General features: G+C 41.9%; 1 protein-coding gene and 1 long non-coding RNA gene across 2 annotated transcripts; one reads left to right on the top strand and one right to left on the bottom strand.

Moving 5' to 3' along the window:
* Positions 1–40,386: 40,386 nt before the first annotated feature.
* Positions 40,387–101,316, bottom strand: AGPS (alkylglycerone phosphate synthase). The gene is made up of 20 exons (XM_075430346.1): positions 101,099–101,316; positions 88,762–88,851; positions 84,980–85,070; positions 80,317–80,437; positions 80,161–80,235; positions 78,167–78,238; positions 76,371–76,450; positions 74,059–74,139; positions 71,119–71,244; positions 69,000–69,108; positions 68,456–68,583; positions 65,795–65,846; positions 63,414–63,490; positions 59,785–59,897; positions 58,022–58,091; positions 56,217–56,278; positions 54,257–54,346; positions 53,710–53,809; positions 51,863–51,920; positions 40,387–43,812 (listed from the first exon to the last, which is right to left on the bottom strand). The coding sequence occupies exons 1-20, from the start codon at positions 101,290–101,292 to the stop codon at positions 43,691–43,693; spliced, it is 1,911 nt and encodes a 636-aa protein (XP_075286461.1). The 5' UTR covers positions 101,293–101,316; the 3' UTR covers positions 40,387–43,690.
* Positions 101,317–103,001: 1,685 nt separating this feature from the next.
* Positions 103,002–118,357, top strand: LOC142362424 (uncharacterized). Its single transcript, XR_012765072.1, has 4 exons — positions 103,002–103,152; positions 107,100–107,212; positions 115,287–115,346; positions 117,913–118,357. It is a non-coding gene; the product is annotated as an uncharacterized LOC142362424 (long non-coding RNA).
* The last annotated feature ends 12,810 nt before the right edge of the window (positions 118,358–131,167 follow it).

Here is a 131,167-nt window from a genome sequence, read left to right as displayed (position 1 = left end):
CGTCGGCCAGCTCTGGGATGTGCTAGCTGATCCTGCCAGCCTCTGGGGAAGGCACAGGGCCCTCGGCCGCAGCACGGGAAGGGAGAACAGCCACGCTCCCCACGGCAATGAAATCCCCATGAAAGGACACGGAGTTGTACGAAATGTGGCTGGTTTAGAAGATACAGCTAGAGGGCAGTCAGCGTGTCTGGAATTTGCTTCATCCTGTTGCAACAGATCAGACATACAAAAAAAACCACCGGAGAGCCCTGGGGAAAATGCGGATAGCAGCATTTTCCCTGTTCTTCCCTTTTCCTGCTCTGATTTATCTGCTTGTCCTCCCAGAGCACACTGCGCACCCAGACAACCCAAGGCTTCTGAGCAGGCTGGGTGATGCCAAACACCAGGGCCCCAATGCAGAGAGGCTGCTGCTGCTGAAAGGAGAAGGGGAAGCGGCAGAGCTGAGGCACGAGAGGAGGAGACATGGGACAGGCGCTCGCTCAATGGGTGCTTCTGTGCGGGGTCTCCTCCCCGCAGTCCCAGCAGTGTTTTCCACCCTCTCCGCCACAGCCTCTTCCTCCGCAGCACCCACCCACCCATCCCGGGGCCACGGGTCCTGGCGTCAGGCAGCTGTCGTCTTTTGCAGTGTAAGGGTGTCGCTTCCTCCAGTGGCAAGCATGCATTTACAGCAGATCGCCAACTGCAAAGCACCCTGGTCGTGAAAAATGTATAAATGTTATAACCAGTTTTATTACCATCTTTATACCGCATTTAATGTTATCACTATGTGACTTATACACAAAATGTATTTTTAACGGAACGCACATACATTTTTATTTGGAGAAAAGGGACGACACCAAATAATGGTTTATGCTCCTTAGAAATATAGTAAAATCCACCTAAATTAATGCCCTAAGCCAGCACAGTTCTTTTGTCCACAGTCAAAAATCACTGTTTTCATTTAAAAGAATGCAAACAGAAAATGCTACCGAGGAACAGCTGACCATATTCCCGGGGAGCTGCGGAGGCCAAACAGCTGCAGGTAAGCACAGATTCCTAAGCCAAGAGCCTCTGCTTTTTTTGGTGGGAGCAAGGAGAAAGAAGCCCTCAGCCCTCTGTTTACTGCGTCAGTGTCTGAAAGATGAGCAGCACGAGATGCCTCCCACACACCCCACCACTGTACCAAGGACAGTCTGCAGGATTTTGTTTGAACTAATAGCCTCTTTTGCACCTTGTCCTTGCAGTGCATCTTGTGAGATGTTCCTCTCCTCAAACCTGTCAAGGACTTGCCACCCATGTTGCAGGTGACAAGCCATATTGTACTGCAGTGGGCAGATCTTTTCTCCCGATTACCCCTGCAGTAATTACAAGCAAAGGCCTCGAACTGCTGTTCTGCCAGCAGCCCACGGGGGAGGCGTGAAGGGCTTGAGACACAAGTCACTTCGTGCCCCACCTTGAATCCCCTTGGTGCTCAAATCCCTGTAGTTAATCAAATGTCTGCTGACACTGCCAGCTGAGCAGAAGCAGTGGATGCCAGGGACACTTGTGATCTGCATCAGATTTCAGAAATCAAGGGGTGGTTGACTTTACAGTGAGACAGATGTAAAAGATGAGACAAAAGGGTCTTCTTGTTGCACAGTTCTGGGAGGAGCAAGGTTAGAGTCTTCCTTGGGGAAGTCGGGGGTGTTTCTACTGAGTGAGCAAGCCCCATTAGAAGATGGACAAGGAGAGGTATGTTATTTCTCTAAAAATGGTGAAGTTAGACAAGAATAAAAGCTGATTTGGGCAGCCCGTTCCACAATATCTTACTTACGACATCCTATTTTAGACGCCTCAGTTCAAAGCTTCCATACATCCACATTGGCTTTAGCCTTCAGCAAAGGCAGCAGAGTCTGGCCCTGACTGATGGCTTGCAGATTCAGGGCACTGATGTGATAACATTGCTGTGTGGGCTGAAAGATAAGCACTGAAAGATCCATCTTCTCCTCTCCTCCCGGCTCCTCTTCCTTTATCTCCCTTTGGCCTCTCAGCAAATAAAACCTTCTCTAAATTTTGGGCCTCTGCTAAATCCTGCTGTCTCCTTAAGGAATGAATATGCCTGGCACAGTGTGCATCTTCTTCACATCAGGACTTGCAGTTCATACGGAAAAAAGATAAACACGTGAATACCATCTAGTTTACCAAGAATTAGTCCACAAAACAAATTTCCTGCCAAAACATCTTTTAGCGCAAAGAGCTGAGCAAGGATGGTAAAGCACCACCTTCTTTCACAAGCACAGCAAGGGGCGTCCCTAGGCTTTCCTTCACACCCACCACATTTACGCGGCAGCCTCGAGCGGAGGGGGCTTCAGCGAGGTGCAGCCCGTGCCTGCCGAGGCTCTGATGCACTGAGGCAGGGCACGCGGTGCCGATGCCCGTGTGGCGTGCAGCTTTGCCAGTGCCGGCACAAGGTGCCGTGTTGGCTTTCACGAACCACAGGCTGGCCTTTCTGAGAAGGCTTTGTCACCTGCGCTGGTGGTGGGACATGGACAATAACAACCAGCAGTGGCAGAAAGGAACCTGGCTGGTGCCCTGCGGGGTAGTGGGGAGGATTTACACAAGTGGGGAAATGGTGAAAGGTGAGTTAGTGTTAAAATCCTCCCAGCTTCAATGAATTTGCTGCTAACCAGTAATATAAGGACATCCAAGCAAGCATATAGTCTGGGAGACACTGCAGAGAAATATTAAGACATAACTGATACAGCAAAAGTTGTTTTGCAGTCCTCTGCACCTCGTTTGGACAGTGCAACCTACCCATGACTCACAAAGAAACATTTTCTAAATATAGTAAGAGAGGCTTTCAGTCCTGACAAACTTTTAGGCTTTACTTTCAGCAAAACAACTCTTTTTTTGGCTGACGCTTTTCCATTAAGTAGAAGAATTGAGACATTTGGACTTATTTTCCAGAGAACCGCTTGATGAGCATCATTTTCCTAGACCTTGCCAGACTTTAAACTAATAAAGCCTGCTCATACAGCAGACCTTGCCAAATCCAAAAGCTTCAGTCCAGAGTGTTTCTATTTTTGGGGGTCTTCCCCTAGATTCAGCACAGTTTATAGCCCAAACTGAAGCTCAGAGAAGCCAATAAAAAAGTTCCCGTCGACTTCAATGAGCTTTAAATTGGCACCTTAGAAAATATCCATTTTCACAGACTGCTATTTCAAGCCATTCAAGAGCAGCTTCTTGAAAGCACTCAAAAGCTACAATCCCAGTCAAATTCAGTGACAAAAAACTTTGTTTCCACCCGCTTAAAATGCTGCTTAAAAAACAGCTAACCCCACGTTTCTCATGGTGCAACCGCTACACGTGCAGAAAACATCGCTGTTGCACAATGAGAGGCAGAAGTCAGCAGGGGCTCCTGATCGTCCGCCTGGGCCCAGTGGGGCAGAGCCCTCGCTGGCAGCCCACGCAGCCTGCTGGGGCTCTGGGCGCGGGGCCGAGCACCCCCGGCCATGCGGCACAGGGTTAGCCCGACAGCGCAGCCCCAGCCCTGGGAGACACCCGCATCCCGGCGGCCACCCCATCTGGCCCGAGGGAAATCGAAAACACAAGCGCCAGATTTTCCTCTGAGACGTGAGAGTCACCGCTTTTGAACTTCCCGGGGTGGATTTACACACTGGCTCTGAATGGTCTGAGCTTCTCCGTGGTGCTTTTGTCCTCTGCTGCACACAGTCATCCCCTTCTCTGGATTCTTTGCTACTTACCTTCTCCTTACCCCAGTTCTGCCTCTAGGACCCTTGCCATCCTGTGTGACAAGCAGGGAACAGGTTGACTAACAGCTTTTTATGAGTCGGTTTTATTTTATAGCCCTCTTTCCCGTGGGAGAGGGCAGAAGGCGTTGGCTAACGCTCAGATCCTGTTGGGTTGAACTGTTTTCTAACAGCCGTCTTCCAAATTAAAATTAACACAGCTCAGATTTTTCCTGACTGTATTTCTCTGGTGCCTCACAGAGCTCTTTGTGTCCTCCTCCACTGATTCACGGCTGCTCAAACAGCCGGCACACAGAAACGCAAGAGCTCTGACATGGCGTATCTGATTTTCTCGCTCTGTCAGTAGTATTTATCGCTGCAGCTCCCATGCGGAGCGGGAGGGTCTGCTTCTCCATCAGAGCTGAGGGACAGGGGCTTCACAGCACACATAAATCCTTCACTCTTCCCCTGCAGAGCAGGTCAGCGCATGTCTCATTTTTAAAACAAAAAAAGCACCACATCTCCCGATGGCTGTCATCCGACCACTGCTTCAGCCCCCTCGGCATCACGGAGATAGCCTCCACGCTGATGTTACCCATGCAACCGCCCAGGGCGGCCGGCTTGCTGGGAACAAATTCCGGCAGCTAATGCTTGCTCCAGACACAGGAGGGAAACAGAATCCCTCTTTTCCTAGCCCATGCCGGAGTTCGCTGCTTCTCCTGGTTGGAGAGAAGGAAGGAGAAGAGGGAAGCCAAAAACAAGTGGTGAAAGGCAGTAGTTCAGGGCAGTCTCTGCCCTGAAGAGATCACCTCTCCCTCAGGTCCAGCGCTGGCCTGCCTTTGGCTCTCCAGGAGCTCCCTGCTGCTGCTTTCCCCTGATTTTGGAGGGGCAAGGCCATGCATGGGCAGGCAGCGAGTGTTTAATGTTGCTGCTCAGCATCACTACCAACCGGCTGGGGCTGGGGGAGGGGGTGGAAGGCGGAGCGGTTTTGGGTACTAGTGTCTTCACCCCGGAGATGCAGGCAATCCGTGCATCCCCACAGCCTCTTGCTTCCCTGGCACGGCTCTGTAGCACCCTTACATGGATTGCACCTTGGAGGAGAACCTGCCCTTAAGTGGTCTGACCTAGACATATTTGTACAGTCCAGGGCACAACCCTGGCCTCACCGGAGTTTCTCTAGACTTGTGCTGGTTTTACCGCAGGGAGCGTTAGTTTACACGCATGCGAGCACGTCCCTGGCAGTCTCTGCTCAGCACAGTCATGTGTGAGACAGGGTGCTGTCACCTTTCCTGCAGAGACAGCGAGCAGCCACATCTTTTCCCAGCGTAAAGAGTGGCACCTTCTCTTTAACCGTGCTTAAACACCTCTCGTCCTGCTCCTGCCTGAGAATCAGATCAGGGCTTCGGAAGACATGAAATGCTGGTAACAAGAGTTAATAGCAATGAAACAGTCAACAAAGTGTCAAGCTGTTAGAGCGGGATGGCGTCTCTGGGCAGGGAGATGCGGGAGCCCTGCCCTCTGCCTTTGTGCTCGGTCCAGGGCAGAAAATGCAGAGACATCTCCCTGAGCTTGTGAAATGCCTGCGAGTGAGCATGTGTAATGTACTGTGAAATTTTTGTGACTTGATAGGTTATAAAGCTGGTTATAGGAGAATTTAATAAAAAAGGAAACCAGTTTATCTCCTTCTGATAATTTCTGTATGGCTTTAGGGTCTCATTCTGGCTTCCTTTCCATGCCTGGAGAGGTGATCCTAATATTCGGTGTAGAATGTATAGATTCCCTAAAGGGAACTTGAAAGAAATTCTCTGCTTCGAATTCAAACCTGACAGTATATATCACATTAGGGGATCCCTTTTATCAGCAGGATATTCAGAAGGGATGAAAGATTTACTCACATAATCTCTTAAACCTTTCACTTGCAGAGTCTAAGATAGAATTTATAGCATTTTTATCATTTAGACCTAAAAAAAAATCCCCAGTAAAATTCCTCTATGACATCTGAAACCTTACTCATTGATTTTCTAGCTGATGAAATTTCAAAGGAACATGTTCTTCCATGGTGGAGTAACAGCAGGCCTCTGCCTCGGCTTTGGTGTTTTCTCATGTTAGAAATCAGGTAATTCCTCCTGAGGGAGACACGTTAAATAGATACCTCCTATCTTTTGCATTTGAAAACTCTGAGGATGTGTATTAAGTTCCCATAATTTAAGACTGTACCAAGTTTTGTGGAATTTATTTCTCTAATATCCATTTGCCAAGAAAATTTACACAAGATACCGAAACAACTAATGCTTTCATTCTGAGTTTCAACCTAAGTAGTCAGCTTTGTCTTCAGCATGATGAGGAAGGCAACCTACGTGACCACACTTGCGTAATATTTCTGCCAAGTAGCTGCTGCAGAGAAGTAAACCAAAAGTGGGCCATGACATTTTATTTCCCTTCCTAAATTATTTTTGCCTGTCTGATATGTTCTCTCTTTATCTGATGAAAATATAAGCTGCTCTGAGTCCATGTTTTGCTTATCCCGTTGTACCAGTAGAGTGGTATCACTTTTTATTCTTCTGAAGTTATTCTTAAATTAAACTGGGGGAAATGAGCCCAGAATGAGAATGCAAAACAGATTCTCATCTCATTTCCTGGCACTGTCGTTTTGTTTGTTGTTTGAATCTAGAACCATCGGGTGCTAATCTAGAGTGAGAACTCATACAAATAAATACGTAATAATGCTAATAAAGGTTTCTTCAGTTGAACTTAAGGAGGAGTCAGAGACAGAGGGCAAATGAGCATGGTGAGATTGGTAATCAGCACATTAGAAGCACCCAGCAGTACAAACCAGAGCTACAAAAACTGAGATTTCATTTTAGCTTCAGAAAGGCCTCTCTGTCTGTGAATTAATCTCTGACAGGTTGTCTGCAAACAGTGATGCAGCTCCAGTTAGGACTCTGTCGTGCCCAGTTGTCACCTCAGACCACCTTTCTATCGAACCCCATCTGGGTGGTAGCTTTATGCCTCAGCACTAGTTCCCTGCTTTATGCTTCTCCAGTGAGAGCTCCACAAGAGCTGGCAGTTTGCTCTGTCGGGATACCAGTGACCTCCACGAGGCAGCAGTCCTCACCAAGCGCTAAATTATGCTTGCACTTACCCAGTGTAAGCCCCAGTGCTTCCACCCAATTCAGCAAAACACAGCCTGATTTACACCAGTGTAAGTGACAGCAGGATTTGGCCCTGTGGAGCAGGCTTTGTAAGGCCAGGTCCTCCACGGGTGCAAGTTACCGTGGCTCAGTTTGCATTTGTAGTGTCAAATTTACTTCTTTCCATTTAGTACGTGGCCCAAGGTCAAGTTAAGAAAATACTTCACTGTCATAATTATTCCCAAGAAATCCAGAGCACTTTATATTTGGCAGTCAATGTCATTTCCCATGCCTTAAGAAGCTGGCATTAATTTCCTGACACTGAACAAAGACAGATTCACTTACACGTTTTCCTGACTGCCATTTTCTTTGCCTCCTGTGTTTGAATCCCTGCAATCTGATGCGGTCCTCGAGGAGCCTTCCTGGCACTACTGTAACACTAATGATAACCACAGCTCCATTTAATGAGGATTTGTGCCAGATTTAATTCAGAGGGAGTTTTACCTTCAACCTGGGGAATAAGCCTGGTGACGCTGCCTCCTGAGAGCATTTTGCTTCCCCATTTTCTCCCTGGAGAGTCTGCCCGTCCTCATTAGAGAGCAGAGGTGGGGATCTCACAGGTGGCTCATTTCAAGCCCGTCACCGTGTGTCAGTAACCCTGCAGCTGGATAATGCTGTGCAGTTCTGCAGCCCTCAGGATGGGCTTCGTCCTCCTGAGACAGACCTTCCAGCACCTTCCCTCTCGTAGCATCTTTTTTATACAGCAGAGCCCCGTGCAGAGCTCCTCGGGGAGAAACACGGCACCGTTTCTCCCGTTTGAAATGCAACCCAGGCTGGGAGCAGCCGAGCAGGAGCGCCGGTGGCAGACATGGCATTGATGTGGGTAAAGGTCCTTGGTGGGTGAACTGGCACAGGACAGGACCCACGAGAGGCCGTGGGGGAAGCCTGGGCTCCCCAGGGCACAAGCCATGGCGTGCTTAGGCTGGGGCCTGGGGAGGGCTGCAGGGGAGCCAGGGCACACTCCTGTGCCTCCAAGGGACCCGGCCTCGGCTCTGCTCGCAAATGCAGTTGCTAACAGCCACGTCCTTCTTCACACAGAAGGAAATAATTCAGTCCATGACATGTAGCTAATATCCTCAGCTGATGTCGGCTTCCCTGGCTCCCCTGAAGCAATGAATATTTATACTAGCTAAGAACCGGTATGCATTTCATATCCTCTTGATTATTTCTCAGAGCTATTTCTGTTTGTTTTCCCGTAGCACTCAGCAGGCTGAGTGCCTTTTTCATGCAACATGGTCAGTTTTCACCGTAATTTTTTGCCCTATCGGTTTGTTCATATTTACACATCTTGAATTCCCATCAGAACTTCACACATCTAAAGTGGGCAGTAACAAAATTACCTAAAGTGCATTTTCCCCACCCTGATAAACAAAGAAACCCAACCAACACCCCCCCCAAAAACCAAAACGAAACAAGAATATATTCAAGTCAGATAATTCTGTACATCCATGGCAAAAACGTGTGTGTGAAAATGGCGATGCAGACCGTCCCACACCTGGGCCAGCACTGCAGGATTTCAGTAAAATTTCCCATTTCTCAGGATATTAAGTTTGACTGCAAGGAAATCCAGACATCATGTAATCTCACTCCAGCATTGGAGCAGAGCTAATAAAGAGCATAAAATACGCCATAGCCTGGAAGCCTGCTCAGAGGCGTGCGTTTACATTTCAAAATGAAGACAAGTACAGCATGGGTGTGATGGGGACAGAAAAAGCAAGGGAGGAAGATTAGACTATAGCATAAAGAGGCACACCCTGTTGGAAAAATACAAACTTTCATGAGTGAGGAAAGCCAAATGCGACTCAGGTTTTGATCACATGCTTGCCGTACGGATGCTTGGCCACTGCTCCACACCATGCTCCCCTCCACTCCTTTGGCCCCGAGAAGGACTCATCCATGGTGGGGGACACCTGCAGGGATGTCCTAAGTGGGGGACAGCCTCTGGCGCGGTGGGCAGCAGCTCTTCTCCTGCCCCCAGGGATGGGGAAGTGGGACCTGAACCATGCAGGTGTTGAGGCTGGGCTCGGAGTGCAGAAGTGGCTTATAACAATCTTTATGCTCCCTCTGCCATTTCCATCGCTGGCCCAAGGACAGGGATGAAGCAACTGCAGATGAAGCAACGGAGCCCTCGGGCCAAGATCTGCATGGCATGTAGGCACCTTGGCCTTGCCATTTCAGCAAGAGGTTCCCCAATGTCTTCAGGAATCTGGGCCTTAGGATATGGCGTGCTGAGACACCTCCTGAAAGTGCTGTGGGTAAATCGCTGCTATTGCAAAGGCTGCTGGCCCCTGTGGAGAGCGAGGAGTTGGCCAGGCTACGGCTCCTGGGGCCGAACAGCAGCATCCTGACCCCTGCCTCGCAGGCAGATCTTCACCTCCTGCTTTGGGGCTCGGAAATGGGGTGCTGAGCTCAATGGATTGTTGGCAACATGTTTTAAATGGCTTGGTTTATTGTCTGCCTTAAACCCTCTCTTCTTCCATCCTTGGGCTGTGGGTTTGAAAACGGGTGCTGTCATGAAACATAGATTGGGGTTTGTTTATTCCTACACTAGTTCTGCTGTTAGATGCAACACTAGGGTTGATCTCACCAAATCCACGACCACCAGTTACGGCAGCAAAGCACTGAGACAAAACGCACAGGGACGAGCAGAAGAGATGCGGTTTCCATTACACAGCCTAAGCTTATGGGGCATGAGGAGAGCACTTCATTACGTGCTCAGGAGGCGTACGAAGGTCTCGTCATACAGCTTGGGTGCACATCTGGATCTGAGATGGGGCTGTACATGAGAGCTAACACTGCCCGGGCGCAGGCTGGAGGGACAGACAGAGGGTTGAGGAGAGATCCTGCCTTGCCAGCCAGCAGGACAAAGTCCAGAGCATGGTACAGCCACTCCCGGTGGACGCCGGAGTGCTGGGATTTCCCTCAACTTTGGCAATCCTTATACAGCTTGCCATGTCCGGACAGCCTCCCATACATATCTGGTCTCAGCAACCTTTCAGCTAGTTTTGGAGGGCTTATCTCTTTAATTGCAGTAGCTTTCATCACGCAGCAATGACACCCGCCACAGTTTTTATAGGGGTGTTACAGCAGAAGCTGACAGAGGTGTTGGGAAACCTGATGATTTTAACAGAGTTTTGCAAGTTTCATACCCCAGGGCAGGTTTTATATGTTCCGTGCTCATTTACGGTAAATAAATTTGTTTTCCCTGGCCTGCCCCTTTCCTGTACCGTTCCCTTTGAAGCTGCACCGCTGCATTTGGTCACCGACAGGAGTTGCTTGTGTCCCCCCTCTCTGGAAGAACATTCCCAGCCGGACACAGGCAATGATTTGCTGGTTTAGATGGGAAAAACGGGTGCAGAGCATATAAGTCAGCTCTGAATCATGATGTCCTAAGGATTTAGCAAGGAAATCCATTGAAATGTGAGCATTCAGGAGTTAAAACCATGTTGTGGGGGCTGTCTGCTGATTTTGAAGAGCTGCTGGCGGAGCCGGGGTGAGGGAAATCCCCCTGGTGATTTGTATGATTGGAGGAGGAGGACTGGAGCTGCTGAACTGCCAGGAATTTGATTTCTGGCTGCAGCTGTTTATTCCATCTCGTACTCTTTCCCCTCACAAGGCAAACCTACGCCTTCTGAAGAGGCTACAACACACACTACTTATTTCTACCACATCACAGAAACATCCGACTTGGCACTCTCGCTGTATTTTTAATGCTTGCCAATTCTAACACCTCGGATATAAAACTCTGCCTAGCTTTTGCTTTTCAGTTTGATTTTTCCCTAGCAATGGAACGTGCCCCCAAGTATTTCTGATGAGAGCAACTCTCATCCTAACAAACGAGAAGACCTTGGCTCTGTATGATATATGCCCTAGTTAAAGTAAACAATAACATTCATATTTTCCTGTAGGCTGCACCAGAGCACTGGTCAACCATTCAGTAAGTAGCCCATATTTCTTCTTGCAGTTTATGGCCTTGAGGTGGACAGGAGCTAATGTAGATGTCCTGAGTTTTTGTGAGGGATGGTGCAGGGCACATAATGTCTTTGTAGTTACCTATGCTGAGCAGATACAGAGTTCACTGATCTGTTAAGCACTTTTGAAATCATGCAGTGTGTAAAAAAAATACTATGTACTTGTAAATGTCAAGAGGAGTTACAAGTATTTATGGAAAAGAAACTGTTTTACTATTTCCAGTTCTGTGGAGCAAATATGCTGTATACTTTAGGGTTCAGCTCCAGCAGCTCAGCAGTTTCAGTGTGGGTCAGATTTTTAAGGTCATAAATTGGTTGAGATGACCCCGGCAATTCAGAACCGTGCCTGGGTCTTTTAAAGCCCAAGGAAAGGCAAGTGACATTTAACGGTGGGAAAGAAAGCAAAGCAAAAAGGGAATGAGGGGGTTTGCAACATGATAATAAAAACAAAGCTTATGCATTTCATCAGCTGAATTTCATAAAGAGCTTGATCTTGCAAGGTCTCTTTTGCAAAATATGCCTGGGTCTATGAATTTGTATGTTAGCCCTGAACGCCAAACAACTTTTTAACAGGACTAATCAAATGCAGAATCAAGTCAAGCAAGAAAAGGAAGGATCAAGTCAGACAATAAGCACGCATTCTGGATATCATGACTCCCTAATTTAATGCATCACATGGAAGGCTTTGCATTTTAATTTATCAGTTTCTTTTTAATTGACCAGATTAATTATTTCCACCTTGCCATTTGGCAGGTAGGTCACTGTTCCTTTTCACAGCATTAATGAACTAATTCAGTTTTTCCCCTTGTAATTAAAAGTTCAAGTTACAGAGATCACGTTTATAAATTGGCTTGGTGCACAATAAAATGTACTCTTTATTAAATAAAATATAACATCATTTCCCATGCCAAAAGGGATTTCTTTTCTTCCCATTTCTCCACCAGAAAAAACACAACAAGAAAAAAATTCCCCTCAACACTGCACTTTTCAAGCAGTAATAAAAATGGGTAAAATAAGATTACCAGCTAACTCCTGAACACCCACGAGTCTCCCTTGGGCACACCAAGCTCAGCTACAAATGTGAAAGCAATTGAAAGTTTCACATTATCGATGTTTTATGCTCTAATCAAGGTCTCTCGCGATCAGGTCAAAAGGCAAGACTTGAAGGTACCCTGCTATGTTAGCTGCGGATGATGCACAGCAGCTGGCCCATTAGCTTTAGCTGCCTGCTTTAAGAGAGATTGGAGGAACATCAAGACTTGCTCACTGCAGCCAGCACAAATCAAACTCACTGTGGTGGGCTGATTTGGGGTCTGCCGCACCTTCAAGAGCTCATCTTAATTCTTAACCTGCCCTCTCAAATCACTGTGCTTAAATGGAAGCTTTTGCCGCCTTTAAATGCTGTGGTCCAACGAATTTGTGTAAAGGCACCTGATTCAGGTAGCAGCTGGATCTCACTGGTTGTACTGGCTAGACACACATAAGAGAAGATGTGAAAACTGGAATTGTAATGGGAGGAAGAGGAAGCAGCTGGGGGCTTTCCACAGGAATAGGGCTGGATGGATACTACAAACGATTATCTGAAAACATGATTTTGTATTGCTAATGAATTCACAACAGTCAGGCAGAAGGCCCCTTTGTGTTCTGATGTTAGGCACATAACATCAGAACATGATGTGATGAGTAGTAAATTTAGATATCTAAAAGAAACCTAGAAATTGCATATCAGAGTCAAGTCCACAGGTATACATCATACCAACACCCCCTCCACCAACTTAAAATCCTCTCATGTATGTGCTGCCACTGCACATAACTGTATTTGTTCAGTCAGAGACTGGACAAAAAACAACTGGTTTTCATCATTCCCAGACAAGTAGTGTATCCAATATTTTTCAAGACGTACATGATCTAGCTGCAAGGCAAAGAAAAAAAAAGTATTTTGCATACATTCATATGTTTCAGGAATGAGCAATAACGTTATGTCTCTCTGTGTGTTCTTGTTCATGTGAGAAAAATGGCAGATTATTTTAAACCTGTTTTCTTACTGAATCCCTTGCCTTTTTCGAGTGGTCAGGGTAGCTGTGGCAGTGCTTGGACAGGGGGTGCAGGGTGAAGGAGAATCATAAGGATGGCAGAGAAAAGAGGAGGGATATCAAAGGGATGGGAGAAGGTCAGGGGGTGCTGGAGAGAGTTAGAAATTAGGGTGCTAGTGCTGGCCTGGGAAAATAAGTATCCCAGTCACCAGAATTACAGCTGCCTGAGTACAAATGTGGCTGACAGCCCTCACCCCTTTCTGCTCTGGCGTGTGCATCTGAAGCCCAGCTGTTACAAAATACTGGTTTTCTCTCCACAGATTGCATTTTTTTTTCCGCCACAAAGAAATAGGCACATACTTAAACATATAAAACAGCCTTAGGACTCATTCTCTGTGCATCTGTGTGACTGAGATGAATTCAACAAGGTTGTGAATAAAAATACAGCAACTGGTATTTCTAATTCCATTCCTCAGTGGAAAGCTTCTAGTAACAGCTAATAACTAAGTCATACTAATCAACTCACTGACAAAACCTCCAAAGTATGTAATATAACATAGTTTCTGATTTTTTTTTAATGGAACCTACATGTTGCAATCTCCTATTCTAGAGTCGTAAAACTTTATAGTCTTCTCTTCTGTCTACTGAGATTTCAGGTGTTTAACCACTGACTTCCACCCAAACAAAGACTGAAGCAACAATAATGCTATCCATGTGCTGCAGTAAATGAGCATTTCAGCTTGGCTGGCAGTGACAGCTTTTACATACGCAGGCAGGCATAGCAGTCTAACTTCTGCCCTCAACCACTGTAACTTCACGGCGACCTTCACAGCTGTCGGTGGAATCACTTCTGATTTACTTCAGCACCACTGAGGAAAGAGTTTGGTCCAGTTTGTATACATTTATGGAGAGCAACCTAGAGGACAGTGTCTGTTCTTGTTTAAAGCATAGCAGGAATTACAGTGTTGGTGAAGAAAAGCATGCAAGCCGTGATTGCAGCCAGGAGCAAGGTTGCTATGGCACGCCTTCCTCAGGCTGTTCTTAAAATGCCCAGAAGTTTGGTACCTTGCCTGTGGGACCGAGGCATGTTAAAGTATTTACATTAAATGACTTTTCAATTCAACTTTGACCCAGAGGCACCTCTGGAGAGACAGCGGTGGTGGAGAAGGGACAGCATTTGGGAATCTGAAACAATGTTGTTCCGTGCTCTCCTAGCACACCTCTGCCCGTGCACTGCCTTGTATTATGTTGAAGCCTGGAAAGTTTGGTAATAAAAACGCAGCAGCTCAATTAAATAAAATCTCCAGGCAGAGGAATATAACAAAACTAGGGAGTCACCTAAACTCATTACCAGTCCTGACTGGCTATAGCTTTGCTGCAATGATAAAGAGTTATTACAAATAACTAGAATTTATTTTCCGTGTCTTATCTTGTAGGAATGGTCAAGGGACCCTTCTAGCAATCACAGTCCCATTGGCCATGGGGAAATCTTCACTTGCTAAAGTTCTCCTCATCTCCTACACTCTGGATTTCCTATGGGTAGTAACAGAGAGCAGCCACAGCACGCAGTGCCTTTACACATTATTGCAGCCTCTGTTAGCACAGCCCCAGTCAAAGGTCTAACAGTACTTTCAATAAAATAACTTGTTTAAGGGGTTTGGAACCTGATTACAGAAATTTGTTTGGGGACGAAACTTTTCGCTCGGGCACTAGAGAATGGCAAAAAATAAATTAATAACTAAAAATAGAGCTTGATAGTGTCAAGGTAACAGTGCATAGAGAAGGAAACCAGAGCCAAGCCGCAGCTGCACAATTTGGATTCAGTTCTGCAACGTTCAGATTTCTGTTTTCTTCCTTCAATCCTTGATGGGAAAGTCTTGAGCTCTGGAAAAGAGCTGCCTTAAAACTCAAGGAATTTGTACCTTGAAATCTCTGCTTAGATTTTACCACCACTCTTCCAAATTTCCTGAATTTCCTGGAGTTATGCCACCAAACTTGAAGAATAGTTTGTCCTTTTCCACCAAAAGTCTCTGGGTGTTTTGGGTAGGAGAAGCCGATATTCTCCTTCCACCACGTTGCATTCCCATGTTCTACCTCCAAGTTCCAGTTCTTGCTATCTACTAAACACCAGCAACGTGCGAAACGAAGGCATCCTAGCTTGAAAGGAGCAGCTTAATACTGTTCCATAAGGGTGCACATACTCCAGAATGGCTTTTCACAGCCTGTTAGTCCCTGCTGACTTCTTTGACACCAGTGAAGGTCAGCCAAAGGCTGCAGCACAGCACCGCCACCACAGACCTAGGCAACCCCACCTGATTTCTTTCTTACCTACCCACATGACTGAGCTAATCTTGGAGAACTACAAAATCCACCCACAGCTTTTTCCCTCGAAAATAGTTTCTTCTGACACTAGTTATCTGGTCCTCAGGTGTCACCACTCTGATTTCATTCCTGAGTTGGTGCCAGCTGGAGTCACCAAGCCTGGTGACAAAACAGAAATGCCTATCCAAAGCAACAAGGCAGGTTTCCATGTCTGCCCCAGATATCAATGAGTGAGTCTTCATGCTGCTAGTTATGTGGTTGGAGACAGCCTCTGCTGTGCTGAGCGGACCCAAGGGATGCACATGAAGGGAGAAGGGACAGTGCACAAGGCGCCTGCTGAGAAAATTTGTCTCTTTGGCTCCCAGCAGCCTACGTACTATGGGCAGGCTGGACCCAGAGAGGCAGCTGCTCCACGAGCGTACGGGGTCAGTACAGACTGAGTACGGTGCTAGTATAACACGTTTGTATGGTATAAACAAGCTCTGTAAAATCAGATTTCAGGAGGTTATTGGTGTAAACTGGTGCAAACTGCCAGGTACCCAGCTATTTTGATTTAGATGTAGTTTATTTCAACCTAATGGCCGCATAATCCCAATCCAGAGAAAAAACAAGTTGCGATGTAAGAGTAATACAAAAGGAGATTTAAAATACACACTTGGCTTTTCCCTAGAGGGTAATCACTTACAGTCTAGTAGTAAGAAAAATTACAAAATACTGATGGAAAATGAAAATAAGAAAACTGCACGTCACTGATAAAAGTAAATAAAAGTGCATAAAAGTGCACGATGGTCTGGGTATGGCACAGGTAATTAGCAGTGGGATCCCTGCAGACAGGCTTGAAGTCACTCCTGCCAGTTCAGAGTTTCTCACAGAATTTCCGATCCTGAGACCTTCCAGTTCTCCTCAAACCAACAGTCAAACTGCAGCTCTTACAGAGGAATAAATATTTTGGCTGAACAGGTTTTGTTCTGCTCCCATCAGATGATCCCACACCTTTTCATTCATCTTCTAGTACCATGCAGGCACAGGCAGGACCTTAAACCAAGCCTAGCCCTGTCCGAGGAGTCAGGAAAGAAACACTGAGCTACTTCAAGTCCCACGCAAGATACTGGAGCTCAGGACCTGTTTGTGCCTTCCACCAAGACCGGCAGAAAACTTCCTTTTGTTTTCTTCCTGGGTCAGTTTTCCACCAAGCTCATTAATCCAAGCACTGGGCCAGGCTGGAGCAGAGGAGAGAGGTGACAGAGGTGACCAGGAGGTGGTCAGGGAGGAGGACCTGGCCCTTGTGGCTGAGCCCACGCTGTAATTTGGTGTCCTGGAGAGGAGCTCATCGCGTCAAACAGGCACCATGGAAGGGCAACTTCGTGCTTAGGTGTCATAGATACTAAAAAGACTTCAAGTTCAAAAGTAAGGAAATTAAAATCTTTAGACTCAGCATGGTAGCTATTTAAGAAACCTGAATGTAATCATGGAGAGCACAAAAAAAAGAGGTGTGCATGGGGGCAAGGAGGCACAAAAGTATGGGGGAAAGCAATAAAATGGTTAAATGGCAAGATATTGTTCAAGTCAAACAGGTGCCTTTCAAAAAATGAAAACCCAGCCCAACTGAAGCCAATAGAAAGGGAACATGAACTAGAATGAATAAAATGTCAGGGCATGAAAGTTAGGAAGGCTGAGAGTGATTATGAACAGCCAATAATGAAAGACATAAAAACAAATAACCAGAAATTCTTTAAGCAAATCAGCTGGTTTACTGGGGATTAGAAACAGCATTTCATAGTAAGGAGACAGGAGAGGACCTGCACGATTTCTTTGCACCAGGGAGAATTTAGGAGACGCCTACTGCAGCTGTAGCCTTATCCATTGTTAAGCTGAGAAGCTGTCAAAAGAGTGGCTAATGAAACAGTCCGAAACACTAAACCACACGGGTGCAGGCAGAGGCACGTTGCTTATAAACCTATGCTCCAGCACAAAAGGCTAGGTTTTTCGCCTGTGGTTGTTAGTGTTGCCATAGTAAGTATGAGCATGTTTATTGGTGTGAACTGGCAAGGTTTGAGTGATAACACAGGGCGATATGATTCATATTAGCACTCTCTCAATAGCACTTCTATCCAGGAGAGAATAATTGCCATCCAATATTGCTTTGGTGGTCCAGAAGCACGCAAGTCTCCGTTCAAGATTACAGCACGGGGTCTTTCAATGGGCAATCCACTGCCCACTAAAAATCCACTAAAAAAGCATCCAGAATGGCACTGTAAGTAGTGTGTTTTAACACCATTCACCTTACTTCTCACCTGCTTTAGATAACAAGTAAATACTTGATATCAACATCCAGCCTGGAAAAGAAACCTGGTTACAAGATGTCTTAAATCTTGGCTTTCCTAATTCTCTGCATACATCTGGCAACATTCGTTTATTGGTAAATTCATATGAATGCGAGCTTGGCCACTGCATTAATTATACTGTGTAAGGCTTAATGCCTCTTCTGTATCCCCTAGATGGTCTAGAAATAAAGCTATCACTTATCAAGAATATTAAAAAAGCAATATGAATTCATAGATGAACGAAATCCTGCCAGACGTAGGCAGACAGGCATGCTCTATATCCATTGTCACTCTAATTTCAAATAAGGTGAAATTAAGAAAAGGTGAAACAAACACAGAACATTTGGTCTGCATATTTGAAGAAAATAAGGGTTTCTGCATAATAACTTAAGGTCCTCATACTTGCAGCATTTGGATTGAGTTGTGGTGGCCACGAGGTGTCATTCAATTTGTTTTTAAATTCCATTTTGCCACACCGTAAATGCAGTTGCTGCTACAGGAAAAAACCAAAAGGTGGGGTGGGTAGGCAGACCTGTGGGTAAAATATTCCCCTAGGATCTGTAAATGCAGGGACTGGATCCAAAAAACACTAAACAAGAAAGCCATCAAAAAAGGGGGGGGGGGGGGACACGGACAGGCGGGAGGGGGGAGGCCATGAAGAGAAAGAAAAAACTGCCCGTTAAAATTACACAAATGTTTAATAGTAGGCAGCTTGTAACTTCTATTTAGTTTCACTGAAACCGAAGGTCCAAAAATCTCTGTTGGTGGAGAGCACAGTCAGTTCCACATACATTCAGCTCTGAAAAGGGTTCAGCTGTGGGAGCTGAGCTGTGGACCAACAGTTTCCTTCCTTGCTACACAGTCCAGTGAAAGGACCAAGCAAAAGGTGATTTTTAAAATATTTTTTAAAAATAACTTCATCTATTCAGGTGTTTCAAGCTTTTGAGGATGGTCAGGCAGAAGAGCGAGAAAGAGAAGGGTGCCGTGAGTCGCAGTTACCGCGGCCAGCTTTAAGTTCATGGCTGAAATCAGAGTGGACAGGAGAGGGCCATGTAGGATTTTCCCATTTGGATCATTTGTCTGAAAAGAAGAGCCAAAAAAGAAATACATCCCTCTGGGCTTGGAACTAACCCAGATGTTAAAGGATTTTACCTTATGTTGAAGACTGATGGGAACATTATCTCTTTAGCAGGAGGATTTTTTTTACTGGTCAAGGTCTATCCATGTTCTTTGGACTTGTCTGTTAGCTTAAAGTGCCACTTAGAAGCTCATTTTACACAAAAAGCACTGCCAAGAAGAACAGTGTTTGAAGCATCGGTGTTAACGAATACTTAGTTTTCCTGTTTTCTGTCGGTGATATGCATTCTTCAGTTTGCACAGAAGTCGTCAAATGTTTGGCATCACTTAAAAGTTGCTTGTATCTAGAAATCAAATTCCGTCTGAACATGAGGAAGGATTTCTTCCCTCTGAGGGTGACGGAGCACTGGAACAGGCTGCCCAGGGAGGTTGTGGAGTCTCCTTCTCTGGAGATATTCAAGACCTGCCTGGACAAGGTCCTGTGCAGCCTGCTGTAGGTGACCCTTCTTCAGCAGGAGGGTTGGACTAGATGACCCACAGAGGTCCCTTCCAACCCCTACCATTCTGTGATTCTGTGTGAATAAGGGGAGGGCAGAATTTAGTCGCATATCTGTCAAAGCATAGCCATATACTGAGACAGTACACCCTACATAGCCCTATATACATATCTATACACACCCTCTGTATAGACCTATATCGAGTTTTCAATGTGTTATCGTGCAAGAGGAAGCAGCATCCTTCCAGTAACAGGAAGAGAGGCTTCAGAGAAAAATCCACTGTGAAAATACAAAGTCTAATCACAAAGCACTTTCTGATGCAGTGTACATGGTTTATGTGCAGGGCTCACCAGATAGGGTGTAAATCCAGCACTCAGGCTGTAAATAGCTTCAAATTCATTGCTCTGGGGAGTCAAACTACAGAACCCAGCATGGGACCAAAGGTGACAAAAGTCCTCACCATTACTGTCATCCTGTGTGGAGAGTACAGCTCAGCAGCAAGTCCCACACAGTCTGTGCTCTGAAATCATGCATAAATAATATGAGGAAAAATAGGTTTAGCTTCTGCTAATAGCCCATTCTGAAGTTATTTTAGCTCCTTCATTTCGTATGAGACTTCAGAAGCAAATGAAAAACAACCAGAGGAAGGTTACTTGTTGTGCAGCTTTTATGCTCAGAGTAAGTCTGGTTGTTTAATTTGAGACACAGCATTTGTACAAGACATACACACAAACCAGAAAATTCCTGAGGCAGTGTGTGAGATTTTAGCATGTTGCTACTTCTGAAACACCTATGCATCAAAGACTGACGTCAATTCATACTAGCTTTTGAACGAGTGGTTATAAATAGCACGAGAAGATGTTCATGGAAGACCAGTCCTTCTGATTTGCAAGGTAGTTGGCCAAAATTACCACCATGGAAGAAAGGACCAAAAGGGTGATGGAGAATTTGTTACTTAATAGATGGGTGACTCCAAATCCAGTGCCCTGTCATTGCAATTCTCACTTCAAGACATGCAAAACTGACATTTCTGGTACATCCAGCTCCATGCTGCTGTTCCCAAGCTTGGCATTCCCAGCAGGAATTGCTCCAACTCAAGGTAGACATATGACTGAGGGGAAAAATAACTGCCTTACATAGAGATTTCATGAAAAATGTTAAATATGAATCTTGCTGATTTGTTGAGCAATGCTGTGTTTTCGTCAGCTAATCTAATTGCGCAAAGCTTTCTGTATTAGAATTGTCCAAATCACAACAATCGCATTTCAAATGCACACGATGTGTTTACAACTCTTGTGAGACATGCTGTCCACTCCATTAAAAATAACAACCTTTGTAGTTATGCATGCCAAAGTATTGGTAATCAAATCTCATGCTTCGTGGTGTAAGATGATCACTGGACGTGTCAGGAAGAAATTATTCCCCTAAGAGATGGCACAGCAAGATGTTTGTTGCCTTTGAATCATCACACGTTGTCAGTAACAGCATACTTGCATGTTAGATCATCGATCCAACAATTTGTTATTGCAAATTCTATCATCTTATGTTCAGCAAATCAGTCGCTTCAAGTCCAGCAAAATATGAATCTGCTTTCGTCATGAAGTAAACCAGCACTAAATTTTGAGATGGTGAGGAATGCAAGCCTGGCTCCAGTGCAAGTTTTGAAGAAAGGAATTTACTTCTAGAACTGGCTAAATCAAAACTCCAGATCTAAAAATCTTCTTGAGTTTTCAGACATCAAGATTTGGCTCTGAAATTTGCTACTTGGGGCTGATCTCTCTGGGTATACTCTAAATTTTCTGTAACCCTTTAAAGCTTCCCAAGTTAAGCAACTGTGTTGGACCAATTTGTACAGCTGAATTAATTTCCCTTTGTCCACTGCTTTTATGATGATTTCTAGGGAAATTTAATGTAGCAGAGCCACCGCTCCCAAAACAGACTAACACCGTGTAACAGCTGGAATTAGGCAGGGGAAGGACTGCTGACCCAGTGGCGTATTTCATGCCTCACATTAGCCGTGTTTGCCACCGATGGGCTTTTGGTAACGACAGGAGCTGAGAGATAATCTGTAGTTGATGGGATCCTTCCCAACAGATGAAGACAGCAGTAACTAAGATGCATGGGTTTTGTTGCTGTAATATGGATGTTAGTTTCTGGTGCCATCTGTGCATTAATCCTACCATAAGTTTGGTATTTTAAATTCCTCAAAGAATGTTTCTAGGAGAAGAGTATCAGAGCATTTGCTCTTTGGTAGATCTATCCCAGTGCTCTAGAAATTACCATTATAAAACTGTCAGTTTTCTTAAAATTGAAATAGATTGCTAATTCCTGGAAGTGCCTTCAGAAGCAGCGCTTTATTAGCACCCTGGCACTTCTTTCCCACACTGGCTGCTATTCAAAATCACCTTGGCACCAGAGTCCTGGCCTGGCTGCATCTTCACATCACCTGGCATCAGTAGCCTGGAAACAGTCCTTTGAGATAAATGACCACCATGCCAAATAGCAGCATAAAACTGGACAATAAAAGGTTTTCCTTTCAAGAAATAACTCTGATGCTGTGAAGCTTTGCTGTCCTCTCCTGCTGGCTTCCCAGAAGCTGTCCAAGCACCATCTGCTCACAGCAGGCACCCTTACAGAGTCTGAAAGCTCCCTGCCCTCCAGAGAAAGCTGCTCGAGCATCTGTGCAGCAGCACGGGCCTGTGCAGCCATTCTTCTCCCACACTGACATGAGGTGGAAAGGACCTGTGGCTTGGTTTACAGAAGACCTGTGAAAAGGCTTGCAGTACAGCACTTCCCTCCTGGCTCAGTGCCAGCAGGCACCCCACTGCCCAAACATCGCACCCACCTCCACACCCAGCACTTGGCTCCTGTCACTACCCAGTCCCCTGCACCAAGGGAAAGTCCTCTTAGCATTTCTTGTTTCCAGCCATATTTTGGGTTGTAGGCAACAAGTCACCTGCTAATGTGTACTAAGCTGTCTTGTCTGCAGTTTTACTCTGGCACAAGTAAGAAACAAGAAATCACAGGTTTGGTATCACAACAAAATGAGGAGACATAATCCAGGCTATAACCCATGAAAAAGACAAAAAGCCCAGGCAGATGCAAGAGGGTTTCTCTCTGCTGAAACATTTAATATTCTCAGTCCTAGCAGTGTTACACTGGTCTAGCTGAAAACGCAGCTTTGTCCGCCCCTGCCAGTGCTGAGGCTGGCACCCAGTCTGCGTCCCCGCGCACCCACCCAGGCTGGTGTACGGTCCTCACAGCTGCTGCTGGCTACCAGGGCTAGCGTCTGGTGAAGCTTGTCTGTGCTGCAGAGAACTGCAAAGCCTTGCTGTCAGCCCACCCACGCTGGCCAGAGCTGGCAATTACATTGTTTATACAAAATATCTTTTGATTAATGATTAGAGAAATAAAAACTGTAGCATATGTTGCTCTCCATATAAAATCCTAAGTCTGTCAGGCTTTTGGTGCATCTGGCTGGGAAGGGGGGACAAAGATTTATTCCTTCTGTTATACCCTGTACCCCTGCATTTGAGTCTGAGCTTGCTCAGTCATTTCACCTATGACACTCTCAGCCAGTTTGGAGAAGACATCTAAGCATGGTCTTTGCAGCAAACCCTGCCAGGGTGTCAAAAAGCATGAAGAACAAGGTGGGATGCATTTGTGCTGACAGACCAAGTGGTAAATCTTCAGTAGAGCCAAGCCCTGGCCCAGGCACGGCTAGGACACTTGCCGGCAGCAGCCGATGAGGATCCAAGGCAAAGTATTGGTTTCTCTTGCGCTTAGGGGAACTGAGGAAACAGTTTCCTTGCTCAAGGAGGTTTATGAAAGTCCTGCTTTATACAAGGGACTCTGAGCACCTAGTGCACGCAAACATTGAAAGACGGTGTTGCCATCTCTGCTTCGTGGGGGTCTGTCACACCAGTTGTACCCACAGCCTAAATCGCACACCCACACTTGGTGTTCACACACTCTGACCCAGCAGTTCTGTCTGTCTGGAGAAAACAGACAGCAGCCCTCACCTCATGGCACCCTCAGGGAAAGCTCTCTGTGGTGCCACCACCGCTGAACCCAGGCCCACAGAGGGGCACCCAGCACTGCCCACTCCCTCAAACAGTCTTGGTCGTCTGCTGCTCAAGTCCTGTTTGAAGAGGTCGTAAATTGATAGTTCTGAGAGTACATCCGAATTTACATTTTCTAATCTCATTGCATTACTTGTGAGGTGCAAACAGCAGTGCTGGAAGTGTGACAGCACAACAACCCAAGACTCCTCCCAGGACCTGGTGGAGAGAGTGAAGTCCCAGGTCCCAGCCCACTTATGTAAACCTAGAAAAATGGGTTTGTGTGCTCGCTTCACTCAAGGGAAGAGAGAAGAAGCACTCCTGGCAGGCATTGCCAGGTCCCACATCAACCCTAACAAACAGATCACCTCAAGGAAGAAACAGGGCCAGCTGCATGGGAGACTGTCAGGTCTGGGGAGAGATGACCACAAGTCTTCTCCACAGGTAAGACAGCTAAGACAAAAGGGGAGGGCTCAATGCCGGGAAGAGTGCAGGACCCAGAGAGAAAGCTCAGTGCTTCATCATTATTCACACTTTTTGTCATGCACATCTTATGTGGAATTCTTTTTGCTGCAGATAGACCGTAATAACAATTTCTGTGGCATCCTCACAAACATACTTCTTCCTGAAAAGGGACTTGCAGACCCAAAACCAAATAAATCATGGGGATCTAATAAAAGATATTACCTTTCTCTGAAAATTTTATCTCAGCTATAAATAAGACATTGGGCCAGATTCTCAGCTGGCATAAATTTTGGGTTGCTGAATCAAAGCCCGGTGGAGTTGCACTGATCTGGCCCATTGTCTGCAATGCAGATTAATAGAGGGACGGGACTCCAAACCAGGTATCTGTAGCCAAACCACAATTTCAAGCACTTTCTCATCAGTTCCTTGTGCCTGGGGCCATAGATCATGGAAAGTTACAATACAAATCAGAACAAAGTGCAAACGTATGGACAGCCCAAGCATGTTCATTTTTGAGCAAACCTTTATGTGAACAGAAACAGAAGTCCAGGAAGGAACAAAGAAACAGTAAAATCTATTGGCATTAACAACTTCAAACACACAACAACGTTAGGACCAGAGCAATTCTGCCCATTCCCTGGTGAAACACAATGTTTACCAGCAAACTGCTGGCAACGCTGCTTCAGGACTCCACATGGCCGTATTTCTGCACGGCAGAAATCCTGCTAAACTTCTCAGCCTGACAGAACAGAAACAAAAGCCAGCAAAAGCGATGGGACAGAGGTAAAGCCAAACAGCAAATGAACACATATTCAAGCTGTAGCACAGAGAGAATGAAATAAAGGCCCAACCCTAACGTGCTCCAGGACACGATTGCTCTGCCAGGGCCCATTAACACCTCATAACTGTAACCCAGCACCCACAGAAAGAATTATATTTTCATATAAAACAACACAAATACCAAGCTAAGCTCAACGAACCACCAAAAGGTAAATCAGATTAGCTAACAGAAATCAGACTCAATTATTTAAAAAAAAAGAGATGTAACATGAAACAAGGAAGGCACTCTGAAACTTTGGAAGGGTCAGTCTAGAAAAACGGGTGGATAGTCCTTGGTTCAGAGTCAATTATTAGCATAGCTGCTTGACTTGGATCTGTGCTTTTGGGAATGGCAATTTTCCATGAGAGGAAATCTCCTCCTGGGGGCTGCATGCCTTGTTGGCAGTGGGGCTGCAGCATGGGGAGAGACAGGGGGCTGCAGCGTGGAGAGAGACGGGGAGAACAAACCTAGAACAGACTATGGTGAAACTGAAGGACTCGTCAGTAGAGGTGACATCCTCTGTCACCTGCGACAGGGAGAGGGGGGCAACTCAATTGGCTAGTTCTTTTCGACTGAAGCTTTTTCCCAGGTGTTTTCTAAGAGAATGATCCTTTCTGGTGTTGCACCCTTGCATCTTGTGGTTGCACCTCTAATTCTTGCCTAGGCCAGCGGTGGTGAAGAGATGGCCCTGAACTGCACTGTTTGTACGGAGACTTTGAATGCCTTAGACTTTGGGATCTTTGGAGCAGATCCTTTGGCTCAATCCACAAGTGAGATAAAGATAACTGTCAACAGGAAAGCCAGTGAATTCAGGTTTATAGCAAACTGCCCTGTGCAGGCTGAATTCACATCAGAGTTTGTCACAGAGAGTTCATTACTCATGGCTGGGCTAGGGGCCCACCAAACATTTGAGGAGTTGCTGGCCTTTAGTAAGGCCATTAAAAATGAACAGCAGTAATAAATACTCCTGTTGTTATGCCTCCAGAACACCCAAAGGCTGAATGAACTGGGAATCTTCCTCCTCCTTCCCTGACCGAGGCTCCTCTGCATCATGACGGACAGTAAATGAACTGATGGATGAAGGTTGCCAACCCCAGCTGGTACTTTTCCAGGGCGCACTGACATAAGTAGTGATCAGGTTGCTCAATTTTTCCTACGAGACATTATGATTGCTGTATAGTATACAAGTAACAGGAAAATGAAGACAAGGACTTTGAAAGGCATTGACTCAAATAAAAAAAAAAGGAGCAGCTTACTAATTGTGATTAAAACTGTTGTGTTAAGCACCTTGAACTCATTTCAGAAAACTGAAATAACAACATCAGACTGATCTTTGGCTGCTGCATGGTGGCAATAAATGCTTTTTAAGAACAGAGGTGAAGTCCAGCAACAAAGTACATAGTCCATCATCCATTTGTTTTCAACATCTTACTTCTTAGCATTCAAACCTGCACCACCTGGCTTTAAAGTGAGACTTAACTTTCTTTGCAGTCATACGGTGATCTTTGATCTAGAGTTAAATGAAGATTTACTGTATTTTCAGACTGCTTTTAGCCAGCGCTGGAGAAGACAGAGATGCCCTTGTCCAGTATGTCATTCCAGCATGGCTGGTAAGAGACAGCAGCAGCTTTATCGGTGAGTGAGTGCTTAGCTTGAGTGCTAGGAAATGGGGTTGCTCGCTCTGCCAGTGAGCATGTAGACGTAGCTTTTACTGTAGCTTTGAACAATAAAAAGGTTGGAGTCTTTCTGAAAGTGGCTCAGGAAGGAGACAGACCACACTGCACAGTCATGTAACGCTCAGTAACGGGCATGCCTGGAAAAGGGGCCAGAAACATCCACTTTAGTCCAGGGTGGCCAATTAGAAAATAATGACACAGGCATGTGAAGGAGGGGAGGGACCAAGAGGCTCATACGCCACCCTGAGCGCCCATTGTCTTGATTTATAGGCCTGACCCGGAGCCCACCCGGCAGGCCTCTGCTCCAGTCACTGCTCACTGCATTGATTTCACATAGCCAAAGTATCTTGTTGCGCTTCTGGTTTACATCTTTGCTTGTTTGTCTGTTTTTTGGTTGGTTGGTATTTTAAGGGAAGGAATGAGGTAAAATAAAAAAATGAGGTAAGATCATAAGCATTGCCAGCCTTTTCACAACAGATTTGTACCACCTGAGAGATCTTACACCTTTTATTCTTGCTGAGCTCTGGTCAGCACTCTTCTCTGAAAGCAGTCATTTTCCATAGCAGTTAATCTTGATCCCACTCATGGCTGTTCAGATATTTTCAAATCCAATTTAAAAAAATAAAAGTCAGCTACAGATCTCCCATGGGCAGGAATATGTTAGGCAATGTTTGCACATTGTTTGGCAAGCTAGTTTGGAGGTCTGAATTAAAATAACTTAAGAAAAAAAAAATTATCCTTCTCAAAAGTATGTTGACTTATGAAAATCTCATCCCAGATATAAATTGGATACAGGAGTCTTTCCCAGCCAGAACTAAGATTCAGAGAAGATCTGGAGAGGTGAGATATGCTTGCTCCTGAGTACACTGCTAAGAGAAGCCTAGCTCATTCAAAGTTCAAGTTCAGCTCCAGGTCAGTATGTCATACGTTTCTCACAGAATCACAGAATAGTAGGGGTTGGAAGGGACCTCTGTGGGTCATCTAGTCCAACCCCCCTGCCGAAGCAGGGTCACCTACAGCAGGCTGCACAGGACCTTGTCCAGGCGGGTCTTGAATATCTCCAGAGAAGGAGACTCCACAACCTCCCCGGGCAGCCTGTTCCAGTGCTCCATCACCCTCAGAGGGAAGAAGTTCCTCCTCATGTTCAGACGGAACTTCCTGTGGTTCAGTTTGTGCCCATTGCCACTTGTCCTGTCACTGGGCACCACTGAAAAGAGCTTGGCCCCATCCTCCTGACACCCACCCTTCAGATATTTGTAGGCATTTATAAGGTCCCCTCGCAGCCTTCTCTTCTTCAGGCTGAACAAGCCCAGTTCCCTCAACCTCTCCTCGTAGGGGAGATGCTCCAGTCCCCTCACCATCCTCGTAGCCCTCCGCTGAGCTCTTCATCTTTCTTGAACTGGGGAGCCCAGAACTGGACACAGTACTCCAGATGAGGCCTCACCAGGGCAGTGTAGAGGGGAAGGAGAACCTCCCTCCTCCTGCTAGCCACACTCTTCTTGATGCACCCCAGGATCCCATTGGCTTTCTTGGCAGCCAGGGCACACTGCTGGCTCATGGTTAACCTGTTGTCCACCAGGACACCCAGGTCCCTCTCCGCAGAGCTGCTCTCCAGCAGATCCGCCTCAAGCCTGTACTGATGCATGAGGTTGTTCCTCCCCAGGTGCAGGACCCTGCACTTGCCCTTGTTGAACCTCATCAGGTTCCTCTCAGCCCAGCTTTCCAGCCTATCCAGGTCACGCTGAATGGCAGCACAGCCTTCTGGTGTATCTACCACACCTCCCAGTTTGGTGTCGTCAGCAAACTTGCTGAGGGTACATTCTAACTCTTCATCCAGGTCGTTGATGAAGAAGTTAAACAAGACTGGGCCCAGTACTGACCCCTGGGGGACACCACTTGTCACCAGCCTCCAACTAGACTCAGCGCCGCTGATGACAACCCTCTGAGTTCTGCCATTCAGCCAGTTCTCTATCCACTTCACCGACCACTCATCCAGCCCACACTTCCTCAGCTTCCCTAGGAGGATATCATGGGAGACTGTGTCGAAAGCCTTGCTGAAGTCAAGGTAGACAACATCCACGGCTCTCCCTTCGTCTACCCAGCCAGTCATGTCATCGTAGAAAGCTATCAGATTGGTCAGGCATGATTTCCCTTTGGTGAATCCATGCTGACTACTCCTGATAACCTTCTTTTCTTCCACTTGCTTCATGATGGCCTCCAGGATAAGCTGCTCCATCACCTTTCCCGGGATGGAGGTGAGGCTGACCGGCCTGTAGTTCCCTGGGTCCTCCTTCTTGCCCTTTTTGAAGATTGGAGTGACATTGGCCTTTCTCCAGTCCTCGGGCACCTCTCCTGTCCTCCAGGACCTCTCAAAGATGATGGAGAGTGGCTCAGCAATGACATCCGCCAGCTCCCTCAGCACTCGTGGGTGCATTCCATCGGGGCCCATGGATTTGTGGACGTCCAGATTGCTTAAGCGATCCCTCACACAGTCCTCCTCAACCAAGGGAAAGTCGTCCTCTTTGTAGGCTTCTTCTTTTACCTCCGGGGCCTGGGATTCCTGAGGGCCAGTCTTAGCACTGAAGACTGAAGCAAAGAAGGCATTCAGTAGCTCTGCCTTCTCCGCATCCTCCGTCACCAGGACACCCGCCTCATTCAGCAGCGGCCCCACATTGTCCCTAGCCTTCCTTTTGCTGCTGATGTAGTTGAAGAAGCCCTTCTTGTTGTTTTTGACATCCCTTGCCAGCTTCAATTCCAGGTGAGCCTTGGCCTTCCTCGTCGCATCCCTGCATGCTCTCACCACGTTTCTGTACTCTTCCCAAGTGGCCTGCCCCTCTTTCCACATTCCATGGACCTTTCTCTTCTGCCTGATCTCCGCTAGAAGCTCCTTATTTAACCATGCAGGTCTCCTGCCTCCTTTGCTCGATTTCTTTCTCAGGGGGATGAATTGCTCCTGTGCATCGAAGAAGTGTTGTTTAAAGAGCGACCAGCACTCATGGACCCCCCTGCCTTCGAGAGCCCTGGCCCACGGGATTCCTCCCAGTAGCTCCTTGAAGAGGGCAAAGTCAGCCCTCCTGAGGTCCAGGGTTTTGATCCTGCTTATCGCCCTGCTTCCTCTACGCAGGATCCTGAACTCGACCATTTCATGGTCACTGCAGCCGAGTCCACCTCCAACCTTCACATCCTCCACCAGTCCCTCCTTGTTTGTTAACACGAGGTCCAGCAGCGCACCTTTCCTTGTTGGTTCCTCCACCACTTGCATCAGAAAGTTATCATCGATGCTCTGTAGGAACCTCCTGGATTGCGCCTGCCTAGCTGTATGGTCTTCCCAGCTGATGTCAGGGTGGTTGAAGTCCCCCATGAGAACCAGGGCCTGTGACTGTCTCAGTGGTGTTAAGATCACCACTGCCTTACAGTGAATCCCAGCCCCTGCCGAGGCAGTTGTCTGGGCTCGTTCATGATGCCCAGACCACATTCTCTCCCATTTTTGATTTGTACAGTTTTGATATTTGCATATCGTGCATTCACTTCTGTGGGAGACCAAGTTCAAGGAAAAAAGTAAACATTTTTAAACAGTCTCTTAATGCACCATCAGTTTGTCATCCAGGAAAAGAAGAGGTAAGTCAGTGCTAGAAGACTGCAGGACTTTGCAAGTCCTCAGCAAGGATGTGGTGGAGTGCCAGGGGTCCTTTCTCAGAGCCACTGAGAGTTGTTGCTGTATGGAAATACATTAGTTAGTTGGTGTAGTCTGTGGGAGAAAGGCCTGTAGTGCTGGTACACTGCGAGGCAAGAGATGTGCTTGTATGGTAGTCAGTACCACAAATGGGTCGAATTGGTCATTTTTAAGTATCTCCATCTTTCTTGTGAACTGTTCCATCCTCAAAACAAAACTTCCCCTCCTTGGTACCATCTACCAAACGCTCTGTTTTATGCTCACATCTTTATGCTTGCACACACGCCTGACCTCTGCCCTGCTTAGCCACCCCGAGCCCTCAGCAGCCTCATCGCTGCGTTCACTGGGGCTGGGTTGGCAGCTGCTGCAGGGGCAAAACTTGGGTGCTCTCGTAATGGAGCTATCCACGTGGGAAATTCTGATCCCAAAGTTTCCTAATGTTAGAGCTACCAGTCTGGCTTATTTTTTAGCAAGGGTTGCAAACCACAGCAAAAGTGCAGCTCTGTGCCAAAAGTAATTCCTATCTAAGAAACACATATACAACCAAAACTAGTTGTTTCTGGCATGCAGCATGGACTTCGTGAACACTGTGCTAGGTAGAGGATTTGCTTATATCCCCCAATTTTCCTAGGCATTTGTACTTCCCAGGCAAACACTTCAACACTTAAATGTACCTGTACTCACCATAGTGTTCAGCTGGATTCATACGCTTACTTTGCAAGTACCTTGTCTTTTTAGTGGAAAAAAACTTACTCTAACAGCCACTGGTATATTAGATGTGTCTTTCAAAACATGACTGCACAGACTGAAATAGCTTAATTTCAAGGTTAGTTGCATTCCTAAACTGCATATTCTGATCCAAAATCTTACACGATACACATTTGTAGCCTTTTTCTTCAGCTGTCTCAAGGGACTTGCCAAATCTATAGCAAAACTTGCTTGATCTTAGAAGAGAAACAAGTATGCATTGCATGAGACATTAATGCATTTAAATTGGATTTGGTGAGCTTAAATTTGGGATAACTGTGTTTCCTTCTTTGGTTTTTTAATATGCAAAGTGATTGGTATGAACATTGGCATCTGTCTTCACTTTTAATCTGTTTAAAACTTTATTGGCACGGTCATATTTGGTAAGTAAATATTTTTTTCATGAGCCTATAAAACATCATTAGTTTATTTTTTCATCATGTCAGGTTGGATAAGTATCTCACAGTGCCTGTACATCTTCATGAGGATTTTATTATTTATTTTGATTTAGACTAAACTAAACTGAAGACTTGTCCCAAAGGCCTGGGCTTCTCTGACAGTCTTTAAAATATACAGTAATAAAATTGAATTAACAGACTCCTTCAGTCATTTCCAGATGGCAATATGCTGGTAAAAGCAGAGAAACCACAAGAGCTTTAGCCCCCTCTGTTCTGCCCTGGCACTGCAGCAGATGCATCGTTTGCATCTCTCCCATCCCGAAGTGGAAGGGTGAGAGGGCAATAGCAATGGGGCAGGCGAGAATGGGATCCTGTTGTCAAAATAATAACCTTTTGCATTCCCAAATGCCACAGGGGGACATCAGCTTTGCAGGCTAGTTGTTGACTGTGCAATTTTTGAGAAACAATAGCTCCAGGACAATTTTATCCTCATAGAGACATGAACTATGTCTAGTAAACTAGAGAATGAATTAGGAACACAATGGTTGCGTTACTGAAGGTAATCTGTATGAATTATCCATGTTGACTACCTTGCTGTGAATTCAGACCATGACTAAGTGCGCAGCTTAGCCCAGATTTCAGGAGAGAAGGGTCTACACTGGTAGCATCAGGAAGCACAAGCACAGATCTGCCTTAGGTTCATTTTGCAGCTGATAAATCTTGAGTGCTCCGGAGTGGACAGTTCTGACTCAGGACGCTCGATTATATTTCTCATCTTTTGTCCAGCTGAAATAAACTAAATGATTTCCCTCCAGCTTTGTAAACGGGCAAAACAGATAAATTGTTTTCTTTGAATTTAGCAGACACCAGGAGAACCAAGGATAGAAGAAAATGTCCTGCATGAAAACATCTGCACAGCTTTGCCAGAGCAGAGCCAGTTAACGTCCCTATCATCCAAAAAAGAAAGCTGCCACCAGAAGCACAGAAATTGTTTCTGCTGATGTAACCTCCACAAGAAACTGAGAAGAAAGCAGTATTGTATCCACTCTGAGCAAACCTGTCCCGATACCTTAAAATGTATTGCCCCTGCAGCCTTTGCTAGCCAACACTTAATAGAGATAGGGCAATTTTCAGTTGCAAACAGGTGAAAAATTTATTTTTGTGCTTGAAAGCAGCTATAGTACCTATGAAAGAGGTGACTAACCTTGCCAGCCACCTACGGATGGCACCACTATAGATGCAGAGCAGCATTTTGGACTGATTGTGAGGTGTGGGTTGGATCCGTTACAATTCGTGCGTCTTCAAAGACAATGGTAATTGAAGGGGGTTGGTAGCTGCAGTACTGAGATCACAGTTCTGCAAACAAATGGGATGGAGAGAGAGGATGAGCAAACTAAGCAAGCAGAGCTAAATACTTTTTCTAAAGTCACTTTGTCTGTTCCACTCAGGTGACTCTTCCTTTTGCATCCATGGCAAATATAACATCCATTTTGAGTACAAGATGCACCTCGCCCACGTACACACCCACTCCGCCCTGCCCTCCAGCCTTCCTCACAGAGCACACCGGGAAATGCTCTTTTACAGGAATTACAATTTCTTCAATGCAAAGATAATTCATTCAGAAGAACCCAGAAAGGGTATTAGCGTTCTCCCTCCTTATCCCACCAGAACCTGAAGGAAGAGGGAAGATCCTCTGTTCACCTTCCGTGAAGTCAAGCCACACATATCGATGTTATTAACAGGTGATGTGGTTCAATCCTGCTACCACTGCTGCTGAAGTACGGAGAAATGATGCTCTGGACACTGAGCCTCACTAGTTAAATAGTTAAATAATAATAGTTAATTAAAGAGCCCCGATGCCTGCGGACAGCATCCTTGCCTGTGCAGGTGTCCGTTCTCCCTCTGGCCCCTATGCCCCATGCAGAGCACTCTGAGGGGGCCAGGTCTCCACAGAAAAGCAGTGGGGGCTCTGCAGTGCCAGCAGCTGCCTGCTTACGAGGGCTGGGGAGCCCCAGGACACCCCACAGAGGGGCAGAGGCCTGAGGCTTCCCCCCCTGTGGCCAGCCCTGCGTTGCCAGAGGGCTGCAAACTGGGGGGCTGTCACAAGCACTCTGAGGTTTCCTTTTTCCACTGTATTCCCCCTTCTTTCTCCATGGCATCTCGAAAGCGAAGGGCATCAAACACACAAGCCACTGTTGCAGTTGGAAAAACACAGGTATGCAGCTTAAGTAAATATAACTCAGTTGCACCAATAAAATTGAAAACAGAGAAATGACATAAAAAGAAGGTACATTATTTTAAATTGCAGTTTTTTATATGTTCACTTTTATTGCCTCACTCTTTAAAATAAATCCAGGACCCGATTTACTTTAATAAAAGTTTAATTTCACATCTTGGTTTCAGTTCTGTACTCTTAATTTATTCTATGGCCAGCCTTCCAACAGGAAAGGAGCTAGAACAGCTGGGGAGTTTTATGGGCAGGTTATACCCGAGTCACTGTAGTACAGTGGTTAAAAGCAAACTCAGTTGTAGCTTCCACTGTACAGGAATGTTTTTTTGGTTTGTTTTTTGTTTTTTTTTTTTTCCCCATATGCATTGTTTTGAAAAAGCAGCAAAGATTGAAATGGAGCTGTTCTTCACATCCAAAAACATAAGCATCTGCATCAATATTTCACAGTCACATATTTCAAAGTCGACAGAAATGGCGTACAAAAGAGGGGGGTTTTAAAGGCCAAACCCAGAAAACACACTACACAGGTGACCCACAGCAGCACCACAGAAGACTCCTGCTTTCAGGAGACTCAGCATACCAAGCAAAATTCAGATTGTACTTCTTTTTATTTCTTTCTTCTAAAAATCACCAAGTGATTTCAGAGCGCAAAGGCAAAGAACAACTACTGTCCTCGCTCTGCAGCTGAGCAGTTGCTAGTCCAGCTCATTCAACATACAAGAAATGGACCCATTAGCAAAATCAGGTCGGATACCTGCGGGTTGGCTGCTTATAAACAAGGGCAGAACATAATTTGCAGATTGATTATCATAAGCAACTAATATAACTGTGCAGAAGTGAAATAGCCTCTTTAAGTCATTTGGGACTCACAGGTCTCACATTCAAACCCCACCTTAACATGTTCGAAACATAAGCAAAAGCCAAGAGGTCCTCATGGATGCACAGATGCGCCTCGAGGGAAGCCAGACTCCGCACGGCTATGCTCAGGCTTTCTCCCGAGCTCCCCGTTTCCTCGGAGACGACCTGGCTCTCGCAGCCCTGCGCATGGGCTCCCCTCAGCCCCTCTCCAAGCGCCTGTCTCTGAGAGGGCACCTCGTGCAGCTGCGTTTTGGCCCAGGGAGGGAAGCCTTTGCTGCTCTGCTGTCGCCTCCGAGCCCCTTTGGCCACAGGGCCTCCTCAGGACACCCTGTCCAGCCAAGGGCAGCCCCACTGCAGATTTCTCCCTCCCCAACCCATACCGGCCATCAGCTCCCAGCCCTCATGTTACTACCAGCAATCAGCCGGGGAGGCATTAAAATCACCGGCGCCTTCCCAAGCGCATCCTCGTACCTCAGCAGGGAGCATCCTGCCGGCCTCTGCCTGCCCTGGTCGGCCATGCCGCTCTGTGGAGAGCGCCTGCTCTGGGGGCCGCAGCCCAGCCTCACCACGCTGCAGCTCCAGGGGCCACGGCCCGGCTTCACCACGCTCCAGCTCTGGGGGCAGCCCCCCAGGCAGACCTGTTGTGGCGGGGAGAAGGGGGCCAGGGGAGGGCTAACCCCTGCCTCCCACCGGGCGCACCCATCTCCTCCTCACCTGGCACAAAGACACAGCGGAGACCAGTTATTATCAGCCGGGAGGGGGGAGAAACGGGAAAGGACTGACCGTAGGCTCTCAAATGGGCAGCTCTCAGAGTAGTTTCTGACTTCTTTCTCCTTCGCTTAAATATTCCCTCCGCCGAGGCAAGAGCTTTCCCCTGTGGCTGCTGGGACAGGGGGTGCATGTGCCCACGCCTGACATGGCAGAGGCAGGTGAGGTGTGCTCGGACAGGGCTGGGAACCATGTGAAGGACAAAGCTGCCTCTCTCAGGACCAGAATATACACAGCCAGAGCAAGAAAAGTCTACCTGGAATAAAATGGCAGGCGTTTGCAAGCACCGAGGATGGAAACCGCCCTTGCCAGGCAGCTAAGCTCTTCCTGTGCCGGCCACGCGCGCGGCCTGGCCTGGCGGGAGATCAGCAAACTGCTGCTGTCTCAGCACACAACTCCTCAGCCAGCTGCCTGGGAAGTCAGCGCGCACAACCATTCTGTTTCTGAAGAGCTTATTTGAAAGCAACGAGCAAATCCCGTGGTGCAGGCTCGCAGTAGAAGCGTAACATCACAGTTACGATTCAAGATGCCGAGCGTTGGCACTGAACACGCCGCTCTGCACGCAGAGGCTTACAGGTGCAAGCACCGCTGCTCCTAGACACGAGCCCCTGTGTTTGTACAACCGGCTAAGCTCGCTGTTAAGGGATTTTGCATTTAATTTCAGGGGTAAGTGCTTGTGCTCTGGCTGCTGAAGGTCTTGCTGATCGCTCTGGTGTCTCTGCAATTGTGGAACTCGTTACAGATGCATCATTCATCAGGAGGTTCCCTACCCTGCCACTCACAGCTGTTTTAACTTCGGGGTGTGCTGACTGGTCTGCAGCTGTAGCGTATCACCATGTGGTTTTAAAACAAAAAAAGAAAAGAAAACTAAAGCAACACTTTTGCTCTTCTACTATGTTTTCTCAGGAGCAGATAATAATCAGCCTATCCTTTCTGCAACAGCAACAAGGATGATTTTGGTTTTAGTAACATAAATCACGCTGTGGTAGAGGTCAGGTGGAAGGACCCAAAGTGCTGTAGCTTGGCTGAGCAGACCAGCCCACAAATGCTCAGCTGTAAACACCTCAACACTGACTACTTGAGCCCAGATATGCAGGGGAGTCTTACATGAGCTACTGAAAAGAACAGGAAATAATGTCATGTTTTATTCAGGTCCACAGAGCCGCACACAGCTCTACAAATGAAGAGATAGTGATTTCCTCTCATCGGCCTTAAAAAAATACTAAATTGTAACCAAGGCAGCAGATTTGTTACTGTCCTAAATTTATCATTTCTCTATAGCAACCAGGTCCCTCTGCCTGGCTGTTGCTGCCAGATGTTCATTTCAGTGCAGTTTAGCCATACACGCAAGGCACAGGCTTGCACTGCCCTTGCTCTGTTTTCCCCGTTAGCAATTCTCTTTGCTTCCTGGTCACCATTTCGTTAGCAGTAAGTCATGCAACAGACAGGTGAAGTTACACAAAGGCGTTTTTATTAAGCGTGCTGATGGGCTGTGCTGCCTGCTGAAGCTTTGCAGATGGACAGCCTCTGAGTTCCAGGTTGCAGTGCTAACCTTTGCAGCACACAGGAGTAAAAGCCCTCTCAAAAGCATTCCTCCGCTTCCCCTTGGGCAGCAGTCACTCACCTCCTCCATCTAAGACAGTAAAACCTGCTTCCTCAACCACACGCTGGGTAGCAACGTGGAAGGACTCCACGCTTGTAAAGCTAGAGCAACTTTACATCAGGAGAATGGCCAGGACTTTGTTACCACACATACAGACCCAGCTTATTGCTGTCTTCTTCCAACATCTCTTCTCCTTCCTCTTCTCTCTCCCCAACCCCTTTTCACAGTACATTCTTGTTCCCTGCAGACTGTTCTTAATGCTGTGCTGTAAAGGGATCTCACCTCTTGAGGAGAAGGCTACCAACTGCAATGCATTTGAGGCACTTCTGCACGTATAAACTGAGCTCCAATACCATCTCAAGGAAGCCAGCAGCTTCTGTTCTTCATGTTCCTATGCTAGAACATGCTAACCTGTAGGGCTGAGCACAACTGAGAACTTGGGCATAACATAGTTACAAGCATGAACAGAGAAAGACAAAACCTTTATTTATTAAGAAAATCTTAATGAAGAAAAAAAATCTAACTGGAAGAACAGTGTTGCCCTGTACTTCCAGAAGCAGCAGTACTAACAAGGCTGGTTTGCCTTGTGGCTGACCCACTCGTCAAAGTATTTCAACGGTCCAAGCAACGCTGTGAGGCAGAGCACAGTGACCATCCGAAGTGGATGTACACCAGCTACCATTTGGGTTTTTACCACATGGATTCTCCGGTATTAACAAGGGTCGAGCTGACATTTCAGCTTTTATCTTTCTTGCTGGCCCAAATTAGGGTGGATATTTTCCACAAAAAAACTACAGGAATTTATTACATGGAGACTTCTGTCTTATTTGAGTTTGGCTGATGCTGTCCACGAAGATCAAAGTCTTTGGTGGGGACAAAGGGAGAAGAACGAGGAGCAAACTAAGCAGCAGAGAGATTGCATTTGCTTTGTTTTGCTAGCAAATTAGGCTAAACCCAGAATTCTGTCCTAAGCAAGTCAAGGAACAAACTTCAGATACACCTGGGTCTATGCTCTAAGCTGACAGTGTGGTCAGTACCATACCTAAGTCTTGTCAACAAGTGTCATTCTAAACCTGAGGTTTTCATGCAGCATTCAGCTCACCCACGTCTTCCTTGCATTTGCTTTCTAACATTAGCCAGATTTACTTTCCTTACTGACTAGCTTTTATGTCCTCATCTCTACACGTATTTACCCAGCTGCTATGTATTTGCTAGGTGAGCCTGTGTGCCACTCCGTGCTGCAGAAGGGGTTCTGACCCTCGCCTTGGGCAGCCAGGATTTCCTGCTCCGCGGCAGCAGGAACAGAGCGAGACAGGAAACGCTGCCGGCTGCTGCCGCGGGCTGGGAGCCAGGAAGGTCGGCGGCTCTGTGCGTGCCTTCCCATTACCCCAACACCCTCAGGCTCGCGGCTAGTCAAGATTGCATTTATCAGTGCCACTGTCGACAGCCAATACATGACTAATTGAACTTACCAAATTGCTCTTTTACGGTATTTGCTGAACTTCATTTGAGTACATGACGTCAATGCCATTCGTTGTCTTCAAACTGCTCTGAATATTCTGTTGCTGAGCTAGCACTGACTGGTGCAATAGCAACGCCAGCTACCCACGTGCTCAGCGTGTCCGTGCTACGCATGGGAACGAGCCAAGGCCTTCCAGCAGCCTGAAACGGGAGCAGCTTTATCAAGGCCCTGTCTTGAGACCATCCACTTTATATTTTGCTTTGTGAAAGCATCTTGGGAGGTCAGCCACACTAGGACAAGCCACACAATATTGAACGGCAAAGTTGTGACAATTATCTGAAATTCTTCATGACTAGGAAATATAGTTTCATTTTTAAATGTTTTTTTTTTTTTTTTAAATTATTTCCTAATTTGATCTGAAGTCCTAGAAGCACCAGCTTAAACTTTACATGATTACAGTCACATCATAGGGTCATCTTTTTGTGTACCTACAGCTTCATTGCTGTGACCCACACTTCCATTTTACTCTTTAGAAGGGTGCTATGATACTTCATAGCACTGCAGTAAACAAATTCATTTAAAAGCTGTTACGTCCCCATACCCAGGGACTACTGCGTACTACCATGAAGGTAGAAACAGGCTCAATGCTTCTCAAATAGGAACGTTATAGCACAGTAGCTGAACAGTCAACTGAAACAAATTTAGCTTTTTTCTGACTCAAAATGAAACATTCATAAAGTTTCCCATAAAAAGTTCAATGCTTTGTTTTTCCAAAGTGCAAAACCAAATTCATAAATGAAACATTTCACAGCCTTTCAGTAGAGGTACCTATTATTGCAACTTGTATTGGTAAATACTGCAAGTAAGACAGAAAGTATTACATCCCACATATTTTTGAAACTGAAATCATAATTTCAAAATGACAGTACTAGTATTTTCAAAAGACAGTATGGCAAACATTTTTAAAAAATATCTTTGACCACTTCTGTTCTTGAGCACCACAGCAGAGCTTAAAGCTGAACACAAACAAAGAAACCCCCTGCCAATTCTGGTCTCCACAAAGAGCCTAGGGAAAGATATCAATTTATGTTAAAGGTAATGTGGAATGCAGAGTCAGTGTTGGGACTGCAAAATCATAAACAGTGAACTTTTAGTATTTACACAGCTGTGAGTTCAGGTCCAACCTAATATAAAACTTACTTACTTTAAACAAAGGGAACACTGATGGGATCTGGTTGTCATCCTGAGACAAGTCTATCATCATCTAAGATCTCCTTCAAATTGAGGCTATCTAGATGTAAGTAAAAAACACTGCATTTTTATGCTGTTAATAAAAGGGAAATACAAATAAAATGCTTGACTGTCAGGTAGTTTTCTCCTTCCTGTGAACCAGCACACAAAAAAATTTGGATACTGTTGAAAAATGGTTATAGTTCTACAAATGAAACCACATCGTTACTTCTCCTGTCCCCTGCATACTATGACTTTTGCAGTTTTTGAATAATTCACAGAATCACAGAATAGTAGGGGTTGGAAGGGACCTCTGTGGGTCATCTAGTCCAACCCTCCTGCCGAAGCAGGGTCACCTACAGCAGACTGCACAGGACCTTGTCCAGGCGGGTCTTGAATATCTCCAGAGAAGGAGACTCCACAACCTCCCTGGGCAGCCTGTTCCAGGGCTCTGTCACCCTCAGAGGGAAGAAGTTCTTCCTCATGTTCAGACGGAACTTCCTGTGCTTCAGTTTGTGCCCATTGCCACTTGTCCTGTCACTGGGCACCACTGAAAAGAGCTTGGCCCCATCCTCCTGACACCCACCCTTCAGATATTTATAAGCATTTATTAGGTCCTCTAATTCGCATTGAAGAAACTGCATCAACGTAAGACAATTCCATCAAGCAAGATGTAATTTCAGCCACTTTAGCTTAAAGGGCATAAAGGCTTTATAGCAACCGTGCAGGTAACTGAGCAATACTTCTTCTGCTCACATCTGGTGGTGCATTCTTGCACACACAACTTTCAAGCATGTTCCAGGACCTGTAACAGAGGTTTTAAATGAGACACGTGTGCAACAGCAGGAAACTATATACCTGTTGCAACAGCTTAATACAAACAGGTCCTTGAAATACGGGGAAGCTAAGTAAGACGAGGCATGCACCTGTATCATATTGGAGAGAACTTGCCAGGAGCAGCTGAACGTGGTCCCCTTGCTGCCCAAAGAGAGAACACTGAGGAGGTAAAATTTCTGAACTGAGTACACTGGTGTTCAGGTGTTGTTTGGCCCTTCCTTTGCTGATATTCTCTCATTTTCCTATTTTGCTTTACACGGGACACAAAAGCAGAGCTTCTGTTAGCATACATTTACAAATTCAATCGCATTTCTCTCTGCAACTGCCAAAGTCTTCCTAACAGTTTTCCTAAGGTAAGAGTTCACTGCCAAATTACAATGAACCGAAGACAAGGCAGTAGAATATATTTGTTTAGTTTCAGCACAAAACCACATAATTGTTTAGGCCCATTTCCTTTTTATTAATAATATAAGGTTCTATAATCTTTTAACATTACAACTGAAGTTTTACAGTTAATCTCACACTAAAATGACAAACAGCGTTTGGCTTTATTTGCAGAAAGTTGAATGACAACCTCAATAAACGTACATTTCCAAGATTGAGAAGCAATTTGTGTTTTCTAGATTTCAGTGCTAATGTATCCCTGCCTTTGAAATTGGTTTCAGTTCATTAACATTGCTACGGAAGAACTATTTGGCCTGGCCTCTGTTCGCAGCTGTAAGGCAAAAATGACATCTCTAACTCAACCAATATACTGTAAGTCAAGTCCAGAAGAAACACATTTTTCTTTGACCCTAAGATTCAGAACTTGGATCAGTTTCTAACAGATTTTCTTCTTTTCCCCTCAAAACTTTTACAAAAGTCTCTTTAATGTAAATACATTTCACAGTCAAGCCCTACTCACTCTGCACCTTTCTTCAGTCAAAGAGAGCAGAAGCGGGGTAAGTGGACATCATGACAAGCCTAATTAAAACTTCTTGTAATTTATGTATGGCCAACAGTCAAGCAAATGAAAAAGTGATGTGTTATGCCAAGATATGCTTCTGATCTGCATGGATCAAACTCCGTCTCTGAACTGGTTGCAGCTATGGGAAGTGAAGTCTTTACAAAGAAAGTAGGGAATACAGAAAGAAGAGTGGTGGAAGTCTATTAGAGAAGGGAGGATTTCTTTTAAATGGATAATTATCTGTGTGTATCTAGGTCTCCTACATTTGTATTACATTTTTCCCTATTTTCAATGTGAAATTAAGGTGTCAGTAATATATGTGTTCCAACTGCAGTTTCACTAAACTCTGACAGTTCCTAAGACAGAAAAATATTTAGGAAGACAGCAATAGAGTGGCCATTAGAAAAAAATATCCATTACAGTTGTAGTTAATCTTTTCCTCAGAGCAATCCAGTGACATTGCTTTGGGACCCTTACAGCCTGTTATTTCACATTCCCACAGGACAACTGACATGTAGTAAAAATCTTTACTGCATTTTAAATCACTTCAGAAGCCAGTGGTTAGTTAAAGGTTAGAAATAGAGAGTATAAGGAGTTTTTGCCTATGTAATTTCAATACAAAAAAGGGATGGGGAAATCAGTCAGAAAATTAAGAATTGGGAAGGATGTTGTAGAACTATGTAGTAGTTTGAGTCAAAGTCTTACAAGACCAGTATTACTGAGCTATGACTACTCGTTTTAGTTCTGTTTGTGCTGTCATTCTGCAAAAAGGCTTCATACACTTTCCTTCAAAACTGATTCTTCATAGTTAGTCATACCCTTTCACTGAGGCACATAAACACCCTTCATATTCATCTTTCATATTTACAAAGTCCTAGAAAGGTCTCTCTTTCAGAGTGATGCAAGTCATCAGCAAGATGCCAGCTGTGGCCATGCACTCACTGTGGTGCAGCATGCAAGATGAGGAAGTCCCCTGCATAAACATGTACAGATTCACTTTGCTGAGACACCCTTGTGTACTTAAGGAACACTTAACCACAGTGAGAAGAGTAACTTTCCCAAAACAGACTAAACCTAGTGTCTTGGTTGCTGCTGAAATACGAATTTTGGGGGCCAAAACCCAAAATACAAAAGAGTAGATTTTTATGTTGAAATGCTGTGAAAAAGACCATTTGAAATAAATCTAGCTGCACTGCAAATATCGCATTAATGACCTGCAGATCATAAAAAGTCTTCCTTAAGTACCTTGACACCATGCATTTTAAAGTGATGTTTTTTTTCACGTTTTTTGATCGTTTTAATTATAGAATTGAAATTAACCTTTAAACAAGTTCAAAGTTGCCCGATATGCACTATTTTTCAAGCATTTTATACTTCTTGGTATATTACCAAAACTGAGAGCTCATTAGACAGTTTTCTGAAATAGTTTAAAAACAAAAACACAATTTTATCTTTTTCTTCTCATTAAGGGCACTACCAATACAAAAGGCGTCCAAACTGACACTACAGAGCTGTGAAGCAGCTGGCCAGAGAGACACTGTCCTCAAAGGATAGTCTGTATTTTTTCTATCTTTTGCAATCATATACATTAATTATCAAAAAGTTGGATAATTTGCTTTAAGAAAAGAACCCACCTTAAAAATGGATTATGAGTATTGACAAATACTTTGTTTTACTGGTTAAGATTCAAGTTTCAATGTACAAATGCTTACTCGCATATGATACTGACGAAGAAAATATCTCTTTTTCTTAAACTTCAATGGACAATTAAAATTGTAGCTAATAGTGAAGTGATTCATAAAGGCCATAGGAAACTGTACAAAACTAAAATGGGAAATCTCGCTTTCAGGATGACAGCATGTCATCCACTTAAGTGTTTTATTAAACTGTTGAGACTGTTTCAAAAGACAGTGCTGGGCAGTTTCATTTGAATAGCCAAAACTTTTTTTTTTTTTTACTGAAAAAGATATTTTGCACCTCCACAAAACAAACAAAACAGGAGCAAAACCCATACACACTAGGACTGAAGTACAGATGAAGGCAAAGTTTTGTTACAAACCTGTTTTCAACGTACAGTGAGAAATGTCCACTGTACAAAACTTAGTGACTGACCTACGATTAATTTAAGATTATCCCAGCAATGCAAATACAACTCAGAACCGCTCAACTGTGTAAGATTTTCCAATAGTACTATGGTGGGAGACAGCACACTGAGTTTTAGAACTAAGCTTGACTTACATTGTATCTTTTGATCAAAGCCTACATTTGTAGTTTAATTATTCACTGGTTACAAGTCTGTTACATACTTAATCCTTCAGCACAGTGAAGTACTCCTTGATGTTCTCTCATCTGTCTCCTAACAGCTTTCCTTTAGGAAGAGGCTGGGTTGAGCAGCTGCTTCTGTAGAAAACACTGTTGTCAGTCTTTGTTCTCCTTGCAGGGGATGCTTTAGTAAGAAACATCTGGCAGTATCCAGCATTGAAAACACCATCAGCTGCGTTGCCCAACCAAACTTGGTAAACCAAATTTGCATTTCCTGGTTGGTAATAAACAACCCACTGGGCACAAAGTGTAAGAGTATAAGAGCATTGTAAGTAAAAATCCATAAAAGTTAACAGTGATGTTTACACTTTATTGGGGGGAGGGGGAAGGGGGTGGCAAAAATCAGTGTAAGTTACTAGTTTTTTAAAGTTTAGTCTGTTATATTTGATTACTGGGATATCAATACAATGAAAGTGGAGGAATTTCAACAGTAATTCTGAGGAAGTTTTAGTACAATGCATTGTACAGGGCTTTATAAAAGATTTTTGTTTCCAAAGATGTTATTGGGGTCCACATATTCTTTAACAGATCTCAGCATTCCCAGGCCAACATCAGAGATGCTCTCCTTCATCCAGCGCTTCCGCAATTTGCCTACTGGAAAAACAAAAACAAAGTGTTTCAATATATGGCAGGATTCTAGGAGCCAATCAATCTTGTGACCATGAATGAATAAACACTGTGTGATAAATGCTTTTATTCAAAAATGAGAAATGTTTTGCTTTATTTGATTTATTGAGCCCACCAGACTATCAAGCTCATTAAGCTCAGCATACTCCCAGAGGAAGACTGCGTTCCACACTGTCTACTTTCTTTAGAAACTATGAAATTTAGATGAAGCTTAGGCTGAAATCACGTTCTATTAAAATAGGGAATTGGTAGTAAGTTTTAAAAAGCCACCAAACTCATTTTAAGTAGGAAACTGAAGAGGAGATTACTAAAAAGCAGAAGCCACATCTCCCGATTTCTTTAAAGTGAAAATGTAACTCCATAATAAAAAAAACCCAAACCTTAAAACAGTATTTGTCTAAATAGAAAAAAAAAAAAAAAAAGATGTTTCTAAGGAGGAAGCTTAAAGCCTAGTTTTAAATCAACAACATACCTTATTTCACTCAAAAAATTTTTTGCACAGGCTGGTAATTGCTCATACCATTACACAAGAGCTTAGTTTCCCATGTAATAACAGATATTCCCAACATACACCAAATACAAAGCAAAGCTGAAACAGCAGCCATTTCACTAGTCTCATAATAGTCTTGTTAAATGGCCAAGTGTTCACATAATAATTAACCAAGTCATCAACTCTGATTTAACAGATCATTCAAAATAAAGGACATTTTTTCATTAAACACTATAACATTTAACTTGCCAGCCGGAAACACAATCCATTCGTCGGTATGATGCGATATAGTAAAGTCTTGAGAGATAGATGCTTTAAGAGTATCTGAAGCTAAATTCAAGCCATCTTTTGTGCCCTGTTCTCAGGTAACCATCAAACTGTCATCAGAATAATGAATTACAGGGAAACCTCTGGAGAACAGAGTATATTTGTTTATACCTTAAGGAATATCACAATGCCAACTCAAAAAGCAAATAATGTGAAAAAGAATGAAATTTGCAGTTTGCTAGAAAACAACTATTAGCAGCATGTATGTCAAGAGCAAAGATCATAACTAAAGGACAAAAGAATTTGTCACGTGGTAGGAACTGTGGTTGTATTTTGCAGCCCAGCTCAAGAAAAAAATCCCCAACTGTAAATATACCATTATTACAATTTGACTGTCTGAGCAAGCTGATGCAGCTGAATTTTATCTGGGGATACTTTAATATCTACTACTACAAAAAAGAATCGTGGATGTGGCTTGACCATCCCCTCAAGTCACTCACACTGGCTCTTACACAAGCAGCTGAAGAACAGTCATTACCATTCTCAACTGTTATCTGTAATATAGTTTCAGTGAATGTGTCCTGTGGTTATAGATGTAATTGTCCTGAAAAGACTGCAAACAACTGCTCCAACAAGATGGAGCACATTAGAATCACAGCAGGATGCCCAACAGCTAGCATGCCTGCCTCTTTTACACCTCCAGTAATAATGCAATTCCACAAGGAACTGAACTACTGTCTGAGCAGCACCAAACAGTCGTTGCATATTTAATGAAGTCACTCACCAAGTGCTGGAAAACAGAAGGTGCTTGGAGTGCATCATTAGTTCTGTCAAAGTGATAATTTACACATCTATCTTGTCAAATTTTCTATGGTTTATACTTTTGCAATAATAAATCTAACATACATTTGATTAGTGAACTGGAAAGAAGAAAAGCTGTACTACAGTTACCAGAAGTCCTTCACAAACAATTTCAATGAAAAGATTTTAACCCCTTGGTAACAGTAGGTTGAGCCCCTGCTTGCTCCTCATGTCAGTAAGATATACATGGATTTTTCAGCTACCCAAGTTTTCATATTAGAGTTAAAAAGCATTGAAGCAATCTCGCTCTTATAATTCTAAGCTGGTCCATCTGATTAAATGGAAGACAGACCGAGTGAAAGAAAGGCTCTGTGCAGATGAGAGCACTGCTTAGAAAAGTAACGTTGGTATTTGTTTCACCTCAGGTTAGTGCTTCCCTACATGTGTTCTGTTTGTCCTCCATAGGACAATCCAAGAATGAGAAGGGAAAAGGAGGAAAAAAATGCCATAATAGTAAAAGATGTTACCATGAATGCAAAAATAATTCCATACGGCAAAGTTGCTTAACTCCACTCTAAGCCCAGGCAAAGAACAGCTTTGGGCTCAAGGAAGCCTTAGCTTCCCCAACAAGAAAGCTCTCAGTTAAGCCTGATACTACCTTTCCATTTCTAGCCTAGAGAATGTAGATCTTTTCGTTTTAGGAACAGACAATGCCATTTGTATAGAACTGACACGAGACAGTGCACAGTAGCAGATTTTATCCAAGCATCTACCATTTATGAGCTCTCAGCCTGGTACGCTTTTCTCAATTAAAAACTGACATTGAATTCACCTGATTCTATGTGCTACATCATAACATTATTAATAAGATTCTCAAATCAGCATAACATTGTCCAAACAATTTGTAGTAGCTTAACAAGTCACTACTTGTCAACTCCTCTATACACACCATTACACACACAATCCTTGTTGCCCCAGCTGGAAACAAATACAGCCCTTCCTTCTTGCACCTTCTTCCTCTGAAAACACCTGATCTTGCACCTTAATTATCCAAGATGAAGTGCTACAGAATTAGTTTTCAGGTTTCACAAGTGGCAAGTGCCATGTTCCTGAGGTGTACTGAGCAGTCTAATGCCTTAAAACATTCACTGCTAGCAAGCCAGAAGCCTTCAATCCGAAGCTCAACCTATCACAGACACCCCAGCGTGACAGAGTCCACTTCACACAGAGTACTGCAGACCAGAAAGCCAAGAAGCTTGTTTAGTAGCAACTCTCAAAGACAGTCCAACACCAATTTTATTTTTTCAGTATTTTCAAGTTTTATTATCATTATAGTCCATGTATGAAAGAAAAACACGTGAGCTGGATAACTTTTTCCCAGTTCTGATACATGCTGGTCCAACCCTTAGCTGGTTTCATTAGAAAAGATGTTCATGCTTCCAGTGCCCTTTTAATCTGCTGGGAATAAAATACACTTTGTTGAAGTGCAACCATAGCCCACGCTGCTCCTGTAGAACCCACCCTTTGAAAAAAAGCAACGAAGCAAACATTCTCTGCCAATAGTGACAAGTTTCCCATGTGCATGGCTTTTCAAAGAGAAGCACCTTACACAGACAGCATGTACCTGCTGGCCACACAGATGATAAAATGGGAGTACAGCTCTCCTGGCTCATAAAGGCTACACTTGCTCATCTTTGAACATGCATCTCGATGACTGCAAAAATGTGGCTGTTAAAGGACGGAGCTAGCAAACAGCAAGCAGCAATTGGTTTTCTCACTTTTGGAATATGAAGTACTTGGGCACCCACGAGCAGTCTTGTCAGGAAAGTTTTAGTGTAGCTGATGGATCCCAGGAATAACTCTACACCCACGCAGAACAGATTTATAGCGTTGTGTGGTCCCAGTGGAAACAGGCTCCAGTGGCACTGTGCGTGGCCCTAGAATTCCTCTGCTCCCGCCCTTTCAACTTACAAGAGGCAGTTTTTGCAGAACAAGAGCTCTGCAAAAGAAGAAGCAGTAACAGGTTTTCAGAAGGATGGGGCTCTTCCAGCTGTTGCATGCTTTTCCTGAAGCTAGTTGTCCCTATGGAAAGCATCTCTTTGCTTTTAGAAATTGCTTAACGGGTTATTACTCTTCCAGAGAGAACACTGCACTACTGAGAAAAGTCGGTGCATTAATCTAATACTGTCGTAGTGCTGGAGTATATTGGACCAGTGTATCTGAAGTCTACTACATAATTAACACTTACCATCACCATAACATCTGGCACAGTTTCACATTGTATCTAAACAACTTATATACTTTCAAGTTCTGTGTTGATGAATCAGAAAGTCCTTTGCATTTATTTTGTGGAAAAGGCACTGAAGATGACTATTCTATTACGACTGTCAACAGATCAAGGAGGAAAAATACATCTGTGTTATATTATTTCACATAAGGTTACTCTGTGTCTGACAAATGTCAGTTTAAACTCATTCTAATCAGTAGAACAAGCTCTAGTTTTAAGATGAAAGTATAATCAGTCTCCAGTGCTTAACTTAAAGGTAAGAAGATAACTTTTACAGTGCGGAGGAAAAAGAATGTGTTCAGCTCCCCCAGTAAGGGAATTTTCTTATTCCAGATTTTGTAGTTTGTGCAAGTTAATTACTGCGGTGTATAGCTTAAGTCACAGCCTCTTAATGATGCCAAAGAATTGCAATGAATTGCAAATGTCAAACATGCAATTGCACACAAATTAGGTGTGGGGGTTTTGGGGGGTTTGCTGGGGTTCTGGGAGGTGTTGTTTGGGTTGGTGGTTGGGGGGGTAGGTACGTTGTTTTGGGGTTGGGGTTTTTTTTTCGGTTTTCCTACATAAACTGCCAGGAAATTGATACTATACCTAAACCTGTGGAGCCTGGCCTATGTTAACCTTTATTCTAGTCAATCTGTCTAACAAGTAGAAGAAAATTAGTTCTATTACATTAAGTGGCTAAATGGGGGTATTTTCCTCAAACCCACAAGCTGGTAATTGTTTCCTTAAGAAGCCAGTTTTAGTTAGAACATTCCCTGCAAGGGAAACAATCTATCATTAATTTTTATGCTGTTCCTCAGTTTCACATGGGTGCTTAGCTTGGTAATACAGAAGGCATCAAGCCCAAATCCAGCCAGCTCCCTTCTGATGCTGTACCCCGAAGGGGCTATAATTATATCTACTGAAACTTCTTCAACACATGTTATTTTATGTATACAAAAAAGCATGTATTTTATGAAACAGGAATTCAAGAATGCAAGGTGTGACACATGATACAGGTGGTTTCAGGACTTTCCCTAAAAGATTACAAGAATGATTTATCTAAAATTAAACTTGTATCTACAAGAAATTGTCACTCCTAATGCTGCTTTTTAAATGCTAAGTTTGTGGAAGCTAACTGTGGCTTCAGCAACCCTTACTTACATGACTCTCAAACCTCAAGATACTCACTGGCCAAAAAAGCAGAAGGATCAAAGATGTGAACTACCCCTTTCTAAGTGTAGGACATGGTCAAGGCACAGTGAAAACTATAATCAAGACTAAAATCTCATGTAGGAAATGAAGATAAGGAATGCTTAGGATATCCAATTCCTGAATACCTTTTAAAAACTTTTACGAAGTCACAAATCATGTCATAGCATTAGTTAAAAAGAGACAAAGGAGGCATAAGAAACCACTTCAAAGTCACACATTAAAAAGTACTTTAAAACCACTAAGAAGCTTTTCAGCAACTTGTTCACAACAAATTTAGAGAGAAACAGACCTACCACATTTAGAGAAGACTGCCAGGATCATAAGAAAAAACTAAAAGCCTCCCCTATAAGGATCAGTTGCTGATGCACTGGAGAATGGCTGAATTCCCCGTGTGCGAGAAGTGCTTATCTGATCAGCTATGTATTTTGGGTGCATTTTTATAGCAACACATGCCTCAGATTCTTCCTAAATGTAAATTCTGTCCGTTACATAAGCCAGAAACATTATCAAATGTTAAATACTAACACTAAAGTAGGAAAACCATCCCTGACAGTTACCAATTACCCCAAAATACAAGCAATTGTTACATTGAAAGGATAAATTCGTAACACAGGTGTATATGCCTGGCTTTGCTGCAGCTTCTTGTGTCCATGAGATGCTTGCTGTACAAGGCTGGTATTGATACACTTCCGGAATTTCTTTGTTGGAATGTTGTTATTCTTACATATTGGAAGGTGTGATCTTTAATGTAATCCATTAACAAAGAAAAAAAGTGATACTTCTTACAAGTTTTCAGTCTCAAAAGTCATCGGGGGGGGATGCTCTAACAGTATTACTACATTTAGTCTGGAGGGAGGGGAGAAGAGATATTGAAATTAAAATAGAATTCAAAGTAAAGTCTTTCTGAAGTTACTCTTCATAAAATAAAAAGTATCATTATTTCAATTCTCTCTGTCGATTGTAGCTATGTGTCTACCTGCAGTTAGTACTTCCCCAGATGTAACGTAATTTAGAGCTTTACACATCTCTAACTATCATATATGACCACTTCTTCACTCAAAGAAGATTGACTTAAGCAGGCTTTGTATTTCCTATAGCCTCAAGTCGCAGACTACATCTGTTTTCTTTGATACACAAAACCAGAGCTAAAATAGCTCCATTTATCACAGTGTGATTGTAGGCAGACAAACCAGCCTGTCTGTTTCCAGATAGTGAAAACAACTGTTATTAATCACAATTACAAGACAAATACTGAAAGAAATTCAACCAGTATTTTCTTTCACCCCACACAATAGACCAGTCTTAGCAGTGCTAAGAGTGACAAGGCCTGAAGGTCAGTAAATAAAACTGATACTACCAGGCTAATTCTCAGCAGCATATCTACTCCACGATGGAAAAAAAAAAGGGATCTTTAATGTCGTACACATGAACTGCCAGACAAAAGCACTCAAAGCAGAAAATATTTATCAGTGTGAGAGACAGTCGCATACAATAGGAGCATAAGAAGTCTAACAGAAACCAAGTTTTCCATATCTGTGGAGTCAGAAAAGTTCAAGTGTGCAAGGGTTTGAAAATGCTACATAAGATTTTTTTTCTTGTTCAATATATGCTGTAAGCAAGGTTTCATATGGTGAGGGCAAATACATCCAAACACGTGACAAGCTCCAGCTGCATGCAAGTTAATGGATGAAATGCTAGTCACAGTAAAATACAGCTGCCACAGCAGAGGAGAGCACAATAGTAGATCAAGGGAGTAATTCCACATCCCATGTGTGACAACTGACCGGTCCACTGTACCATCATATTAAAGATACAATCAGAGGACGAAAAGATCCATATTAAACAAAAAATACTAGAACTGTTTTCATTCATGTTAACATGACCTACACATCTTTCAGTATCCTGATATTGCCAAAACAGAGTCCAAAGCTAGATGCCTGAAAACAGCCCTAGCTAAAAGTTTCAAGTCCAGGAAGTCACCAACATGTTTCCAAGCACAGCTTCTGCCTTTCAGTTTTCCCCACACAGAGCTTTCTCATAATTACACAATTTTAATCTGGTTTTAAACCATTAAATTTCTTCCTCTTTGCTCTTATTTCTGTGGCCAGACAACACCAAAGAGAGTACAAAGAAGAAACGCATTCAGTTAACCAGTTTAAAGCAGCCAGCTACACAAATCAAACTGACTTCGTAACAAGTCTTCATGACATCCGAGTTTACAGCACTATACAGAACACACACAATCAAATTAGGCTATCTGAATACTTGGGAAAGGCATATGTAAAGCATCAGGTATATGAAGTATGACCTATGTGTGACACTGGCTCTTAATATTAAAGCTCAAAACAGCTGCAAAGGGACGAGTAACTCTGGACAAGTGACTCCCAAACTCCAAGAGAAGAAACCAATTAATCAGAAGTTAGCAGAGAGCAAGCCAGTAATATCAATACTTACATAACATCAATTATGAAACAAACGGTAGATTGCAATATAGACCAGTTTAAAGTCACTAGCTCTTTGATGCAGATACTTTCACTAAGTGCTCTGGAATTAGAGCTAACATCATTCACCTAGCCACAAGGGACACTAAACTGTCTCAAAACTGTGAAACTCATTTGGCGTCTTTGTAACTGAATATACCTCTACACAAGGTTCAGTAGAAGCTGCTTAAGACAAATTGATGAAGTACATTTTCAGGTTCTGAGACAGCTTGTAGACTTCCTGTCAAAGGTTTGAAGCTGGTGCTCATAAACACACCACATTGTGTGACTTGACATCAAGCAAACCAGGTTTGGCAAACAGGTGAGAAGTTTCTAGAAAAAATACCAGGAGATTCTCGCCCTCTCCCCGCCTCCCCACCCCAATAATTTCAGTTCATGCCTGTGAAATATTTTTCAAGGTTTTACTACAAACTATTTTATGTACTCATAAATATTCAACAGTATCAGAGATTAATATTAGACTGAAAATATTACCTCCGTGGTGATGTGACAGACTTCCTCCATTGGCAAGTATTTCTTCTCTAGCAGCCCTCTAAATTGGAAAGATAAGGTATTTACTCAACAGCAAAGGCGCAAGATGTTTGCTTTTAGTGAAATGCTCGCCATCACACTAATTTACACAGGTTTATGAAAAGTTTCAGAAGTAATTAGGGCACACAATACAGGTAAACATTTTCGTTCAAGTCTGCAGATAAATCTAAGTGGGGATTTTCCAAATACACATTATCAAAGCCAAGACATTTAAAATGGCATCTATTACAACAAATCCATTATTCCAGAATGGAACATTCTGGATCACTTCCCCCTTTCTGAAACTAAAATAGTCTAGTGGCTGGGATGCTCATCTGGAAGATAGTTAAGTGTCTATTGAAAAGGAAATTGCAACAAAGAAGTTTGAAAACAGGCTCCCCAGAGTGTTTCAAGATCCTTATTCAGACCAGAGTTTAGACACAGATCTCCAAGATTCTAGTTGAGGAACTGATGTACTTTACCACTGAGAAGACTTTCACGGGTGAAGCTTGTGGCCAAAAACAAAATTTAGATTTTACGTCAAGAAATATTTGAACACTTTGAAGCTCTAGAATCTGCTTTCCCATCCAGCTCTGATTATGAATAGTTAGACTGCTTAGAAGGTTGTAAGAAAGAAAGCTTTCCTAAGTACAAGCACTAAATGGTCTTTCAAAAAAGTGTCCTTTTTCAGGAATAATGTCTATAACCATGCCTATGCAGTTAGAGACTTTTTCAGTCTGCCACAGAGTACATATAACTTGGTTGGCAAACTCACTTTGTTAGGTTAAACTTAGTCACCTGCAATGGAACACTTTTGTCCAGGTGATCACACTGCTACCTAATTCCAGTAAATGGTAATATCAAAGTATTACTAAAGTTTCATTAAATAAGCTCTCAAGTATTAAGATTCTCCCATGCCCTAGGATTCAATAGCACAGAAGCCTCAGAACTTGTGAATAAAACTTTATACCCACTTGCCAAGTTCAACAGAAATTTCTAAAGAATAAGGATGAGAAGAATGCTATCCTAGTTATAAGTATAGACTATTTCTCCACAGTCCTATTAGCAATTTTGTGGTGCTGAAGCTTTAGCATATGAACCAAAAGATAGGATGAAAACTCGTTTGGCCATAGTCCTTCTATGTTTAATTATTACTCTTCAAGGTAACAAGGATACTAGTTTCCCCTAACTAGGTAAGTACAGTGTTTCACCAGCCAAAGTGTTAAAAGCAGAGTTACTCCGGAGTTTTTTGGTAAATGTTAAAGCAGATTACAACTGGTCTAACACAGCAGACTTAGACCAGCACTTATCTAGGCCTAAACAGAAATAACCACAGCAGTTAATTCTCCAAAACAGCATGAGAGACACCCTCACATTCATTATTCCCTACACACAACGCTATTAATAAAGTATGGTCTTCACAGTCTTTAAAATACATGGTGAAACTAATTAAGTGAAAGAAGTAGCTTTGTACATAATGGAACTAAGTAAGCCTTGTTTTCCATGGATTTGGGTTTTGTGGTTGTAGTTGCTGCCATCCAAGAACAAACTCCAGTTCAAGCTTTCCTGTACTTTAGTCATAAGCGTCCATTTAATGATGTCTAAAATAGTGACCTTGCAGTCTTTCCTCTACTTGGTGCACTATTAGAATGCACTTCTTTCCCTAGCTGCTAAAAATGAAAGCATTATGAACAGACTTCTAAGATCTTTCCTGCAAAATTCAGTTAGCTTGGCCAATGGGTTCACTATATATTATTATGGGACATCACCTTCACCCCCTCCCCCTTAACTGTTGTTCTGATATACATTACCTCAATTTGCTCATAGACATGAATAGGATCACTAATTCCTCTGTAGTTAAAGGCAAAGTAGAAGTAGACACATGCACCTGCATCGTAAGTCTGTGTCACCCTGTTGAAGAGAACTGCATTACAAACAAAGCTTTATGGTATTAAGCCAGCCACTGTGGGACATCACACAACTCCTAAGGCTACTTATTTATTTTAAAGGGTAGCATATTTTTTCAAAATAGTTTTGCATCCTTTTTGCTCATACTTCATGAGTGACTCAATGCTATGACTGATAGCTGAAGCTCTTAAGTAAGTTGTTGTACTTGACTCGTGCATATAAGCAAGAGCAAGCATTAAGCCTAATCAAGTGCTACTAATTTCTTGAATATTACTCGCTCTTACATATAATCCACCTGCAGGCTAAAGAGGAAGGTCAAGATTCCTAGTGTTTGTAATACCATTAATAGATGCACTTTACCTACTATCTAGCAAGTTTAATGATCTCTTCCTCAGTTCTCTTACTAATCAAAAATTCAAGAAAAATTATTTAAGTTGTTGCATGGCTTACCTGCAGGTGGAAAGAGGAGCAAATTGAACACCTTTTTCTTTGCATTCTCTTACTATCCTTTCCTTTACATTCCTACAAAGGTCCAAAACCCTGTAAAAGAAAACACATTAAAATATAAAATCTTAGTATATGATTTTATACAATTTCCTAAAAAACTACAACTTCAGCTTCCGTAATCTTTTTTAAAAAGTATTATCTAATAAAACAGAAGATTGCCTTCTACAACCAGTTTTAAGTAGCATAGATTTTGTTCTAAAATAGTCCTCATCATCAAGACTTCATTAGTATTGCTTTTTCTGTACTTCTGAATAGCAAGTTTACTCTGAAGCAGAGTACATAATGAAAGCTCTTTTCCATATGGTCTAGGAGTCAAAAGTGTTCAACAGAAAATGGAGGTTACCCACTTCTGTAGGTCTTCACTTATTTTCTCAGTAAAACAGCCTCAAATTTTTGGCAAAGTAGTTGACAAATACAGCTCACAGTAGAAAGCTTGAGAACTCTAAGGCCTTGTATACTCTGCTAATACCATACCTTTGGTATGTTGCACTGCTGAAACTGGAGATACTCCAGCTGTGCACTAGGTTTGCCAGCTTGAAATGTTACAGTTCTAATACGGCAGCGAGCTATTAAACCTCGACATAAGCCACACTTGTTTTGCTTTTATTATTTTTATTTTTTTTTCTTCCAGGGTAGACCCAGGTGCATCCGAAGTGCTAGAACAATTGAAAGAAATCACTGTTTCTCAAATGACCATTTCTTCAGTTATATGTTCTCCTATGAAGGTCTGCAGTGCTATATTATACAATTAGGATTTTAAAGACATTTTACACAGATTTAGAACTACTTTGCAGATTGACAGAAGTAATACACAAAAGAAATGCATCCATTTAGTGAATAAGGAAGTAAAGCTAAATATTTTATTCAACTACCTTCAAACAGTTAGGAACAAGGTAACTGACTGATTTATGAAAAATTACATAGTTCTTGTGAGTCAAAGTAGAAAAAAGCTTTGAAAGCATTTGCTTTGGTGACAACAATTTGAAATATTTTCTTAAATTTGTAGACAAAAAGTCAATCTCCTGAAATGAGGGACAGGCAAAACAAATTGGTGACTAAGTAGTTAGCACACTTCAATATCTATAAGGCTAAAGTAAAGTAAAGAACAATTTTGCTTTAAAATTGTCCTCAAATTTCTGCCACCCATTTACGACACTATGCCAATCTTCAAAGCAGAGGCTGGTACTTACCACTGGCACTAAATTCAATAGCAAGAATACAGGCTTGCCAACTTAAGCTATCACACTTTGCATACTTGCCATTAAATACTGTAAAGCTTTGATTCAGATCACTTTAGATCCTGCTTAACAGATTTCTGGCTTACCAAATGGACAGAAATATCCAAAATTATTTCATATGTTGCACTCTGCTGTAGTCAAGTGTTTCTCAACCACAGCTAACAGATAAAACAAGCCTAGGAAAAAGATTTATCTCAGGTAAAATTTACGTTTTCAGTTCTTTGCTCTCCCAGTAATGCAGAGAAATTAAAAAATTTATTTAAATACATATAATTTTTTTTTATCTTCACTACAAGCTTTTCTGTTTGAAATGCATTGCTAACCCCACACATGTGGCTGCTCATCACACAATACAGTTATTGTCACCATTGCCCATCTTCCTAAACTTGGCAATTTCAAGTCCTGAATTTGTTACAGTAAGCTAACCTAAGTAGAAATATTACTGAATGCTTGCCTACGTTGCATTTACAAAAACCTGATATGTAGTTTACTAGCAACTTTCGCAAGAACACACAGGTGGAAGACTTGCAGAACGCCAGGGAGTCTCCAACACACATAAGGCCTAAATTAAATTAAGTTTCTCTATGAGCAAGCACAAGTTAGGAATAATTTGAATGAAATCAAGTACAAGTTTTAGGGAATTCTAAAGAATAATCACAGTTTACCTATCCCAAGGAACAGATGTCTCAAATGATTCGCCTATTACATAGTAATCCAGGCCCAGGTCCTAATAAAGAAAGAAAGGAAATTATCAGCAATGTTTAGCATCAACATTTGGGATTCCAGTGTATGCTACACAGCTAACAGTTGAGCAACTTCAGTTAGTTTGTATGAGAAAACAGAAAGTCTACTTAGAAAAAACATTCATCTGTCCCAGTGACATTAGTTTATAACCATGGAAATAGGGTAGCTCTTTGAAGGCACAGATGAGAAACATTTTGACGTCATGGCTATAGTGACACAACTTGTCAGACTCAGTATGCCTACACTAATCAAATATTTGTATCACTATAGCATCAAGCCAAGAGCTCCAATACAATACCTAGTAGAAATATTAATTTGGAATGCAACTCCTATATATGTAGAATAAAGACAAACTTTAAGATCTTGTGCCCAGCAAGATCATGGAGCAGATCTTCCGGAAAACTATAATAAGACACATAGAAAACAAAGAGGTGATTGGTGACAGCCAGCATGGCTTCACTAAGGACAAATCATGCCTCACAAACTTGGTGGCCTTTTATAATGGGGTTACTGCATTATTGGATAAGGGAAGAGCAACTGATGTCATCCACCTGGACTTGAGCAAAGCATTTGACACTATCCTGCACAACATCCTCATCTCTAAATTGGAGAGACATGGATTTGATGGATGGATCACTCGGTGGATAACGAATTGGCTGGATGGTCACACTCAGCGAGTTGCGGTCAACGGCTCTATGTCCAAGCAGAGACCAGTGATGAGTGGCGTTCCTCAGCGGTCAGTATTAGGACCGGCGCTGTGTAACATCTTGGTTGGCAACATGGACAGGGGGATTGAGTGCACCCTCAGCAAGTTTGCCAATGACACCAAGCTGTGCTGTCAACTTGCTGATGGGAAGGGATGGCACCCAGAGAGACCTGGACAGGCTTGAGAGGTGGGCCCGTGCAAACTTCATGAAGTTCAAAAAGGCCAAGTGCAAGGTCCTGCACATGGGTCAGGACAATCCCGAGCACAAACACAGGCTGGGCAGAGAAGGGATTGAGAGCAGCCCTGAGAAGGAGTTGAGGGTGTTGATTGACAAGAAGCTCAACGCGACCCAGCAATGTGTGCTCGCAGCCCAGAAGGCCAACCATATCCTGGGCTGCATCAAAAGCAGCGTGACCAGCAGGGCGAGAGAGGTGATCCTGCCCCTCTGCTCCCCTCTGGTGAGACCCCACCTGGAGTCCTGCGTCCAGCTCTTGGGCTGTCAACTTAGGAAGAATATGGACCTGTTGGAGCAGGTCCAGAGGAGGGCCACAAAAATGATCAGAGGGCTGGAACACCTCTCCTATGATAAAAGACTGAGAAAGTTGGAGCTGTTCAGCCTGGAGAAGAGAAGGCTCCAGGGAGACCTTATCGCAGCCTTCCAGTACCTGAAGGGGCCTACAAGAAAGCTGGAGCAGGACTTCCTACAAGGGCACAGAGTGACAGGACAAAGGGTAATGGCTTCAAACTGAAAGAGGGTAGATTTAGCTGAGATAAGTAAGAAATTATTTATTATGAGCATGGTGAAACACTGGCACAGGTTGTCCAGAGGAGCTGTGGCTGCACCCTTGCTGGAAACATTCAAGGCCAGGTTGGATGGGGCTTTGAGCAACCTGGTCTAGTGGAAGGTGTCCCTGTGCATTGGTGGGGCGGTTGGAACTAAATGATCTATAAGGTCCTTTCCAATCCAAACCGTTCTAAAGTAAACATTTTGCCCATTTTACATATAGCCTGTTGACCTACCCGAAGGTAGGCGATGACAAATGTCAGCATATATCCTCTCTGTCCATTATCTTCTCCTGCTGCCAAGCCACTGAAATTAAGAAGAATTTAATTAACTTTCCAGCAAAGTGGTCACCGGTTTTCAAAAGAATTTTAAAAAATACTTTGATTATCAAACATATGTTTAGCTGCCTCTAAGCTGTGTTACAGTAGTTGCAAACAGTAGGGTCTTTTCTTCACTGGAAATGAAAAGTACTTCAGATCAGACCTTTAACTCTGCATTTCTCTTTTCATTCCATAATCTGAAAAGATGAACATTAACAAAACATCTGATGTGATCTTAAAATAACAGTCCTCAAATATCACAAAAGAGCAGGGGAAACAGAACTAGACATAGTATATCCTCGATGTTAATTTACAGGAATATGTGTACTGACATTTCTAAGTGCGTTGGATGCTCACAGGTCATGACAGCAAGACTATTGACTTAAGATCCCCAAAGAGTAAGTGATGTTAATGGATTTAAAAAAAAAGACACAACACAAAAATAAATAAAAAAAAACAAGCCTTGCTTTCACTAACCTATCAAGTTCGGAGCATTATGAAAGTATTTGTTTTTAACTATTGGTTTCTGAGAACAAGAAAGTGTTATGTATCTGTAATGAGTCTTCCTAGAAGCTCCTATAAATCTGATAAAGCTGAGGGGAGGAGGGAACAACATCCCAAAGAAGGATAGAATTAAAGCATTTTAGACCGTTAAACAGTTTAGCATTTTAGACCAGGCTAAACTATTAAACACATAACTAGTTGCCTTAACTGCGCAGCACAGACAGCACCAGCTTCTAACAAACAAGTTTCCACCCCTTATCAACACACCATCTTGAAATACCAAAATACAAAAGGATTCAGTTCAAGCCTTTTCTTGCATACAACATTAAAATAACTAAAATGCTCTTTAAGATCAAGAGCAGTATTATTATTATTACTGAATGTTAGCAAGCTGCTCATGTGAAATCCCACTTTTGTAAGTTATTTTAAGCAGTATAATGAAAGCACAATGAAAAGAAATTTCAGAAATGATAGCCTTGAAATGGATAAAACAGTATTTATGTGTATTTGAGACTAATGCTAGCAATAACTGTCTTAAAGAAAAAAGTATATTCTTGACAAATCACACTTCTAATGATGGTTTTCATCAACCATGCTTAATCAAAGCAGAAGGACAGAAACTACCTAATCATTACTCAGCCTGCCACTCCGATGAAAGTTTTCTGTTCCTTTGTAAGAATAGAAAACAGTCTGCGAGACAGAAATTCACTGCAATCCTTTAACTAAACACAAACTCCTGCTTCAAACACGCTGCTTCTACGCATACATTCACATCAATTCTGCAAAGATTTAGTATTACCCTTCTGACTTTGTCTTCCCCTTGTGTAGTTAAAATATAGAGTCCAATATTACAAAACAAGCAGCTTCCATGCCTATAAGCAATTACAAGGGTTAGTTTCCATTTTAATAACATCAATTCTATATTTAGTCAAACACTTGTACTTCTTTTTCTGCAATACACAGACAGCTGAATTTTTTCAGCAGTCACCTATTAAGAGTTAGCACAAGCCATATTTATCAAAGGGAACATTCAGCAGCTAATTGATTATTGCCACTTCAGACTAGTAAATTGAGGACATACACATACCATAATCACTACAAAAATACTGTAATCCTATTGTTTCCTGGACAGTTAACACACAGTTTCATACGAAAAAGTTCTTTGAAAAGCATACCCAAACTTGGTGGCAATATCATAAACTTGCTTTTCATGCTGAAGAACCTTCTCTCTGTCACCCTCAAAAAGCAAGGTAGCTACACACAGTACGTTGGGATCAAATCCTTTAAACTGCAAAGACAGAAAATTTTCTATTATGTCATAGTCTATGTGGTAGAATACAAGCAACAAGTTTTTACTTCTCAAATATACAGCATGCATGCTTGTTAATAAGTGTTGTTGCAACTAAGAAAAGATTAGGAAAAAACATTTTTCAAAAGTGGTTGCGGGGAGACCTTGTAGCAGCCTTCCAGTACCTGAAGGAGGCCCATAAGAAAGATGGGGAAAATATTTGCAGCAGGGCTTCTTGCAATAGGACAAGGAGTAATGGCTTTAAACTAAGGGAGGGTAGATTTAAACTAGATATAAGGAAGAAATTTTTTATGATAAAGGTGGTGAAACACTGCAACAGATTGTCCAGAGAGGTAGTGGAGGCCCCATCCCTGGAAAGATTCAAGGACAGGTTGGACAGGGCTCTGAGCAACCTGGTCTAATTGAAGCTGTCCCTGCTCACTGCAGGGGTGTTGGGCTAGATGACCTCTAAAGGTCCCTTCCAACCCAAAGCATTCTATGATTCTATGAAAAATTTACTCCCAAAACAATCTGTTTTTTCCTTGACAGGACAAATATTCACAAGGCCACTGAAACAGAGACTACATCTGTCACCTTTTTTCTCTCCTGTTAAGAAGCAGGACAGACATAACAGCTGTCTACCTATGCTGAAGAAAGGACAGGTCTTAAGTGCTTTGAGCTATAGGGAGACATTCACATTCTATCAACTATTCCTGTATTAAAGCAGATAACTATGATAACCATAAACATCACTGCTCTCAATCAGCAGCGTGCCACAGAAAATCTCTATGCTGTGAAAAGCACTAGGGGAGGAAAATAACTTCTAAACTTGTGGCAGGGAGCATATCCCAGTGGAAACGGGGAGAAAGCTATTACAGGTTTAATAGTAACGCAGTCAGGCTGTCTGTATGGCTTTGTTTCAGAAGTAACAGTCAAGAGTCATATATTCACAAGTCCAAGAAGTGTCTTATTTCCTTCATACCTTTATTTTATTATTAATTAGCTCCAGTGAACTACCCCTGCTAAGAATTTTCAGAAGGAATAGAGATGAATATAAAGTTGCGATAAAGTTTAATGACTTTTTCCACAGCTAAAAAGGGTAAAAATTTATTATTTAGAACAACTTACCCTTAATATGCATACTGACCAGCAATTATATTTGTAAAGCCTTTCCCTTTCCAGCAGCATTCATCTCTTCCAATCTCTACTCTGCTTGTGGTAACTTGTTATTTTAGCACCAAGCAAGACTATATGAAGTTACATGAATAGTCAAGAGATTCAAAAATTCATCCTTTATGAACAACAGCTATGCTGAGAAAAACCCAAGTTGGTTGCTACTCCTTTTATTATTCCCTTAACTGAACAGAGTAACTGTACTGGAAGTTAACCGAATGTACCAGGAGGGTCCAAGAAAACCAGCAAGAAAGCAAAGTATCTTGGGGGGACTCAGTCCTCCAGCCAATGAGCTCAAATCTGTGTGGTGAGCCTCAGACACACACATCCAAAATAGTATTTCTGAAAAGGATATTGCATCTTACCATCCCAACAAAACACCACCATGAAAACCACTGTGAAAGAGCATATACCTCCCCTCCCCAGACCAAGGATCTGTCTTATCCATCAGTCCTACAAAACCAGCATGGCTAACAAACAGAAAGAAATATTGTTACTACAGTGATAAACTCCAAGGACAGGAATAAAGGTCTATTAAGATGCTGTTTACTGTCCCTTCTCATCCTAGAATCACTTGTATTTCATCTAGTACAAATCCTTTCGTCTATTCTGCCATCTTTTGGCTCTAATGCTCAGGTAACACCTTACAGTTCTCTTTAAGAGGCACTGGAGGAACTAGTTACAGTGCAAACTAGTAGACAAATAACACCTAGAGCATTCACCCATCAGTGAACAGTCCCAAACCACATGGAAGAGTAAACAAGAAAGACTTTGTCCGTATTCTCTTCAGTGGTATCAATTAAATGACTACTCCATTCAATACAAGAATGAAGTCTTAGTCTGATGTGTTCTGTATTCTGATGTTTTGGTTTTTTGGGTTTGTTGGTTTAGGGTTTGTTGTTTGTTGGGGGGGGAGGGCAGCGCACAAGGTTGAGGGGAGATGTTATTTGGGTTTTTGGTGTGGTGTTTGTTTTTGGTTTTTGGTTTGTGTTTTTTTTTTTTTTTTAAATACAAAAAAAAACCCAGGAGCAATTCACAGATGAAGTAAGCATAAAATGGATTTGAGTATCTTGGTCCCAGTAACACCTGCAACATCAGTCTCAGGTCATTAAACTTGCTCCTTTCTCGACTCTAACCTCCCCTACCAGCTGGGAGTCTCGCTGACGTAGCAGTTGCTCATATACACCAGGGGTCTGAGCCCTGAACTAAGAGCTCCAGATTGGTCACCAACCTGGAATATCTCTGCAGCAGTATTACATAGCATTTCGCTCATTTCTCATGTTCTTTTTCTCCTGCAGAACTGGAAGAATTGGAATTGACATACAACACCCCTTGGTGATACGACATCCCAAGAAGCAGTGATGCTTGTGGATGACTACAGAAGCAGTAGATATTGCCGACTACGATTGTTTCAAACTGACAGCAATCTTGTTGCCAAAATCTTTACTTTTTTAGATATTCCTGCACTACAGCAGATCAGGGAAGGAAGACAAAATAATTTTGGGGCTATCTATCTAAACCTAATAGGTATTCCCTAGCAAAAGAAGTCTCCAGACACATGGCACTCTCTACTCTAGTAGCACAAGAAAAACCAGCAGAATCAACACTAGCCACCACTTCTCAAAGTCCACTCCTTGAAGACGTTCAGTACTATCAGATCAGAACAGAATGTTTACCTCCTCCTGTCTAACAGTTATCTAAATCCAGGATGATGTGATTTTCTGCATTTGAATACCCATATTTACAGGAACTCTATAGTTAGCTAAGTAGGAGGAAAAATCAGTAACAAATAATTTAATACAAAAGCCTAGGTGAAATCATTTTAGCACCAGATAATTCTGGATTAAAAAGGGTATCCATTGGGATGAATTCCAGAAAGACAAAACACCTATTTATATGGGCAGTTTAAGACAAATATCTCAAGATCCTCCTAAAATTCTAGTTCACTGCAATAGCAAGGTAGATCATGCCTTGACAAAATCTGGCAAGAGGAAGATAGTAAAGAGTTAGCCTCACTCCACCAGTATTAACTGATGATCAATGGTCTGCAAGCTAGATAAACTAGTTCCAGTCTTGCTCTGTCACCAACTCACTGTTAGAAAAGGCACATTAATCTCACCTACAGATATGACCAGCGAGAACAGCTTTCACAGAATAACTCCTCAAATAGGTACTCTCACTTTGGATTAAACCACCTTCAGAATCTTGAGTTAACTGATACTACAGTGTAGGATCTGTTATACTCACACACAGCTGCATTAGAGACAGCATACAAAAAAAAAAAATCTTGAATTTTATGAATAGCAGGCAAAGTTCCAAACAGTATTAAACCCCAAAAGTTACCTTTGTGATGTAGAATTTTTTCAGTCCATCCAAAAATGACGTAAAAATGGAAGCAACTTGTGGTTTAAGAGCATGACCTTTGGCAAAAAGCAGAAAAAGGTGTGTTAAGGCCAACAGTGCTCTTAAAATTCCTACTTCTACAGGCAAATAAAAGTAGCTTGGTAGTCAAAGTTGCAAGAATCACTTGGGAGTACTTTGTTTATCATAATTAAAGAGAATTCCCTCTATTCTTTTAGAAGACGATTTAGGAAAAAGTTTTTATTAATTTTTTTATAAAAGGCATACATACAACTGTGCACAAATATTCGACACTTTAGTTAAGGCTGCCCTAGTTTGACCTCCACTACTATATGGCACATGTTTAAGAGCACTTCATTAGTTTTTACACTACAAAACTAAGCAAAGTCAGTGAGCTTTTTTAAAGTTATGCCAAAACCACTGAAACCAATAACCAAAAATGGCACAAGTTAGGAGTTTAGCAATTTTTTCCTTAATGGTTATGTCACTTGTGTACTCCTCCTACATAAAGCTAGTAATTGCTTTCTTAATCACATATGGGGAACTAAAATTACCAGGATATATAAATGGTGTCTTGGAGTCTGTTAAATTAACATCTCTGCCTCAGGACTGGGTTTAATTGAGATGAAAGTCTTTTACTGTTTGTTCCATTGTTTTCAGTCACAAGAAAGTTCTGAACTTCCATTACTGCTTCACTTTAACAGTCTTGCATCTGGCCTACATGCTGCGAGCCCAATTCATAAAAAAAGTTGTGCACCATTTACATGATACTTCCTTCTAAAATACTTCACAAAGTATTTCCTCCTGAATAAAGCACGAACTTCAGCAATTGATTAGTCTCCTTCCCTAGTCACTAAAGAGGGACTCTCCCTGCAGATATAAACAAACCCCAAGGAGTACACCTCCAAGCACACTTAAGTAAGCACACAAAAAAGCACCAGATAACAAAAGGACATGAATTTATTACATCACAATCCATAAGAACTATTGGATTTAAATCTACTTAAGAACCACTACAAGAAAAATCTATATCAACACACCTGAAACCATGTTTTGCAGATGACCATACAAGCTGCAACCTCAGATCAAAGCCAAAAAGTAGAATAATGATTTATTCATTGTTGGATTTATAGCTCATAATTGGTCAAACTTCTTCCCAATTAAAAAGAAAGAAAAATGCATCTGCCTTCTGTTGTATGTGTCACAGAAACAGTGTAACACAAAAGAGTGACCAAAGCAAGCATTCAGGCTTGCTGGGCTCTTGGGTCTTACAGATCCCGAATTCCTTAGTTTGAAAAACAAAGTTCAACTTTCTCAACATCATCATATTAATGACACTGAAATGAAAGATTCATCACTGAGGCGTCTGTCCAAAGGAAGTTTCAGAAATTCTGATTTGTTCAAGTGGTATTAAAAAAAGAGATTTTCAATGTCAATCACACTTCACATTTGCATCCTCTGGGCACAAGACCTTCAAGTTCTGTAATCTATTAGCTTTTGGATAGTGGAACTTTAGGTTCTCCTCAGGAGTGTCATAAGCCAGAACACATTTTTTGACAAATTTCCTACCGTTCAAAATGACAGCTTTCCCTAAGAAGTGCTCAAAAATGATTGCTCTGCATGTCCAGCATTGTCCTAGTTCAGTATCTGAAGTAGTTGAAATTTCACAAAATCTTTGTGTTCAGTAATCTTCTAGTAGCTTCACTGACTTTCTATACTTAAAGTCTACAGCCTAGTTCTATTTGCATACAGTTATGGCGCTTACTACGTCTGAGCATCTCTGGACAAGTACGTCATTGCATCTCTCCCACTCAAACAATCATTGCAACATCAGAATATTTTCAAAAACCCTACTACTTCTAAGGAATTTGTATACCTCTTGTGATGCTTTTATGAAATTTAAAGGAATCAACCAACTTACCTTCAAAGTAAAGTGCCTGCATTCTGATTTTTTTCATATCCAACTTCTGATTAGTATTCCTAGCAGAAAATTTTTCAAGTACTATATTGCAAAAATATCATTTCTGCTCCTTTACCGCAAAATAGAGGAAGTGCCTCCAGAATTTCAAACTCTCCAGCAGACTATATGCCAAGAATGGAAAGACAGCAAGAAAATCTTGTGTATTCATATGCAGAGCTGGGTTCTTTACTGGCTGTTGTAGTTGATACTGTTTTCCCAGAGACAAAGACAGCCTTCTGTTTCTCAAAGTACACATTATGGCACTATCTGGAGTTTGAACTTCAGGTTCATTGCCTCCTTTGCCTAGTTTTGAGGAAAAAATTACCACCTAAAATAGGCTCAAGCTACTAAAAGTCAAAACTCTTGGAAACAGATATTTGTCCAAGAAGATCTACATACTTACCAAACTGAAACTGTGCATTGTCAACAAGACGAATTGATGCAGGAGCACATCTCTTGGGGGCAAAGTTAGGGGAATAAGAGGGAGGAAGAGTAAAAAAAATAATTATGTACAGAGTTTTGCTAAAAATCATGTCAATCAAATTTTCATTTAAAAATAGCATACAAGAAAGCGCACTTTAATACCAGAGACCTATGGCCATCATTATCGAAAATGAGTGAGGTTTGATTCCACTTGAATAGCAACATCTATTAGCTATGTCTAGATATAATGAATTGAGAGTTTTCAGTTTAACCTCAAGCCAGCACAGGAATAGTCCAAATATTTTTGACCTTCAAGTATTGAATATTTTTCTAAATTGCCATATGCGCTAAAGATGCCATACTTGATTAGAATATCGAGCTTGTGTTTCTATGTAATTAAAGATACACATACATTGCAAATCCATTGAACAATCTAATTGTTGTTGGTTAACCCTGGCAGGCAGCTAAGCACTACACAGCTGCTCGCTCAGTCTCCCCCAGTGGGACTGGGGAGAAAATCAGAAGCACAAAAGTGGGAAAACTCATGGGTTGAGATGAAGACAGCTGGATAAGAAAAACGGGGGAAAAAAATACAAAAAGTGATCTAAAAGCAATCAATTACTACCAGCTGACCAACATCCAGCCAGTCCTCAAGCAATGGCAGTCCCTGAAAAACTGCCCCCTCCAGTTTTATTTCTGACCATGGTATTATACACTATGGAGTATCCCTCTGGTCAATTTGGGTCAGCTGTTACAACTGCATTCCAGCCCAGCCTCTTGCCCGCTCCCAGTCTACTTGCTGGTGGGAGGAGAGTGAGAAACAGAGAAAGACTTGACACTGTGTACACACTGTTCAGCAATAGCTAAAATATTAGTGTGTTAACATTGTTTTGGTCACAAGTACAAAACATAGCACCACATGGACTGCTATGAAGAAAATTAACTCTATCCCAGCCAGACCCAGTACACTAATGCTCTACCATCAGACTGCAATAGAAATCTGTATCTGGGTCCGATCTAGATTCTGCACTGTACAGAAATGTGAAAACCTGCAACAGCTGCCTTCAATTAGGCACGCTTCTGGTTATACACATGCCTACATCGTTTAATCTGTGATGGCCATGTCCAGTCATACTAAAATGTATGGCCTGATGAGTAAGTCACAGCCTGACTTTTAGGCTAGTCTTCATCTAATCACACAGATACAGAAGTACTCCTTTATCACTTGATTTGACATGTTCACCCTCCATCGTATCATTAATAAATACTTGGTCACACAATAGGAAGAAAGAACATAAACAAGAACTAAAATGATCATGGTGCAGGTTGAAAGAAGGCTAGATGAGTGGTTTTAAATGAGACCAACCCACCTACAACCTGCAGGTTGGTTACTCTTACATTAAAGTACACCAACAGAGACAGGAAACAGCTTTTCAGATAGTGATCATTGTAATTACTACCAAGATTGATGCAAGGGGCAACAGAAGAGAGAAATAAGTAGTTCAGGCTCAAGTAAGCAGCCAAACAGCAGCAGCAGCAACAGAAGCTTAGAAACGGAGCAACACTAAGTGGCTAACAGTGCCTTTTCTTCCCCCTCTTCTAACTAAGCCCATAGCTAGGGAAAAGACACTAGTTCCTTAATTGACTTCAAATGTTGATCAGCCATATTATGAAGCATTCCCAAACAGTTTGCTTAGGTACCTTTAACAGGAAGAACAAGCACTAGCAGTAGAAGCACGACAGAGTAACTGGCAAGTGCTGCTGACTAGCATATACATGTCATTCACATACCAGTTTGAACATCTGGCTTGGAACATTAAGTCACTAATTTAGACCAACCACTGGAAAAAATGTAAAGCTGCATTTAGTTTGGCATTACAACATTTCTGAAATTGCTTCCCTAATTCAGGGTATATTCCACCATTCATAGAAATTATTTGATACATTTTGCACAGAGCAAAGAAAAGTTAGTCTAAGATTGTGAAGAAAGAGACTAGCCAGTGTAACATTTGCTTGGAAGAATAGCCATGAGGAAAAGCATTACACAATTTGGATACCCACGTCTGAGTTTTGCTACCTGAAACCATCTGACCACACTACTCAGAAGGCTCTATCTAAATACTACAGAATAAGCACAATTCCACCTCAAAACATCCAGCTCACCTGAACACGTCACTGTGCTTCGGGCAATGTTTTCTCAGCACAGGCCGTATCTTTCTACTACATGACTTTTGTTCCTTTGTCACTTCAGAGCCATTAATTCAACTACCTTTTACTCATATGCTGCAACTTAATTCCTTTAAATACTGTTCCCTTTCACATAGTCCTGCATTAATCCGAGGATAAACTCTCCCATGAAGGAGGTGCAAAGCCAAATTTTCTGTGCTGAGATATGTAAATAACTCCCATCGGAAAAAAAGCCATCAAAAGGCACATCCACAATTTGTCTCAGAATATTGAGCAAATTCAGATGTTCAATCCCAAATTGCATAATTTCCAAAATCCTCATGGACCATACAAACTTACAAGGTTCATATCTCAGATCCTTGGTTTTCAATTGCCAGAAATACTAGTGCATCAGTACACCCCTAGTGCTAGATTCTGTGTTCTTGAATGAAGTCAACATCCAGCTTTTCTTTACCTGCTTTGCCACTTCCCTTAAGCAGGCCACTCCTCGTTCAAAGTTGGGGAAGACCACAGAGCCATACTTCTGGTATTCAGGGACCGGGCGAATCTTTATTGTAACTTCAGTAACCACTCCAAGAGTTCCTTCAGAAAAAAAGAAAGACTGAGTGAAGTGTTGCACGATGTACTTCTTGCAAGTTACTCAACAACTGTTTACTAGGATGTTGTATGGTAATGTTAATCAGAAATCCCAAAAACTCTGTACTGCAGTAGCAGGTGATTTACTCTTGACTATTTATGTGGTGAATGCTTACAAGATATCCTCTAAATCACGATGTTTGTTACTAAACTTGTAGGCTAACTCCACAGATCTGTTTTAAATGCTGTTCAGAGTTAACTTCACAGTCGTAATTATGGTCTCTACATATTATCCTAACACAATGCCTGTATAATGTCACCCACAGACACACCAGAAAACACAGCATTAAAGATGCTCAGATCATCAAGCCATTATAGAAGATGAATTAAGATGCAGTTATGTGGAATTACTCTGTTTATACCTTCAGATCCCATAATGAAGTGATGGATATCAGGTCCTGTTGACATGCGAGGTACTTGACAGTTTTTTTCTACTATTCCTCTAGGAGTTACCATTTTTATATGAATCACCTGTTTAAACAATATGCAGTGACTATAAATACTAGCATTAAGCACATTTCAAAAATTATATTTATTTTCTAGAAAGAGTATATTAAGCTTGATACAGTTCAGCTTTGTTAACTTTAGACATTCTCTAGGCAGCCCCAAGAACTTTCGGGATAACCTGAGGACAGTTACCAACAATTATTCCTAACACAGCATGGATTGCCCACACAACAGATTGCTTCCAGTTCTATGCCAAATCAAATCAGCTGTTGGCTACTTGCAGACAGTACCAGTTAAAACTCTTTTGTTTCTCAGTATATACGGTACTTTACGAGTACTAGGCTTTTAATCCAGAATATACATAGTACTTCAGAGGAAAAAAGTGAGGGTTTAAATTTTGCTTCAGAACTGCTGCTTGATAAAGTTAATAATTCAGTCAGCAGTTGCTACAGAAATATTTCTATTAGGAAGAAAGACCGAATCAAGCTTTGTGAAACAGACTATCAATATTACATCTGCCATAAGACTGATATGTATGTAAGGCTAGAAGGTTCTTTTTGTAAAATATTTTTCAATGTTACTGCTTCCAGCTTTATTAATGCACATGAAATACAGAGGCCATTACTGTATACCAAGGAAGGGTGGGTTTTGAAGCCTCCTAATGAAGCAAAACTAATTACTTTCAACTAATAGCTCTAGAATTTTCAAGCACAGGTAGCTAGGTAATTTTTACCCTGCTCCAAATTCTTCAAGAATTTCATTATCTGCATTTTACAAACTGTTGATTCTGCAGTAAGTGGGTTTTAGGCAGCTTATATAAACACACCATTTCTAGATACAAAGTTTCTTCAGAAGGTAAATACTTTCCTGAAACTTTCTCTTTGCAGCATTTTGAAACTCATGAACTGTTCTGAATCAATTTTCAATCCTATTTCCTCCTAATGAAAATTTCAGAAGCTGTTTTAGCCTGAGGTTATGCTTCCATGATAGAAAAGCCTTCTGCATCACATTTCCCAGCACAAGCAAAACTATACCGTTCCATAACACTTCAGGCAGCAGGGGACAGATGACACTTCGTAAGTGCTAGTAGTTTTAGTTCAGCCAGGCCTATTGAATAAAAACTGTGTAGTTCCTGCCAAGCTCAGTCACTGAGAGGGAAGTGTCACATCTGTGCACAGAACAAACGCATCTGCGAACTACAAGCTGATGAAAAAGCCTGAGGTGATGGGGATACTTTACCTAGAGTGTCCTGCAGGAAAAGGAAAAAATCCACAGGTGTGGAAGGGCTATTGTACAAACTACAAGAGAAAGCTGGAAGTCTGAAGAAAAAGGCAGTAAAAGTCTGAAGAGTGATGATTTAACTTCAATATATTTAATACATTTGTTATAACAGAAAAGGTAGATTCTTAAATCAAAAAGTATGCCTTAAAAAACAAATTACCTGGGTTAATATAAAGATGAACCATTTTAACGCTTAAAACAGATTCAGGAGTAGAATACTGCCATTCCCAGTCCATTGCTTCCTTCCTCAGGGTTCCTACAGACCATGTGGTGACATTAGATTTCACAATTGTGCATCCACATGGTCAGTTACATCAGCCTACTGATTTGAAAAAACTACTAGCCTAGGGGGAGGCAGGAGAGTGGAAAGAGCTAGCTTGCTGTCAGTTAGATGATCCACCTAGACAACTTCAGGAACGCACAACAGGTAGGAGAACACATGGGCCTTTTGTAATCACCCTAAAAGTTTGACAGGATTATTACACTGAATCAGGACACACTAACAATTCCTTGAGCTAGCCAGTGAGTACCAAAATGAAATTGACTTTTAGATCAGTGATAAGGATTATTAGTACTAATACAAAAAGCAAGCAAACAAGCATTTCAGTCAAGATTTTATGCCATTTGATGCCACTGTATCACTTGTTAAAAGAACCACAATTTACTATCCCTTTTCCTTGTCATTATGAGTAATTATAAAAGTTCAACCTCCAAACAGAATAATTAATTAGAAAAAATGTTAGAACTATTTACCAGATCTTCAATGTTTCCATAGATGTTTTTTTTCATGCCTGATGCTCGTGTTGCTACCCATCCTCCTAGTGAGCTGAACTCCATGGAGTCTGGTTCGTGGCCTGTACAGAAGCCACTTTCAGCAAGCTAAAGAAAGGAAAAAATACATTCTACAGAGTCTGCATTCGCTTAGTACTCCAAATCTCAGTATTCTAGGTTTAGAGGGCTTTTTGGTGTTTCTTTCATTTTCTCGTTGTTTTGTTTTGTTTTTTTTAAATAAGTATTCTGACCACACATCCATTTATTCAGGCACAAGCTTTGTCTTTGATATGTAAATGAATGGCAAATTAATTCTGCTTCTACTGTGTATATGCTGTGCTACGTATCAGCCTACAATACTCCTTCCCATATTTTAAAATTGAGACCTCTATTGTTCTTAAGAAGGGATGAATTCAAATATGAATGGAAAAAAATTATAACTAATTAACTGCCAACTTTGCACAAATGCTGCCAATAAATAAAGCACTTAATCTCTTGTTCTTTCTATCCTAATCTGATATGCAGTAGGTCTGCAGAAAATGTGAGCAAATTGCTTGTACTTAATTCTCTCAAGGAGTGATGTGTTTTAATATACAGCCATCTGGTTGGGCTTCCTGTATGCAACGCTGTCAACTATTTGTGATGCAGATCACGCATTCCTGTACATTTAGTCGTCACTTGTTTCTCATTTTTCTGTATTAGCTTGGCTTTGCCATCTGCACAGCACCTGAGGTTGATTGGATGCCCTCAGAATCACAACACCAAAGCTGTCAGACAGGAAGAATTAACATGAGACTGTGGGGTCTTTAAGTGATAACTACGTTAGTGCATTTGAGATGATCAATTTGCACTGACCAACTGGTAACAATCCAGTTGGACATAGGTGTTCAAGCATACCACATAATGTGGATCATTAACTATGTTCTGTTGTACAAAGCAGTTCTAACTTAAATGACTGAAAGTCAATTCTATGTAACATCTATGGTGATTCATCTAGCTCATGGTCTTCTCTCATACCAGAGGAGCTTGTGGCTTTAGATGCTTACTGGCCATATATTAGGAAACGGTTGGAGACTGCACCCTCCTCATTCCCCAAGATGACAAGAAATTTCCCTCAGTCACAATTTACTAATTTCTGCAAGTTGTATAAACACAAGCACAGACCATGCTTTTGAAAGCTTGTAACTGACATGCAGTTACAAAGCATTTGGTCTGAACTCCTTGAATCCTGTTGCATGAACAGCATGTGTTAAGAGCACTTACACAACAGCGGAGAGCTTATGCTATGTACTTTGCAGATGCAAGAGACACCTTCATCCAGAAAATATGAGTATGTACTAGGTTTTCTTACAAGAATCGTGATCTGATTGACAATGCTTATCGCAAAAAACAGTATCAAGTATTGCTCCATCTTCACTATCCTTTCATCACCTTTAGTCCATTTGTTTTCCGTATCTGTTATTTGTTTAGAATTCAGCTCTTGATTTTAGTTACTGTTATAAGGTTCATGACATCTGTAAATGAGATGGCCTAAGTAACTTCAGCATGCAGACAATGAGGAACACAGTGAGAGGCACCAAACCTCCCCATTGCAACGTAATTCCTAGATAATGCCAGTAAAGTCTCTTAAGGCAACAGAAGTTGGATTAGCCTCCAATCCAAAGCTAGCAAGCTGCAAATCAAACCAAAAAAGTTTCCTCTTTGTACAGTCCAATTGTATACCTGCATTCTACCTGTACTTCAGTGGAAGCCTGCATCAACTATAATATTAAATCACAGTTATGTTCAAATTGTACTACACAAAACAAGCATAACTTGGGAGATCTAGCTTTAATCACATCACATTTACTAGTAATACTGGAATTCTGGTATATGCAATAGAGTTTTTAATATATACACACTTGAAGTTGATCATCTTGTTTTGTATTCTTTGCACATTGAAGGAATTGCACAGAAGCCTTCACGTGCTCAGTCACTCCATACATTAAAACCTTTATTCAAATCCTACATCAATGATAAAAGGGAAAATAAAATAAGAGGCATAAAAGGCCGTCTTTCTCATCATAGACAGCTCTGTTACTCAGGTATGACAAGTTTTCTTCTAAAAAGTGGTCTAGAAAAGAACACTGTTCAAAAAAACCTTCAGATCTCTGAATATTTGTAAAGTACACAAAGAAAAGTTTAAAAGGCACAAAGAAAAGTTTAGACAACATTTAGCTATCAAACAAGTCCTAGAATTTGGGTTTGTTTTTTTTTAAGCAGAACTGCACATCCTGAAGAATAGTAACAAACATCAACTTGCTTGATTGTGGAGTAGCACTGAGAAAGACCCTAAGAACGGTGTGTTGTGGCTCATCTATTAAACTGCAATTAAAAGCCACTAGAGGTCACTTCGAAATGAAGATGATCTAATCTTCCACTGGACTCTTGTTTTGGGCAACTCTGCATCCTTTCTGCCACACTCCTGCAGCTGGCCTTAAGAAGCAGCAATAGCAGCAAATCTGTTATATGCTCTAACTTTTCTGCGGAAACTACCTCTGGCCAAATGGACTAAAACATGCATCACAAAATGACAATTTGAACTTCTCCTGGTAATTGGTACCAAGTGTCATGCCTTGCAACCACATGGATGTATCTAAGGCCTGAAACAGAAAGCACAGCATTACATCCCATGAATTGTCCACTTCCTACTGTGATCGTATTTTGTGGTTAGAGTTAAAAAGAAAAAAAAAAACTTTAAAATGGTCATCAAATACAGCACTCAATGTGATGTGGTACATAGCCATGCATATAATGCTTACCAAACCGGTCTGCATGAAAACACACAAGAATTAAGCTAGAATTCAGCGATTTAGACAAGGCATGAGGAACAGCTAAGAAAAAATATGTAGAAATACTAGATGTTTGACAAGTAAAAAATACCTGTTTCTCCAGATCTTGTCCAACAATGCCAGCTTCCACACAAGCTGTTAAGTTCTTCTCATCTATCCAGAGAATCCGATTCTGTTGAAAAGCCAATCGAAACTAAGAATCAGTTGGTTTGTTTATTGATTACTTATTGTTTATTTCGTATAATTCTGTTGTTGTTTTGTTTCCTTCCCTAATGCTACAGGATCATACAGTTTACTACTGATACAACTCTAGTTATTACAGCAGCGGAAGCTGAGCTCTCTCACTCCCTCAAACAGCTACACAACAGGTTACAATTTATGAAGTCACCACTGTAAGAGTAACATACTTACTAGTCAATTTATGCTATAAATGTTTACAGAAACCACACAGAAAGACCTGAAAGAATTAAGTCAAAACTCTTACTAAAGTTCAGCAATACAGTAATTCTTATAACTCACATGCTTGAAAGTGCCCAAATCTGACTATCTGGACGCCAAGTACGCACCAAGAGAAGTATTGTTAAACATACTCCCTGGGTTAAATAGGCTGCATTCAGTTATTCCAGTTCAGCTCTTGGATTTTGACACAGGAAGCTAGAAGCAAGACACACTACAGGATGCCAGCGTATGTACGTACTTGAGAAATTTAAGCTCCTTGAAAGGATTATATCATTTTATCTGAGACATTCACTGTCCCATCAATATATTCTACTAAATAGGAGAAGTAATAAACACTACAAGTTACATGGTGCACTAAGGACGATTGTCCATGACGACAATCCATGTAAAGGAGAAATTTGACAAATACAGTTTTAGCTTTGTTTATAGTAAGGATGTCCCAGAAGCTTCAGCTTCCACTCTTCATTCTTATTAATTACACTTCTGGTCTACTTCTACAATTTTGTGTATTATTATTTTATAGAAGCAGAATAGCTCTAGCTTCCCTTTGCCTTGATTTTTCAGATGACAGAAATGTGGATATCTTGTAGTCCAAGTTTAACTATGCTTTAAGGCAATTGTCTCTCCTCACAACATCTAGGCTAACTACTATTCAAAGCCAGTTATTTCAGCTCTTTTCAGACACCTTCAGTTTCAACATAAACTGCTTAACTGATCCAAGATGCTTACGTAAATCAGTTTTTATGCAATATAGACCCTACATATAAGATGAAGATACCCACTAAGTGTCTATTAAAACAGCAAAGCTTAGTCCATGATTTTAACTGCTATGAGACACCCAGGTTTTAACTCTGACAATGCTTCTTTTCACCTTAATTTCCTTAGTTTTCCTTTTCATTAATTATTACAAAAATTGCCTGGCACAGTCATTCAAGACACACAGAAGCAGTCAATTTTCTGACTTGGTGTATACCCATATATCTAGCTGACACAAAAGCATGATTACAAGAGTTAATCACATTTCTTTCCCAACCCCAAACCATACAAAAGTCAAAGCTGCAGGCTATGAATCAATGAGTTCAAATGAAGGCCTGTGTCAGTACTGCACTCTTTGGATTTCACTCTGTATAGACACTCAAAGAGCTTCTTCAATATGCAACTGCCACGTTTGTAGAAAAGGCCACTTTGTAGCCAGACCGGAAAACATCAAGTTTAACTGATGCACCATTCATGGAGTAGAGAAAATGGAGCCAAAACCCAGGTCTTGCCTTCAAGGCTAATGGAGTTAATAAGCTCAGCAGGTGCTCAGAGGCAGTAGAGTCTTACATCAAAGATACAGAGCTGTTTCTGAAGCATTTCATTACCATGTAGTCATAAAACTATCATTTTAAAAGGATAAAACTCCTTCATAATGGAAAGATGAAAACTAGAACTAAATTTTACAGAACTTTATTTCTAGACTGCCATAAGCTATGAACTTCACATTCTCAAGATGCTATCTACACAAAAATCTAGGTATTTTTTCTTTAAAGTTGACCCTTCAAGTTGATTTATAGATATTAGGTCACTTTATCAACCTCTGTTTTAAGTATTTTTAAGTCTGCAAAAGCTAGCGAAATCTGCAATAACAAATAATTGCTCCTAGTTTTTCATTTAACCTCAGACACCAGTTCTAACAAAGAAGAATAGTAGCTTCCTCTGATTTTCACTTAAAGTTGCTATAAGAAGGCTTAACAGTGATTTTTTTTGTTTTAATTAAAAATGTACAGTTCATAGGAAGACTACAGGGCTAACATTAGCAAAATATCACTTAAATTGAAGGAGTAGCCATTTAATCGTGCATGGTACAGATTAACACTTCCATCCCTACTTTATTCCTGCAAAGAAAGAAATGTCATTCTCTAGTGATCACCATTCAAAGTAATAAGAAATTGAGACACATACCATTTGTGATGTATCCAGCGAGACAATTGTTCTCTTTTCTTCTTCAGGACATTCAAGGGCACTAGAGACACTTGTCCCTCCTGCAAATATGGGAGTGATATTGTGATAATAAAATTCTCAGGTAGCTTTTCTTCACATACCATCCCTCTCTTCCTCCTTTTTCATATTGAACTTGATACAGTAAGATCAATGAAGTTAACTGTTTGAGGCTAGCAATTAGCCTTTTAAGGCTGTCCCTTCTCCCTAACTGGGTTTCACAAAATTAAGGCAGCACTGGAGCTGACAACGCTTTAAGAGCCCTCGGCAACAAACCATGAAATTCTGTGACCATCTCAGCTGCTTTTGTTAAGCCTAGAATAGAGTCTTATTTCTTATCCTTCCTTGTTTTAAAAGTCATCCAAGAGACAGAGACAGCTATGGTTTCTATATGTTCTTTTGAGATCACTATGGAAGCCACTACACTTTTACTTAGAAAGCTGGTTTAAGAAATCTACCTAATACAGGAATGCAATACTTATCCGAAAGCAAGAAAGAAACTAAAAGGGTGTAACTATAAAAAAATGGATAAAACCAAATGTCAAACTTCTTTGGAGGTTTCTAATGTATCTTTATAGGATGTCACAGAACAGCCTCCAAGAAGCCTTTGGCTTCTCAAACACTACAAAAGCCATACGAAAAGAGAGACTAGGAGGCTAAACAGATCCACAGCAAGCTACCAGAAGAACAACCAATGGCAAGTACAGAGACAGTGCCAACTCACGAAACACTCTCTAAGAGCAGTAAAGCAAATCAACTTTGTTTCCAACGATAGGAAAGGTGGCATCTTCCTTAAATACCAGCCTCTATAGTAATAACCCCAGAAGCTAACCACAGTTCAGTATAAACAGACTCGGAAAACAATCTGAAGATCTTTCTGTATCCTGATCAGTCAACAAGAGATAGACAATATTGCTGCTTTCAGCTATACCAGTTTACTGGTACCAAAGGTGACTTCCAGCAGTCTTACAGCTCTCCAAATGTAGATCGAGAAACCAACTCCACTAGTTTGGTATTGGCTTCAAGTGACATGCTCATCTTCTCAAACAGTAAATGTCCTTCCTACAGGGGCTATGCTCCTACAGCATTGGCAAGTACCAAGTAAAACACACAGATTTACCCCACAGAACCATGAGTTCTTGACAAAAAAAAAAAGCTTCTCACAGAATGAGCTCACGAAAGCTAGTATCGTGTGTTCCTGAGCTCTAAGTCAAAACAAGGCAGCTCACCACTCTACTTCAGCAGGCTTAGAGGAAAAAATACCCACTATCAAAAATCTGAAGTCCTTTAGAAATTCTTTAGGCTGAGAAGGATACAGATGATATAGGCCTTTACTTGCACTCTGTACCTGGAACATCTCCTAAAAACCCCTGCCACGGGAGTCTCTATTCCAAATTTCAAACTGAACAATATCTAAAAACAAATTATAATTATGGTTAATGATTTTGCAGTATGGTGTCTGACTACAATCCTTCCTGGACTTATGAGCTTCAACAGCACAACAAAAAAACCCCTAATTTATACATGTTTGTCGGAAAAGAGCACAAGTAATGTGCCCAAAAACATGGTATCTCTAACACAGATATCTGAATAGCAACTTTTAATACTGCAAGATCATTAAGACCACACATAAATACTCCTAAAAAAAATGTAACTATTAAATTATTGGTATGATATATTACTAAGATCATGTATTTAAACTGAATCCAAGTAGAATACATTTTCACCAGTAAACAGACTTGAAATTTCATAACACTTACCACCAAAAGGTATTATGCAGAGATTGTGTTTGCAGGCTAATTCCACAATCTTAACTACGTCTTCATGGCAAACTAAAAAAAGCCCAAACAGTTAAAAAACAGGATTTGTGCTTAGTACTAAATATTGCAGTCTGAATAAGCAGCAGCTCCTTTTCTGACAGCAGCAAGGAAGACATTTCAAAGAGGCACTAAACAGGAGCTGGGCTCAGAAGTTAGAGTTCCAGAGTAAAGTTTAGACCTGAAACAATTATACATTTGAAGAACTAACTACAGCCTTGGTCTCCTGCTCTACTGATGGATTGAGACCTCCTGCAAATTCTCAAGGGCAAGATGGGTTACCAAACAGTTAACAATTAATCTCGGTATTTTGGAGAAAAAAAAAATCAAGTTTAAAGCTTTTATTGCAAACAGGCTGTCCAACTTATTCTAAGTGAGACATAAATCTCTTCTGAGAGCTGAACACATCTTTTTCTTCCTGGCTTTCATTCAGTTTCAAAAGCAGAGTTGCTGGTGTCATTTATGTTTTCAGAATGCATTCTATACCTGGTCAAAGAGGGAAGCAGAAATGCTTGTGCCCAGGCAAAGAAAAGGATCAAAAAAAGAGATTAATACAGTGCACACATGAGTTCGTGCAAACAGCAGAGAATGAGCAGGACTGAATAAACAGGCTTACGAACTCTGGCTGCTTTCCCCTTGCCATACAAGCAGCTTTAAACAAAGGTAGTGAATCATTGTATTTCAGTTGCTTTTGGAGCTGCACAAAATAAAGCTGTGACAAGTGTTGCTCATAGTCACCAGTGATATCATGTCAGTACTTGTCCTCAAGTAATGAGATGTATCTTATACTGCCTCTTCTTATGCTTCCCATACATGACTTTTTTTCCCCTAAATAAAGGAAGCAAAACTGAGCTAAGACGAAGTTGTTCTCAGAAATTTTGGGGTTTCTAATGCAGTCCAGCTATCAAAGTATAAGAAAGAGTTATAAAAGGTGAGGAAAGAGTTGGATTCATACAGCTGAACAGAAAAGGACAGTTACTGAGTTCAAATGACTTTTTGGTTAGCTACTGAAGAATAGCACACAGAAAGTAGTTCCTAGTGACCAGAGAAACACAACTCAAGTAGAAAGTTCACACAAGCGTGCAAATAAAGTTGTATCAGTTTAAGTATTTGTATCCTTCTACTAGACAGAAGCAATCATATTTTCTGCTACATATTATCTACAACAGCACTAGAATCATAGAGCAGCTCTGATTGAAAGGGACCTTTAAAGCTTATCTAGCCCAACCCTCCTGGAGCGAGCAGGGACATCTTTAACTAGACCAGGTTGCTCAGAGCCCCATCCAATCTGGCCTTGAATGTTTCCAGGGACGGTGCCTCCACTACCTCACTGGGCAACCTGTTGCAGTGTCTCACCACTTTTAGTTATTCTGGACGCTATACACTGGACACCAAAATTGCTTGTTACCCTACTTAAAGTGGGCCTAGCCTGTACTCAGATTGCACTGCTCTTTCTTCAAGTCAATGATCCTTTCTAAAGTGTTCTGACAGGAGTTTCACGTGTTTTACTTTTTTATGAAAGTACAGCACGTCATAAAACAAAGTTCTTCAATACAAACATTTTACTACCCTTCTACCATCAGGTACTCCTTTAAAAAACAAGATTTAGACTGCTGTTTAGACAACTATTCTTGGTGAACACACAAGTTCGAATTACACTGTGGTTACTTAAGTCATTAATTCAGCTGTCAACAGAAACTTCACCTATATTTAATAATAAATTTGACTTCCTCACGAAGTGATGGGATTTCACAGGCACAACCCACAATCCAGATGTTAAACAATCATGATTACCATTCTTGCGAAAATTCCTTCCATTTCTGTAAAGACGAGTGAAGTCAGTGAATCAAGAGACAGCTTGCCCACGACAAGAAAGCACAGGTTAGTAAACAATGGCCTCCCAGATCAGAATGGAGAATAAGACAATTAAAGCTTACCAGGCCATACAACTATATCAGGAATTCGCTTAAACATTCCTTCCCTGAGTATAAATATCTCATGTAGGCAGTGACCTGAAACACAAACAATAAGTTAACAAGTTCAAACAAGGAAGCATTGAAAGCAGCACAGTTACATAAATGAAGTCATCTTACCATGAGCTCTGAAAACCCTATCTTCTGCATCTTGTGAATATGAGATTTTAGTGGCTCTAAGATCCTGAAGAAATTCTTCATTTACAATAGATGGAGGTACATCATTAACATTTAAGGATGCCTACAACACAAGAAAATAAGTTCATTAAAGGTAGGTTCGCTCTTACAGAATTTCTCTACAACAGAAATAATAAAAACAGGTTAACCCCAACGAACACCCAAAGAGAACTATTTAAGATAAGAAATACAGAAGTTCTCGTCCTCATCTTCAATCATTGATCCCACTTGTCCTACCCAGTACTCAGCTGACTACATGTACACAGGAAGCTGTATTTCAGCAGCACATTCTTACCCTTCTTCCCCCTTAGAAATGTGGAGAAATGCACTAGCACATGAGTGCATACTGAACAAAATACTTTTTTAAAGGCTTCCCAAGATCCAAGAAAAACAGCTGCCTGAACAGAACTAAAAACTCTCATGTTGATTAAGGGGTAGAGATTGAAGGTCAAATTTCCTTTTTGAATATAAACTCCTCCTCCAATATAGAGAAATACATACTAAAGCAACTACCCACTCTGCAAATTCCTCTTTTTGCAGTTCTGTTTCTATCAACCCACTTCCCCTACTCCTGTCCTGTACTGGAAGTTAAATGCATCTCAGATCAAAGCCTGATCAGAAGTCCAAAGCAAGGCAAAACTAAGTTAGACTGATCCAACATAACCAGCATACTTTAAGTAGACCTCACATATCAGAAAGACTTCATAAAATACATGTTTAGTCACTAACACGCAGGTATTTCCAGAAAGCCTCTAGCTAGAAGTCCTGACGAACACCTTGGAAAAAAGCTTTTCTTTTAGAGAAGGTACACTGGACATTTCAGCTTACCAACAGGCCTTGAATCAAGATTCTGTACATCTAGAGGAAGAACCCCTGCTTAAGGTTTTCTAATAACCCATTCTTCCAGGTTCTTACAACAGATGTCTCGTATAGTATTCTTACAGCTTCTCAAAGTGCAGATCCAGCCACTTAATTCTCTTTTTCTAAAGTCCACTTTAGGTATCAGGCACATAAACACATAGTTCATGTGACTTTCTAAAACCAATTAGAGAATGAGGATTCTTTACAGGATTCAGTTCCAAAAAAAAAATAAGATCTTTCTAAATATTAAGTGTAAAGCTTTTAAGTGCTTTGAAGGTTCAAAAAAAACCAACATGCTTTTCTTTCCTCCTTAAAAATAGATCCAATAAATTCATTTATACTTTCCTATGGGTAACCTCCCTAAAGGAATATGTCTTGTATTACAAATGGCATCTAATTAAGGAATTCTTTCATTAAATATAAAGCTTGTCTTATGACTAAAAACTAACTTCCGGGCTTCAATTCCTATTTTGAAAGAAAATGTTGGTCGAGAATCTTAGTGCTAGTTAGTGAAGTCCCTAAAGTTCAAGAACAGAAGAACTGAAAATTTTTCACTACCCCATCTTTTATTTTAAATACACTCTTCTAAAAATTAGGAGTTGCACAAAAATTAGGTAAAACACAGTGCAGTGCTTTCAAACTTCTATCATGAAAACCTTGCTGGCAAACTAACTGACATCAGCTTCAACTCAAATAGAAGAACATTCTTACAACTTTGTTATAAAGCCATCAGGAAAGACTACAGGCTGCCTAACAATCCCAAAGAGCCTGCTTACAGCCCTACCACCAAAAGGTATTTTGTACTACATATTCCATACAGTCAAACAAATGTAGACATTTCTTTGACGAGCCTAGCCTAAGCTTCTTGACAAGCACAAAGTGAAAACAGCAAAACTGAATTAACTTTTCTTTCACCCTCTGAAGTTTCAGCTTTCTACAAAAAAGTATACCCACTCATCCAAGTTTTCTTTTCTGGAATGGAGTTTTGCCTATCTTTGCTCTACATAACCTCCAGAACAGCTGATACTTTTTGTCACCAAGCGTCTGAAGATAAAACCTTAGAGGATAGCACCAGTTACCGAGCTAACAGCAAGGAAAAGAGAGATTAATAGTCTCCCATCTGCTACCACGGCAGCCTATTCTGAATGAGTCGAGTCTCAAAGCAAGAGCTGAAGAAGAGAAGATACAACCTTCAACAGAAAAGTCTTCAGGTAGTTAAAAGATCCATGGTGATGGAACTTGCCTACCAGTGTCCACCCTGCAAGAAACTGTGTAAGGTTATGTGGAAATTAAGAGTACTTAACAGGGATAAATCAGAATGCAGTACCTGCATGAGATACATTCGTGACTGATAGCTAACAACATTCAGAGGTTCAAAAGTCTAGCCAACTGTTCGTTTTAGAGTTTTCATCTGAGACACATAACCTAATGAAAATACAGTTTTAATAATTATTTGACTTCTGGAAGAGGATATGTGCTGTTCTGACTTGCTTTATGGGTAATACTATACTTCTCGAAATAAGGTGTCAGACATATGAGAAAAAGGCTTTTCCTTCCAACATATTCACTTTGTCACCTACAAACACAGAAGCTGAGATTAAGTGTTGCTTAGGTGAAAGGTACACTGCCACTGAGAGATGAGTATTTCAGGGGCCAGTCACAATAAGCACAGAGGAAGTCAGGTCTTGGATTGCTGCTCTTAGCTCTTACTATTCTTCTGTTAACGCACACTTGCACAGTACTGTTTGCTAGCCCAAAAAGCAGAGCTCTGACAGAAACTTGGGGAACATGAGAAACAAGTAGGTACCAAATAAATATCTTTAAACCACTTTAAAAAAAAAATCCCTCCTAGCTGTGCTTACATTTTCTATTTTAAACTTTGGTTTCTTCATCGATTTCCAAAGACAGAACTTTTTCGTATCATTTCAAGTTGAACACCAAGTGCTTGAATATCTTCGTTCTCCATAAGAGGGATACAAACTAAAAGCTATAGCAAATCCTTGCAGATGGTTGTTTGATTTTTATCACTCTTCCACAAGTATTTTAATCCTTTAGTTTTCATCTTCAAGATTGAAAAGTTAATATTAATCCATATAAATCTTACATAGAATGCCAAACCAAAATATATCTTTATTCTTATGGGACTGAAATATCTTAAGATTTGTGCACTGAAAGGCTAGACAGGAAGCCTACGTGAATTAGGTCTAAACCGCCGTCTGTGGTAAGTCTCGTGTGAAGCAGGAAAAACATCATCAGGCCTTAAGCATCAGAGAAGCAGGAACATTAACTGTTGTTAATTATAACCAAAAAAAACGCCTGCAAGAGGGAACCCTCCAGTCTTATAGAATAGAGGCAGGAAGAGATGAAAGACAAACAGACCCTCTCCTACTGCTGTTCCTACACTCGAGTTCCTTCACGCTGTGATGATAGTAGAAGGTGAAAAACCAATATAGCATGACAACCTGAAATATAAACTAGGAACCATGACAGACATGAAAATGGGGGACCTGGAGCAGTAGTTGAGAATAGCTACGAGAAGTCCAGACACATACTGGAGACTCCAGAGTCCTATTCTGTGTCAAGTAGTCAGCCTGTTTCCAGTCGCATCATCAGAACCAGAGGGGCACAACATAACAGGAAAGCACTCAACATTGCTAGCAGATATCTTGAAGAGCTGTTTTGCAAGACATGCTGTGGAATCAAGATACTATTAAAAAATCTGCCCTTCTCCTCCAGCTCCACTTTGTTGTATATTTCCTCTACATGTAGAAAGGGAACAACATCTCTCTGGACCTCTGGTCACAGCACATTAAAGCAGAGGCCAGTTAAGACCAATTCTGCTCAAGGAAAACACATCAAGATTAATTTTCTCAAAATGTCTTGGCAGATGGAGATCCTGCAAGTCATAGCAGATGAAAGAATGTATTGATTAACAGAAGACTGAAATGTTACAAGTTTTCAGGCTCTATGAGATTACCTACTTCAGAGAGAATGCAACTCACTCAAGAAATGGGTTAAACTGTTAACCAAAGCAGGGTTGCGATAGTCACTGTACTATCACAGCCTGCTTCCAACACTGCATAAGCAGCTATCCAGTCAGGAACCTGCAACCTCAAAGGAATTCTTAGAAGGGAGTCAGGTCTCCTGACTCTGACATGAGTTACTCTTCTTGAAAGGCAAAATATGGATGCTTCACACAACTGGGAACACTTCAAATGTGTTGTTTTTCTGAAAACATTCAGTTCAATCTTGAGTATTCTGGTCACCGGTTTTCAGCACCCAGACATGTACAAAAAAAATTACTGTCAAATAAGCACTTGGATATCATTAAATATACTGATAACACAGCACGATTTAGCTTCACTGTATCTTCCGTCTTTTTATCATGAACAACATTGAAGTTGCATAAACAAATTCCTCAAGGCTAATAGTTTCTACAATCTTGAAAAGTAACCTACAAACAAGGACAAAAACACTCCTTGTGTTGGAGACTTTCATTCCAATAAAAGCACTATCAGTCAACCTGGAACCACAAGTCATGCTAAGTCATTGAAAGCTTCACATAGAACATTTTTTTTTGTTTTTCCTTCCCCCCCCCCCCCCCCCAAAACTGAGGTATTAATACACTATATTTAAATCATGTGCAAGATGACCTGCAGGACAACAGCTGAATCATCTTTAACAATGTGGTCTTGATTATCACCAAGACTAACGTTCAAAGGAACTGGTTCAGCTATTTACTTACTCTAGAGGTAGTTTTGTGCTCCAGACTTGCTCCAAAGGTTTTTTCTATCCATTCCTTAAAAGTTGGTAATACCATACCACCTAATCTGTACCTGAAAAGTCAATATTACATAGGGTCATTTTAAATTAAAAGACTGTATGTCAGATACACTTCTTTCGATTCTATGTATGCACATATAGTTAAGTTTTAAATCAAATTCTTTACCTACAAGCCTGCAAAGCTTCTGCAAATTTATTTTTCATGCAACTGAACATTTCATTGTATTTAGCTGTTCTGTACTTCACACAAAAATCAAATCAATTGTCAACATCTTAGGTATTATTTTCCTTCACGATCTTTGAGAATTGTGGCACATGGCTTTTTAGATATCCCACTCCCCATCTTTACTTTTAAGAAAGGTCTCTCCCTTTCAGTGGTGCAGTAAGCAGTGTCAGTTTACATGCCAGTTACAGGTAGAGGCCCTGTGTGTATGGACACACTGCAATGTAAACAACAGCAGCCTCAGACACAAACCCAGCTCAGTACAACTTACATGTTTTGAAGAAAAACGGCGTCAAAGATTCTTCCCTCGTCACCAGAATGCACCAGAATCCATCAAGCAATGTGACTATTTCTATCGCAAACTCTTTGGCAAGAGCTTAGCCACGTAACAGATGAAGACTTACAGACAAGGCACAGAGGAGCTGTTTGTGAACATGTGTACCACATGTGAAAACAAACAGGGCTGGGGACACACTTAAACAGGTAGAAACTATTGCTACTAATCGTACACATGTTTATGTATGCACAAGCACTCTCTGAGAAGAGAAAAAGCACCTTTCTTAGGTATTAAGAGCTTTCAGCAGCTGAAAATCCTTACTATAGTTTGCACCTGCATCACTGCACTATACCTCATGGTCTTGCTTCTAAGATTATTCAATCACTGTCAATTCAGTTGTGATCCTGTCCTTCACAGCTGTTGCAACCACTCTACAACGAAAGAGCAATTCTTTTTGTTACCTCGTGTCAACTACCTCCCAGTTCTCCTACTGCAAAAAAACCTTCTCTGTTCCTAGAGATAAAAGTCGACAACCACAGAATCAGAATCACAGAATAGTAGGGGTCAGAAGGGACCTCTGTGGGTCATCTAGTCCAACCCTCCGTACCTCAAATCAAGCTAGACTCTTCACCTTGGAAGAGAGCATTCAGTCATTCCTCCTGTGATAGCTGTTATTGTATCATCATACCCATATGAAACAGTTAAGTGAATTCTATGCTAAATAAAGTGCAACAACCCATGAAAGTTTAATGCATTTGCATCAAGAGTTTGCAACAAAGGTACAGAGAGACTCAAGTCAGCTTGGTTTGCTTTCTTCTCCAGACGTGGTTTTTGGTATTACCAACCTGTTACTGTAGCTAGCTTTCAAGAGTAACCTTAATCACTTACTCAAAGGACAAACTAAAGCTATCACAAACCCAACAACTTTTAAGTCAAGACACAAATAGAAGTCAGAGCATAGAGGGAGTTAGTGAGTTTACTGCACAGAATGCAATGCATGATTGCCTGGAAAGCAAGCTTTCTATGTATGTTGATGGTGCAAGAAGTCCCCCAAAGGACCTCCTCCCCCCACACACACCCAAAAAACAGGTTTAGTTGCTAGACTAGAAGTATCATCTACCCTTGGTGAGATGGTAGAGCCTATAATAAAAAGATCATTTGACATGTGGAAAAGCATGGTCTGTTGGGAAAGTCAACATGGCTTTCATAAAGGGAAACCCTGTTTCACCTAATCCCTGGAGTTCTACCAGGGTGTGAAAACAGAAAGTGAATAAAGCTGATACAACAAACATTAAATTCCACACTCCTTTATACTTCCACATGTGTTCGCACCAAAAGCTATTTAAGAAAATACATTGCTACAGTCCTGAAGGAAAGGGTCTTCTACAGGCTGAAGGAGAAGATAAGGTTAAGATAGGAAACAAAAGGCAGGGTTTATTGACCGCTGTCCAAGACAGACTCAGGAGTGCAGCCTGCCACACACTGGTACTGGGACTAGTTTTACATCATGTCCTCACTGGTGATCTGGATTCATCAGTGGGCTCTCCAACCAGGTGAATAACATTAAGCTCTTTTAGGTAGGCAGATACTACACTGATAAGCAGGAACTCAGAATCTTAAAAAACCTGAGCAGACAAATGAAGACAGAAAATAAGATGCAGATAATTGCATGACGAAAAAAAACAGCATTACTTGCATATTTTGCAGGATCAGACTGGTAGTCAGTATAGGAAAAATCATGGCATCTTCCCTGACAACATACAACAGCAGGCAACAGTGTTACGCATCAACCAGGCAGGTATAAGAAAGAAGCCAGTTCATCTCTTTTTGGTGCCCTGTAGAACCCTGGTATATCCATATCCTGAGCGCTGCACACAGTTTTTGTCCCTGTATCTCCAAAGAGATGTGGTAGAGCTAGAGAGGGTTCAGAGAATAGCAACTATAAAGACCAAGCAGCCTTACAAGCAGAGACTGAAGGGCCTAGGACTCCTCAGCATGGAGAGAAAGTGGAACAGAGGATATGATTGAGTCTTAGACAATCAACAAAGCAGCAGATCGGCTGAAGAACTATCATTCACCTAATCCTGCAACACAATAAGGGATACTTGGTTTAAAACACGAGTACCTTACACAACAGCAACCTGGAACTCACTGCCATGGGATGCTGTAGAGACAGACAGTATCAGCAGATTTGAAAGTTATTAGACAAATTTATGAACAGATCTTTCAGCAGATACCAGAATGACAAGGCTTCTACAACTTCTTTGAAGATGCCTATTCTCCTACTATCACTTTAAACATAAACACTCTCTTTTTGCCACTGTGACAAACTACTCCATATAAACCATGCTGGCGTGGCCCAACAGGGCATTTCTAATATTATCTATCAGCTACAGAGGATGCAGATGGGGGAAAAACTGCCATTCTCCACCCATTATAGAACAGTGACTGGTACTCAAACAGCAGCCTTGATGCTTCCTCCTGAAGAAATCTAAGTCCAGCTTTCCACCTTTTTTCCTTCAAAGCACACTGCATAAGTTTTCTGTGCAGCATAACCTACCCCAGATAAAGTAAAGATACCAGATGAAAGAATGAGTGACAAAGTGACAATAGTGAGAATGCTGACAAGAGAAGAAAGACCACCAAGATCTTCCTAAATAGAAATTTCTTCCTTAGAAAAATAAGCTTGCTGTACAAAGAGCTGGTAGGTAGTAAATCAGAAGTGTTGCCACTACAGAGCATACAACTGAAGAGCAGTTTTTATTTTCGAGCTCAGAGGATAAAGTAGCTCCGTGCACAACATTTAAGAAACCTAAAACACAAATTGGCGGTTTAACAAAGCAACTTTTGATGCTCAAGAAATTCTCAAAACTGGCAAAATTGCACAGACCTGCTGCATGTTATCTAAAGCTTTAGAACATGGTGCAGATTCTCAGTCCGATTCCATTCTCCAAGGGAAGTTTAACGCATAGAGTGTGTCAAGTTAAAGAAGACTCACATTAATTTGTAATTATAATACTTTTGATAAACCCCCCAATAAGCCACAGTCTATTTTACTACGTTAGACTATTGTGTACGGAATTCACTAAACCTGTTAAAAGCAGAACAACTAATAACCTATTATATGAGATAAAGCAAGTTTTTTGCTGCCCCTGGATTAATTGAGCAGTGTGGTTTTTAAACTGTTAAGAAAAAAAAAAAATCACTAAATAAGATACTTCGGCTACATAAATTTCCAACTTACCTTTTCCCTGTGAATTCTGCTTGACCCTTCTTATTGAAGATGAATTTGGAGTCATTATATCCCCATCCATTCCACTTCAGAAGCTCTTGCCTTAGAGGGAGAAAAATATAAGTGAGAATATTAGCACATTCTAAGCCCAAAATGATTTGCTGTTACATGGCTTTTGAAAAAGGCCTTATCAGATAGAAATTCAGAAAATCAAGTACATATCAAAAGTGCATATCTTTAAGATAAAAAGTCATTTAGCAGCCACAATTACTCGTTCAGATTGCATCCTAAGACTTGAAAGACAAGATCTTTTACAGAAACAACCAGCTTAAGTCAGTGCACACTGCACATTCTCAAATTGGCAAGTGCAATGTTTGAAAGATGCTTCTTTTTAAATCTATACATAAATACCAGCACACAAATAGGTAAGCACTAAATATTTTCAGAATGGAAAAGACATTTAATATTATTATTCTGTCAAGAGAAGAAATTTAAATTTCAGTTGTTCGACATCATTATTGTAATCCCACTGCACTCTTAACATTCACTTGATGAGACATTTGGATCAAAAATATAATATGGAAAATAAAAAAAAAAAAACCCACAACTGCAGGAGTAACATACCAAATACAACCTGAATGTGCGCTCAAGCATGCCACCACAACAAAGGGAATATAAAAAAAAAACCAGACCCACAACTGCCAAAATACAACCACAAAATTGAAACACTTTAAGCACAAGCATACGAAAACAGAATATCTCTTAATTATGACAAAGTCACCAGAAGTATATCAACATAAACATATCTAAGACTCAGATACACAGAGCAACTACACATTACACATCTAACTTTGCTTAAAAAGTTTGTCATTTATTTACACTAGAAATGAAGTACTAACCCAAAACCTGAATTTTAGTTAATAAAAAGGCATCTTAAAAGAAGCCTGAAAGCAGATGATTTACCTTAACCCACTATATAATGAATGTAAGCTCTTACTCTTTGACTGTATCATGTAAGAGTAAGATGATGATCGGGGCGACCATTTCAAAAAGACTTCACACTTCAGAGAAAGCACTGCCTCAAGTCAGTTATGACTCCAGCATTACATATAAGATAAATGGGTGATGACTGATTACAAAAGGCTTTCCTTATAAAGACAATATTAACTAAGCTGCTGATATACTGCCAGTGTTGTAATTAATAGACTTGGTTTAATCAAAATTCATTTTCTTCAAACTGCCTGCACACAAGGTTTGAATTATTCAAACAGGAAAAAAAGCATGGACATGCATTTCATTACAATTGTTTGAATCGGACATTTCAACAAGCCTTTGACAGATCTAGCATTTTAAGCAAAATTTATAGAGCAGTTTCAGTACTCTAGTAACTGATACAGTTTGGTGAAAGAGCCAGTCTATGGTGTTCTTCCACACTGAGGAACTGATTCTAAAATTTCCGCCAAAATTAAACTGAGCAGGCAGCTGTCCAGATACAGAAGCCCCTCTGTTTGCCTGCCTGCTCTCTCAACAGAGTCAATCTTTACACATGTAGCATTCACCCAGAAAAGGGCAAGGATCCACCCAGGTTTGATTGCACAGGACTGCCTTGTGTTATTGCACTGACATGACGGATTATGAAAAAGTGTTCTTCATGTGTGTTATGCAGTCTTGACTATTCTTACATGTATGCCTATATTCTGTGTATGTAAATTTATAACTATTGTATATACTTACAAGAAATTCCACAAAGATACTAAGTCATACACAGTTGAGCTGCTCCCAGCTGAGAACAGGCTGACATGGAATAGGCCAACTCAAGTAGCATTTATTTTATTTTTTAAAATTAAATATTCCCCTCAAATCCCCAGCACTGCAGTTCTCTCAAAGTAACATTTCTCCCTCTGCTGACTAAATGTAGTATTTCTATATACCTGATCGCTGTAGTTTGTCAAATCCTGTAAAGTCAGAACAGATTTGATATTAATAAGCAAAACTTGAGGAAGGCTCAAGCAGCTTCACCTTTAATAAGGAGGGGTAAGTCCTCTTGCAAGGCAGTGCCATAGTAAGTACTCTAACTATGATGCATGAGACAGGCCAGAGAGAACAGCTGCAAAGCAGCAGACAATCAGGCAGACCAAGACCAGGCTCTAAAGGAACCGGTGACATGAGATGAACTGATAGAGCACAGCTTTGAAACTGTCATTAGTCCTGATGTCAGTGCAGACAGATACCTCCCACAAAATCCAGGGGAGGTACTATTAATTAAGGCACTGAACAAAGACCCAGATACGAGGTCCTTCTGCTAAGGTGACTGCATTCCCAGTTGTCTGCCTTTAGAAAAGGCCTGCTTTCCTATGTTGGTGTTAAACCACCTGGTGCTCTCATCAGGCTTTAAAATACAGAACAGAGGTTAAGAGTTTTGATTCTTCAGAGTTTATTTTCAGATTGAACTATTCCTAAATGTACACAAAGGCTTATTCTGCCAGACAACATAGCTCTCGTTATTGGTGTGATGAGAATAATTAAATTAAAATCTAATCTAACAGTCTGCATGTTTGTAGAAGAACAGCTTGTTCTAAAACATCTCAGCTACCTCATGACAGAAAGTCAGGAGATTTCCTCCCCACCCCCAAATAATGGATAGGATTATATCTTGTGACAGACAAACATCACAACAAAAAGTGAAACATTTAAATTTTGTATTCAAAACTATACTGAGCAAATCTGAGATTTCTGTTTGGAGACAGGAAGAGCTGTTCTTGTAATCAGTTACATTTATTCTTTCTTTAGTTCCACCACACCAGGGTACCGCCAGTTTAAGAACTGCTGTTTGATTTACTTCTTGTAGTTCCTAGCACTTCATGCCTACACACTAAGAACAAGTTAGAGGAAATACTGCATGCGGCTCCCTAAAAAGACCGAATTTTAAAAGACTGATTTGTTAGCTTCGATTTGTAATTGACATGGCCTGCAGTAAAGACCAAGCTGTTTAGATCTTCTCACATGCTATTCGAAACGTATGCTCTCCATCAACAAGAGCTGGTGAATCTCTAGACTCAAGAGAATTACCTTTAGCACAGGGGAAAGCCAGAGATGTCCAGCAGAGATCTGCAAGCCTGCTTGACTACTGAGGCAATGTCAATGTCATATTGATATAATTCAAAGACTGTAGCAGAACTCTTTGGAAGAGTGTCACATATTAGTTGACATATTCTTCAGAAGACATGCATGCAGCTCTGCAAGACAGAGGTCAGGGCAGCATGGCATTCTTTCCCAGGTCTGTCTCACTACCCCAGCTCCCTCAAGTAAGGGAAATACACTATAACACATGCCCGCTCTGCATTTCCTTGTCCTTCCGGCTTACATTTGGAAATAAAAACTGCAATTTGACAGCATAATGAGAAACAGAAGGCAAATGAGAAAATAAGTCTTTTTCTAATCATAAGTGTTGTAACAGCATTCCTCCCTCTTCATTTTCATACTGCCCTTTTACAGCATTATTTATACAGTCACCATTCCTTCAAGAAAGCTCCTCACGCTCCAGCTCCAATGCAACACTCGCACTGCCCTCCATAATGCCTTGGTGTGGCAATCAGAGCTGCCTGTCAGATTAGCATCATGCATCATGTTTACCTTGACTCCCAAGAATTATGCAAACTGTGACTGAGCAATTGATATAGCCTTCTACATTTCCCAAGGTCTTCACTCCCAAAATCTCAGTGTCAAACTCTTATTCCAGAAGAGTACAAAGGGTAGAAAGAATTGCTGAGCACCTGCAGACCTAAGCACACATTAAAAGGTCCCTCCATGTACGAGTACTCAATGTATTCAATCCCGGCTCCGAGACAAAGGGATTCAAACTACACATTGATCTGCAACTTAATATGTACCATCATTCTACCCACCTAGACTTTTATAAATTATGTATCCTATAACACTTCAATATTTTGTACCATCTGAAACAAAAATTTCCCTTGCAGTAACAGTTTCTATGCTCATTCTTCAAAAATTCAGGAATTTGATTGCTAAATAGTTAAATAATAATAATAAAAATAACCCGAATGCCCCATATAATATCTGAATACTCTGAACAATATCTGAATATCTCAAAATACGTTAAAAAGTTTCATGTCACAGCCTGAAAATGAAAGATGCTCTGTTTGGCTTAGTCAACTGACATGTTCATGTTACACGTGTTCTATGTGTAGTGAGACATACTTTACACATCCTTCTATTTTTCTTTCCCGCCCTCTTTCCAAGTATATAGATAGCAAAGAAAGACTGATGAACATTTGGAATTATTCTTGCTTTAAACTCCATGTTACTCAGCTCTGTATTGTACCTGAACTGTCTCATTTAGAGACAACACTTCTCCTATTCAGTACATTGGCTTCAATAAAATATCAAGCTCACTAACTCTACTTTCCTCTTTGACAGCAATATGGAATATTTTAGCCTGAAATAGTAGGAAATGACCAGTTCTTTTTTGCCTTATAATTTAAAATCCAGAAATTCACTATTGAAATACATGAAGTACTATAAAGCAAAGATTACTTAACTTTTTTTAATATATATTTATATATACACATACAATACTGCCTGAAGGGAATAAACCTGAAACAAAACAAATTACCACAGAAACAGCGACAACAGAATATGAAAACAGTGTGACTAGGTTAGGTGAATTTAAATATTTCACTTTCATTACAATGCCCAACACTGAAATTCTAGTCTGACTTGATGCAATAAGGATTTTTACAGCAAAATATTTGTTCAACAAGATTTTTCTGCATTTATCTGCAAAACTGATGGTGGAATAATCAAGGAGACCCTGGGCAGGATGCTGTTCAGGTCACAGCACAAGGCACTATATTAAGTCCCACAAGGACCATTAAGGTGTCTACCAACTGGGCAGAAGTCTGCCCAGCCCAGGGGGGTGGCCCCCTGCCCACCAGCTGAACCAGTGCTCCCAGGGTATCTGGTCACTCAGCCGGACAGGCAGACCTCCAGACCTACACTATTTCAACAAAACTGTACTTGTTAGCCCTCTCCAGATCTCGTGATTTAGTGAGAGGCATGGTGACTGGCTGAAAAACTTGTTGTCTCTCCCTAGGGCACTGAAGAACAGGCACAGGGTCTCCCACAGGTATCCAAGCTCAGCATCTGAAGTTCAACCCACATGGAAATTATAACATGGGTATCATTTTCTGTAGTTTCAAATTCACGTCACAAGTCCATATCAGATATCTGCATACATAATACATACAACTAACAGTGGAGAAGAGTTTTTTATACTGCAAAAGTATTACAGTTAAAGCCTTTTATTTTCCAGTCTAAAGCACATTGATATTGTAACACCAGAAGTAAACACAGTTTTTTCACTTCTCATGAAGTTATGAGATTATGTTCAGTGAAGTATCAGAACCAATATAAAGCAATGAATGAACTCCAAATGTTCACATTACGTGATTTAACAAAGAATGGAATTGCCTCATTATACAGACATACTCAGCACATAAATATCAACAAAACTTCCTCCTTTGCCAAAATAATCTGAAGATCTGGTACTTTATACACAAATGAGACAAACAGGCTAATTTACTCAAAGGACAAGCAACAGTTTCATGCATTTTCTTCAGAGAAGCAAGATGAAAGTCCAGTTCAACCCAGCTGAATCAATGTGAGTCAGGTGGAACAAAGCCAACATACTCACATCAATTTCCTCACAATAACCACCAGCACTTCCAATTCAACCACCAGCTGATGCTCAGCATTAAGACAACATATACATAAAATACTCCAACACTCCTGTTCCACGATTCAAGAACCAGCGCATTCCTGGAAATTAGTTTAAAGTAGCAGTTTCAAGGGCTACCACACGGGCTAAAGCATCAGTATTTGTCTAAAGTAACAATGCAAAAAAAGTCTTGCAGGTTGTAGAGTTCTTACAAAACTCAGCACACGGGTACAGTAAGACTGAGGCAGTGTTACAGTGCCAAGGTGTTACAACTATACATCACCTAAACAGTGACTCTTCAAAGCCCACCTCTGCTGGATTTTTGATTACCTACTCAGACCACCAGCTGGAAATGCAGAACCCTTTCTACAGGTGGTACCAGAAGGCCACTCTCCCCCTCCTCTGGAGCAGTCTGTCTGCTTGGGTTATATAGTTACACCTCTCAACCAAGTAACCCAGCCACTCCAGAGTGTTTTTGAAGCCAGCAGTAAATTAGTATCAGGTGCCTGGAAATTAGGAAAGCAATGTAGCCCAAAGAATCCCTTCAAGAACTGCTTTGTGAGAGCATCATTTATCTAGAGAAGAATGTCCTGCTGCAGGCAGGGAGTATCTGCTGTGTTTATCATTATTATAATTCTTCCCTCTTGGAGGATCTTCCCTGCTGCAATTGCTTTCAAGTTTGAAGTGACATAACATCTGTTTTATAACCTTAGACGCTTACAGTTTCTGTAGCCTACACTTCCAGCTAAACCCCCGCAGCTGCACATACACCTGATTCGGTTCCTATTCTGTTTGCTGAGTATCCAATATGGGAACACAAACCTGGGTTCAGATTCAGTTTAAATCTACAGTAAGCAGCAAATGCAGGCACAAGATTTTAGGCATAAGACTTCAAGTGTTTAGGTACTCAAAACCACAGTGTGCTTTTTTAAACAACCATTTTGATAAAACAAATGTTAACTCTCCTTACACATGTTCTTAGCCTCAACTATTTCATTATTCTTCACTTCATCACACTGTAATAAACAAAGCCCCAAGGAATAAGGAAATTGGTGTTTCGCTAGAGTTCTGTGGAAAGCTTAAGTCAATTAGGGTGAATTAAAGATTCAGGAAAGCCAAGTCATTATAAATATGCTTCTCAGTATACACTTTGCCAAACAATGATTCTTATGCAACAGAAGAGCTTCTAGTAAAGTATCTTTATTCTACTTATTACTTCGGTTGACACCAGTTTCATTTTTCTTTGAAGAGACTGCTCTACTGCAAAAACACATGCACATGGCTACTTCCAGGCAGCCTACGAACAAGCACTTAAAGACTCTTCAGACACTAGAGATCTGTCCTTTGAGAAGTATTTTTGAAAACTTGCAAAACCAGGAAATCTGCTTCGCTACCTTAAAAAAAAAAAAAGAGTTAATGAAGGAATTAATTATCTGCCATTTATTTGCCCAAGCAAAATAAGCTCAGTCCCTGGACAACACTGTTTTACCTACTGCACAGAGAATTTCTGGCATGCTCTGTACCAAATATATCAGATAACTGCTGAAGAAAACTTCCTGGGTTGTAGCATCAACCCTGAAGACTTGCACACAACAGCCCAATTTTGGATATAACAACGCTACAGAGGCACTATGCTTGTCCATCACATTCAGCCTACAACTCATTTTTAATACTTCTTATTATTTGTTCTCTACAAAGAGGTATTGCAACATTTCAGGAAAGTCTAGGTGGCTGCAACCTGGTCTACCACAGATACCATTACTTTACTCCTGCTCAACGTAGCTTCTAGGAAGTTCAAGTAATTAGCCTACTGCAATAACAGATTATTCTATTCAGTTTAAATAAACAAATCAAGTTTAAATAACTAGCTATATATACACATTCATTTTCTTGTACATAACTGTTCAGATCTCAGTAGACATCACAAAGTCAATCTACAAAATTCTTCCAGTTTTTTGCTGTAAACTGCTACGTGCTTTCATATAATAACCATATTGTACCTTAAATATTAAACACACTTCACACTTCTATCTTGTATCTAGTTTCTCTTCTAACAAAATATAACCAATGAGTATACCCAGTTTGGTTTGCTTGGTATCAAATGATCTAACAATACACATTAGATTACTTAAATTCTTACATTTCATTTGCTTGACATTCAACTACTTGGAGCTAGATGACAGGTCAGAATTGCTGTTGCATATGAAGTCACATTTGCCTTCAGATTACGACACTTCCTTTTATCAGGCTGATGTTTTCATATGAGAAGAATCTTACTTTATCTGTTCCTCTACTTCAGGCATTAACTTTGACTAGCAAATAACTGCTCTGATGCAACCACAGAGCCCCCTGTGAACTGCTACACCTTTCTCAATGCAACAGGCTCTTACTCTTCCGATTTGTAACACTCTCTATTGGCACCAGCCTTTTCCTTCTTTGCCCTAAGCTTCCACCACCTAAAGCTAGCAGTCAGCCACAGCAGGATCCAGTTTAGTGTCAAGTGTCACTTAAACACTGTTGTCTGAAGAGTTAATTGTTTATAATAACATAAAGATTGCTCTGAGTATTGGTGGTAAGATATGAAGACTCTTTCAGGTTACTCATTAAATTCAAGTTGTATCAACTCTTTAGGAGCTAATTCATGTTGCTGCTTAATTCAGTCATAATCCTTACCAGCAACTACAGCAAGAATTGCAAGAGTCTTTATCAAGGTATGGTGATATTAACACATTACCCTGAGCAACGTGGATGTGAACTTGATACAGAACAAGTGGCTGGCCATACACTCACCCCTTAACTTACCCTGGATAACAGTATGCCTATAATAAGTAAAACAGATCCACAAGCCTCTCTTCATCCCACAGGAAAGCAGCTTCTCCATGAAGAGATAGGAAAATCAGGAAATCCTGTCCTCCTTTCTCTCGCTCCAGGGCAGAAAAATTTTAAGCCTAAGAGCTACTAAGTCAACATCTAGTTACACTCAATCAATACTCCCACTTAACAAGTTCCAAATTGTTTCATGTTTGATTTGAATAAGTTTTAGTACAAGCTATTATGGCAAGATTAACATCAGTGCATTCTCCATCTCTGAAGAACTCTTACTTCCCAGCACACATAACAGTTACTCCGGTACAACTGTGTTCTGGGAAGTTGTAGCACCTCACCATTTTCAGAAAGTACAAGTTGAATACTTCATGTACTTAGTATTCAAAATAACTGTATGTAAGTTTTTAACTTAAATCTCACCAGCTAAGTAAGCTTACTAATACCCAGTCAAAAAAAGCCAACAACGTAACATAAAAGTTCAGAAAAAGTAATTTCAAGGAAGAGTTATTTTCCAACTCCATTTTTACTAAGTTTTTCAGTATGCCTGTCATCCTGTTAAGGCTTCAACACACATGTACAGCTATGATCCCCAACTTCCACTCCAACACTGAAATAAAACACAAAATTGAAGCCCAGAATGCTACCAAGGAACAACACCTCTCCACTCCTACAGCACCTAAGATTTCCCTCAAGACGATACTCGGATGAGAACAGAGTTCCCTGTCTTTTTAGAGGAATTTTCCCATCTCTATAATTGTCATTTTTAAAAGTAGGAAGCATATTACAATCTTTAAACACATCAATTTGCACACACATTGTTTAGAGGCATTTTTATCCGGAAACAGGAACAGTTAGATGAGCACCCACAGACTCTCAGTCAATTCCACATACTCTCCTTCCTCGCCTCACTGGTGATGAATAACATTGGTAAGATCATTCACCGCTTGGTCTTCAAACTATCAACAAGAAAGCCACGTTTCTGCAGGTCCCTGTCTAGTGACTACTGCATAAGCAGCCAGAAAAAAAAAAACTTCTGTGATCAGAGACATACACCTAAAGTACTACAAAGTTTTTATCCATCATAGGAAGTCTTCTACTTTGCAGAAGAAATGCAACATGAGGAGAGTGCACCTACACGTGGTACAATAGTATCTGTAGCTTTGACACCGCTTCAAACAGTATGGGAAAGACGCAACAGGCATAATGAACGAAAATTTTGCCTAACTTACTTTCGGTTGCATCTTTGCTAGGAAAATTAAAGCAATAGTTCAAAAGAGGCAGAAAAGCTGAATCATCATACAGAAGACTGCAAGAAAAAAGCATCTGGGTTTGGATTGTCCTAACATTGATGATAAAAGCCACACAGTGTCACTGTACCCATCTCTAGGTCAGTTATTTTTACCAGATTTTTCAATCAACCGTCTGTCTCGCAAACAGATCAACCAGATCCAGATTAGCTGGAAGTCACCAGAACAGGACTCAGCTGTTAATCACTTGCCACCTCCAAATCAGTATAGACAACAGAATTGTCTTTCTCCCCCATCACTCAGAAACCTGGGTATTCTCCTCAAAGGCAAACTCTACCCAGATCCTCCTATCCAAGCTATATTTAAGTACTAGAATTTTCAGATGCAACATCTCAAACATGTTTCAACCACATCTCAGATGTTCAGAGGGAACCTTAAGACAGAGACAGAGCTTCCTTTAAGGTTTTTCTGTTTCTATACATACCAAAAGGCTGGGCTCTAGGTACATCAAGACAGTTGTACCTATAGTGCGGAACAAGGTTTCCAGCAGCTCCCTTACACTCCCACAGCAAAGTATCCAGCACTTGCATCATTTTGATCATAAGCTCCTAGAAGCAACTTAATTTTCATTCTTAATCCAGAAAGTTATTTAGAGTAAAAATAGCAATCCATTATGATCCTACAGCAAATCCAAATATGAGAGAGCAGCGTCAATAACTTGTAGAAGTACTGATGTTACATTCACTATGCCTGTGTTCCTATGGAGAAAGAACCTAAACTTCAGGTCACACGCATCTTCACAAAAGCCTGTTTCTCCTGCTCTTCAAGGATGCAATAACGGGCTGTAGAAATCATGCAACACTCCATTTAAAATAAATCTCTGAAAACTAGCTAAACTGATATCTTTTTCAGAGAGAGTTGATTTCTTCCTAAATTCAAACTAACGAAAAACTCAGTATGGAAGGCAACAATTTTGGAATGACCCATTTCTCCCAGTGAGCAGCACCGTTTGACACACCTCCTGCAAGAGCATCAAAGTCCCCTCAGTGAGAGCTAAAGGCTTTCAAAGTTTTTAACATTTGACTACATGCCTGAGACATCCCAGCCCTCCCAAAGCAGGCATACTCAGCTTGTGGCCCTGGGCCACGAACGGCCCATCAGAATAATTCAGACTGTCCCTTGCTCTCTTCATGAAAAAAAAAAACTGAGAGCAAACCATGTGCTGAATGGATCTTCCTCAAAGGAGCAACAAGTCTCCTATCCACTACTTGCTCTACCTGCCTCTTTACTGCCTCCATACACTAACATACTAGTCCCTGTACACAGCCTGATGGAGAGCAGTAGGCTGTCTACAGCCTAAACCTTAAAATGCTCTTACAGCAGAGCAACACACATACACAAAAAAATGGGGAAATCACAAAACAAATACAAGTCTGCCCCAGCAGAAAGGTGGGTCGCATGATTATGAGTTGCATTAAACTATATCATGGTATTATAATTAGAATCATAGAATCATTAAGGTTGGAAAAGACCTCTAAGATCATCAAGTCCAACTGTCAACCCCAACACCACCACGCCTGCTAAACCATGTCCTGAAGTGCCACATCTACATGTTTTTTGAACGCCTCCAGGGATGGTGACTCCAACACTTCCCTGGGCAGCCTGTTCCAATGCCTGACCACTCTTTCAGTTAAGAAATTTTTCCTAATATCCAGTCTAAACCTCCCCTGACACAACTTGAGGCCACTCCCTCTTGTCCTATTGCTAGTTACTTGGAAGCATTGTAGATTGTAGTAGATTCTTTTAAATTGCAGCATTTAAAAGAATTTCCTAGCAAAATAAATCCAAGAGCCAGTGAAACAATTTTGAACTAGGCAATCTGACTGCTTGTCATCCCTTGGTCTCATGTGACCTGAGGCTCCTTACTGCTAAACACGGTAAGAAACATAATAGGTAGTTAATGTGCTTAAAACTATTTGTTTCCAAGAAACCTGAGAGCCTAATGTATGAGTACATTTTTGGCAGCATTCACATGAGGCAAAGGTTTCATGTGTCTGCGAACAGAAGACTGAAAGCCCATACGTAAACCTCACTTTCCACACGTGCTCCGCCTTTCATTAAGGCAGCCTCAAAGTCTTCCACAAACGTCGAACCTCTTCAGTTGTTAAGGTGCCTATGAACGACTTTCTATTTTAATACAACCCCACGTACTCCAGAAACAAGCAGGAGGCTGAAGACCACCTTCCTTCTGTTCCATGCAGTCCCTACTCCGGTGAATCGCTTCAGCCTTTGGGCATACCCTCTCCCTCCCCACCCTGCTCAGCCCGCGGCTCCCCGCACAGCCCCGGCGGGGCCTCTCCGGGCCCCGCCAGCCCACGCCCGTCCCCGGCCGGCAGCGAGACCGCTCTCCGCGGCACCGCCTGCCCTAGCGCCGGGCCGCATCGACAGCCGACCGCTCCGGGAACCCGCCCAGCCCTGAACGGACTCCCCGGCCCGGCCCGGGGCCCGCTGCCCCGCGGGGACCCCCGCCCGCACCCACCGCTTCTTCGGGATGGAGCCGGAGGCCGGCCCGGGGGAGCCTCCCTGCGCCTTGCAGGGGCTCGGGGAGAGCGCGTTCCGCTCCGGGGCCTGCGGCGAGCCCCGCAGGTGCCCGGAGATGATGCGCAACCGTCGCCGGGCGGAGGACGGGGACCCGCCGCCGCTTCCCGCCGCCTCCTCGGCCGCGGCCGCCATGGCACTTCCGTGTTGTGCCGCCGACCGCCGCCGGGTGAGAGGTCGGGCGAGCGGAAGGCGCCTCCCGCGCTCCCCTCAGAGGGGCCGTGCCGGCGTGCGCCGCCGCCCGCGCGCCTCCCGCTCTGCCGGGACCCGCCACGCCCTGTCCGGGGGCCGCCGGTGTGCGCTCGGCCCCGTCCCCTTCGGCTTCCCTTTGCATGTCCCCTTCCCCTTCGCCTTTCTCTCGGCAGTTCAGGGCTTACGTGACGAGACGAGGGAGCAAAAAGGGTTTTACCGGAGATCTCTCCCATCTTGTGCTGTAATCGACGCCCTTTTAGCTCTCGACACGGATCTGGGAGAGCGCAGAGGTGACACGCTGGCTGGCGGCAGTGCCGCAGGCGGGTTCCTCGGCGTTGGTGAGGTGGCGGTGACCCCCCAAGAGCTGCGGGGTTTGCTGCTGCTGTTGGCGGGACGCGAGGCCGCGGGGGGCTGCCGAGCCAGGCTCTGCTGGCTGTGGTCGCCTGGCTGGGCTCCCCCGTCCCTGCCGCACACGGCTGGAAGGGGGGCTCCGGGCGTCCGATCGTCTGCCCCCGCCAGGAAACCCACACCGGGACGCGAACGCTGGCTGGCTGACGGGTGGGAACGTGTCCCCTCTGGAGCCGGGGCAGCCATCGCTGGGTACAGAACCGCCGGACCTGGCCAGGTCTGAGCCCGGTGGGAACAGCTGGGGTTCACCCTGTAGCATCACTTCGAAGAGGGAGAAGAATTGGGATTTAAGAGGGGGTGCAGATGTGATGCCAACCCCAGGTGCTGTCTGCTGCTGGTAATTTACCATCGTGCACCAGAGTGGTTTGGTCAGCTTTGAGTTTCCACTCAGGGAAAAGATGTGGAAGCTGGAAAGATTTTAAAGGAGAGCAGAGAAGAGGAGTGTTTTCATCAGAGAATGAAAAAAGGCTGAACAGTCCAAACTGCTAGGAAGTGAAGGGGAGCAGTCAGTCTGCCCATCATGTCCTGGCTACGGTGCTGGGAAGTAACGAGCTCAAACTGGAAGGTGTAACTTCAGTATTAGCATTACCCTACTTTCTAATGGCAGTGAAAATGAAAAACTGTTGTAGCCTGCCTGGCAAAGAACGAAGTCACCTTCATTAGACAGCATTAAGAACAGACAACGTACATCTCTCAGAGATGATACCATTATGAGCAGTTCTGCTCGTGAAGGTGATGGGCTAGGTGACCTACTCAGGTTAATTCCAATTTTTTCCCTGTGACATGAAATACCCCACACTGTTGAAGCCTGCTCAGTTGTCACACAGGAGCTGCTTTCATGATCAGCTTTTGCAACTGAATGGCACCGACCAGCATTTTGGAAGTCTTAAAGTGGAATGCTAATATCTGTGCGATTACTGATACTTTTGTAATGACATTTTGCCTATCATTGTTGATTTATTTGTTCCTTCCTCATATACCCCTATACTTGTTATGTCACATACATGAAATAAAATCATTAAAAAAATTCATAAAACTCTTACCTTGCCCTGTTTCAAATCTCTTTCAGGGACCTATTTCTCCCATGATACTTGCAACATGACACCTTTCCTTTAGCTAAGCAACTCGCAGAGAGTTCTCCAGGGAGCAGCATCTAGCCGAAAGTTCTCCAGGGAGCAGTGTGTAGTGCACAAGCAGTGAGACTTTGGTTCAGTTCCCTACTTCACATGCAATATTGGTGCCTCTTTGAGTCACAGCTCTCCATGTATACACCAGGGAGAACACTATCTCCCTAGAGAGCCTGATCTGTAAGTAAATACGCTAAGGACTGCGTGACAATATAGGATCAGCCTCTGAAAGACTACTGATGAGAAGCAGCACATAAAAGCCACCCAGGTATTATTACTATTTGTTTTGCTTTTATTCTCACCATTGTTAATTGCTTTTATGCCCTTTGTGTACTTTGACTAGAAAGCAGTCTGTAATTTTCCTGGAGCAGGAATTGCACTAGTTGCAATGGGGTCTCAGCTTTAGGTTAGGTTTCTGGTGTTACTGCAACATTAACAGCTGTTCCGGCAGTTTGATAGTTTGGTTATGGAGTTAAATTTCCCCCCTGTGAATAATTTGTATACTACTTACTGGATTAACTCATGCATATGCACATTTAACTGTCTGTAGGGAACAAATAGGGGTCTCTTGACTGAGTTTCCATTCACGTTGTTTGCTGAAGTTCTGGATATAGCTGGGGGGACTTAAAGGCACAGTTACCTAATTTCCACATTGCTGAACGCTCGCAAAGAGACTAGGTTAATTGTAGCAGGCGTCAGGTTTTCCTGAATGTTTCTTTGTATCACAGTCACTTATAAGGAACAACAATGAGCCCATTACTCATTTATTTGATGCTAATCATAGAGGTTGCCAGTAAAAAATTGAATTCAGCTAGTATCTGATAAGCAGTATTTGTCACCACCTCAGAACTAATTCTCAGAAAAGTTCCCAATTTTTTTTCAAGTGCATGTGTGGCTGGAGGTTTAACTGGGGGTGGTAGAGGCATGGTGGTATGGTTTGGAAACCCGTGAGAGCCCTTGTCTTGCACAGAGCAAAGGTGTAGCTAAGAGACACCTCGATTTTGTGCAAGAGAGGTCTTTGTCTACAGTAAGAATGCTGAGCTCCTGCCAGTGCTCTGCATGCAATCCTCAGCTCCCTTGGAAGCATAGCAATCTTCGTAAAAAGAAGCAGTAATGTAATGTACTGGTGGATCATGAGGTCGCTGTTTCTCATCATTTGCCTGAAGGGAACTACTGGCATATTTTCAAAAATTACGTCTAATCGATTCACATAAAGTCTATTTGATAAGTAGAAGTGCTCAAAAGAAAACTTAGTAAACACAACAATGTTGAAGGTAATACGGTTGTGACATCAAAGAGAACGGATTTCAGTAAAAACACCAGCAGATCTACAACGTGGCAGTTCGAAGTGTGGTAATCGTTGCTGAGCCAAAGCGGCAGCATTCGCCATTCCATGAGCTGTCCTGCCCACACACCTGGGCACGTCGGCAAGCGTGAGTGAGATCCCAGCTCAATGTGACACTCCAGACCTGCATTTCCAGAATTCTGCACATTGGCATTTTCAAAAAACAGTTTGAAAGAGAGTTTACAGTGTAACACAAAATAAAGTAGCCAAAATACTTTAGACTTTCAGAGAGGTCTTCACAATAAGGTGTCTCAGAGCTCTGTTATGCAGTCGTCCTGTGCGAGAGCGCAGAGGGAACATGCTGCTTAGGATAAACCCTACACTCTTGGGCAACCCATACACAGGCTGTGGAAAGAAAAGACTCCTCTGATAAATTTTCTTGCCTTGAATGGACTTCTTCAACACACTGTTGAAAATCACCTAATGTAGCACAAGTGCCCTTGAGATGTAGGTATCAGATGTGGAAAATTAATTGATGGGATACACATCCAGCCTTAGAAGCTTCAGCAACTTACAAGTTGCTGAAATAGCAACGGTACACACATCTGGAAGAGAAGATGAAGTACTATACTCAACTTTAACTGTAAAAAGGATTTTGAAAAATTTCAGAGAAGTATTATTGAAACCTGAGAAAGTTCCTGGTCCCAGATAAAACTAGTAGGAATTGCCAGTGCTGTAGTAGACGCCTGTGCTGTTCCTTTACTGACTAAAATAGTGGGAAAAGACTGGGGTTTTTAAAATTTAATTTTCACTTTTAAAGTAGCACAGCTTTGAGTTATGAGAAAATTCTTAATTCACCTCACTGCTTCTGAAGGCAACAGAATAACTTTATCATAATAGTAGCCAATGGGAAAATGAATGCAAAGAATCCTTTTCTTTCTAGAAAGATGGGAAATTAGGGACTAATTTTTTCAAGAGTCTTCATTTCATGGCACTGCTTGCAAGGTTTAAATGGGAGGAAACGCCTAGTTGAATAAGGTGTGTTTCAGATGTTCTTGCTTTCTCCAGTTTAGCAACTATTCAGATATGATTGACACTAATATATTAGAACACCTTTTTGTTCTGTACCCCTGTACAAAAAGCCACCACCTACAGAAGAGGTGGGGTTTTGGCCACCCTAGGTACAGGATGGGTGTGGGACATCCGCAGCTGAATCATGGGCTCAGAAGAAGCTGATGAGGCAATAAAAGGGAGGAAAGGGCATAAGCCTTTGAGATCGCTTCTGGATTAGACATTTTTTTCATCAGAGAAAAAAAGAGAAAAAGAAAGCTCACACTCATTCATGAACATGTCATTCAACACCAAGTAATGCATGCTCTGGGAGGACTTTTGTTGATATCTGAATGGGCCAGGAAGTTTTCCTGAAAGGAGCCGATTTGTCTAAGACCTGCTTGGACTTTGTGCCATTTTTATAGAGTCAGCAGAGACCCTGGGAGCAAGGCATCGCATCCATCCATCCGCTTCCAGTTTATATGAGGCTTACGTGAGGCTCAGCTCACAGGCCTTGGTGCCACAGAACGAGAAAGGCCCAGGTCTCAGAGCTTACAACTAGGGAGAAGCCTGCAGAACCTCAAGCCATTGGCAAGGATCAGCCTGGATTTGGAAAGGTTACAGAAGGACAGGAGGAGCTGAAAGTAGGAAAAAGGTGATAAAAGCCTGCAGAGCATAGGCCATGAATGAATCCTCCTGTCTAGGGTTCTCCAACTAGAAGCTGACCTTGTCTGTATGGAAAAGGTTAGTGGGCAGCATGTTCTCTCCTAAAACGTACAAAAAATACAGATGTTTTTGTACACGGTGGTCAACTCTCTCCTGGTAAAGAGAGAAAGTATCAAAGATAAGCAACTATTTCAGCTTTCAGTCAACAAGATGATCTGAACAGCTTAGAAGTAAGTCTGTATCTGAACAAGAGCTGATCACTGAGAAGCAAGTGTTAAATCCTTGTCCATAATGTATTAAAAATGCATATTGACTCCTCTGTGAAACTGCTGTGACTTCACGGAGCCTTCCTCTGGTGCCCCAAGGCAGAGTTATTAGCAATATATTATTATTATCTATGTACTAGTAATAACTCCAGATCTGACTTTTCTGTGTATCACATTTTGCATGAAAGAAAAATACTTGCTAAATTGTTAGCTGTATGCATGGATGAGCTTGTGCATCAATCAGTTCAAGGTTGGCCTTTGCAAACTGAGTAAGACACATTTCTGTTTGTTTCTTCTGATTACTTCTGGTAGTAAAACCTGTTAAGCTATCACTGGTACCCGTAGTGGCAGATATGTTTATCAATGTACATGCTTCGCAGGTTCCTGGTGAACTCATTTCACCTTCTTCATTCTGCTGTAATGACAGTCCTGCTGCACCCAGATAACTGAAGGGAAGAAAGGCAAGCTTCATAGCAAACTCTGCATAGAGATGTATAGCCCTGCCCAGTTTCAGCTCTTCCACAACATGTGTCAAAAGCCTGTCAAGAGAAAAAGCTTTCAGATTTATTTATTGAGGCAATTCAGTAAAACCAAACATAGTTACCACATATGGCTTCCCGCAGCTTTGTCAGTGAAAGTAGGCATAATTTGACATTTACAGGCAGTTAGCTTTCAAGGTGCGTATCCCAAAGGAGCTCAAGTGTGGTTTGTACACTCTTTTTTACTGCCCCAAGACTTTCTCTCCTTCCCCTTTTTTTAAGAGAGCTGTCAATTAAAGTGAAATGTAACTTACCAGCATGACAAGGGAGCTTCTGTAGAAAATATTTGCCGCTACACTTTCCCGTCTGTTGCAAATCCTGTACACCTGGATTTTGTCTTGGTGACTTCATCTCATGCCCATTCTCAGTTCTCTTTATTTACTTTCAGAACCTCCATTTTTCATTCCAGCTTTGTGCCCTCCTGTGGAAGAGTCCGGCAGGAAGTGTTGCAACTCTGAAAATCCCCTTTTGAGAAGGAGCATTGCCTTGCTCAGCCCAGTTAATTTCTCCTGAATAGTACTGGTAATTTCCTTTTCAGATATTTAATTCTTATAATTGTAATATTCTCCTCGTTTAGATAGCTATGTATGTTTGGAAAGCAAAGATGCCCTTCTTTATTTTCCAAAAATATATTGCTTTGATAGCCAGCAGACAGTAAAGAAACATTCCATGGGGAATCGAGGCAGGAGAAGCTGGATGTCGTAAACACTAATCAAGTTCAACAATTTGTCCTGATAATCCTGCATCCTGGTAGTCTCCTGTCCCCTGTGCTCTAATGTGTATGGAGTGTGAGATCAACTCAGGATACTGCCAGGATACCTATAGATGTCTGATCCTCTGGGGAGATACTGGGAGCTAGACTGTATTACAGCATTTTGTTAAATAATCTATTCTAAGTATGTCGTTTGATGCACTAAAATTCTTGCACTAAAATTCTCCCAGTCTGCCGCAATTTCTCAGAATTTAGAGGACGAGGAAGAAATGACCTAACAATGGCATTTGCTTAATTCTGTATTCCCCTTGCTTATGTCTCTAGACATACTGGTTCTAATAACCATTGCTTTACTCCTAAGGGTATATAACATGTAAACTATCTTGTGGAAGAGAATGTTGCTTGGGTTTTAATTAGAAACTCACTCCCTGTGTATCCTTTTGAGAAGACTATAGGTATGACGAGCTCTACAACTCCTGGGTGAGGAATAGCATCTCAGGAGGAGGAGAAATACAAGGGTATGGAGAGGGCTGATTGTGCCTGAATGCAGTTTAAGTCTGTTGGATTGTTACTTAACTAAAATACAAGGTGCTGATGAAAAGTCTAATATATTTGTGCAGTTCTTGACTGAATCTTATCACAGAATTCATTACTGCTGGAAATTGGACGTTTGTCACATAATTTAGCAGAAATGTTTGACATATTTCAGTTAAAGCTGTAACACTTAACTGTTGTGGCTAACTCAAAAAAATCCTCCTTTCCTAGATCAGATAGCAAGGCAGCTTAACAAATCAGCTATTGAAAATCCTTCCTCAGAGTTTAATGAGAAGAAACAGTTTCTTCTAGCATCTATTACATTTTAAGACAATTACCTGAGTATGCTCGAGGGTATACCAAGGTATGCAACATCAGACACACAATTAAGCAATGTAATTGCATAACCACCATGTTTGGGACAGGCAGAGTGTTAGAATAGACTGTGCAAAAACTGCTCCCTAAAGGAAGCTGACAAATAACCATGTGACTGTAAAATGAACAAAACACTCTTTAAATGTGAGTGGTATTTGACTGAAGCGTTTGATTCTGCTTTTAGGGTTGCCTTCACATAGTGCTATGTTTTGGTCACTTTTCACACGAAACAATTATTTTTTTTTCCTTTGCTTAAAACAATAGGTTTTTCCATGATCTCGAGGGAACTAGATGTCAAAGCAGAATGAAACATCTCCAGCTCAGATTAAAACTTTTCACTCTGTCTCAATAATACTTATATTACCCTCATATGATCTTATATTACTCCATAATTATCTAATAGTACAATTGTCCTATAAAGGTAGCTACTAATGGAAAGTTAAGAGTTTACATCTAATAACAGAGACTTTTATTAAACATCTGAATTTCCCAGTGCATGACAGGTGCTTTGTGAAAATGGTAGGCAGAATACAACTACTCTGAAGCTTCTGCATTTGTTATGATATAGGCAGGCACCCCTATCCTTTTGTAATTCATATCTCTAGTCTTTCAACACGCAGCTGGGAGTGAATGCTGTCCCTGACCCTGAGGCCTGCTGGGGCGTGGGTTAAGCTGTGTCCTGATGACCTGCAGCAGATTTGCAGTTTCTGCACTAGCTCCACGCACTCTTATCCAAACAGCCACTGTTCTCCCGACCCACTGTACTTGGATCTTTGTTCACCCCTCGGTGATATTCACTTCCCTCTTAGTCTGTCCCCTCAAAGCTTCCTGCAATGCTGTATTATTCTTTCCAGTTTGGCCCAGTTTCCCTCTGCATTGCCGAATCAGAGGTGCCTTCTGACAAATTGAAGGTGCTTTCCCTATATGCACTAAGTAGATATAGGGGACGACTACAATTCACCTTCCTTTCTAGAGACCTGCTTCAGGACTGTACGTTTAGAAAGGCATTCAAGAATACATGCAAAGATGATGAGAACAGATCAGATACAGAGCCAGGCAGGGTGCAGACAGAAACAGGTGGTGGTGTTAGGCATGTAATGGTCTCTTCATGTGCTTTGCCAGGAGGGGATTAAGCACCCTAAGCAATTATATGGCAAGATAATTGAGGCAAACTGAACATCCAGCAATGGCTTTTTATGTGCTGGTGCCACGGAAAGCTTCAGTGGGAGACTGCCAATGCCATGAACACATCTTCTGTGTCCTTGTACCATGTTTCTTTTGTATCTCTGCCATTCCTCGAGGAATGGAGTAATAGGAAGGAGGAACTGCAGGCACCAAAAGAGGAACCGGAGGGACTGAGCTATGAAGAACAGAGAATCTAACCACAGGCTGATGAGCACCATCCGCCCTGTGGTGTTGCCCTCGTGGCTCACCACAGCAGAAAGGGAGTGGTTTCCTGGTTTACCTTCAGCTAAATTATCATTATGCCAATACCACAGCATTTGTGTTTTGGTTTGGCCAGAAGCATGCAGCTCTCACGCCACATTTTTATTCTCCTTTTCCCGGCCCTGGGTCTAAGCTCTTCAGTTTTGCCCCATCTGAGAAACTAAAACCAGAAGGAGGAGACAGGCTGGAGAAGTAATAATGAGATCAAGTAGTAAATCAAGGAAGTTTGAACAAATGTAGCTAATTCTTCCATTCTGTGAAACAAAACAAATGTTGATTCCACTATAATTTAGGCTGGAGAGTCAAAGGCGGCTGAACAGAATATTCGTATGAGTAAAAGCAACATTTCTGCTCAGATGCAAATCTGTTGCAGTTTTTAAAACAGAGTTTTAACATCAGAGTTGCTAGTAAAAAGGGATGATTTTCAGGATTTTGCAAATTACAGCACAGTATATTAAGAGGAATGAGTGGCAATTTATCTGAATATGCAAGGCTATAAAGCGAAGCAGTTCAGCAGCTGCTCCACAGGCAGCTAAACTGTCTTTGTGATGAGAGCGAGAGCCTCCTGCAGAAGGGTAGAGTGGACAGCCATGGGAAAGAACCATTAAAAAGCATGATTACCTATAAGTAAGCAAGCGCTGCTAGAGCAGACTGAATCGTGAGAGTCAGCAGCAGGCAGCCTGGCAGACTGTCTCCCCTTCACTTCTGGAATCATTGGTTATTTGTTGATTTTAACTTTTAAAAATTCTGTTTCATTCCCAATGGTGATATGATTTGAATTCATCTGCATATTTGACTATTGTATTGTAGAAGTTCAATTAAGTATATAAAATTAAAGCATAGCTTCAGCTCATGCTGCTGAATTTGCACCAGCGAGACACCTTAAATGCTCCTACTGCTGCTGCCTTGCCAGACCGGAGGACTCCAGTCTCGGGCACTGTCAAGCCAATGCTGTTCACCAGTGCTTTGTTTCAATAGAGAAATGTGGTGCATACAAGGGATAACAAAGGCAGCTCCTTTTTTGAAGAACACAAAATAGATTAAGCTGGTCTCAGCTGAAAAGGATGCCATCAATTTAGACAGCAGCCTGCTCTTTCAGCTGAAAACATGGGAAATGGAGCAGCACAAATGGGTGAACTGCTTGATTCTCCAAAATATTTGTGAGATAATTAATCTCTACTGCTTTCTTTGTTTGATAGGCAACCAGCTTACTGCTCCATTACATGCAATGGTATTGCTGAAAAAGGTAGGCATTTTCAAATGAGAGAAAACCAGAATTTATTTTCTCTTTAACACAACATTCTTTGTGTGTTGAGAAGTGAAAAAACAAACTGTCCTTGTGTTCACAGCTCCTCAGCACTGCAGCACTGGAAGTTTAGGGGCAAAAGAACAGTTGTAAAACAGAAAGTGGGGGCAAAGCAAGCAGGGCCAAACTTTGAGGGAGAAAGTGCTACTGTAAATATACCTAATGACTGGGCATAAAAAGAAGTACTGAATGATTCCTCATGCTCTTGTGAACTGAAAGCAGCTTGGTGAGAAACCGCAGGGCAATCATTCCCAAGCTTGCTGGAACAGCAAGGCTCTAGGATAATAGTGTTGGCTCCCCTGCTAGAGCACTCCCTCCTGGCCAATGTATGGATTAGTTTTAAGAGGGCAGTTAAGGATAATAGTACAACCTTGTGACTGAAGGAAGAATAAAACCACGATAATGAATTCAGCAGAGGGAGAGTTAGAAAATTGAGACATTTATCAGGACGATTGTCTTGCTGTGACAATAATAGTACTTACCTTGGACAAAGCAGCCTGAGCCAACAGCATTAAAACTGCTTTTTCCCTAATTAAATACCAAATTTCATCTGGAATGGAGAGGGTGAGACTCCTGGTACACAGGATAGCAAGACAGAGCTGAAATGCCTGTTCTTGGGTTCCTAATATGAGTTTTTCTTCTGTAATTGAATTTTTCCTTAAATGGCTAGAGATAATTTCTGTCTTATTCCTCCAGTAAGATGTTTAAATTCCTCATTTAATGGTCAGTACATCATTCAAATTCTCCAACTCTCAGAGCAGAAAGCCCTGCTTTTGGATCTTCAGACAAGAGTTCTCTGCTCTTGGAGCAGGAATGCAGAAACATAGCACATCCCTTCTACAGAAAGTTTTTTAGCAATTATTTTGTAGTCAACTGAAGCATGTATTTGTTTATCAGCAAAGTATTTTCTAAACACTTTTGTTATAGTCTCTAAATATATTTTGTTGTAGCTTCTAACCAGTTTCTAAACACCATTAAAAATTTAGAAAGGAAAAATAATTTGCCTCAGATTTCTTTTCCTGGTGATACCATGTATCCCAGAATTGCCAAGCATTCCTGCCTTCCGTAGCTCTTACTTGACTTGTACAGCATTACTGGCTGTGTTAAAACAGGCAGACTTGATCCTTGTCAATCTTATCTGAGATGTCAGTCAGTTATGTTTTGACTGAATTTAGCAGGAAAGCTTTCTAGTTCCCCCCACGCACCCACTCCCGTTAACCCTTCATTTTTCACTCCATCTTACCTTGTACACTGCCTCCAGGACTCTTTAAAATGTACTAAACATTGGAGCAAGACTCCAGAGTCAGCAGCCCCTGTGCACAAGCATCTCCCAGACTTCTGGAGTGCTGAACTGTGATGAACTGATTAGAATCAGCACCTCTGTGGCGAGCTTTTGATGCCATGTCCTGAGCTCTGCAAATCCTTTCAGGTGGTCCTAGCAGGGGCCAGCCAGAGCAGGCAGTGGGTCCTGGAGTCACCAGCCAGCACAGGCATCCCCACTTCACTTGCTGGAATACAGAGGCTGAAGCTGTACCACGAAATCTGGTGACCAAAAGCAAACCTCATCTTTTCCCATGTTCTACCACATTTGGGGACATGAAGAGTCTCATATAGACAGCATCTCTATGTGAAAGCCATTTAAAATTGCACAATACTGAATTCTGATCTAAGGAGATCTGGTAAGCTGAGCAGGGTGGGTTAACAAGACATTTTCTGATCAGACACAGCCTAAACGTGTCATTGGCAAAGGACTAGGGTGTACTATTTGTGACCTTTGCTTCCAAACGCAACAAAGCACATCTTTCCTTTTACCCAGCAGATGGCCAACAGCTCTTGGTAACAGAAAATAAACCTAAGCAGAGGCTTTTTGCTAACATTTATAGCCCAGCAGATGGACATTTTAAAGGAAAGGCAGCTTTGTTAAAACATAAAAACCTATGATAACTTTAAATTCAAGGCCTGATTATTTTGTGCTCTATGATGGATCTCCCTTTTCTTCAAACAACTCTCCTTGACTAGTAAAATACATGCAAGGCCTCTGGGAATTGTAGTTTGTGCTCCAGGGATATGTGGTGGTTTACTTCAACAAGGAGTGTGAAAGACTGCAATAACAGAAATGATAGGCTTTGCATCCCTGGAAAAGCTTAGAAATATTAATGACAGAATCATAGAATCGTTTGGGTTGGGAAGGACCTCAAAGATCATCTAGTTCCAATCCCCCTTCCATGGGCAGGGACATCTACCGGACAATCCGACCTGGCCTTGAGCACTCCCAGGGAAGGGGCAGCCACAGCTTCTTTGGGCAGCCTGTGCCAGTGCCTCACTACCCTCATAGTAAAGAATTTCTTTCTTATCTCTAATCTAAACCTACCCTCTTTCAATTTGAAGCCATCACCCCTTGTCTTATCACTCCATGCCCTTGTAACAAGTCCATCCCCAGCTCTCTTGTAGGCCACTTCAGGTACTGGAAGGCTGCGATATGGTCTCCCCAGAGCCTTCTCTCCTCCAGGCTGAACAGCTCTAACTGTCTCAGCCTTTCCTCACAGGAGAGGTGTTCCAGCCCTCTGATCATTTTTGTGGCCCTCCTCTAGACCTGTTCCAACAGGTCCATGTTCTTCTTGGACTCCAGGTGTGGTCTCACCAGAGAAGAGCAGAGGGGCAGAATCCCCTCCCTCACCCTGCTGGCCACGCTGCTTTTGATACAGCCCATGATGCAGTTGGCCGCCTGGGCTGCAAGCACACATTGTCGGGTCATGTTGAGCTTCTTGTCAACCAACACCCTTAACTCCTTCTCAGGGCTGCTCTCAATCCATTCTCCACCCAGCCTGTGTTTGTGCTTAGGGTTGTGCTGACCCATGTGCAGGACCTTGCACTTGGCCTCGCTGATCTTCATGAGGTTCGCGCAGGCCCACCTCTCAAGCCTGTCAAGGTCCTTCTGGATGCCATCTCTTTCCTCCAGCATGTCGACCGCACCACACAGTTTGGTGTCATTGGCAAACTTGCTGAGGGTGCACTCAATCCCCCCATCCATGTTGCTGACAAAGATGTTAAACAGTGCCAGTCCCAATACCAACCGCTGAGGAATGCCACTCGTCACTGGTGTTCATTACAGGAGAAAATATAAATAGATGCTTTGAAGTTTTGTTCAGTGAAACTCTATCTGCCATTCCCTCGTCTTATTCTTTCTTTGAAGGTTCACTGCTGTTCCCAAGGGCACGGCGGGTTTAGCTGGGCCAGCTGCACCCAGTGGTTGCAGTTCTGCCTAATGCCTGTGACTTTAGGTGGTTGGAGGTGGTTGAGGAGTCTGAACTTAAGCTAGTGTTTCCCCTGAAGTTCACGTTTAGGATTAACCCAGCAGCTCAGACATGGTACTGCAATGCATAATTACTCATCCAGAGGGGACTGGTTCAACTCACATGCTTAGACTTATCCCTAATGGTTTGTCTTCCACCATTAACTTTCAGACAGCAGGTGGTTACCAGCGTAGGCAGGCTGATGGACAGGCGTCTTCTAGCATCAGTAGAGGTCTCATAATGCCAAAACAAACTGGCTAATGGAAAACAAACTAGGAATGGAAATAACAAACTTTCATCCATTGCTAGGATGTTATGCAGTTTAACACAGTACGGCAGCCGCTGGCAGACACTCAAAAGCTGGAGCATGGGGTGCGTAAGAGGCTCAGCCTGGCCACAGTCACAGGCTTTGTCAACGCACATCTCCGGGAACTGGGGACACAGTAGATGTCAGTTCTCCTCCCTGACCTGCTCTGTTTGCAGTAGTTTTCCCTCTTCTGCTTTTCCTGTACCTGTTACAGCCAGTACTGTTCAGTCACTGGGGAGGTATAAGTATGCCGTGTCAGAGATTACTGTAGTACAGAAATTACAGAAAACGGTTTCCTGCTTTATTTGATACAATTTCTAGCACAATTTGAGTTACTGTTTTATTATTCCTCATATATAGCCAATTAGCTTTTTGTTTCTGAAATCTCTCAGATGGCAACACAGCAAAGAATATAAATGAAGAAAGTATGGCTCTATGCTAGAAAAGAAAACTGGAAAGAATTTTACAGGCAGATAAAGTAAATAAAATAGCATTCACAGTCTTAGCAAAGCATTCCAGATTTTGAAATGACAAAGTCCTTTTCAATAAGCTTTTTGAATTACTTAAACACTGACTGCGATGTGTTGTACAAACAGTTTTAATGTTCTCCTCTTACTGAACAGGAGGTTATGCAACCAGACCGCAACACATACGTTGCCTTTTGAAGACAAGTTTAAAAAGCAGTAAGTATTATCAAAGTATCGTTACAGGAGCAAAAGCCATTCCAACTGCTCATTTCACAAGAGAGGGATGTTGTTTAAACTCTGTGCCACGGTATATTATACGCGTAAGCCATAAAAAGCAACCTTGGGAGACAGTGCCTGCACCAGTCAATCATGGGTGCCATAAGCATTTGCCTTTCAGAGGTGGCAAATGATACTGTAAGTTCCCATACATAAGTGTGTGCGAATGGGCTAAGAAATGTCAAACAGGTGGAACGAAAAGTTCCTGGCGTGGAAAGCAACTAACCTGGGGGGAACTTCTGAGCAAGAAAGGCCGAGTGTGCTTCTCTCCCCTGCTACTGTTCTCTGCCGTTCTGCCCTTCTACTTTGGCATCTGTTACCTCGATACGCTTTTACTGTTTCTTGCCCTGCCCCAGGTGTCTCTAAGCTTAGTATTTGATTTTTGGCACCCTTTTCGCTTTCATGCTTATGCTCGTTTCAGGCAACAGCAGCTGCATGGAATAAATCCTTTGGGTTTTATAGAGCCATTGTTCAAAGCTGTGTTTAAGAGTGCTCCTACATGTTTGCAATAGTAAACAACTACAGAAAGAAGCTGGAATTAATAAAAACATAATAAAAAGGCAGAGCTAAATACTGTTGTACAGTGAAAGCAATTGGAAGTATGCATGTACAAAAAGCCTTCTTTGATTAGCACATTATGAAGGAATGATCATTTTTAGAGGAAGAGCATGCAGCACTTATATCATCCACCAAGATGTGTCATTGGTTTTGTGTTTTGAATCCAGTTTTGAATAAACACCGTAGGGCAGAGATGTTAAATTCGTTTTCTTCCTTTGGTAAGTAAATGTCACTTTAGGTCCTCTTTCAGCCAGGTGACCAGTACGCTGGTGCATACTGGAACAGCCTCAGGGATGATCTAGTTATGTTCGGACTACAGTTGTTCCAAAGGGACAGAAATTCCAGATAACAGTACAAGTCTTCCCTCTTTTCTATCGTACCCCCTGTTTGCAGAACAGAAGTATTTGGCATACAAGTCCTCTGGCAACCCAACACCACCTCAGAGGCTGCCTTGCAACAGAGCTGTTCCTTGGAGTCCATATTGGACCTTCTCGCTGGAAAAAGAGAATGGCTTGGCTGTAGTCTTTCTCTGTAGTCTTATTTTTTTACAGGGTTACCCACAAATGACTAATTAAATGAAACAGATCCTTAGAACAGAGTAATTCAGAGTTACCAGTGAGACTTGCTATTTTAAGGACTATTTTACATTTTACAAGAAAGAAAAGGAAATGACAGTAAATATCTTTTTATAAGTTTGCATACTCCACTCATATAGCCGACTCCTATTTTGTGAAAAGCTATATGTATAGTGTGCATTTGTATATTATCTAGAACTTTAGAACACAAGATGGCAGTGTACATTGTAGTGAATTCAGGCTTCGAGCTGCTCCTGCTACTCAAACAGAGCATATAACATTTTATTCAGTCATATATTAACCTGATCAGGTACTCGTGGTGTTAGAAATAAACTTAAAAGTATTTGTCAACAGCAGAGACAAATGCAATTTGCCAATAAATGAATATTGCATGAACAAGTGTTAGGTAAAGCTTAATTCAAGATTTTATTGTACATAACAACACTCTGGAGACATTAAAAGCCTCTTATGGAACTCCTCAATTGCAATAACAAGAGGGTATCCCTTTATGAAGGAATGGAAGTTGGCTCAGTCGTAAGAGCTTCAGAGCAAAATTGGCTGCTGGGGAAAAGAGAGCTGGCAGCCTGAAATGTGTGAAAAGCTCAGGGCTCTCGGAGGAGTAGTGCAGACCACTGAAGTGGAACAGGCTGAACAGTATCTAAAATTGAACAGGTGCCTTTCTATGAAAAAAACAACAAAGCAGGCAACTGTTTGGCATGACAATTCAGAGAAAAAAAATTTCCACCGAGAGGCAGCAAATTAGAGGATAGGCCTCTGGCTGAGGGCAAAATTGCTTCAAGAGTCAGACCTTTCTGAGCGTAACTTCAGAGAAAGATCATTCAGAGTCTCTCTGGCTACAAGCAGCCAAAGGGAACTGCAGTGACGAACTTTCTAGGCGACTACCCCCCAGTCCCTTTTCTTGGGTGGAGTTGAATGTTGGAATTAGTAGGTGTAGCTAAGAAGTTGTCTTCGCTGCCTTTCTGAACTGAACTCCTAGCATTTGCTTATGCAAACATTCCCATATTAGAAAAGCTTGCTACATAGTAAAGAAAGCCCTACGAAAAACAGTAATTCTTCAGAGTATAAAATAATCCTGGAAAACATTACCCCTGCGGGGTGTGTACCACTCACAAAGTTGTAGGCAGTCCTGCTTTCTCCCCGGGGGATGTTCACGTGACTTTGCCTCCCTGCAGCCAAACTCTTGGCACCAACGGGCAAATCAGACTAACCCAGAAGAGCAAAACCCAACACCAAAGTTCATCATTTCCAGATGCAGATCTTTATTTAACATAGCTATTTAGAATTAGATCATGAAAATACATATATTTCTCTCAGACAGGTGTGACATAACTATTTTCTGGTTTTCTCTCCAGAATGGGAAGATTTGTCATCCTCTGTTGTACTGAGCAATGGAGAACCTCACAGCGGTGCGAGCGGAGTGTGGCATACAGAGCGTGACCAGTGGTTTTGAGAGAAGGTGGAACTGGGAATGTTGGTGCCCAAGTCTACTTTTAATGTAGTCATTATCTGTGTGTAGAAATATCGCCCTGTTCCCAATCCCTCAGTCATAGTAGCTCCAACAAAGAGTTGTCGGATTTTTTGTGGTGGTCTACTCCTGTCGTTACAATTGAATCAATTGCTGCTTGTTATTGCCTTATGTTCCCACGCATAAATTACTGGGTTTATTCCAAGACTTTTTTCCCTGTCTCTCTCTGAGTTTGCAGAAGATTGAATTTGGCATTGATTCAGATCAAATAATTCAAATGTCATTTTTGCCTAGTATTTAAACTAAGGCTGGGTGTGGGTTCATGACTAAAATAAAGCCTCTTACCTAGCAGTTTCAGTCAGTTGGTCTATTTGTCACAGGATATTACAGAAAGTGTGGTATGCACAGAATTATGCATGCACTTTTCAGCCATCTAAAATGGAGGATAAATTGAACATGTCATAGTTCTAGGGTAGTAATTTATATTAAGTACAAGCTGGGAAGGGACTGGAGCCAAAAGCTCAGATCTAAATTACCTCGAGTTCCAGAGAAATTTTAATCCAAATAAAAACTTCACAGCTGTTCATTACATAATTAAGTGATCCAACAAGAGACCATGTCTCAGCACTCCCAAACTGAAGAATTTACACGAAAACTGAAACTTTGTGGTGACGTCCACAGATGGTCTGACCCTAATCACCAAAGTTCTCTGTGCACAGTTATTGCCTCTTGACTTCTGCTCTCTGTTGTAGCCACCCCGAATGTCTCTGTTGGCTTTGCATATATCCCCATTCTGTGTAAAGGAACTTTTTCAGCGCTATGATATTTCCTCACTCAGAGTGTATTTTGAGGTTTCACAAACTCATGATTTTTCATATAGGGACTATTGAAGTCAGTGTCATGGCCTTCTTTTCATTACAGGCGCTTATTCAAGGTTTGATTTGCAAGGGTGTCTCTTCCTTTTGGCAAGCCCGGGAATTGCCTGCCTTTCAAATTTCTGTGAATGTAGATACCACCAGCAATGTCCAGGTTTGAGAGAAGAAAGGAAAACATTGTAATTTCTTGCTCCATCTGTGTGGTCTTCCCTACAGTCTGTGCCAGCTTCTGCTTCTAGTCAAAACCCGACCACTTTTTAATGTCAGTAATCAGCCAACATAGACGTATAGTGAAATCTCTTCTTTCGGTAAAATAGTTCTTACTTTTCTATGCAGAATCTTTCCTAATCCAACCTTCTTTTACCAGGCATAATTAATTTCCCCTTAATAAAAGGTAATCTATCCTCCTCCCACAATAAAATGTAGCTGTAATAGCCTGCCCCAGGATTAAACCCTCTCTCTGCAGTATTTCACAAAAGAACCTCTTAGACCCGACCCAACACAAATCAAAATTGATTCTTTCCCATAGGCCAAAACACCTTCTTCCCCTCAAAATAAACTCTTCTCCTGACATTAAATTGTAATGACACTTGCACATTCAGGAAGTCATGGTGCAGCAGAATGATAGTAGTCCTAGAGACACTTCAGCCTTTTCATTTACTGCAAGCATCATCCCTCTGCCTTTCATCAACCCATGATGTAAAAGGCCAGGTCTGGTCTATGAGGGGACGGAGCAGGAAATGTCACAGGCTGGAGATTGCTGCCTTCTGCTCCAGCACGGGCACCTGGGCTCCAGCTGGGGCTTCAGAGCTCTTCAGGGCAGGGTGTGACTGGAGAAAAAGGATGTTGGGCGTTATTGCCACCACTGATACATTCCCCAAGTAAACACTGATTGAAATAATGGAAGTAAAAGGCAATATATTTAAAATCGGCAAAAGTAATACACTTGCGAACATGCTGGCAAACGGTATCTTTGAGGCCGAGCGCTTAGCAGGATTCAGTAAAAGGTTATGCATACATATTCATACATTTATGTGGGGAATTAGATTGGACCTGATAAAAATTCATAATGGATATAAATGTTCACAGTTCAGGGCATAAATCAGCCGCCAGCCTGAGGTTAGAAAATAACTTCCCCTATAGTCAGGTTGTTATATAATTACCCATTATACTTGTGGAGGGGGGGAAGGAGGTTGAAGAATAGGGCAATTTCCTCAGAGACATCTGGGAATTACTATTGGCAGACAACTAATTTAGATTTGATCTGGTATGGAAGCTCTTATTACATCAAATAATGTAATTTAGAATTAAAGCCTATGATTTATTTTGTATTTCTTGCTCTTTATGTAATCAAGTTCATGCCTGAGGGTAACTGCAAGCCTTTCCCTTGTAAGCCAGCCAAAGTTAGTGAAATTCACTGCGCTGTGTTTTCTCACAGAACCTCTTTAAAAACAGCTTCAAATTTTCCAAGGCAGTCAGGCAGAGTCCCAGGAATTTAGTTTGTTGAAAAGTCAGCCAACTAATATAGCCAACTTACTGTCTCTATTCGCAGAGAAAAAAATTGCATGCATGTACTGCAGTAAAAATCTCATGTTCTGAAAAGTTCTCATTCTCATTAAGTTTACATAATAACCTAAAAAGGCTTGCAGAGCTCCTGAGCATCACAAATTATAGCACGTGGGCTACTCCAGGCCTGCTTTTTCTGCTTGCTATTGTCAGCTCACCTAAGCAAAAGACACGTGTTCGGCAGACTTGTTTTCATCAAGAAACACGCATACCTCCAGCTCTCGTTGCACCTGCAGCCTGCAAGCTAACATAACACACACCGCACGCTAGTAAAAATAGCCTTTGTGACCTTGCAAACAGATAGCTTGACTGGAAATCAAATTCTTAATCAATTGATTAAGAAACTGTGAGTGAATGCAGGAAATTATTTACATTCGCTTCAGGGGTGAAGGGATACTAGCTGCGTTCTGCTGTAGTTTCTGGAATCCATGTGACACACTTAACGTTATTACAGCATAAATTATCATAGCAATAGATGTGGGAAACTGAGAAACATTTATTAATCAAACATCTCACCAATTTTCACAAAAAAATTGGTGCTTGGCATCAATCTCTCTTAAGCAAAATTTCTCTTTTGAGTGAGTAGTACTAGAAATATTGCACAGCGATCGCTCAACATCTGGAAGGTTCTAGGGCCACAGTCAACAAACACTCTGGTCTTCTTAAGAAAATTTCTTGTTGTGCAAACTTGAGTGATCTGTTCAGACAGATTTATAACAGGAATGGCTGAAGAGAAGGCAGCAGACGTAATGTAGTAGTGTTTTTAGAGATTTCGAATTATATTCCATAAAAATCTGACTTGAGAAATGCATTCAAGCTGGCTTTGCTGGGAAAGCTGTGGGTTTGTTGTGGAGCACGCATCCCGACGGCGGGCGAAGACACCCGCTCCCAGCCAGGGTTCCCCCGGCTCGGTGCCCAGCAGGAAGGTGTGGGAGGCAGGAGGCTTTGCAGGCTCCAGTTACCAGGCTGTCCTCGTTTAACACGCGAGGGCTGCAAGACTAACGTGACTGCTTTATGGCTTTCTCAGAACAAATAGGGCAACTCCCTTAAGCACAATTAACTCTTAACAGTGGCAACGTTATCAGCCCTGCAGCTGAATCTCTAATGAGGGTTATGATTGTATGGGGTGGGCCTTGCTGGGACCATTTGACACCAGTCTTCTGCCAGTCACATACGCAGTTTTGTGGTGTCTCCTGCCTGCTTATGTCCTCCTGCTGCTGCTAAGGACACCCTGCCAGCAGCAAGCTATTTCCCTGGGAAGCTCTCAGGCTGCTTACAGCCCAACTGCCTCCTTCTGCCAGCTCCCAGACTGCTGCTCCAGCTCCCATGTAGGCTTCTCCCTCTCGAACATGGCTTACAGTACGCCAGAAACCCCAGTGTGTACTAGAAATCTCAATACAGTGTTGCAAAGACATACAATATATTGAACTGTGAGGGGATGTTTGGGGTTTGATAGATATGGGTGTGAGGACTGACTTTTTTTAATATTCTCATCAGGAAAATATTTCTTTGGCATGATGCTGACATTTACAATTGTACATCACAAAAAGCTGCAAATATCAATGAAGAGAAAATTATAGATGGGGTGTAAAGAAATGATGCACTCAAAAAGTAATCGTTTTCACCTGGAATAAGGCAAATTGATAAACAGTGTACAAATAATCCAAATAATTTTTTAGTGGAAGAAATAGCCTGAACAGCATGAAGTGGAAAAGAGAACGATGGGAAACTCTCCTTCTCCCCTGGCAATCAGATGCAAGTTTGCACAGGATATGGCAAGGCAAAAGAGCAGTGTCATTTTGGACTCCACATGAAGAGCTGTAACAGCATTAGGTTAAGTCATTTTCTTTATGATTTTGGCCTAAAATATTCAGTTCTATCCACAGCAGTATCAAAAAGACAAAAGATAAATGAGAAAGAGTTCTGAAAAAAGCCAGAAAACCAATCAACGGCTGGAGGCCAGATTTATTTGGAAATAAAATGTATTATGTTTAACTTGTCCAAACCTTTAAGGGTGATTAAGGAGAACCCATAATGGATGACTTCTTCTGGAACGGAGTACTTAGAAATACAAAGTGAAAAAAAAAGGGTCAGCAGGTCATGGGCTGCCAGAGATCCCAACACTGCTTTGTTAGCTGCTGCTGCTGAGCAGCCGCCAAATTACTCTCGTAGCAGATCCCAAAAGAGTGCATAAAAATTAGAGTTGCCTTTATATTCTGAGAATCAAGTTTAGTCTTTGTTTCCTCAGAAACTCACTTTCACAGACAAACCTCCCTGCTTCCACCACATATTTAAATAAAAAGTAGGCCCACGGTCCAGTACAGTGCTGAGGCTCACCCGGTTGCTTGGTATTGCTTCCAGTTCAAACACTGTCTTCGTTCATCCCTAGGCCTGTGTGCTACCCTCTCCCAACAGCACGCTGAGGGAGATGAGGTTAGCAGCAAAGCTCATGGGTAGCAAAGGCATGTACAGCATGACACATTTAGGAGAGGAGAAAGAGATGCAAGTTGAGATAGAAAGGAAAAAAATAAAGAACCAGGAAAAATGCCAAGAGAAACATCTCAACTTTATGGCTTCTGCATTTCTGACCGCTGCCTTCACACCAAGGCATCGAGGACACATGGACGCTGGAAGCCAGTCTGCGCCACTTGTTGAAGGTGTTCCCTCTGCTGCCCAGCTATCAGTGAGGCTGCACCGGCATTGCCGCACAGCACTGGCGCCTGCCCTCCTGCCTGCGCCCGTCTCCAGAGCCCCGCGCACGCCGGGGAGCCAGCACCCCAGCAGATACCTCGGGGCAGGCTGGGCACTGGCGGCTGCTGATGGCGAACGGGCTGCCTGGCTAGCAGCCCTGCGGACAAGGAGCGGAGCATCCCGCGCGTCCGGCTGCTCCGAGAGCAGCTCGCGCAGAACAGCGTGAATGGAGTCAGCAGGTTGCTTATACTTTAAACATGGTAAGTAAGGACTGCTTGCTGGGTTAGCAGAATATATGGGGCATGACAAGAGGCTGAAGCAGTAAACAACATATTATATATCCCCATGCCATGTGACTGCCAGGAGGAAAATCTCAAAAGAAGAGAACAGGAAAGAAAAAAAAGTGGCAATAAAGCAGCCAGCTTCTCCCTTTCTCTTTGTAAATCAGAACAGGAAATAACCTGGGGTTTCCCCTATTTAGCAAACACTTTTGTTATAGCAGAGGACATATAGAATGGTGAGTCAGAGGATAAGGAAGGTATTTCTTAGAAGAAATTATGAACGTATCATAGATTAAACACTATTTGAGTTATTAATTCTATTTGTATAGATACTGCTAGTATACTAAAATACTTTGATAGGACAGATATTCTACCCGATGTTTGCGTTACCTCTTGCATCAGAAAATGAAAGTCAAAGAGATCTCAATATTATTCTCGCTTTCACACTTTCTGGATTTTTTGGGGGGTGGAAGGGGCAACAAAAAAGTGCATGGACAATTATAGTATGCATTTGAGAAATGTGCAGGCTCTCTGCACTCCTGGGAACACGTGAGGATTTAAAGGGAAGGATAGGCAGGCAGGAGCTGGGTCAGCACACCTATGGCGTAAGTGGATTCCAACACCAAGAGGATGGTGGGGAGTTCAATGGCATATCAGGCATAGGGCTTTGACTCCAAAGCACGTGATGCACTTTAGACTCTTTGTAACGTGTTTATTTATAGTTAGTCTGGGTTCAGCAGCTGAAGTCACAAAACTAAGTCTTTTAAAACTATTCCCAGGATATTCAGTGGAAGGCAGGTTGCAAACATTTCTATTCACAGAATTTATCTTAGATTTTAAATTGCTAAATAATCGGCGTCATTAATTCTGAAGGAACTTATTCCTTCATCTATTTTAGCTTATTTCAATATTTAATTCTAGAATAGTTATTCTATTCTAGAATTATTCCAGAGTTGTCTTGGCTCCAGAAGGTCATAGAAGTATCTTTCATCAGACATACTGATACTGTAGTATGCCCTGGGTAAAACAAGAATTAGGATTCTAGTTGACTTAGGAACACAGATCATATCATTTAATATCTTCAGATGCCAGGACATTAAAACTTTCAATTGTTTTCCCACCAAACTGAATGAGGCAGTTCATTAATACAATTACCTCTGTATAATTGGAAACTAAATCAAGGATGACTGTGTGATTTGAATATTACTTTAAACAATTTCATTTTTATGATGCTATTTTGGTGTACATGATATCACCAAATAGCTTATTCACTTTCCTGCTGACTGTGATTTTAGTTTGCGTTTTTATTTGAGAAGGAAGAGGCACATTTTCAACCTTTCTAGTTTTCTGGGATACAGTGTGCATTGCTTTTAATTATTTAGGCTGACACATATTAACGCTAGAAGTCCGTAGTCCATAGTGAGTGAAACGAGATGGAAGGACCCAGTGGATTATAACTGCCCCGGGAAGAGGAGCAGGCACCAGAGGTCTTTGGGAAAGGCCCTTACTGGAAAACAGGAATTTGGGGTAAACAACCAACACAGAACTTGAGCGTTGTGAAGGATTTCCCCTGCTCCTTTCAGAGAAGCATCCCTAAGCGCTGCCGGTTCAGTTGTTTGGAAAGAAGCAGTTTTAAAGTATTTGGACAGGTAATAGGGACAAGGGCCACAGACTACTCACTCTGTGTCACGGTCTGTTTGGATCTCTCAAAATTACAGGACAACATACTCTGTAAATTAAACTTTATTTTATGAGCTCATTAGGAAAGAAAACAAACACAACAAACAAGGGCTCAATCTCCTTTGTACAGGCTAGTCTAGCATGTGAATTCACTAATTCATCACTTAAGTTATGAGGCTTCTAACTCACAAGTTCTCTGATTCATAACTCAAAATTCATTACCTCATAACTTGCAACTCGTGCACCTATAAGCAAAACAATTACCTAGCCAATGGTGAGAGTGCTCATCCTTCCTCCTCCATCATGGTGCAGGTGTCCCCTGTATCACACCAGGAAGCACAAACATCAGTGTTTTATCAACACTGCTTTCATCACAAATCCAAAACATAGCACCATACAAGCTACTATGAAGAAAATTAACTCCATCCCAGCCAAAACCAGTACAATCTCCACAACTTACTCCATACCATTTACATCATGCTCACGTCCCACACTACCCAACAGATCCTCATTAGCCACTTTCCCCCTTCCCATCCTTTGATATATACACAGATATCATTCCATTACTCTATGGAACACCCCTGAAAAATGTCCATAAATGTCCATGAATTGAGTTCATTAGTCCATGACTTGGATTCTATCTGTTATGGTGGTCACTCAGGACAGGAGAGGTGGTGTGTTGCGTGGAGTTACTGGGCACCAAAGCCAGCTCAGGCAGGGTCACTGCCGCACTTGCGCTGCTTCTTGTAAGGCTTGTCCTCCACTGGGATACTACTTCCTATAACAAGCAACTCTGATCATAGGTTACAAGAATTTAAAGGTATATCTATTACAATCTCTGCCTCTGGTCCCTTTGGACACCACAGTGTACTCCTCCTCTTGCCTTTGCTCCAGCGTGGACTTATCCACAGCCCCCAGTCCCTTAGGGGTGGACCTGCTCCAGTGTGGACTGACTTGCTCATGGGCCACAATCTCTTCAGGGGTATACTTGATGTGGACTTATGCACAGCTATGGTCACTTTAAGGTGTACCTCCTCTGGCGCAGCCTTATCCATGGGCCGCAGTTCCTTCAGGGGTGTACCCGCTGTGTTGTGGACTTATCCATGGCCACACATGCTTCGAGGAGTACCTTCTCCAGTGCAGACTTATGCTTGGGCCACAATCCCTTCAGGGATATACCTGCTGTGGTGTGGACATATCCGCAGTCACAGATGCTTCTGCTCTGACGTGGACTTATCCACAGCCACACACACTTCGGGATGTCCTGCTCCAGCATGAACTTATCCACAGGTCAAGTCCCAGCAGAGCAGCACAGGAACAGCAGCGGTGCCCTGGCCATCAGCCAGGCCAGCCGCTGCTGTTATCAAAATGCTCCCAGGCACAGCAGGGTGAGATGATAAACCCTACAGCAAGCAGCAAAAGCAAACGGCAGCCGCTAATGAGCACTAGACTCCAATGTACAGCAAGGCAAGCAAGCCCCATGGCAAGCACAGGACCCTGCCAATTCATAGCTAAACAACTATAACAGATACAAATTCAGTCTAGCAAACTCCAATTAAATCTATCATTACCTCGAACCCTTTGAGCCCCATGTTGGGCTCCAAAAAGGACTGTCATGGTTTAACCCCAGTGGGCAGCTCAGCCCCACACATCCATGCACTCACTTTCCCCCAGTGGGATGGGGGAGATAATCAGAAGGGTAAAAGTGAGAAAACTTTTGCGTTGAGACAAAGACAGTTCAGTATGTAAAGCAAAAGCTGTGTGCACAAGCAAAGCAAAACAAGGAATTGATGCACTGCTTCCCACCAGCAGGCAGGTGTTCAGCCATCTCCAGGGAAGCGGGGCTCCATTGCATCTAGTGGTGACTTCGGAATAGAAATGCCGTAACTTTGAAAGTCCCTCCCCCCTTCCTCCTTCTTCCTCCAGCTTTGATTGCTGAGCACAACATTGTATGGTATGGGATATCCCTAGGGTCAGCTGGGGCCCACTGTCCCAGCCATGTCCCCTCCCAGCTCCTCGTGCACCCCCAGCCCACTCACTGGTGGGGCAGCCTGAGAAGCAGAGAAGGCCTTGACACTGTGCGAGTACTGCTCAGCAATAGCTAAAACATCCCCATGGTATCAACAGCTTTCATCACATAGCACCATACGAGCTACTATGAAGAAAACTAACTCTATTCCAGCCCAAACCAGACGAGTAACTAAAAAAATATATATTGTTTAATTGACCAGAAAGTCAGCATGAATTTTCACCGCATGAAAGACACAATAATCTCAACAACTAAGAAATGTCCTTTATCTTGTTTTTTATTAAGCTAACTTAATAGGAGGTGAATTCTGAATGTGTAATATTGGTAAAATGCGCACCCGGAATTGCCTGCACATAAGCATCTGTAGATTACAGAAAGCTCTTCTGAAAAATATTATCTGTTGAGTAGATCAGGCTGGTGCTGCGAAATGAAGGACTGCAGACTGATACTGTCATGACAGCAGTCCTTCTCCTCTGTGAATGAAAAGGGCGGTCATGCAAAGTGCCTCCAAAGGCTTCGAAAATACTGCCACAAAGTAGTTAAATCGTCCTTACAAGCTCTTTTATCTGTTTTAAATTCATTGTTCCCAAGAATTTTTAAACGTGAAATTAATTTTTATGTTTAAGTCATCAAGACATAATAAGACAGAAACTCTGACAGTCATGCATTCAAACCAGTTCAATGTCAGTTCATCCTATAGGATGACACAAGTACCGGCAAGATAAATCATTCCTGATTCCTTGGAGCTAAATTCAAAGTTCAACTTTCCTTAGGAAGAATAAGGGTCTATATTCTACTTGTTCATGCTCATGTACAAAGTCCTACCACTTCTTGTATTTTTGTGATGCCTGGGAATGAGATCATAACTAATACTTAACGTCTGGGATGTGGGAAAAGGTTGTAGACATATGGTTACTATTTGACTAGTACTAGAGATAGGGTCTTTTCCATGAAGTGAAGAAAGAACCAGCTACTGTACTTTAAACTGTACATTAACCTCATCTAACGTTTAGATGGTAAGGACTAGGGAAGATGAATTCCAACCATCGTGGCTGAGGACACACCATCTTATGCCAACAACTAAGCAGGGATCCATGGTCCATCTGATGACTTTGCAATGTAAGAAGGGAACAGAGCTTGTGCCACACGTGATGCTGATTCCAGGGTCCTTAGTTTACATCTCGTGCAGAGCTCTCTGTAAAATAGCAGAAGTCTCCTTGTCACTGAGTGAAAAATGAGTTTTGTTTCCTTGAAGCCTTTCATCGGTGTTTTTCTAGTGACATCACAGGGACTCATATTAAAATGAAAAGTTCTTATTAAAAATGTAACATTGAAAAAATGTCTCATCAAAATCCCAGATCCTGAGAGTTGTTTCTCATTACAGTCTCAGTCAAAATAGTCACCAGTTCAAAGTTCAGAAATTCAGTGTGACTGAAATTCACTGGGCAAGCCAAGACTTGTCTCCAACATTTTTTGGAGGTTTGAAAGATTTTATTCCAACAGATATTTTCCTGCATTGCCCTTTTATTTGAAGATACTCAAACTAGCAAGGTTTTAAAAATGTGTATTTTCAGCAGTAGGTGGCACTATGAAGTTTCTATCTCATAATTATTCTAATATGAAATAATCTAAAATGTTATGCAGATACATTAGAAAGAACTTTATCAAAATGTTATTAATAGTCCATTATCTGAAAACATGGCCAGATCTTTCCATTCTCCTATCATTTTTAAAAGAGCATGAAAATATTTCAGAATAAATTCTAATAATAAAATAAATGTTTTCCTAAATATTACGATCGACAAAAAGTCTCATGCAAGAATAGGAATAATGAGAATGTCTAATATAAAAATAGGCAACTCGTAAAATTTCAAATTATACGTTACAAAAAGTTCTCTATACTCTTTGCTACTGCTCAATAAAGAACCACCGTGGGTTGTTCTTGAATATACTACTTCAAATTTCCTGGAAACTGTATCTCTCTTCTTTGCATATGAGCTGTAATATTGCAATAATGGGTGTCAATACATATAGATTAAGTATGTAAGTTTTGTAAGGTAAATGAGAGTATACTAACAGGAATACAGCAAATGGAAAAGCATTTGGATTTTTCTATATCCCAAATAAACTCCGGGATTAGAAAGATGTGATGTTAATTGGAAACATTTTCTTCAAAACTTCACTATACAAAACACTATATAGGGCAACTAACAAACAAGCCTCTGTTTGCAGGTATTTCAGGTTGTCTAATCAAATGATATTGCAGAAGCGTTGCTCACAGTTTGTTTCAGAAAGCTCCTAGTGCCAGATACCCTGTTTGTCAGCAGCGTGCAGTGGGAACAGTGCAGTGAGAGACAGCATTTTCACTAAGCTGGTTTTTGGATGGCTGCCTTACTTGTCAGAAATGAAGCGCTGGTCTGCCTGAGCTCAAGGTGTGAAGGAAAGGAGAAAAGAAATTAAGCAAGGAACACAAACGAAATATATAGCAAATACTCTTTTATCTGGCCTGGCCAGAAAGTGTCCTTGCCTTCTTTTTTTCGCTCCAAGCTCCAAGCAAGCTGCTTAGCTTTGCACACTATTTCTGCACTATGATACAATCTGTCCCAACACCCAAGATTCACATTTGCTTTTATTTTGCTTTCTATGAAATAAAGCATGTCGAAAAGACACCTTTATAGCTTCAGAGCACTTTTTCACAAACTGACATTGTGTATTACTCATTTTGTGCTAACGTGGTCTGCTTGCTGTTTCTCTTATAATACTGAAAAAGTCAAAAGCTGGTGCTTAATAAAAACATAATTTGCCAGGAGCTGGCAGCAGCTGTTCTCCAAGGTTTTTTAACCTGTGAGAGCCCACTTCTGTTTCAGAGCCCTGTTTCTCCAGAGTCTCCAACAGGGTCCTTTCAGCTGGATTCAGTTTGGTTTGCTTTTTAGACCACAGAACAAAGTGGTACCACAAAAATAACACACAGGAATACACTTTGAATTTTGCTGCTGGTTCTCCGTTACAAACGATTTATTGTCGCCACGCATTCTCCCTCCAAGGAGTTAAAGCCACGGCACCGTAAGAGCTGCGTCAGTACACCTACCTCATTCAGTGGTGCAGCACACGTTCTGCTCAGACCTCCAGAACATGTGTAGTGGCTCCATGGATGTGTTTTAACCAAACTTTCACTGCGAGGCGAGTGCTTCCACTCTATCGAGTACAGTTATCAAACGTGCATAGAATAAATCTACTTAGATTGCAGGTGCTTCCTTCAGGTGGATACATCAATTTCACATAATTACAGCACACAGTATCTTTGGGATGACACCCATCTGCAAGATGATGGTGCAAAAACTTTTTAAAAACATTGCAGATTTATCAAATTTATGCAATCTCGCTACTTTTTTAATTCATAAAGTGCCATTCGAACCTTGTAGGGCAAACATGAAAATTAAGGTTTTCGCACCAGCCGCGTTCCGCCTCGGCAGGTCGCACCAACAGAGCTCAGCGGTTGTGAACACCCGGAGCAGGCTCCGGTTGGGGAGAGGAGGCGGCGGCGACACCCTGGCCACAAGCCACTCAAGCTAAGGAAGCACCCGCAAGGGAGTAGTCACATCTTCTGTGGCGGCTAGTAAGGAAGTCCCAAGGCCATGCTGCTTGGTTACGTTAGATCGTTGAAGGTATCCTCAAAAATGGGCTCGAGGGGCGACCAAAGGCTCCTTTGAGAGGCAGAGATGGCCGCATGCCGTCAGCCAGGCTACAAACACAACGGCGGCCGTCGCGCCCTGTCCAAAGCCGTGTCCAGCGTAACGAACTGGCGGCTGGGCTGCGACTTGTGTTTCCACGTTGGATCCCGCTGGCTCCCCGATTCGAGCCAAGACGCTCCAGCGGTTCGGCAGCCGGGACGCGGGCCCCGCGGCCCACCCGCCCTGAAGCAGGCTCGGCTTTTGGCTGCCCCGCGGCCCAGGGTCGCGACCGAGGAACAAGACGACGTACGTTAGGTCGCCGGAGCGGCCAAGAGGCCGGTACCGAGGA

This window comes from Opisthocomus hoazin, chromosome 9 (assembly GCF_030867145.1).
Source record: "Opisthocomus hoazin isolate bOpiHoa1 chromosome 9, bOpiHoa1.hap1, whole genome shotgun sequence".
NCBI lineage: Eukaryota > Metazoa > Chordata > Aves > Opisthocomiformes > Opisthocomidae > Opisthocomus > Opisthocomus hoazin.
Note: the sequence above shows the minus strand (reverse complement) of the source record. Positions and strands in the feature narration are given on the sequence as shown.

Excerpts from the sequence above, each read along its gene's own strand:
- AGPS (XM_075430346.1), bottom strand. The coding sequence starts at position 101,292 with ATGGCGGCCGCGGCCGAGGAGGCGGCGGGAAGCGGCGGCGGGTCCCCG. Across the intron at positions 69,109-71,118 it reads ATGGAAACATTGAAGATCTG|GTGATTCATATAAAAATGGT; the intron begins GTAAATAGTTCT and ends TTGTTTAAACAG. Across the intron at positions 54,347-56,216 it reads ACATCTGTTCCTTGGGATAG|GGTTTTGGACCTTTGTAGGA; the intron begins GTAAACTGTGAT and ends TTTCTTTTACAG.